We start from the raw sequence: 141215 nt of genomic DNA, 5'->3' as shown, positions 1-141215 counted from the left end.
CTGGAGCCCTGGGCCCTTTAAATCACCGTCGCAGAAGCCGGTCCAGTCCTGCATGGCGTACTGGCTCTTGCTGGTACGCTGTACCGGACCGGACCGGCTTACTTTCCCCTCTGTCCGTGCCTCTGCGGGGTTTGTTGTTCATTAGAACGGGAGTCAGGACTGGTGGCTTCTCTTTCTGGCTCTGCCACCGCCTTGCTGTGTAGGCCCTTGGGTAGGTCACTTCCCTTCTCTGTAGCTCAGGCTCCTCCCCATCTGTCCAATGGGAACAGGGACAATTCTCAAACTCTGGGCCGTCATGAGCCTGAGTGAGATAAGGGGCGTGAAAGCCCTCTGTGAAGGAGAAAGGGGAATTTCTCAGTGTTTAGCACCAAGGAATTCTAAAGTTTGCTAAAATATCTAGTCTGTGGAAACAAAAAATGGTCGGGGCCAAATTCTTTAACCACTGCCTTTTTTAAAGCCCACTCAGGGTTGTGAGTCCCTGTCTTTTAGGTACCTGGGGTTCTTTGCCAGCAGGAGAAAAGAGGTTCCTGCCTCCATTTTTGAGGCCTTAACAAACCCGGTGTTGTGCCCCAGTTCTCGTGTGAGAGCCCTGAAAAAGAACATCTTCCCATCCATTAACAAGACAGGACCTATTTTTAAAAGGGGAACAAAGAGAACCCTGGGACTTACAGAATAGCCAGCCGCACTTCCATAGCTGGAAAGATACTGGAATACATCATTAAACAATCCATTTGTCAGCACCTACAGGATAATTTGGTTCTTAGGACTAGTGAGCATGGATTTGTCCAGAACAAATCATTCCAAACCAATCCAATTTCCTTCTTTGGCAGGGTTCCGGGCCTACTGGAGGTGGGTAAACAGTAGATGTGATCTCTCTTGGTGTCACTAAGACTTTTGACACAGTCCCATAGGACATTCTGACAAGCAAACTAGGGAAATGTGGTCTAGATGCAATTAGTGTCATGTGGGTGCAGAGCTGGTTGAAAGCCCAGACTCCAAGAGCCCTTCTCCATGTTTGGCTGTCCAACGGAGAGGGTGTGCCTAGTGGGTCTGGCAGGGATCAGTCCGGGGGCCGGTACTATTCAATATTTTCATTAAGGATTTGGAAAATGGAGTGGAGAGCATGCTTCTAAAATTTTCAGATGACACCAAGCACTTTGGAGCACCGGATTGGAATTCAAAACGCCCTAAACAAATTGGAGAATTGGTCTTCTTGAGCCAAACTCCATGGCTGGGCCCCTCTCTATAGACTGGGCTGAAGTGAAACCCCAGAGCCAAACACTCCTCCTCCTGGGCAGTGCGCTCCCACCTTGAATGGGCAGATGCTGCTTAGCACTGTCAGAGCAGCTTTTGCTGGGGGCTTCTCCCAGCACTTTCCAATAGTGGGAAAGTATGAAATCCCCATTTGACTGCTGGGGACAGAGCCAGAGAGGGGGGAGCAACTTGCCCAAAGTCCCACAGGGAAAGGAAAACAACCAGCAGTGGAACCAACAGGAAACCCAGCAATGGAACTCAGGAGTCCTGACTCCCAATCCCCTGGTCCAGTCACTCCAGCGGAGCACACTCCCTCTCAAAGGCAGGGGGAGCGGACGTGAGGGCCTGCTTGTAATTGCCAGCTGTGGGAGGGAGTGTGCAGCAGTGGTTAGCGAAGGGGCCTGGAAAGAAGGCCTGCTGGGTCCCATCCATTCTTCTGACACTTGGTGTGACCCTGAGCCAGTAGCTTCCCCTCCCCAGGCCTGGTTCTCATCAGTGGGGTTGGGGTCACAGTCCCGACAGCTCAGGGGGGTCGGGAGGCTCCAGGAAGGTGTGTAAAGTGCTGGGATGTCAGGATCCCGGAGGCGCTGTCACCCCCGCACTAGGGCGGTGTCCTGCACCCCCTGCTGCTGGCCGAGTTTCTCCGTCCCTTGGCAATAAGACAGACTCTTGTTTTCACAGCCAGCCGATTGCCCCATGTCATCACCCTGCCTGCTTGCTGGGCAGGGTAACTCCTGAGGTCACCACCACCCTCTCCAGCCTGCCTTGGGCTTGGGGAGTGAGGAGAAGGGCAAGGGATGACCCTGAACATCCTCCATCCATCGCTCCATCACCAGAACAAGTGTTCCTCAGTGGCGTCCCCTGTCTGTCTGGGGAGAGGCAGAAAGAGGGGGGAGAGAATCTCTCCCAAAGGAGATTGGATTTGCAAACCGCCCCCAGGAGCCCCTTGCTCTCAGACGGGGAGGGGCTTCTCCAGAGCCGTCTCCAGTGTGTTTGGCAAGGTCCCAGCAAGGGGGCTCCCAGCCCTTCCCTTGTGGGAGACTGTTCCCCAGGCTGAGAGTCTCTGAGCTGGGCCAAACCCGGTGAGCTGCCGAGCATGGAAATCAATGGGAACCGAGGGGGCCCTGGCCTTGCTCTGCCTAGGGACTTTGAAGTGGGGAATGGTTTCCCAGGAGAAGTCCGGACTCCTGGGTTCTGTTCCTTCTCTAGCCTGGGTGGGGGCTGAGGGGAGAGGTGTGAGTGTGGCCTGGGGTGGCAGGAGGGAGCTGCTTGTCCAAAGTGACCGATGGTCTTTGTGACTGACCCGAGTGATCGAAAAGGACGAGACTCCCCGGTTCTTGCAGCCCCAGGGATGATGAGGGGGAACATTGGGAGGGAGAAGATCATGCAATGAACTCCTGCCGGTGTGTGTAGCTTGCCCTCCCTGCACCCCTGTGGGGGGGAGGAGGAGCTGCTCTGGCTGGGGCAGGGATGGGGAGGGACCAAACAGGCTGGTTAGTGAGAGGCTGCCTTGACCCCAGACTCACGCCTGCTCCCCGCAGGGTTCCAGGATGGCCAGGCTCCTGAGGATGTTCAGGAAGAAGGCTCTGCAGGTGGCCCCAGAACCTGAGGGAAGCAGCTGCCATCTTCCCCAGGAGCGGAGCGGCCCCTCTGTCCCCGCTGGCGGGGAAGGAGCTCCCAGCCGAGCGAGGAGGTGGAAGTGCCCAGCCTTCTGGTGGAGAAAACCCGCTCCCGGCGCAGGCGCCCAGGTGGGAGAGGCACCAGCCAGGCCAAAATGGAGCTGGGCCAGGATGCGGCTGGGCAGGCAGGACCCAGCACAGGAGCGGAACCAGACAGGGTGGCTCTGGGGCTTGTTGTGTGGGCAGCAGCGGCCCCAGGAGCCCAGCCCCGATTTCCAACAGGGGACATCGCCCTGCCCGGTCAGTGAGGACCCAGGACAGGAGGTGGAGGATCCCTCTGCCAGCCCCAGCAGCTCAGCCCGCTCCCCCATCGGACAGCAGCAGCGCCTGCAACTCGGACAGGAGCTTGGCTGATGGACGCTTCTGCTTTGTTCAAGGTGAGGAGCCAGGCTGGGCTCAGGGAGGGGTGAGGAGGGGGCTGTGAACACCCTGGGCCCAGGCCCTCGAGCAGTGCTATGGGGGTGGGTTTCCAGCCAAGGTGTCTGGCCTGAGCCAAGTGAACCCCACTGACACTAGATGCTGCCACTTTCATAGAATCATAGAATCAGAATATCAGGGTTGGAAGGGACCTCAGGAGGTCATCTAGTCCAACCCCCTGCTCAAAGCAGGACCAATTCCCAATTAAATCATCCCAGCCAGGGCTTTGTCAAGCCGGGCCTTAAAAACCTCCAAGGAAGGAGACTCCACCACCTCCCTAGGTAACGCATTCCAGTGCTTCACCACCCTCCTAGTGAAATAGTGTTTCCTAATGTTGCTGGCACAGAGGTGCCCGAGGCAAAGCAACAGGGGTTCGTTGCCCGGCGTGCTTCGCGCCAATAAACACACCGGGGTGGAGAAACAATCAAAGGTTTATTTGAGATCTCAAAGTGGTGCAAGGAGACAGGCAAATCTCAAATCGAGCACACAGAACAAAGCAGCTTCTCTCTTCTTATACTTTACAATTAAGCCCCCCCCTCTCTCCCCCTGCACCACCCCCCCTACTCCCCCTCCCCTTTCTACCGAAGACATGTTCATACATTTAAGCCGTTAAGTCATTCTAGGGCTATAAATCTAGCTTGTTAGTAACATTCCTCTAAACAATCATCTGGGTTCTGTTTACTCTAGTTTACTATGTTTGCATGTTTCCTCCAGCTAGAAACATGCAAACCTCATTATTATTGCTTAGGACCTGGTTATAAGCAAGGTCGTAATAGGTAACTGACTATTTACACATTCCAATTCCTGTCCTTGGCTTTTGAGGCCGCTTAGAGTTAAACATGGAAGAACAGAGTTTAAACATGGAAGAACTCTGGTTCATATATAGGCCTAATGACGCCATCACTAATATCCAACCTAGACCTCCCCCACTGCAACTTGAGACCATTGCTCCTTGTTCTGTCATCTGCCACCACTGAGAACAGCCGAGCTCCATCCTCTTTGGAACCCCCCCTCAGGTAGTTGAAAGCAGCTATCAAATCCCCCCTCATTCTTCTCTTCTGGAGACTAAACAATCCCAGTTCCCTCAGCCTCTCCTCATAAGTCATGTGCTCCAGACCCCTAATCATTTTTGTTGCCCTCCGCTGGACTCTTTCCAATTTTTCCACATCCTTCTTGTAGTGTGGGGCCCAAAACTGGACACAGTACTCCAGATGAGGCCTCACCAATGTCGAATAAAGGGTAACGATCACATTCCTCGATCTGCTGGCAATGCCCCTACTTATACAGCCCAAAATGCCGTTAGCCTTCTTGGCAACAAGAGCACACTGTTGACTCATATCCAGCTTCTCGTCCACTGTGACCCCTAGGTCCTTTTCTGCAGAACTGCTACCTAGCCATTCGGTCCCTAGTCTGTAGCAGTGCATGGGATTCTTCCGTCCTAAGTGCAGGACTCTGCACTTGTCCTTGTTGAACCTCATCAGGGTTTTTTTGGCCCAATCCTCTAATTTGTCTAGGTCCCTCTGTATCCGATCCCTACCCTCTAGTGTATCTACCACGCCTCCCAGTTTAGTGTCATCTGCAAACTTGCTGAGAGTGCAGTCCACACCATCCTCCAGATCATTAATAAAGATATTAAACAAAACCGGCCCCAGGACCGACCCTTGGGGCACTCTGCTTGAAACCGGCTGCCAACTAGACATGAAGCCATTGATCACTACCCGTTGAGCCCGACGATCTAGCCAGCTTTCTATCCACCTTACAGTCCATTCATCCAGCCCATACTTCTTTAACTTGGCGGCAAGAATACTGTGGGAGACCGTATCAAAAGCTTTGCTAAAGTCAAGGAATAACACATCCACTGCTTTCCCCTCATCCACAGAGCCAGTTATCTCATCATAGAAGGCAATTAGGTTAGTCAGGCACGACTTCCCCTTGGTGAATCCATGCTGACTGTTCCTGGTCACTTTCCTCTCCTCTAAGTGTTTCATAATTGATTCCTTGAGGACCTGCTCCATGATTTTTCCAGGGACTGAGGTGAGGCTGACTGGCCTGTAGTTCCCCAGATCCTCCTTCTTCCCTTTTTTAAAGATGGGCACTACATTAGCCTTTTTCCAGTCATCCGGGACCTCCCCCGATCGCCATGAGTTTTCAAAAATAATGGCTAATGGCTCTGCAATCTCATCCGCCAACTCCTTTAGCACCCTCGGATGCAGCGCATCTGGCCCCATGGACTTGTGCACGTCCAGTTTTTCTAAATAGTCCCGAACCACTTCTTTCTCCACAGAGGGCTGGTCACCTTCTCCCCATACTGTGCTGCCCAGTGCAGCAGTCTGGGAGCTGACCTTGTTCGTGAAGACAGAGGCAAAAAAAGCATTGAGTACATTAGCTTTTTCCACATCCTCTGTCACTAGGTTGCCTCCCTCATTCAGTAAGGGGCCCACACTTTGCTTGACCTTCTTCTTGTTGCTAACATACCTGAAGAAACCCTTCTTGTTACTCTTAACATCTCTTGCTAGCTGCAACTCCAAGTGTGATTTGGCCTTCCTGATTTCACTCCTGCATGCCTGAGCAATATTTTTATACTCCTCCCTAGTCATTTGTCCAATCTTCCACTTCTTGTAATCTTCTTTTTTGCGTTTAAGATCAGCAAGGATTTCACTGTTTAGCCAAGCTGGTCGCCTGCCATATTTACTATTCTTTCTACACATCGGGATGGTTTGTTCCTGCAACGGCAATAAGGATTCTTTAAAATACAGCCGGCTCTCCTGGACCCCTTTGCCTGTCATGTTATTCTCCCAGGGGATCCTGCCCATCTGTTCCCTGAGGGAGTCAAAGTCTGCTTTTCTGAAGTCCAGGGTCCGTATTCTGCTGCTCTCCTTTCTTCCTTGTGTCAGGATCCTGAACTCGACCATCTCATGGTCACTGCCTCCCAGGTTCCCATCCACTTTTGCTTCCCCTACTCATTTTCCCCTGTTTGTGAGCAGCAGGTCAAGAAAAGCTCTGCCCCTAGTCCTTGGTGCTCCATTGGGCGGCGGGGGGAGGGGGGAGGCACCTCCCAGGGAGTCCAGGACAGTGGGGGGGTCTCTTTGCTATGGGCTCCTGAAGGAGTTGGGGGCTGACGACATCACTGAGAGGGGGGAGTGTGGGGCCCGATCTGCCCTATGTCCCGGAGGTGGGAAGGGGGCACATTGTCCCACCCTGCCCCTGTCCTTCCCCCGAGTGGCAGCAGGAGTCACCCTGTCCCCTTCTCTCCCTGGTGCAGGGTCCGCCAGAGATTCCGAGGAGGAGGAGGAGGAATGGGTAGACGTGGTAACAGAGGAGGCTGCTTTCGAAAACATCCGAGAGCAGCTCCATGGCCGAGAAAAGGTACAAATGTTCCCCAGCTGTGCTGGAACCGAGATTGTCCTGCTCCTTCCCGGCATCCCGACCCCCTGCAGAGGGTCTTGGCCCTAATGGGGACCTTTCTCCTCCATGATCTGGGACCCCCAAGATGGGGGTGTTTGTCACACACCGGCAGGGGTCTCCTCCCCCCCAAGGCACAGTCCCAGTTCCTGACCCTGCTTGTGTCGGAGTGGTGGGTGATTTGGACAATAGGCGGGTCCCCCCTATCCCCCATTCAGGCCTAAGTCCTGCAGCTGGTGTGGCTGGGGCAGGGAGGTCCCTGGCTAACTGGCTCTCTCTCCCCTAACCCCACTCCTGGTGGGCACAGGACGAGGCCCAGCAGCTTGTGTTCCTGCACGCCATCCACCCCGCGTGTCTCGCTGCCCAGCAGACAGGGCAGGACACACTGGAGCCGCACTGCTGCAAGGCGGCTGTGGCGGAGAGGATTGTGGTGAGCGAGACATGGCGCCCGGCAGCTGGAGGGTGGACAGAGACATGGGAGGGGCAGGGGACTCCCCAGGCCGATGGTTGGGGAATGGCTGGTGCTGGTGGGGCAGCTGAGGGCAGGGATTGCTGGGGCTGAAGATTGGGGAGAAGAGACGGGAGAACTAGTGGGCAGGAATCGGAGGAGCGGGAGGCAGCTGGGGGGATCCTGCTGGCTGTGTGTAATCTCCTCGGGAAGTGTCAGTGAGGCCCGAATCTCACACGCTCCTTTGTCTCCTTTGAGTCTCACAGGAGCTCATTGAGGAGCTTCCTCATGACTCTCCACCTGGCGCCATCCTGGCCAACCCCCTCATTGCTGTGGCCAACCTCAGGTACCGAGACCCTCTTGCCCGGTTCCCCTAACCCCGGTGCTGCTCAGGCCCATGGCTGGGAGTCACTGCCCCTCCCACTCCCAGGTCACCTCCCAAGCCAGGGGGGCTCCTCTGGCAGAGGTGGGGGGAAGGTTCACTCCCTCTCCTGGCTGCTCTGTTCTTTTCACTCCAGTCACATTGCAATGGCTTTGGGGAGAGGCTGACTCCCAGGATCAGATACAGGAGGGGCAGCAGGGTCCAGGGAACAGGCACTATTCCTGCCCTGCCACTGTCTGTCTGGGAAACCTTGGCCTTATCATTCCCTGGCTCGGTGCCTCAGTTTCCATTCTCGCCAGCCTCTGCCTATTTCCCTGCAGTTTCATGTCGGTGTTGGTGCTAGTCCCACCCCCGCACTGCACAGTCTAATACCGGCTCCTCTCTCTTGCCAGCACCATGACACCTGCCCTGGAGCCGGAGCTGGAGACCCACCTCCTCCGAGCCACCCTGCACGCCGTCTTCACCCTGGGCACGCAGACGGACACCAACCAAGTCCAGGTAGATCAGCTAAATCATGGATTGAGGAGCCAGCTGTCATCCTGCCTGAATCCTTGCTAATTGCCTGCAGTGGGATGAGAATGAGAGAGGCCAGGATACGTGTTTGGGGGTCTCACCAGTGCTTCCCAGAGACCCCTCTTCCCATCCTGTGGCAGGTGTAGCCCCAGTTTCCCTAAGTCTGACCCATGGCTCTCCCTTGCTTGGCAGGATCTGCATAGGGTCATGCCAGACCTCCTGGACGCCATGCTGGGGAACCTGCTGGCAAAGTCCCCAGACACCAGCACGTTCCACTACATCTTGGAGGTGAGCCCAATGAGAGGGGTGGGGGCAATTTTACCTTAACTCTTAGATCCATTTTCCAGTCTGTCCTCCTAGCTGGGTCCCCAGTGGCCGTCCTTGGTCAGGGCAGTCAGTGCAATGCAGTGTCAGCCCCTTCCTCCTTGAAGGACAGAGGAAGGAGCTGGGACTTCAAGCCAGAGCTCTGTCTGGTTCTGTTGAGTACTAACCATGGGGCCCCTGGCTGCCTTGGGGAGTGAGAGTCTGAACCCCTCCTGGGAGATCCAGAAGATGGTCCTCAGAGGAGAGTCACAGGCTCCTTCCTAGAGAAACAGGAGGGCCCCAGAGAATCAGCCCTGGTCTCTGACGGGCCCCAAGATTCCTGGGGGGATTGTGCTCACACTCAGTCCCTTCACCCAACCAAGGACTTGAGAGTCAGGGAGGAGGGAGGGGTCTGTCTCCTTCCTGGGGAGCTGTTCAGGAATCAGGAGTTCAGGGAGGATGGGACAAGCCCCGACACCGAGCATTGTCCCAATCTAGAGAGACAATGACAAGTTGTGACCTGAAGGATACAAGCATCATCCTGGGGGCAACAATCCCCTTCTAAAGCTCTGCGATCAATGAATCTGATATTCCCCCACCCCACCACATACAATGTCTCAGCCCCCTGGGGATGGGGAGGGGCTCATTAGCACAACACATGCACCCGCCCATCAATCCTGCACTGCCTCCTTTCCCCACAGCACATTAACTACTGGACCGTGTCCAGGGTGTCACAAGAGAGAGCCAGGGTCATTAGGAGCAGCGCGGCCCTGCTCACGTCCGTCATCTCCCTCCCTGACTTTGACATAAGTGGCCTCTGAGCCCAGCTTCCTGACTCCAGGCGTAGGCGGGCTGGCTCCAACGGGCTGGAGGAGCTGCTGCTGCAGGGGCTGTGGGCTAGGAGTGTTCCTCTTGGGGAGGCAGAGTCAAAGCAGAGAATGAGCCTGGCTTGAGTCAAGTTCTTCTTGTCCTGGTTAAGTGGCGACTCTCGCTTTTAAGGGGAGCATGTTCCAGGTTCATGCCTTCCTGTCATCCTGGAGCAGCTGGGGAAGCAAATTCTCATGGAGGGCCCTGCCCGCATCCCTGTTCTCCGGGCTCCCTTGCGGGCAGAGATAACTAAGGATTCAGCTCTAGCTCCTATCCTCTAGCATCTCCTGCAGAGGGGCTGAGGGGAAGGAGAGTCCTGGCCCAGGCGGGGACTGGGAGCTGACAGGAAAATGCTGATGGAGTCCCCTCTCCCTCTCCCTTCCATTAGAACTCAGCCGAATTCCCCAAGATGGGTCACCACGTGGCACAGCTGGCTCTGTCCATCAGTGACCCAGACAAGGACATCAGCCGGCAGGCCAGGGGGGGGGTTACCGGCTCTACCAGCTCCTGCTGCACCAGAGGGGTAAGGAACCCAGCTGGGAAATGGCACCCACTAGATGAATGAGACTGGGACCCCAGCCAATTTCTCTCAGAGTGACCCCGTCTGGAGGATAAGTCTCTCTCTCTCTCTCTTTCTCTGTTCTCCACCACCCCCGCAATTCTCTTGGGCCGGGCACACAGCGAGGACCCTGCCCACTGTGCAGCCACCAATGGGATTGGAAGGACACAAGCCCTGCAACCCGAATGACAAAGGTGTGTGTCTCTCTCTCTTTCCCAGACCTGACCATCCACGAAGCCGAAGACCTGTGGGTGTGTGACTGGCACCAGGACAGCAGGCTCCTGGAGTACAAGAACACAGCCAGGGTCGGGGAGGTAAGGACACTCTGCCAGGGCATGGCACAGCTCTGCAGGGCAGGTGGCTGCCTCCTGGAGCCACGCGACGGAGTGGCCGTTCTAGGCCAGGATTTGGAGCCTGGTCCTGGGCAATCTGCTGAAGCCTCACATCCGGTTGGTTTCAGGTCTTTGGCAAATTCTTCTCCGAGGGGCAGAGAAGTTTCTTCCTGCGGACGGCCGTGCTGGCCATGCACGACCCCCTGCTGCGTGTCAGCCAGGCTGGGCTGCTCCTCACTTACTCCCTCCTGGGGCAAGCCCAGCAGCTGATGGGGAACAAGGTGAGCAGCTGCATTAGACTCAGGAGATTGGGGCGGGGCCCAGGCCTCATTCCCATCCTCTGGCCATTCGCCGGCCTGGCAACAAGGCGACTGGTGGGGAATGAGAGTGAGAGCAGCTGCTCCTGGGAAGGGAGATGAATTCACCTCCATGAGCAGGAGGGAGCCAGCTTGTTCCCGGAGCAGCTCCAGCCCAGCTCGTTACCAAGGCTAATGAATGACAAGCATTGCCTCAGCATGGACTTATGTTCTTGGGAAGGGCAGCAAAGTCCTCTAAGTGCCCTCTGCGAGCCTCTCCTGTCACCCGAGCCACCACCCAGTGTTGTTCCCATCACTGGCAGCCTGGGAGGCCAAGGACTGACAGGTGATGGCGACTGACCAGGCACTTCTGAAGCACATGGGCAGGGGAAGCTGGTCCTGCTGCCGGCAGGGCTGGACCCGCTCTAGAGAGAATTGGAGGATTCAGTCAGCAGGGGCTGCTGATATGCCCCATTCACCAGGGCTGCCATCCCGCGGCTTCAGCATCAGTGGCTGGGATGACTTGGGGAAAGGTCTCAACCTCCCCACATCCCACTTCACTGCTGCCAGAATCCCTCCTGCCCCCCCCGCTAGAGCCCCCTCCTTGCCCAACCTGGGTGGGAGTGGAGGAGGGGGGTCTGAGAACTTGAGCTGTGGATTGGAGGTGGAACAGCTGTCAGGGGCACTGGGGGGAGGTGGCAGGCGCTCACCCTACAAGCAGGGGGTTTGGCACTGGAGGTCACTAGAAAGGACAACAAGACTCCATTCTGGGGGTCAGGAGGGGTCTCCATCCCTCAGAGGTGGGCGAGTGCTGGGTGGAATTGCTGCTGGTCCCAGGTGCCCTTAATTCCCCCTGATTCCACGGGGGCGTCTGAGTCTCTGACAGGTCCTCATTCCCTTGCAGCAGGAGGACATCACAGCCAATGTGATGGAACAACTTTACATCATCCGGCACTTGCGCAAAGTGCCGGAGGCGCTGCAGGAGTTCTGCCTCCGAGGCCACCAGCAACTCCCGCTCCCTGTAAACGGGGAGTGCAGTGAGACTGAGTGGCCTCCCTCTGAGCGGGAGAGCGAGGGATCCCCTACACGCCCCTTGGAGGGCGGAGCCTATATCGCCCCCTATATCACCCCCCCTCACCGGAAGTATAAAAGGCTGGCCCTGCAGCACAGTTGGGGGGAGCCTGCAATAGGGTAGGAGGCTTGGCCTGTTCTCCAGAGGCCCCGAGAAGAACCCGCGCCTGGCTGTTCCCAATCCCCAGGCGTGGATGAGGACTGGCCCAGAGTACCCGCTGCGGTTTACCCCGAGGAGCCAGAAGAGGCCTGGAGGCCGCAGGTACCAAACCCCAGGAGGCAGGAAGTAGCCCAGGGGCAGCCCGGGAGCTGCTGGCTGCACAGCCCGGCGCGGCTCAGTCGGCGTGTTGCGGCTGGATCCCCGCTGACGCAGGGGCAGCCAATCCTGCCCCTGCCAGGGCTCTGGGCTGGGACGCGGTGGAGTAGGGTGGGCCTGCGTCCCCCTGCCACCCCACCCCGGGTGGCTGACCCCTTACATGGTGCAAGGAGGCTCTAGCCCAGGACAGGAGCTCCCTTCTCACTCACCTGGAGGGCTGTTTGTTGGCTGACCAGCGGGGCCCCGCCCAGGCTAGAGTCAGCCCTGTCAAGGCTGTTTGCTCGCTGGCTGCCAGGGTTCCACCCAGGCCAGGGCCCGCCCTTGAAGTCTGGTTGTTTGTGGGGCTGACCACTTGAGCCCAGCAGGGCCGGCTCTACCATTTTTGCCGCCCAAACTGCCGAAGGGGAAAAATGGAAAAAAAAAAAAACGATTGGACTGCCGCCACCCGAACTGCCGAAGCAGGAAAAAAAATGCTCAGATTGCTGAAGTTAAAAAAAAAAAAAAAAAACCTGCCCGGACTCTGCCGCGAATGGACGGAATGCTGCCCCTTAGCATGTGCTGCCCCTTAGAATATGCCGTCTCGCTGGTGCCTGGAGCCGGCCCTGCAGCCCAGGCCGCAGCCTGGTAGCGACAGTTGATGCCTGTGGTGGGGTGGCTGCCCCACCCCCATGCGAGAGGGCACTTGAGTAGGCCAGAGTGGCTGCGCAGGCCGGCAGCCAATCAGGGAAGGGCCTACTGAGAGCCAATCAGGGCAGAGATTAGAGCCAGCCAATCAGGGCTAGGCTAGGCTCTATATAAAGGCTGCCCAGAAGCGCAGCAGGCAGTCTGTCCCAGATCTTCATGGGGGATGGTCTGTCTCCAGAGCAAGAGACCAGCACCTTAGACAGAGCAGAGCTGAGCAGTACTGCACCTGGCCATGTGGTGGCCGAGACAAATTGCAACCGGTGCTTGAGACACGGGGCTAGACTTTGGGGGTTGTGGTTGGCCACTGAGGCAGGTGCAAGGACTGTTGCTAACACCCCCAACCCCTGGAAGGGGGTGAGGATAGACTAGTGGGCACTGCTGGAGGGGCAGTGGCCTGAAGAAGGACACTGTCAAGCGGGGAGTAACGCGGGTCCAGGTGCCAACGGAGGACAAGAGACGGATGGGACACTGCCAGCAGAGGGCGCTCCCCATGGATCTAATTCCTGGAGCGACCAGCGGGAGGCGCCATGGTGGTGAGTCCCAACCCGGTCACAACTGCCCAGCCCTATTGTGGACCCCCGGCTACCCTGCAGACTCTGGTCAGGACCAGACTGGGCCAGCTGGAGTGGCCTCCCTCCGAGCGGGAGAGCGAGGGACCCCTACAGGGAGCTAGTGGAAGGGGAAATGGAACCTCCTGGCACTCACAGAAACTCGTCCCAGCAAAGCAAGCAATGCTGGCTCTGAAAGAGGCTTAGATAGAAGACCCCTGTCCCTCTTGGAGGTAAGAGCCACTTACTCCTTGGGGCATGTGGGTCTCTTGGGGGAGAAATGGCATCCCCGATGCATAGCCAGTCTGGGAGCTTCCCCTGTCCCTGGCTTCCAGCTCTGGGACAGAGACATCTCCATCATCGTACCACCCTGGTTTCCTTCCTAGGAAGGGGCTCTCCAGAGACGTCCTCGAACCTGGACTCCTGAGAGCATTTCTGGAAGGAGACTCCAGCCCCTTGGGCATGAAGAGAGCATCGGGTAGTCTTGATCACCTGGCATCTCTGGTCTCCAGCTCCACTTCCCGCAGCAGTGGGGTTTCTCCAGCCCCCTCACCACACCTGTCAGCCTCTGAATGTCAGAGTCACCAGAAAGAACAGGAGTACTTGTGGCACCTTAGAGACCAGAACAAGCAAACTCCAGTTCCAGCAGTGGGGCCTGTGTATCCTCAGCCCCTCTGGAAACCAGGTCTGAAATGGGGAGCAAGGACCCCAGGCCAAGAACAGTCGGAGTGGGCAGAGCAGGCCTGTAACAGGGTGCTTTCCCCTGGGCTGTACAGCCTGGGGCCTAGCCAAGCTGATTATAGAATGAGCCCTAACTGAGAGGCAAAAGGAGAGGCCAGCCCCTCCCCCTTCCCCTCCCCCTGGAGCGTCGCTAAACTATCAAAAATGAATACAGTGGAGTCACATCTTACGCGGGGGTTAGGTTCTAAGGTCCGCGCATGTCAGGGTTCCTTCCCCACTCTGAATTTTAGGGGACAGATGTGGGGACCCGCATGAAAGATCCCCTAAGGTTAGATCTACCAGCTTAGGTTAAAAACTTCCCCAAGGCTCAAATTCCTTCCTTGCCTTAGTAGCGCTGCCACCACCAAGTGATTTAAACAGACGTTCAGGGAGGGCCACTTGGAGCCCCACCTTCCCCAAATATCCCCCCAAGTCCCCACACCCCCTTTCCTGGGGAGGCTTGAGAATAATATCCTCACCAATTGGTACAGGTGAACACAGACCCAAACCCTTGGCTCTTAAGAACAATGAAAAATCAATCGGGTTCTTAAAAGAATTTTTTAATTAAAGAAAAGGTAAAAGAATCACCTCTGTAAAATCAGGATGGTAAGTACTTTACAGAATAACAGAAGACTCAGAAAACACAGACGATTTCCCCTCTAGGCAAAACTTTAAAGCTACAAAAACAGGGATAAGCTGGCAGGAGGCTGAGCAGGGCGTCGGCTGGGACTCTGGCTGGCAAGGGGCCTGCAGCCGGAACCCTAGACCGTCAGCATGCTGAGCGGGGCCAGCGGCCGGGACCTCAGACCGGCAGCAGGCTGAGTTGCTCAGCCCGCTGCCAGCCGGGGTCCCAACCGCCGGCTCTGCTCAGCCTCCTCCCGGCCTCAGTGAATGGAACCCCCGGCCGGCAAAGGGCTGAGCAGCTCAGCCCGTTACCGATCTGGGGTCCTGGCCGCCAGCCCCACTCAGCCCGCTGACGGTTTGGGGTTCTGTTCACCAAGGCCAGCAGGAGGCTGAGCGGGGCTAGCGGCCAAGACCCTGGCTGGCAAGGGGCCGGCAGCCAGAACCCTAGACCGTCAGCGGACTGAGCGGGGCCGGCAGCCAGGACCCCAGATCGGTAGCGGGCTGAGTTGCTCAGCCTGCTGCCAGTCTAGGGTTCTGTCCACCAGCCCGCTGCCAGCCAGGGTCCCAGCCACCAGCCCCGCTCAGCCCATTGCCAGCCGGGGTGAACGGAATCCCAAACCGTTCACCCAGGCCGGCAGGAGGCTGAGAAGAGCTACCGCTGGCAGCGGGCTGAGCAGGGCAGGCGGGGGGAACTGGCAGACGGAACCCCAGACCGGCAGCAGGCTGAGTCCACTGCCGGTCTGGGGTTCTGTCTGCTGGCTCCTGCCAGCTGGGGTCCCGGCCACAGGCCCTGCTCAGCCCCCACTGCTGGCAGGGCTGGCTCCAGGCACCAGCATTCCAAGCAGGTGCTTGGGGCAGCAATCTGCAAGGGGTGGCAGTTTTGCCGCTCCAAGCAGCATGCCAAATTGCCACCGCGGATGGCGGGGGCAGTCCATGTGCCATTAGGGGAGTGTAGTGTATACAGTGTACACTGTGTGTACTGTACTTTATGATTTTCACTATACGCGATTTTCCTGTTACACGCTGACGTTAGAACCTAACCCCCACGTAAGATGTGACTCCACTGTAGTGGGGGGGAAAAAATTGGGGCACCACTTTTTGGTGTCTCTAAATCTTGGTGCCCTAGGTGGCCACCTAGTTCACCTAGTGGTTACAACGGCCCTGGAGGCCAGGGCCCCAAGAAGTTGGAAAGAAAGGAGAAGGTGTCCTCTGACACAAACCCACATGAGGCAGGCAACGTGGAGGTGGCAGGGATGGCCATGGCCTTTGCAGACCCTCCAGCAACACACCTGTTGGGTGCTGCAGGGAGGTGAAGGACGAAATGGTTGGCCCAGAGATGAAGCAGACCGAAGTAGGGACAAACACAAGGGTGGAGCAGTCCATGGTGGGCTCTCCAACCCTGATGGAAAAGGTTTTGGGGGATGCAGCGGCAGTAGCAAAAAGGCTACAGAAGAAGCTAAAGGCTTTAGAACAGGCTCTGCAAGCAGCTGTTAACGAGATTGAGCGGCTGCAGGAAGAGCGTTGGGATACTGCAGAAGAGGAGGATTGCCTCTTAATTCTGGGGAGCAAGCTGGCAGTGGAGCTGGAGACACTGTGGGCGCAGCCGTTGACAGCGACGAGATGCCGAGGGATGAAGCTTGGACAAGAATAGAACTCGCCCCTCATGTGGGCCAGTTTCTAAGGAGGAGCGTATATGACGGGGGGGGCTTGGCCTGTAGGCAATAAAGCCTGGAGCTAGGCCCAATGGATTACAGAGTGAGCTCCACCTGAGGGGAAAGCCAGGGGAAACCGCAGCAAAGGTACAGGAGCAGGCCTAGCTGTTCGGTACAGGGCCTTGGGGCAGAACCTAGAATCCAGGGTAGGACTGGTTCTCCCATGGTCTCTAAGGAAGGGGACGTACAAGGCCAGAGAAAGGGCTACCAAGGCCAGCAAGGGCAAGGCCGAGCCGAAGTCAGGCTGAAGAAAAGCCCTCAAGGGACGGAGGACCTTGTTTCATAGATTCTAGGACTGGAAGGGACCTTGAGAGGTCATCGAGTCCAGTCCCCTGCCCGCATGGCAGGACCAAATACTGTCTAGACCATCCCTGATAGACATTTATCTAACCTACTCTTAAATATCTCCAGAGATGGAGATTCCACACCTCCCTAGGCAATTTATTCCAGTGTTTAACCACCCTGACAGTTAGGAACTTTTTCCTAATGTCCAACCTAGACCTCCCTTGCTGCAGTTTAAGCCCATTTTGCTTCTTGCTCTATCCTTAGAGGCTAAGGTGAACAAGTTTTCTCCCTCCTCCTTATGACACCCTTTTAGATACCTGAAAACTGCTATCATGTCCCCCTCAGTCTTCTCTTTTCCAAACTAAACAAACCCAATTCTTTCAGCCTCCCTTCATAGGTCATGTTCTCAAGACCTTTAATCATTCTTGTTGCTCTTCTCTGGACCCTCTCCAATTTCTCCACATCTTTCTTGAAATGCGGTGCCCAGAACTGGACACAATACTCCAGCTGAGGCCTAACCAGAGCAGAGTAGAGCGGAAGAATGACTTCTCGTGTATTGCTCACAACACACCTGTTAATACATCCCAGAATCACGTTTGCTTTTTTTGCAACAGCATCACACTGTTGACTCATATTTAGCTTGTGGTCCACTATAACCCCTAGATCCCTTTCTGCCGTACTCCTTCCTAGACAGTCTCTTCCCATTCTGTATGTGTGAAACTGATTTTTCCTTCCTAAGTGGAGCACTTTGCATTTGTCTTTGTTAAACTTCATCCTGTTTACCTCAGACCATTTCTCCAATTTGTCCAGATCATTTTGAATTATGACCCTGTCCTCCAAAGCAGTTGCAATCCCTCCCAGTTTGGTATCATCCGCAAACTTAATAAGCGTACTTTCTGTGCCAATATCTAAGTCGTTGATGAAGATATTGAGCAGAGCCGGTCCCAAAACAGACCCCTGCGGAACCCCACTTGTTATGCCTTTCCAGCAGGATTGGGAACCATTAACAACAACTCTCTGAGTACAGTTATCCAGCCAGTTATGCACCCACCTTATAGTAGCCCCATCTAAATTGTATTTGCCTAGTTTATCGATAAGAATATCATGCAAGACCGTGTCAAATGCCTTACTAAAGTCTAGGTATACCACATCCACAGCTTCTCCCTTATCCACAAGACTCGTTATCCTATCAAAGAAAGTTATCAGATTGGTTTGACACGATTTGTTCTTTACAAATCCATGCTGGTTATTCCCTATCACCTTACCACCTTCCAAGTGTTTGCAGATGATTTCCTTAATTACTTGCTCCATTATCTTCCCTGGCACAGAAGTTAAACTAACTGGTCTGTAGTTTCCTGGGTTGTTTTTATTTCCCTTTTTATATGTAAGCGGGGGAATGGTCCCGCTATTGTGGGGAACATTCCTGGCTTCTGCACTACCCCGGTGAAGTGGGCTAACGAAAGGATCCGAGTCCTCGCTCCCACTTCCTTTACCCAGAGGCCTCCCTGCCCTTGAGGACTCCCCTTCCACTCTCCTGTCTGGCAGAGTCCTCGTAAACCCCGACAAGGCTGGGCCCAGGATTCCTGGGGGGCTTGACCCCCAACCCTGCTGTGGTCACCTAGGACAGGGGCTAGGGTGTCCCCACTCCGGGGTACTCTCTTTGCATTGGGCACCTCCCTGACCCACTGATCATTTTATACAATTTAAAGCAAATACAAGTTATTTAATTAACAATTACTTTTAAAAAAGAATAAGGAAAAATGGAAAAGGTTAAAGGAAACATCACCCTGCTCTGAGGCAGGGAATATCACAAGCAGTGTCTCTGGAACGTCAGGGCAGTTCACAGTCTGTTCCTTGTAGGTCCCGGGCCTCCTTCTCAGGCCCTGGCTGTGCTGCAGGGACGCTGTGGGTTGGACACTTGCTCTGGCGGTGGCCACACGCTCTCAGGCTCTAGGTGGCAGGACCCTTCTTCCCAGCGTCGCCCCCGCCCTGTCAGGGTTACGATCCCCCTCCAAGTCTGGCCTGCAAGGCCTCTTGGCTGAGGCGTCTCCCTGCGCTGGGCCCACTGCCAGGGTCCCCCTCACTCTCCCCAGCTGCTCACCGCACCCAGCTCCGGACTGCTCCAGCCCCAGCTCCAGCTCCACTCTGCCTCAGCACGGCTGCTGCTGCTGCTCTGCCTCCAGCTCCCTGGGCTGCTTCTCTGGCCCCTCTGGCTCTGGTTGCTGCAGCTCTCCTCCCAGGACAGGTCTGCTCTGCAGGCTGCTTCTGTAACTCTGCTTTGGGGCTGCAGCTCTGCTCCCAGCAACTTAGCTCAGGCCCCTGCTTTCTCCTGGCTGTGCTCTGGCTTTGGGGCTGCAGCTCTGCTCCCAGCAACTTAGCTCAGGCCCCTCTCTGTCCTGGCTGTGCTCTGGCTTTGGGGCTGCAGCTCTGCTCCCAGCAACTTAGCTCAGGCCCCTCTCTGTCCTGGCTGTGCTCTGGCTTTGGGGCTGCAGCTCTGCTCCCAGCTCAGGATCTGCTCTCCCTGGGCTTTGTCTCTGGCTCTGTGGCTGCGCCTCTGGCCCCTCTGGATCTGGCACGGTTCTGCTCTCCAGCTCAGCTTGGGCCCCTGCTTTCTCCTTAGCTCGGCCCCACTCAGTCTGACCCAGACAATTCCAGCTCACACGGAGGACGGGACCTCCCTGGCCTCCTGACCCTCTGATTAGCCTGGCCGCCCTGTCAATCAGGCTGATCTGGAGCATTGGCCTCTCCCCATTGTTCCTGGGGACTGTCAGTCTCAGGCTCCTGATTTGCCATCGACCCTTCCCCTTTTAGTACTGGGAGCAAGCCAATCAAAACACCCCCACTGAATGTTAGTAAGGGGGCAACAGTCCCCTTACATATAGATGGGCACTATATTTGCCCATTTCCAGTCTTCTGGAATCTCTCCCATCTCCCATGATTTTCCAAAGATAATAGCTAGAGGCTCAGATACCTCCTCTATTAGCTCCTTGCGTATTCTAGGATGCATTTCATCAGGCCCTGGTGACCTGAAGGCATCTAACTTTTCTAAGTGATTTTTAACTTGTTCTTTTTTTATTTTATCTGCTAAACCTACCCCCTTCCCATTAGCATTCACTATGTTAGGCATTCCTTCAGACTTCTCGGTGAAGACCGAAACACAGAAGTCATTAAGCATCTCTGCCATTTCCAAGTTTCCTGTTACTGTTTCTCCCTCTTCACTGAGCAGTGGGCCTACCCTGTCTTTGGTCTTCCTCTTGCTTCTAATATATTGATAAAAAGTCTTCTTGTTTCCCTTTATTCCCGTAGCTAGTTTGAGCTCATTTTGTGCCTTTGCCTTTCTAATCTTGCGTCTGCATTCCTGTGTTGTTTGCCTAAATTCATCCTTTGTAATCCGTCCTAGTTTCCATTTTTTATATGACTCCTTTTTATTTTTTAGATCATGCAAGATCTCATGGTTAAAGACGTGTTTGGACTTTTCGTTTGGGATGAGCGACCCAGGAAGGAGTGGACTAAAAGACAGTCACCTGGCTGAAGGGCTGAGTTCCCAGGCAAAAAACTGCCCGAGTGCCCTAGCGACTCTCGGCGGGGGTGCTAGCCCAGCAGGAAAGCTGTGACCCCAGGCCTGGCCAGGAAGGGGTACCTATCGGTGAGTGAACTCTGTTACAAGCCTGCTTCCATTATGGAAACAGCCTGGTATTGGAGAGGGGTGGGGATGGCCTATGGGAGAGGATGGCTGGAGGGGTCCTACAGAAGGGGCAGCAGGGTCTAGTGATGAGAGCAGGGAACAGATTCTACTGCAGCCCTGCCACTGAGTGGGAACGTGATCCTGGCCAGGTCACTCTCCCACCTGGTGCCTCGGTTTCTCTATCTTTGAAATGGGGATCATCCTGTCCCACATTAAGAAAGTGTTTGATCCTCTGCTCTTGCTTCCCAAATCCCTGCCCTCCTTGCCCCATACAGGCCTCTGCCCTGTTCCTCAAACTTCCGTGCCCATGTTAGTGCCTGGGTCACACCGCAACTGCAAGGTCTCATGTACAGTCTCCTGCCAGCAAACTGAAACCGCCCCTAGATCCAGAATAGGAATCGCAGTTCCTGTGCGCTCCCCTGAATGGATCTGCTCTCCCTGGGCTTTGTCTCTGGCTCTGTGGCTGCGCCTCTGGCCCCTCTGGATCTGGCACGGTTCTGCTCTCCAGCTCAGCTTGGGCCCCTGCTTTCTCCTTAGCTCGGCCCCACTCAGTCTGACCCAGGCAATTCCAGCTCACACGGAGGACGGGACCTCCCTGGCCTCCTGACCCTCTGATTAGCCTGGCCGCCCTGTCAATCAGGCTGATCTGGAGCATTGGCCTCTCCCCATTGTTCCTGGGGACTGTCAGTCTCAGGCTCCTGATTTGCCATCGACCCTTCCCCTTTTAGTACTGGGAGCAAGCCAATCAAAACACCCCCACTGAATGTTAGTAAGGGGGCAACAGTCCCCTTACATTCCCCCTTGCTAAAATACTGCCACATTCACAATATTTACACCGGTACATTCGGGCCCCATAGTAACAACATATACCCACATCATTTTATATTAACAACCCATTAACAATTATTAAAAGAACATTTAACATATTTAACATTCCACATCTACTTCTTAATACCATACATAACAATATTTATTAAAACACTACATAGAACCAATAACATAATTATCTTTAAGTCTAACAGGAAGTACACCCTTATTAGCCCTCTGCGACCTTCTTAAGACTGGTGGTTCGTTACCCATATTTTTTATTTCCCTATCCTCAGGTAATACTGGGTCAGTTTGAAGGATCTGGCCATTCTCGTTAGGGTTTGGGTTTGCCCCACTCTGTCCCCCTCTGTATTCGGTTTGTGGGACTAGAACCATTTCCCAATTGGTTTCAGCCTCCTCGGGGTGTACTGATCTACGCCTCCTATGGTCCCTATCTGGACTAAGAGTGCAATGTTTCAACTGGTCCCTATGTACTACTCTCTCAGGACCTCCTCGTTCAGGCCGGATGGTGTAAACTGGTAGCTCGGGATTGTTGTGAGCGACTACAATGTGGGGATTTGACTCCCATTTGTCCTGTATTTTATTACGCCCCCGGTGTCTATGGTTACGAACTAGTACACGGTCACCAGGCCTGATGAGAGCCCCACTGGACTTGCGATCATAAGTCCTTTTCCTACTTCGGGCTGTGTCTTTAGTTGTATTGAGAGCAACGTCACAGGCTATCTTCAGCCTGTCATGGTGACCTTTGACCCAGTCATCCAAATTGGTCACCTCCTCCTCCTCAGGGCCCTCTCTGTCCAGAATATCCAATGGCAACCTGGGATCCCTCCCAAACATGAGATAAAAAGGAGCGTAACCTGTCGACGAATGGACATGGCTGTTATAGGCCAACACCAGCTCAGGGAGATGTTCCTGCCAGGCTCGCTTCTTTTCTGGCGGGAGCGTTCTTAGCATGTCATGCATTGTCCGGTTAAATCTCTCGCACTGAGCGTTTCCTTGCGGGTGATAGGGTGTTGTTCGGCTTTTGGCTATGCCATACAGTTTACACAATTCAGATATCACCTCTGATTCAAAATTCCTCCCCTGATCCGAGTGTAACCGTGCCGGACAACCATAGTACACAAACCAGTGTTTTATGAGGGCTTCAGCCGTTGTCCGCGCTGTCTGGTTTCTAGTTGGAACTGCAACAGTGAATCGGGTGAACATGTCCGTGAGAACCAGTATGTTCTCATACCCCTCCGAAGATCTCTCTAGCCGTGTGTAATCCATCGCTAGGACCTCCATTGGGGCAGTCACATTAGTACAGGTCAAAGGGGCTCGGTTGGGAGGAAACACATCCTTGGCTAAGGCACACCGTTTGCACTGACGGATCCACACTTGCACGTCGCTACCCATCGTGGGCCAGTAATAGTTTCTCCTCATTACCTCCAGAGTGCTCCTGTCTCCAAAATGCCCCCCATGATCATGCCTGGCTTCATAAACTTGATGGCGGAGTGACACAGGCACCACTAACTGCCACACTTCTTCACCATCTCGGGGATGATATGTTACCCGGAACAGCACTCCACGATGTAATCTAAGTCGTTCCCACTGTCTGGCTAGCTTCTTAGACTGGGGGTATCTGGCCCCAAATCTCCGGTCTGGCCTCGTTCGGCTCATGACTGCCACTAAGACAGGTCCAACATCACCTTCTCGTTGCAGAGTTTGAATCTCCTCCCATGAGTACCCCGAGATTATTGCGCTCTCCCCTTTTACCAGGTTTTGTACTGCATCCTTTACCGTCACTTCGTCTTCGGGCTTTGGATTCTCTAGCCACAAACACGTACGCACGACATCTGCAGGAATGACTAGGAAGTCTTTCTCCAGATCCTCGCCCTCTTCTGATTCCTCCTCCAGAGGCAATCTAGACAGGGTGTCAGCATTGATGTTCTGCCTTCCAGGTTTATACTGTACTTCAAAAGTGAACTCAGCGAGTTGGGCCACCCAGCGGTGTTCAATTGCACCTAAATTAGCCGTTGCGAGGTATCGGAGTGGATTGTGGTCTGAGATTACCGTGAATTTAGAGTACACTAAATAATCCTTAAATTTTTCAGTGATAGCCCACTTCAAGGCCAACAGTTCTAGTTTAAAAGCACTGTAGTTTTTGTCATTTCTTTCTGACCTCCTCAGCCCTCGGCTCGCATATGCGATCACACGCTCGGCCCCCTCTTGCTTCTGGCTGAGCACCGCACCTAGGCCGTGCAGGCTCCCGTCCGTTGTCACTATAAATGGCAGGCTAAAGTCAGGATATGCAAGCACAGGTGGTGACATCAGCCGATGTCTTAGTTTGTCAAAAGCTGTCTGACAGGCATCATCCCACACAAAACATTGGTCCCTTCCCTTCCTTTGGGCAGGTTGGCCCACTAGTCCATATAGCGGTGCAGCAATGTGCGCGAACTTTGGAACAAATCGTCTGTAATAGCTCATGAAACCTAGAGCCTGCCGCACTTGCTTGGCATTCTTGGGGACCGGCCAATTTTCCAGCGCCCTGGTCTTCTCTTCATCTACCTGGATTCCATCCTTTGAAATCACATGGCCCAAGAATTTGACTTTTTCACGTAGGAGGCAGCACTTACTCGGCTTCAGCTTCAATCCATGTTCCTTCAATCGTGTGAAAACCAAGTCCAATTTTTCCATATGACTCTCAAAATCCTTGGAAAACACAATAACATCGTCCAGGTATATCAGAAAAATGTCTAAGATATAGTCTCCTAACACCCCCTCCATTAGTCTCTGGAACGTAGCAGGTGCATTACACAAGCCGAATGGCATACGTGTCCATTCAAACAGCCCAAACGGAGTCGTCACTGCTGTCTTTTCCCGGTCTCGTTCTTCCACTGCAACCTGGAAATAACCAGAAGTTAAATCGAGGGTTGAAAACACTCTTGCACTTCCTAATGCATCCAGTGACTCTTCCACCCGGGGTAGTGGGTAGGCATCCTTGTGCGTTACCTCATTCAGTTTCCTGTAGTCACAGCAAAATCGCACCCCACCATCTTTTTTTATTACAATCACTGCGGGTGATGCCCACGGACTGTGGCTTTCTTTAAGGACACCTTGAGTCACTAGGTCCAGAATGTGTTTTTTTACCTCCTGGAACACTCGTGGTGAGATCCGCCGGTGTCTCTGTTTTATCGGGACAGCATCTCCAGTGGCTATTTGGTGTGTCACTGTGGTGGTGTAACCAAAGTCCCGCTCATCCCTGGAAAAGACCTCTTGATGTCTCTCCAGTAGCGCCCGCAAATGGCCAACCTGTGTAGGGGTTAGCTGTTGGAGGTCCACTTGGACTGGAATGGGTAGCTCTCCATCAGGTGCCGCTTGCGATGTGATAACCTGTTTGCCTTTTTTTACTTCTGTCACCCGCAGCTCATCCCCATTTTCTTCCAAGGCCACCCCCACTGGGGGTACCACTCCTTCAGGACGGTGTACCTCTGCCACCCTGGTTCGGGGGCACAACTTTATGGCCTTGTTACTTGAGTTTAACAGCCTGACTGGCACTTTTCCTTTGCTGGCATTAGCAAGTACATTTGCAACCAGGAGCCCATTAGGGAGACTGGCCCCAGGTGTTGGCTCAACAAGCACTGTGTATCCGTCAAAGTCGCTTGGCACCCGGCAGCGCCCATCAATAATCTTCTCACTCCAGGGAGGTATAACCACCTTCTGTCTCCCTGCCACCTTAACATAGCCAATTTGTCCCGTTGGACCCGGGAAACGTCCATGTCTCTCCACTTGGGCTAGTACCCGCTTCAGTGTAGCGTCCTTCCTAGGCTGCCCGTGACGGTTCATCTCCTGGGTTCCTTCTCCTACCAACAGTAATTCTTTCAGCTCTCTTATAATATTCATCCCGAGAATTCCCGGTACTCTGTTCTCCATTAAAGTCTTTCCTGAAGCTGTGTCCTTTAGGATAAAGATGCATTTCCCAGGGATTGTTCGACCCATGTACCCTACATCAGCTTCAAGACACCCCACCACAGGGATGGCAAGTCCATTAGCTGCCGTTAGCTGTACAAATCGGGTATTATGCATGGTCAGATCTCTCTCTTTTAAGCAGTTTCGGAAATATGATTCAGAAATAGTGGTGACTTCTGAGCCAGTGTCTATCAAACAGCGGGTTCTCACCCCTGCTATGGTTATATCCACTGTCAAGCAGTCCCCGAAAGCTCGGCCACAGAAGTCACTGAATATACTAACATCATCAGGGTCCTTTTCCTCGCTGCTGACACACTGCCCTTTTCCTAGGGACAGCCGTAGAAACCCTTCAGTCCCCACTTGGCCTTCTGATGGTTGGCTGCTTGCTCCCGGTGCCTCTTGAATTTCAGGCGCCTGGGACTCCAGTCTCCTTCTCAGTGTACAATCTCGGCTAGTATGTCCTGGCCTTTCGCAAGTATAACAAATGTATCTTCCCAGCTCATCCTTCAGTGGGGCTCTTCGGGATCCCGGTGCCCTTGGATACTTTGGCATACTAATGGGATTTTTTTCTTTCATCAACTCAGTCATCACTTTCAGCATCTCCCCCTGTTGGACCGCCAGTTTTTGGACAGCTTCACTTAAGCTTTCCAATGTTAGCTCTGTTTGAGGCAGGGCCTTTTCCCCAGCAGCTGCATTCACTAGGCCCCCACTTCATGTATGGGGGTTAGGCTTGGCCGTCTCTGCCACAGGAACTTCCTCTTCTTCTGACCACATAATGGCAGCCTGCTTGAGTTCATGGAACTTCTTACTGGGCTCTTCTTTAAACCTCCTTTTCATTTCACGTCGGAGGGAGTCGTCACGGAGCCCCAGCACCAACTGCTCTTTCAGAACCGTATCTGGGTCTGGAACTCGCTGAGGGTCTCGCCGCTCCACTTTGCTCATTCTCTCCTGGAGGTCATATGCGTATGCCCGGACAGTTTCACCAGGCTCCTGCTTTTTCTCAAACTCCTTTAGTCGGGTTCCAACAGGTACCTTGTCTCCATACACTTCTAGGAGGAGTTCAAATACCTTTTTCACATCTTTCTTGTCTGCCACTGCCATGAACTTTACTGTGGCCTTGGCCTGGCCCTTGAGGTGCTCCTCTATGAAGTCCACATGATCTTCTTCAGGTACTCTTAGCACACGCAGAGCTGCCTTCACAGACTTGACCCACTCCTCTACTGTAATGTCTCCTGGTCTAGTCGGGAAGCCACCAAACTCCGTGACCTTCCGCTCCCGTGGGACATAAATAGTAGGGGGTTTCTTAGCTTCTGCTGTCTGTTGGTCTATTACTGCCTTGGCCAGCGATAAGGCTTCTCTCTGTTCAGTTCTAGCTTGCTGTAATGCCTCCGCTTGGTCTGATAATCTGCGCTGAAGTTCAGCAAACTGGGTTCGTAGTTCTTCAATTCCAGCCATGGTAGGGTGCTCAACCAGGCCCGGACCGTGCTACTAGAACTTAACCAGAAAACCAATGGGATGGACCCTGTGGATAGGATCCTGTTCGTGACGCCAATTATGTAAGCGGGGGAATGGTCCCGCTATTGTGGGGAACTTTCCTGGCTTCTGCACTACCCCGGTGAAGTGGGCTAACGAAAGGATCCGAGTCCTCGCTCCCACTTCCTTTACCCAGAGGCCTCCCTGCCCTTGAGGACTCCCCTTCCACTCTCCTGTCTGGCAGAGTCCTCGTAAACCCCGACAAGGCTGGGCCCAGGATTCCTGGGGGGCTTGACCCCCAACCCTGCTGTGGTCACCTAGGACAGGGGCTAGGGTGTCCCCACTCCGGGGTACTCTCTTTGCACTGGGCACCTCCCTGACCCACTGATCATTTTATACAATTTAAAGCAAATACAAGTTATTTAATTAACAATTACTTTTAAAAAAGAATAAGGAAAAATGGAAAAGGTTAAAGGAAACATCACCCTGCTCTGAGGCAGGGAATATCACAAGCAGTGTCTCTGGAACGTCAGGGCAGTTCACAGTCTGTTCCTTGTAGGTCCCGGGCCTCCTTCTCAGGCCCTGGCTGTGCTGCAGGGACGCTGTGGGTTGGACACTTGCTCTGGCGGTGGCCACACGCTCTCAGGCTCTAGGTGGCAGGACCCTTCTTCCCAGCGTCGCCCCCGCCCTGTCAGGGTTACGATCCCCCTCCAAGTCTGGCCTGCAAGGCCTCTTGGCTGAGGCGTCTCCCTGCGCTGGGCCCACTGCCAGGGTCCCCCTCACTCTCCCCAGCTGCTCACCACACCCAGCTCCGGACTGCTCCAGCCCCAGCTCCAGCTCCACTCTGCCTCAGCACGGCTGCTGCTGCTGCTCTGCCTCCAGCTCCCTGGGCTGCTTCTCTGGCCCCTCTGGCTCTGGTTGCTGCAGCTCTCCTCCCAGGGCAGGTCTGCTCTGCAGGCTGCTTCTGTAACTCTGCTTTGGGGCTGCAGCTCTGCTCCCAGCAACTTAGCTCAGGCCCCTGCTTTCTCCTGGCTGTGCTCTGGCTTTGGGGCTGCAGCTCTGCTCCCAGCAACTTAGCTCAGGCCCCTGCTCTCTCCTGGCTGTGCTCTGGCTTTGGGGCTGCAGCTCTGCTCCCAGCAACTTAGCTCAGGCCCCTCTCTGTCCTGGCTGTGCTCTGGCTTTGGGGCTGCAGCTCTGCTCCCAGCTCAGGATCTGCTCTCCCTGGGCTTTGTCTCTGGCTCTGTGGCTGCGCCTCTGGCCCCTCTGGATCTGGCACGGTTCTGCTCTCCAGCTCAGCTTGGGCCCCTGCTTTCTCCTTAGCTCGGCCCCACTCAGTCTGACCCAGGCAATTCCAGCTCACACGGAGGACGGGACCTCCCTGGCCTCCTGACCCTCTGATTAGCCTGGCCGCCCTGTCAATCAGGCTGATCTGGAGCATTGGCCTCTCCCCATTGTTCCTGGGGACTGTCAGTCTCAGGCTCCTGATTTGCCATCGACCCTTCCCCTTTTAGTACTGGGAGCAAGCCAATCAAAACACCCCCACTGAATGTTAGTAAGGGGGCAACAGTCCCCTTACATATAGATGGGCACTATATTTGCCCATTTCCAGTCTTCTGGAATCTCTCCCATCTCCCATGATTTTCCAAAGATAATAGCTAGAGGCTCAGATACCTCCTCTATTAGCTCCTTGAGTATTCTAGGATGCATTTCATCAGGCCCTGGTGACCTGAAGGCATCTAACTTTTCTAAGTGATTTTTAACTTGTTCTTTTTTTATTTTATCTGCTAAACCTACCCCCTTCCCATTAGCATTCACTATGTTAGGCATTCCTTCAGACTTCTCGGTGAAGACCGAAACACAGAAGTCATTAAGCATCTCTGCCATTTCCAAGTTTCCTGTTACTGTTTCTCCCTCTTCACTGAGCAGTGGGCCTACCCTGTCTTTGGTCTTCCTCTTGCTTCTAATATATTGATAAAAAGTCTTCTTGTTTCCCTTTATTCCCGTAGCTAGTTTGAGCTCATTTTGTGCCTTTGCCTTTCTAATCTTGCGTCTGCATTCCTGTGTTGTTTGCCTAAATTCATCCTTTGTAATCCGTCCTAGTTTCCATTTTTTATATGACTCCTTTTTATTTTTTAGATCATGCAAGATCTCATGGTTAAAGACGTGTTTGGACTTTTCGTTTGGGATGAGCGACCCAGGAAGGAGTGGACTAAAAGACAGTCACCTGGCTGAAGGGCTGAGTTCCCAGGCAAAAAACTGCCCGAGTGCCCTAGCGACTCTCGGCGGGGGTGCTAGCCCAGCAGGAAAGCTGTGACCCCAGGCCTGGCCAGGAAGGGGTACCTATCGGTGAGTGAACTCTGTTACAAGCCTGCTTCCATTATGGAAACAGCCTGGTATTGGAGAGGGGTGGGGATGGCCTATGGGAGAGGATGGCTGGAGGGGTCCTACAGAAGGGGCAGCAGGGTCTAGTGATGAGAGCAGGGAACAGATTCTACTGCAGCCCTGCCACTGAGTGGGAACGTGATCCTGGCCAGGTCACTCTCCCACCTGGTGCCTCGGTTTCTCTATCTTTGAAATGGGGATCATCCTGTCCCACATTAAGAAAGTGTTTGATCCTCTGCTCTTGCTTCCCAAATCCCTGCCCTCCTTGCCCCATACAGGCCTCTGCCCTGTTCCTCAAACTTCCGTGCCCATGTTAGTGCCTGGGTCACACCGCAACTGCAAGGTCTCATGTACAGTCTCCTGCCAGCAAACTGAAACTGCCCCTAGATCCAGAATAGGAATCGCAGTTCCTGTGCGCTCCCCTGAATGGAGTATAGCCCATGGGCTTGGGGAAGGCCAACACTCACATCCAGGTAGATCCTTAACCTACTCCTCTGTCCCAGGAGCAGGGAGGCCTCTGGTTCTTGCTCTCTTGGTAACTGGAGCTGCTAAGTTGGGGGTGCGGTGGGCCATTGGGCCACCCGTGGTCAGTGCAGAGTTTAACCAGTTACCAATCCATGAGAGGACCTTATGATGTACCTTATGATTGTACAGTTGATTCAATTGCTTATTCTTTGGGGTTCAGACCCTCTGTTCTCCCCCTGAGGTGACAGAACCCTGATTGTCACATCTGTCTTTCACACTCTGTCCCAGCCTCCCACACAGATAGATCCTGCAGCCAGCCCAGCTCAGGGAGCAGTGGGGACAGGTCATCTCATCCTGTCAAACCAAGCAACATGGGTCCCACTGAAGCTCAGATAGAAGATCCCATGCACCTCCTGGAGGTAAGAACCGTTCAGTCATCCTGCCACTTGGGGCTCTTGCAACAAACAGGGGGCTCCTGCTACATATCCTGGTTGGGAGCTTTCCCTGTCCCCGGATCCCAGCCCTGGTACAGAGACCTCTTTCTCATCATGATATCCTCATTTTATTCTCAGAGGATGTGTCCAGGATCCTGGAGACTGTTTCCTGCTGCAGGAGGTTTGAGCGGGAAGAGCTTACTCACTGTCGTGAGGCAGGGGTCTGCAGGGTACATGGGAGCAGCCAAGCTCCAACCCTCCACCTGGAAGCCTGCTGAAAATTACTTACTTAGGACCCATGAAGTTCAGGCCCACTACTGAGGTCCTACTGGAGGAGTCCCAGGAAAGCTCATTGGCCCCTGGCCCTGCTTAAGACAGCAGCAGGAACAGGAGGCTGACTGAACACCAAGGCTGCTCCCTGTTCTGGACCGCGTGCTGCCTGGTTCTGCTGCCGCTTCCCTGGCTTGATTTCCTGGCATCTGATTTGTGGTAGTGATCGCAAGTTTGTCTTTTGCTGCTGATCTTCCAGTATCCTGACCCAGCTGACTCTTGACCTCCTGTCATGTGAGTGTGGACTTCGGCTCTGACCAGTAGGTCTGGCTGCCCTTGACCCAGCCGTGACATTGACTTTTGTACAATTTCTCCAATGCCCTTTTCTGCTCTCCAGAAAGATATACCAGTACCTTGGCTCCCAAAGTCCTAGTTGCCCGCTCTTCAAGGGCTGAGGGATAGTGCTTGTATTGCCCCCAGGATCAGTCCCAGCAGTAATTCCACCCACCCTGGCCTCAGCTCAGCTACTTTGTTTACCTGGGATCAGGGACCACTTTTGAAGGCCTTAACGTGTGGGTGGAGGCGGGAGCAGAGGGTGAAGCTCTAGCAGTTTCTACCAAAGAACACCACCCTATCTTTCTATGGTCTGGCTAGGGCTCACCATCCATCTTGGAGCTGAACACCAGATGGGAGCTGATAGATTGTCCTTGGTGGGCCATGTTCTTGTGTGTGATGGAGGTGTGTGCCAGAGAGGGCCAGGAGCAGATGCACCATGCCTGCCCAGGACTGGGCTAAACAGCCTGTAATGGTAGGTGAGTCAAACCATGGCCACAATACAGACACCCTGGGCATCCATGGGGACTGAATCTGGGCCCTTCACTACCAAGAGCACAACTCATTCCAACTTGAGTCATGACAGTGGTGACCCCTGCCAGCCCCTCTGAGGTGGGTCAGTGCTGGGGCATAGGGATAGAAAGCAACTGGCTGCAAGGTCACACACAATGTCACTGACAGAGGCAGGAAGGAAGCATGGGACTGATACCAGTCCAGCTCCAACCACTAGACTCCACCCACTTCCAAAGTCAGAGAACCCAGGAGCCCTGACTCTGACAGCGAGGCCTTAAATGACAAGACCAACCTCCCTCCCACTCAGGAAGCCATAGAAGGGACCATCTGCTGAGCTCCCCTTTGCAATGCCACTGTCAGAGACCATTGCTAGTGGGTGCCAAGTGACTGAGCAGGAAACTGCTTGAGAACCTCCTAGAGACTCGCAGGTGTTTGACTGTGACTCTCTGGGAGCCGTGGGAAGAGACTTTCCTGCTCTAACAAAGGATTTCTGGTCTCCTAGACAGTCAGCCAGTGAGGCCCATTTTCAGAATGTGGAAGAGTCCTTTGGCGATGGTTGGAGGATTCACCATGTAGGTGGCAGCAGCTGCAGTGCTTGGGGTCCCCATGGGACAAGTCTCCACTCCTGACACTCCAGGCTAATTTCCCACTGCTCTCCGTGGGGCTTTGCTTTAGCTGCTGGGCCTGTGTGCCTAGACAGAGGACTCAGGTATTTCCATCAGCCTACTCAATGGCAAATACAGCCACCCAAAGAAGTGAAGAAGAATGGAAGTGAAAGAGCAAAGCTGGACGATCCGCTGAGCTGCTGCAATCAAGTGAGCAGAGGGGGGGAGAGAAGAGGGAGAACTCGAAGGTGGCTGGCGGCAGTAGGGAGGAGAAGCATTTTTGGAGCCAGGAGAGTAGAAATAAATAGTTAATGACAAATACTGCCGGCTTTGTCTTGTGGTGAAGGGTTGAAAAGGGGTCTCTTTACTATCACACTTAACTTTAAAATAGCTGTGTATGATGAAAGGGCAGGTGTGACGAGTTGGATCACAGAACCCCCCTTGGGAGCTGCCACCCGATGTGCAAAGACTACCCCTGCTCCTGTTTTCCCTGCCAGCTCAGGACTCCAGCCCTCTGTCTTGCTGAGCCAGACACTCCCGTCTGCTCCAACACAGACCCAGGGTCTGAATTGCTTGCCCCAAAGCTGCAGGTTTACCTGAAAACAGCTCACAGAAGTGTGCTTGTCTTTAGCACTCAGATGCCCAACTCCCCATGGGGTCTAAACCCAAATAAATCCGTTTTACCCTGTATAAAGCTTATGCAGGGTAAACTCATAAATTGTTCCCCCTCTAACACAGAGAGAGAGATGCACAGTCATTTGCTTCCCCAGGTATTAATACATACATTGAGTTAATTAATAAGTAAAAAGTGATTTTATTAAATACAGAAAGTAGGATCTAAGTGGTTCCAAGTAGTAACAGACAGAACAAAGTAAGTCACCAAGCAAAATAAAATAAAATGTGCAAATCTATATCTAATCAAACTAAATACAGATAATCTCACCCTTAGAGATGCTTCAGTAAGTTTTGTTTTGTTTTTGTTTTTGTTTCCCCCCCCCCCCCCCCCCAGGCTGGACACCTTCCAGGCCTGGGCACAATTCTTTCCTTGGTACAGCTCTTGTTCCAGCTTAGGTGGTAGCTAGGGGATTCTTCATGATGGCTCCTCTCCCTCTTTGTTCTGTTCCACCCCTTTATATATCTTTTGCATAAGGTGGGAATATATAACTGTGAGGGCCTATTGTAATTATGCAAAGTGTGGGCCATTAATGGTGGTTTGAAATCTTGATGACTCCCATTAACCAGGACCATAGTCTGCAGATGGCTCTGTTTTACCTGCAAGACTTCATTACCCACTTGCCAGCACACACATATATAGGAAGCAGTAGTGAACTCTTGTCCTTCTTTTCTGGACTAGCCACCAGAAAAAGGACACGATACATGTGGCCAAGGAAATAGAGAGGCAGTGTTGCCTGTTAATATGGCTCTTGGGGGGGAGGGGGGGGAGCTCGGCAGGTTACTCTGGACTAGGTAGGAGCCACATGTCTCCAAACCTGCCCATCCCGAGGATCCAGAGACCTCTCTCCAGATCCCAGAGCTTCCTCAGTCCTAAAGAGCCAGATAGAATCTGGCCTCTCTCCCCCACCCTCAGCAGTCCAGAAAAAGTGATTTGTAGACATGTTCTGTGTCCTCTCCTGCCACACTCACCTGTTGGTGACTAATGCAGTCACAGAGTCCAGGCTCGGTGTCATGCATTCCTCTGGGCTGTGACAAGCTGTGATGTTATTGATATAATCTGGGACCATATAGAACATGGTTGCAACCAAAGTCTGGTAGTGGCACCAAATCTTGTATAAAGGGGATCAAATGAGGTGTCTAAGACAAGGTTATGGTTTGCTGGTTATGATTTTGCTGTCTATATATGCGTACCAGTTTTATAGTTGAAGTTATGAATATTGGCTCTGTCTGTATTTCAAACTCATGCTATACTTCTGGGGAACATCCCCAACAAGTTGGTGTTAGCTCTGCCTAGCCTGCTTGATGGCCCATTAAGGACCATCAGCTATACAACTGACCCATGGAGAGAAGGCAAACACGCCTTATAACTCAGCAAAGTATGCAGGAACTTGCCCATGTGACTCCAGAGTCCATTTTGCTGTAATTTTCCACAGTAAGAACAAAGAGGTGTTCTTACACCTGAAAGAGACTATAAAAAGCCTGATGCCTCATCTCCATTTTGTCTTCAATCCTGCTTCATACCTCTGGAGGGCCTTTGCTACAAACAGAAGCTCTACACAAAGGACTGAGGACCCATCCGAGGTGGGGGTGCATTCCAGAGACTTGATTTGAACCTGCAGTTTATTCTATCACTGCTACAATCCTGAACCAAGAACTTTGCCATTACTGTATGTAATTGATTCCATTTAACCAATTCTAGCTCTCATCTCTATCTTTTTCCTTTTATGAATAAACCTTTAGATTTTTAGATTCTAAAGGATTGGCAACAGCGTGATTTGTGGGTAAGATCTGATTTGTATATTGACCTGGGTCTGGGGCTTGGTCCTTTGGGATCGGGAGAACCTTTTTTCTTTTACTGGGGTATTGGTTTTCATAACCATTTGTCCCCATAATAAGTGGCACTGGTGGGGATACTGGGAAACTGGAGTGTCTAAGGAAATTGCTTGTGAGACTTGTGGTTAGCCAGTGGGGTGAGACTGAAGTCCTCTTAGTCTGGCTGGTTTGGTTTGGTTTGCCTTAGAGGTGGAAAAACCCCAGCCTTGGGCTGTAACTGCCCTATTTTAGCAATTTGTCCTGAATTGGCACTCTCAGGTGGGTCCCGCCAGAACCGCATCGTCACACAAGCAGGAGGATGTGAGCTACAATGGATCCTCCTGTGCATGGGTTGAGTGAGCAACCTCTCTCCTGCCATCTCTGGTTTCCAGCCCACACGCACTAAGGAGGAGGTGATGGACTTACCCCAAAGGTGGGGGTGGGAAGAAGCAGAACAGCCTTGCTCTTTCTGTCTGTTTTGCTCCTCATTGAGGTGTCGGAGTAAACACTCTCCTTCGCTTCTCAGACAAACATGAGTATTAACTGTTTGCTACTGATGGGTCTAGAAAGCATTTGTGGAGTGTAAGATACCATTTCTGGGGGATTGTTCCTAAGATCCAGTACTTTGTGTTCAAACATCTCCCAGCTTCCTTGGTGAAAATAAGACCAAGGTTTCCTTGCAATATACAGGAAGAAAGTAGCTTTTTACCCCAGGGGGGACTTGAACCCACAATCTCTGGTTTAGGAAACCAATGCCTTATCCATTAGGCCACTAGGGCTCTGAAGTACAACACCACTAGGGCCCATAATTGCACATTCCTCACATTAACTTGAAAGCCAAATACCCTCTTTATGCACCTTACAGAAATGTCTGCATCCCCTGGCAGCGAGGCAACTGGGCAGGTCGCTGACAGAGCTGAGCACCACCTTTCTGCCGGCCATCTTTAAAGAAGACCCCCACCCTAGAGTCAGCCCTCCCTCCATCAGCACCTTCACGTCTGTGGCTCTGAGTGGCAGTAGGATGATTAGGGGGCGAATCTGGGGCTGGAGGGGGGGGGTAACGTCAGCCTGTAAGGAGTAACCAGCTGCCTCCTGCCTCATAGGTTAGACTCTTGGCGCTGTGCCAGCCGCCCCCTCGCTTGAAGGCCCAGTGTAAGAAGAAGGAGGCCCGGTGCTGGCAGAAGAGGGTTTTGATGAATTGACCTCTGTGTTATGGGCACAGCACGCTGCCCCTGTGTCACTCTGCTGGCTTTTCGTAAGCACCAAGCGGCCCTGGCTCCAGGCTAGTGCCCTGCGAGGTCTGGCACCGTCAGGAAGTGGTGCAGGGTGCTGGGCAGCGGCCCTGGCCAACCAGCTGCTGGTTGGTGTCTCTGTGGTATCCTGGGTCAGTGAGTTCAGCTGTTAATGGAAAGGAGGGGGGTTTATGCTCCCCCAAGGATGCCACCCACTGGGCCTTCAAGTGAGGGGGCAGCTGGCACAGCGCCAAGAGTCTAACCTGTGAGGCAGGAGGCGGCTGATGCCCGCAGCCTGCTGGGGAGCTCCCAGAAGTTATTAAGGGACAGAGACTCCTCAATGCTCTTAGTAACAAGGGTCTGGGGTTCACTGAGGCCAGTAAGGGGGTCACTATGTCGGCCCTATAACCCTGGGTGTCAGGTCGCTGTGCAGCTTTGATCTAGAGCTCGGATCCCAACGACCGACCAACAGCCCACAGCCTCCCCCTGGGTCTGCCCCACATGGTTACTCCTTACAGGCTGACCTTCAGGGCCGACTTTAGGCCAATTCCACCAATTCCCCCGAATCGGGCCCCGCGCCTAAGAGGGCCCCACGCCCAGTGGCAGGGCTGCCGGGGTGGGGGCAAGTGGCCGAGAATCCGTTCCCTGGCTAGAGGCTCCTTTTTAATTTTTACTCACCCGGCGGCGCTCCGGGTCTTCGGCGGCACTTCGGTGGCGGGTCCTTCACTCGCTCCGGGTCTTCAGCAGCACTTTGGCAGCAGGTCCTTCAGTGCCGCCGAAGACCCGGAGCGAGTGAAGGACCCACCGCCAAAGACTAGGAGCGCCGCCCGGTGAGTACAAGCCCCACGTCTTTTTTTACGTGTTTTTTTTTTTTAGTCATCCCTGCCGGGGTCCCGTCGAAACTGTTTGAATCGGGCCCCGTACTTCCTAAAGCCGGCCCTGCTGACCTTACCCCCCTTCCAGCCCCAGATTTGCCCCCTAATCATCCTATTGCCACTCAGAGCCACAGACGTGGAAGTGCTGACGGAGGGAGGGGTGACTGTAGGATGGGGTTCTTCTCTAAAGATGGCTGGCAGAAAAGTGGTGCTCAGCTCTGTCAGCGACCTGCCCAGTTGCCTCACTGCCAGGGGATGCAGACGTTTCTGTAAGGCGATTAAAGGGGGTATTTGAATGGATCTGTCTGGAGACAAAGCAATGGTGCAATGAGGATGAGCAATGGTTTGAAAAGAACAGCTTCAAATGTGTGTTAGATGTTTGTTAAGTCGGTCTGGCAAATTTAAAGAAAATACCAATGCCCTTAGCTTGATGCAGACACTGGCTGTTTCTGATCCAGGAAGACGGTGGGACCAGGTCTCATCAACGGGGAGGTGGCCACCCCGGCATGCACAAGGCTGAGCCAGCCAGTGTGGTGTGCACTGCAGCCTGCCCCTACTCACTTTTGCTTCAGCTGTATGACATCCCCTGTATGTCATCTGTATGACAGGTCTATGGGGCTGGGGCTGTCCTCCCTAGGGTGACCAGACAGCAAGTGTGAAAAATCGGGACAGGGGGTGGGGGACAATAGGAGCCTATATAAGAAAAAGACCCAAAAATTGGGACTGTCCCTATAAAATCAGGACATCTGGTCACCCTAGTCCTCCCTCCATCCCCTCCCCTGCCCCCAATATCCCCTGTCCCCGGCTGTCTATGGGGCTGGGTCTCGTCCCACCCCCGGCCCGGGGCTCACAGACACTCCCCGCCCGGCTGCTGCTGGCCCCGGGAGATGGAATCCCACAGAAGGTTCTAACAATGGCCGCTGGCCCGGAGCCGCTTGCGCTGGGGCTGTGACGTGTGGTGATGTGAGCTGGGGCTGTGACGTGTGTACTCCCCGCAGGCAACTCAAGAGCAGAACACAAGGTGTCATGTGTCCATGGGCGGGGTTATGCAGATGAGCAGTGTCTGGCGGCAGCAGGGAGAGCAGCGAGATGAACTGAAGGAGCCGGGCAGGGAGAATTCTCTGTGTGTGGACAGAATTCGGGGTGGGGAGTCCGTGCTGTGAGTGCCGGCACCGGAGTCACTTCAGGGCAGTGATTGCCACTGAGTTACGTAGTTACCAAAGGCGTTTGACTGGGGTGTGGTGCGTGGCTGGGAGCAGCTCGTCGTCATATTGAAGTTTGTGGGAGTGAGAGGGCAGCGTGATGTTGCTGTCTGAAAAGTGTTGTCTTTTGGCTGGCATCATATGCAGTGTCTGAGCTGGTTAGTTTTGCCAAACAGAAACTAGACTACTTTGTATTAAGTGGGTTTTTAGGTGCATAAGGGCAGTGTGACTAGGCAGCTGTTAGGGGTTTACAATAAGAGGGAGGTGAAGTAGATGGTGAAGGTGGGAGCTCTTGTACTCTGGGAACACTGGTACCTGCTGCTCTCCCAGGGGTACCAACGCTGTACTACCCTGGCAGGCTGCTATGACAACGGGGCCCCACCAGTTCTTCCTGGGGAGCGGGGGGGCATGTGGGCTGGGGCCATTCCCTGCCTGGCAAAGCCAAATCTGAAGTGCTTGGGGGGGTGATGGAAGGCTATGTCCTTGTCCCTCTTCCATGGAGAAACTGAGGCATGGAACAGGGAGAGGTGAGTGGCCCAAACCCAGGAGTCCTGGTTCCTAGCCCTGCACTTGCTCTAACCACTAAACTCCCCTCCCAGAGCTGGGGATAGGACCCAGGAGTCCTGGCTCCCAGTCTCACCCTTCCTCTGGAAATGAAGTGGGGGAAGCTTTGCTTGGGGGGACCCCAGCTAGGAAGTGGGGGTAGAAAGCAACTATCGCTAAGGGGTGGGGGCCTCTCTCTGGCTGGTCCCTCTGGCTCCCTCAGCCTGTGTGGTGGGAGTGTCCCAGAGCCGGCCACCTCCTGACTGGTGACTGATTTGCGGGGGGTGGGGTGCTAGAGCTCTGCCCATCCCCTGGGAGATGATGGGGGGCCTGGAGTACCCACAACTGATTGGGGGCACTCCAGAGTACCCGCTGCCTGATGGAGGTCCCTGAACCCCAACCATTGAAGGGGGATATTTTCACAGGGGGAAAGGAATGGGAAAATTCTATCCTGTAGCGACACCAACCCAAAGCCCACATGTTCTGAAATCACTAACAGGTGAGAACCAGCTTGTGAGATAAAAGACAGATTAACATTACAATAAAACACCCCCCACAAAACCAACCAACCAGCCTGTTCACTGTCCATGGCGGCGGCGGTACATGTAAAATCCCTGTTTGTCTCTGGTCAGACCCCCTTTCAGCACCTTTAAACCGTATGATGTCCTACATGGGTGTTCTAGCAAGGTATGGGGTTCCTGGTCCCCGGGTGCGTGAAAACAGGTCAGGGTGCAGTATTGCTAACAGAGTGCAGACAGCAATATCTGTTAACGTGTAGGTGTCTTGGCGTTTAGCCACCAATGGCATGAGGCAGTGTACTTCAGTTTCCCCTCCCACACAGCAGCGTAGGCCTGTTATGCTTTTGCTGCTGTGCCAAGCTTCCAGCCTGTTTACAGCTATGAGTTGAAAAGAAACATGCTTGTGGGACTGTCTTGTCACCATCCCTAGCATGTACAAAAGTTTTTTTTCCCCACAAATCAGGTATGTCCCACATCTTTAAAGGGTTTACCACAAGTATTAACTCCTTGGTCTTAACCCATAGATGAAGTAGCAAAAGACACCAGATTAACAGCAAATCTATGGCGGACAGGTTTTGTTCACACAATTTAGCTTGTTTAGTGTCTATTGCATTTCCCGATTCCTTTGTGCACCCTGGTAAGTGCTCTGATGCAGATTCTTCTGCCTCTTTGGAGAAGGTTTTTAGTTCAGGCATGCGTTTGAGGCGTTGGCAAGGAAAGGGTGCACTGCGACCATGCCTGCCCTCGGCCCAAATCACATATTCCTTCAAAGCTTGTAATGCCTTTTCCCCTCACCCACTTATCTAACAAATCTCATTTCATTTACATAAGCCACATTACTCAATCCAGATCCCCTCTTAAGACTCCTGAATTTAACCCTGTAGGTTTCAGGTGTAATCTGAAGCTGTTTTAAAACTACTTCCTTAAATTTACCATAGTTTGTAGCATCATCAATAGGCATCTCATTCAATATGTCCAGAGCTCTTCCAGTCAATTTTGCTACCAATGTGGCCATTTTTTGATCGCCAGGGATTGCATGGAGGGTTCAGAATCTCTCAAAGGAGATGAAATATTCAGCAATATCACTGGATTCATCATACTGGGGACATAGTCGCTCCCATTTGTGGATTTTTGGGGAAGTGGAGCCAGCTGCTGGAGGGTTTTGTCTCTTCCACTCCATAACAGCCAGTCCATGCTTCTGGACCTCAATTTGGGCTTCTATTTCTCTCTCTCTTAACTCCAGGGCTCTTTTGTGAGCAGCTTCCTCCCTGGCTGCCTCTGCTTCCATAGTCGTTTTGTGGGCACCTTCTTCCCAGGCTCCCTCTGCTTCCATAGCCTTTCTGTGCGCAGTTGCCTCTGCTTCTTTGAGCTTCAATTGAAACTCCCAGTCCTTTACCTTCTCTTCTGCTTCCAGTCTGGCCAGCTCTAGTTTAGTAGCTGCCTCACTGGTAGTCATTTTTCTGCTTTCTTGTGCTGGGACACGCCCCTCTGCAGTTCACTGAAACTGGGAAGCACTCAGTTCAGGTGCTTCTTAGTTAACAGAGACTTTCCCAGCGTTCCCAGTGTTCAGCCTTTCTGGGCAATTTGCAACCTGTGCAGTTCTAGCTTCTTCTGCTCTTAACTCTTCATTATTTTGCTTATTTTTCTGTCCCTATTTCCCTTACCCGAAAGAAGCAAACAGAAAATCATAAACCAGTAACCACTTTGTCTGTTCTCCAGCCATCACACCCAAAACTCACTTAAAATCACTACCAGTCTCTCAAAGCAATCAGCTGTGCACAGATCCTGCTCGACTACGCCACTGTGACAGGTCAGGTCACAGAAACCCCTTTGGGGCTGCCACCTGATGTGCCTAGACTACCTCTGAGCCTGTTTCCCCTGCCAGCTTGGGACTTCAGTACCTTGCCTGTTTGAGCCAGACTCGCTTGCCTCCTGCAAACACAGATCCAAGTCTGAACCTCGTCCCCCACAAGCTGCAGGCTTAACTCAAATCAGCTTAAGAAGTGCTCCCATCTCTAGCACTCAGATACCCAGCTCCCAATGGGGTCCAAACCCCAAATCAATCCATTTTATCCTGTATAAAGTTTATCCAGGGTAAACTGTCAAATCCTGTTACCGGGGCTGCTGCCTAGCAGCCTGCGCATCTGCCTGCCAGCCCTAGAGCTCGTAAAGCGCTAATCCAGATAGTGTAGGGCTACCATATGTCCGGATTTCCCCGGACATGTCCGGCTTTTCGGTCTATAAATAGCTGTCCGGGGGGGATTTTTAAAAATCTAAAAACGTCCGGAGTTTTCCCCCGGTCGGCTATTTATAGACAGAAAAGCGGCGGCCAAGCGCTGCTGGGCACCCAAAGCCCCTTCCCGGCTCCCCCCATCCCCTGCAGCCTTACCACGCTGTCCGGCCCTGCAGCTGTCTTCCCCCTCCTCCACTCCCCTGAACGCTCCGCCCACCTGCTCCTCCCCCTCCCCTGCTTCCCGCGAATCAGATCTTCGCGGGAAGTCTGAAAAGAAGCAGGGGCAAGCGGGAGGCAGCAGCAGGTAAGCTGGGGCGGAGGTGCGCGAGGAGGAGAGCTCCGGGAGGTGCGGCCCGGGCTGAGCGGCGGCCCCAGCGGCTCCGGCCCAGCTCGGGCCCCAGCAGCTCCGGCCCCGGTTCCGACCCCAGGGCGGCGACCCCGGCTCGAGCCCCAGCACCCCCGGCCCGGCTCGGGCCCCAGCAGCGCCGGCCCTGGTTCCGGCCGAGCGCGCCGCCCCAGCCCCGGCCGAGCACCCCGGGCCCGGCCCCCAGCAGCGCCGGCCCGGGCCCGGCCCCCAGCAGCGCCGGTCCTGGTGCCGGCCCAGCCCCGGCCGAGCACCTCCGGCCGGGCCCCTGCCCCGCAACCCCGGCCGGAGTGCAGCCCGATTCCTGGGCTCTTTAAAGCCAGCCCGGGACAGGGAGGGGGGGGTCGAATGGGTCGGGAGTTTGGGGGGGGGGCTGTGGAGAGGGGTTGGGACAGTCAGGGACTGGGAGCAGGGTGGTTTAGATGGGTCTGGGGTTCTGGGGGGGCTGTCGGGGGCCAGGGGTGTGGAGAGGGGTTGGGACAGTCAGGGACAGGGAGCAGGGGGGGTTAGATGGGTCTGGGGTTCTGGGGGGCTGTCAGGGGGGCAGGGGTGTGGAGAGGGGTCGAGGCAGGCAGGTAGCAGAGGGGGTTGGATGGGTCAGGAGTTCTGGGGGTCCTGTCAGGGGGCGGGGAGCAGTTGGATAGGGCATGGGAGTCCCCGGGGGTCTGTCTGGGGGCGGGAGTGTGGATAAGGGTCGGGGCAGTCAGGGGACAGGTAGGGTCATAGGGGGTTCTCAGGAGGGGGCAGTCAGGGGACAAGAAGCAGGGTGGCTTAGATGGGGGTGGAGTCCTAGGGGGCAGTTAGTGGCAGGGGTCCCAGGAGGGGGCAGTCAGGGGACAAGGAGCGGGGGGGGGTTGGGGGTTCTGGGGGGGCAATCAGGGGGTGGGAAGTGGGAGGGAGTGGATGGGGGCGGGGCAGGGCTAGAGCGGGGCTCCTCCCCCCCGTGTCCTCTTTTTTGCTTGTGGAAATATGGTAACCCTAAGATAGGGGCGGCTGGGTGCTCTGGATGAAGAGCCAGCGGAGTAGCACAGTGGAAGCGTGCTGGGCCCATATCCCAGAGGTCAATGGATTGAAACCATTCTCTGCTACGCATGTGCTTGTTTCTTTTCCCTCTGGGCCTTCAAGCGAGGTGGTGACCAGCAGAGCGCCAAGAGCCTAGGTCATCAGGCAAGAGGTGGCTGAGGCAGTGGCCTGCCAGGGAGCTCCCCGGCACCTCTGGCTGCCTGGGCTGAAGGCAAGAGGCAGGCCTGGGCATGGTGAGGGCCTCCTGTCCTGGCCTGAGGCAGCAGTGCTTCCTCGTCCCCTTTTCCCACCCACACCGGCAGGCGGCGGCTGCGGGAGAACACCAGGGAGGCTCTCGGGATACTAGGCAGCTCTGTGTGGCTGTGAGGGGAAAGAGCCGAGGCTCCCGACTCGACCTGCCATTGACTCGCGTGGCTCTTCGCTCTGTCAGCCGGGGCAGGCCAGGCTGAGGACGTGACTCAGGCTTGGGCAGCATGGCCGTGCTTTCCTGACAAGGCATGAGGCAGGCCAAGAGCTTTGCACAGCCTACAGGGAAGTGGGAGGGAGGTGTCCGTTTCTCCCTTGCCACTTGGGCGGAGGCGAATTGAGGATTAAGTCCGAGCCCCCCAGCATGGCTAGGTCGGGGTTGTCCTGGCCTCTGTGGGGGGAGGGCTGAGCTGGGAGAAGGGGCAGACTAGGGGATTTTGTCTCTGATAGATAAGGGCTTTGTCAGCAGGAAGCTGTAGGTCACATGCTGGGGGTGACAGTGGGGTTTGAGCTGGGGCAGCAGCAGCAGGGGAGCAACGTGTGTGTGTGTGGGGGGGTTCACTTGGTAAAAATGAACCTGCCAAACCTCTCCCTCTGCTGGAGCAAAAGCCTCATTTATCTCCTCAACTCCCCTCCATGAAAATCTCCACTCCTCCCCCAGCACTGAGACACCCCCTCACTCCCATGGAGATTTGTAATTGTTCTAACTCTTCCTTGGCCTTGTCCAAACAGTTTTCCGAGACAAATTATCAAGGACATTTCAATTGAGAAAAACAAACCAAATGAAAACCAAAGAAACCCCCACCCCACACAGTTTGGGTCTCAATTTTTCTACCGATATTTGGAGACAATAAGGGTATGTCTACACTACGAGAGTAGTTCGATTTTACTTAAATCGAATATGTGGAATCGATATTGCAAAGTCGAACGTGTGTGTCCACACTAAGGACAGTAATTCGACTTTGTGAGTCCACACTAATGGGGAAAGCGTCGACATTGGAAGCGGTGCACTGTGGGCAGCTATCCCACAGTTCCTGCAGTCCCCGCTGCCCATTGGAATTCTGGGTCGAGCCGCCAATGCCTTCTGGGTAAAAAAATGTGTCGAGGGTGCTTTTGGGTAACTGTCGTCATCCGTCCGTCACTACCGCCCTCCCTCCCTGAAAGCGCCGGCGGGAAATCAGTTCGCGCACTTTTCTGGTCAGTGACAGCGCGGACGCCACAGCACTGCAAGCATGGAGCCCGCTGCGACCATCGCTGCAGTTGTGGCCGTTGTCAACGCCTCGCAGCTTATCATCCACCTTTCCCAGAGGCAGATGCAGATAATAATAATAATTAATAATTGATGATAAATCAGGCGAGGAGGCTACGGCACCGCGGTATGGACCTGAAGTCTGAGAGTAGCACAGACCTGTCAGAAAGCAAGGGACCCAGCGCCGAGGACATCACGGTGGCAATGGGTCATGTGGATGTTGTGGAACGGCGATTCTGGGCCCGGGAAACAAGCACGGACTGGTGGGACCGCATTGTGCTGCAGGTCTGGGATGAATCCCAGTGGCTGCGAAACTTTCGCATGCGGAAGGGGACTTTCCTTGAACTTTGTGAGTTGCTGTCCCCTGCCCTGAAGCGCAATGACACCCGGATGCGAGCAGCCCTGACTGTCCAGAAGCGAGTGGCCATAGCCCTCTGGAAGCTTGCAACGCCAGACAGCTACCGGTCAGTCGCGAACCACTTTGGCGTGGGCAAATCTACCATGGGGGTTGTTGTGATGCAAGTAGCCAACGCAATCGTTGAGGTACTGCTCTCAAAGGTAGTGACCCTGGGAAACGCGCAGGTCATCATAGATGGCTTCGCCGCGATGGGATTCCCAAACTGCGGTGGGGCTATAGATGGAACTCACATCCCTATCCTGGGACCGGACCACCAGGCCAGCCAGTACATCAACCGAAAGGGCTACTTTTCAATGGTGCTGCAAGCACTGGTGGACCATAGGGGACGTTTTACAAACATCAACGTCGGATGGCCGGGCAAGGTTCATGACGCTCGCGTTTTCAGGAACTCTGGTCTGTTTAGACGGCTGCAGGAAGGTATTTACTTCCCGGACCACAAAATAACTCTTGGGGATGTGGAGATGCCTATAGTCATCCTCGGGGACCCAGCCTACCCGCTAATGCCCTGGCTCATGAAGCCCTATACAGGCGCCCTGGACACTGAAAAAGAACTCTTCAACTACCGGCTGAGCAAGTGCAGAATGGTGGTGGAGTGTGCTTTTGGCTGTCTCAAGGGGAGATGGAGAAGCTTACTGACTCGCTGTGATCTCAGCGAAACCAATATCCCCATTGTTATTGCAGCTTGCTGTGTGCTCCACAATCTCTGTGAGAGCAAGGGGGAGACCTTTATGGCGGGGTGGGAGGTTGAGGCAAATAGCCTGGCTGCTGATTACGCCCAGCCAGACAGCCGTGCGATTAGAAGAGCCCAGCGGGACGCGCTGTGCATCCGGGAGGCTTTGAAAGCTAGGTTCCTGAGTGAGCAGGGTAACCAGTGACTTTTCAGTTTGTGTACAGAGAAGCTGAACCTGCCCCCATTTCTTTACCCACTAAATGTTCAGTATCCTCTCCAGTTACATACCCCGTTCCCCCCCTTCCAACCCACGTTTAAAAATAAAATCACTTGAATTTTGTTAATGAACACCGTTTTCTTTATTACTGTTTTCGTGGGAAAGTGTTGAACCTGGGACGCAGACTGTGGTGGGGAGCGGGTGTAGTGTAGTGATGCAAATGACGCTTCTAAACTCCAGGTTTCAACGGAGCCTGCCACCCCTCCTGTTCGGGACTCTATGTGGGGGGGGGCTATGTGACTTTGTGGCAGGGGGAGGACGGTTACAGATCCCCTGCTGCGTGGCTCTGTGATCCAGGATAAGGACCGCTGCATAAGATCTGTAACTGCCCTCCCCCGCCACAAAGTCACAGAGCCCCCCCACCCCCCACAGAACACTAAAACCACCTCCCAGACTGACCAGGGTAACTAGTGACTGCAATGTGTGTGTGCCCTGCTGCTGAACCTGCCCCCGCCTCTGTACCCTGGTAAAGGTAACTGTCCTGTCCAATTACCAACCCCCTTCCCCCCCCTTCAGACAGACTCTCCTCTAAAAGAACATGATGGAAACAGTAATTAACAGAAACGTATTTTTTATTAGCAACTACACATGAAACTGGGGAGTGAAACTTGGACGGGGGCTTGGGTGAGGCGGGAAGGAAAGGACTTGTCAAATTTTGGGGAATGAGAGCCTTCTAGTAGTAGAGCAGTCTGCAGGGGTGGAGTGAGAGTTTTCACGGACTCTGCCGCCCCTCCTTCTTTGGACTTTGGGTGAGGGGGGTATGGGACTTGGTGGCGGGGGAGGGCGGTTAGAGATAGACTGCAGCGGGGCTCTGTCCTCCTGCCTCCGGTCCTGCAGAACATCCACAAGGCGCCGGAGCGTGTCCGTTTGCTCCCTCATTAGTCCAAGCAGCGTTTGAGTCGCCTTCTGGTCTTCCTGCCGCCACCTCTCCTCCCGTTCCATGTGTGATCGGTGCATTTGGGACAAGTTCTCCCTCCACTGGGTCTGCTGGGCTGCCTGGGCTCGGGAGCAGCCCATAAGTTCCGAGAACATGTCCTCCCGTGTCCTCTTCTTCCTACGCCTAATCTGCGCTAGCCTCTGGGAGTGTGATGCCAGGCTGGGTTGGGAGACAGTCGCAGCTGTGGGAATGGGAAAAAGGGAGTGAATTCCTCAGAAAGATAAATTTCGTTGTGAACAAAGAACATAGTCTTTCTCTGTGAACAAGACCATGCACAGCACCTATCACATGCGCACTCAGGACAAGGTCGAATTTTCGGCCTTCGCATTCAGTGCCTGGGGTCTTGCAGTGCAGATCAGAGAAGCGGGGCAGGACACCGGAATTTGTGTAGCAGGCCGACATGGTAAGCCGTAGACTTGTGGCTGCTTAAAACTTTAATAGTAGCACTGGCCTCCTTTCACATTGAAAGCAATGCCAGTCCCTGCTGCCAGCAATCCGGCAAGCATGAGCTCTGCCCCTGTCCCACCCCCTCGCGGCTGTCCCAGGGAAAGATCCCTGTATGCTGCCCCTCTCCCGCCTCCACCGCGTGGCTGTAAACCGCCGGTTACAGTTCTGTAAAGGAACAGGCAAGCAGTCCCAATACTAACATTCCCCTACCTAATTCAAAGCAGGTCACCATGAGCGACATCACCCTGATGAGGATCTCAGAGATGGAAAAAGAAAGGATGCTTCGGGAAAGCCTGCAAAGACCAGGGCCGTATGCCGCCATGCTCTGCAGGGCAATGATCCCGGAGTACTTGCTTGTCTCCTGGCATGGAAATGTTTCGTACTACGGAGGACCCAATAAGGCCGCTCTCCCCAGGAACCTGATGCAAAGGCTTTCCAATTACCTCCAGGAGAGCTTCGTGGAGATGTCCCTGGAGGATTTCAGCTCTATCCCCGGACATATAGACCGGATTTTACTGTAGCTGCACTGGCAGGGACTAAACGGTAGAGCGGCTTGGGCAGAACAATCATGCTAAACCGGACATTGTTAGATTTTTTTCAGTAGTTGCACTGCCAGGGACTGAACCGTTAAGGGCCTAGGGCAAAGGAATCATGCAAAACCCATTGTTAATCTTGTTAATATTCCTGTTCTGTTAAAAATAAATTTTTACATGTTTAAAACACTTACTGGCTGATCCTTCCCCTGATTCTGTGTCCGGGTTAACGGCTGGGGACGGTTGATAGGGGATCTCTGTAAGGGTGATGAAGAGATCCTGGCTGTCAGGGAAATCAGCGTTGTAAGCGCTGTCAACTGCCTCGTCCTCCTCATCTCCTTCCTCATCTTCCCCGTCCGCTAACATGTCCGAGGAACCGGCCGTCAACAATATCCCATCCTCAGAGTCCACGGTCAGTGGTGGGGTAGTGGTGGCGGCCGCACCTAGGATGGAATGCAGTGCCTCGTAGAAACGGGATGTCTGGGGCTGGGATCCGGAGCGTCCGTTTGCCTCTTTGGTCTTCTGGTAGCCTTGTCTCAGCTCCTTGATTTTCACGCAGCACTGCGTTGCATCCCGGCTGTATCCTCTCTCTGCCATGGCTTTAGAGATCTTCTCGTAGATCTTTGCATTCCGTCTTTTGGAGCGCAGCTCGGAAAGCACGGACTCATCGCCCCACACAGCGATCAGATCCAAGACTTCCCGATCAGTCCATGCTGGGGCCCTCTTTCTATTCTGAGATGGCATGGCCATCTCTGCTGGAGAGCTCTGCATCGTTGCCAGTGCTGCTGAGCTCGCCACAATGTCCAAACAGGAAATGAGATTCAAACTGCCCAGACAGGAAAAGGAATTCAAATTTTCCCGGGGCTTTTCCTGTGTGGCTGGTCAGAGCATCCGAGCTCCGACTGCTGTCCAGAGCATCAACAGAGTGGTGCACTGTGGGATAGCGCCCGGAGCTATTAGCGTCGATTTCCATCCACACCTAGCCTAATTCGACATGGCCATGTCGAATTTAGCGCTACTCCCCTCGTTGGGGAGGAGTACAGAAGTCAAATTTAAGAGACCTCTATGTCGAACTAAATAGCTTCGTGGTGTGGACGGGTGCAGGGTTAATTCGATGTAACGGCGCTAAATTCAACATAAACTCCTAGTGTAGACCAGGCCTTAAACTCATCCCTTTGCTGGCCAGAAACCAAAGCTAGACCTCCCCTGCTGTATCTGTGACTTCTGCTACCGAACCACCAACGTTAACTCCTCTTGAGAGACATTTTGCTGCACAATCCTGCTGCTATTCCAGTTATTGACTCCAGGAAACATTTTCCTTAGCCTGGTTCAGTGTGTCACTGGTTTCTCTAGCAAAGGCCAGTCCCTGGCCCTGGGGTCCAGACATCCTCATTCACATCAAGCTTCCATTTAAGAATAATTTCCCATTCTCGCTCTGTGGGAGGGGAGACGTTTCAAAGCGCTCTCTGTGCTACTGCACGTGGCTAAGCAAAGAGAACAAACCCCAAATCCCCCCTGTGCTTTGGGAGCCAGGTTTGCTGTGTGAATTCTGTATTTCAGATGATTTCAAGCCTGGGCATTGTGATTATTTACCAGTCTCTCTGGCATTGAAGTATTATTATGCTCACGGCTGAGTGGTTAAGGCATTGGAGTTGAAATCCAATAGGGCTCCCCTGTGCAGGTTTGAATCCTGCTCACAGCGAGGCCTGTGTTTTAGCCAGTCTCTAACCTGGGCAATACCTCTCTACAGCCCCCTGAGACACACAATTCTCTCCCCACCCCAAGTAAATCCTGTTCTGCTCCTTTCATAGAGATGCGTGGGACACCACCTCACATGGTGTCAGGCAAACTCTCAGCGCCTGAAGCCTCTGCCACTCACCTAGCGCCCCATAGATCACCCATAACCCTGGCTGCTGCTCCTCTCTCTAGAGTGTGAAAGGAGCCGAGTCAGCAACTTCATGGGTGCTACGGGGCTGCAGCACCAAAAGAAAAAAAAAAAGTAGGTGCTCAGCGCCCACTGGCAGCCAGCTCCTGCCCCTGCTACAGGCCTTGCTGACAAGCCTGTCCCACAAATCTCCACGCGCATTTCTGAAAGGACAGAGTCAAAAAGCCACCTGCCCTGTCAGCGGGACAAACCTGGAATCGCGTCCGACCTCCTGGTCCTCTGGGTCGGCTGAGGTGGCTCGGGGCGACCCCTTCTGGACATCCGCGAGACAACCGGCCATCAGGCCTACCCATTCCCTTCAATGGGGTTGAGCTGGGGGCCGAGTGGGGACTGGGAACATTTCCCCGGGCAAACCAGACTCGGCCTGACGTGGGCTGGCAGGGGGAGGTGTTTGGGCTCAGGAGGATCCATGGAGGAGGCAGATCCCCACCCCGCGCTGTCTCCACCCATCTCCCCCCTCTCCCCACTGCAGGTCGATCCAGTGACAGACACAGCCCTGGCCCTGAGGGGACCCTGCCCCTGGCTCTTCCTGACCCCTGTCCTGCTGGCCGCCGGCCTGGCCCATTTCAGACCACGTAACACCTACGAGCGGTTCCTGAGAGAACATGTTGATTTCCCCAAGACCAGCGCCACCAATGGCCATTGCTACGGCAACCTCCTGCTGTGGCACCAGAACCTGACTGGCTCTTTCTGCAAACCCCCCCCACACACACACACACACTCATCCAGCCCCACGCACCGAGGCAGAGCCCACAGCAGCCAGATCCGCGTGACATGAGGCCAGGGAAGGCCCGTGCGCTTTGACACAGCCCTGTAGAGCCCAGGTGCTGGCCATGATCTGGGAGCAGGGGGTCCCCTACCCCCCCTTTGGCTCCTGGGCTGCCCCTGTCACTGGGGGCTCTCCTGCCCCATCCCTGCTCCTGCTGGGCAGCGCCCGCCAAGCATCTCCACAGGGACATTCAGCGTCTCCCCTTATCCCACAGGCCGGCAGCTTGGGGCCTGGGGGGGGATTTCCCACCCTGGGCACCCAGTCCCATCCACATGAGTGAAAATCCGGGTGCCCAGCCCCCCCAGCTGGCACTGAGACCCTCAGCCTGAGCCCGGTGTCCACCTCGCTGGGTGCCCACCATACAGTACAGCCGCCCCTCCCCCCCACATCCATGGGGTACCGGGGGCAGGTTGTGGGGAGAAGATTGTCGCGGGGCGGGGGGGTCAGAAGCTGTCACTGAGGTTTGTTTCCTTGCTGCTTCCTGCAATAAAACACTTTCCTGCCCAAGTCACCAACTTCATGGGTGCTATGGGGCTGCAGCACCAAAAGAAAAAAAAAAGTAGGTGCTCAGTGCCCACTGGCAGCCAGCTCCTGCCCCTGCTACAGGCCTTGCTGAAAACCCTGTCCCACAAATCTCCACGCGCATTTCTGAAAGGACAGAGTCAAAAAGCCACCTGCCCTGTCAGCGGGACAAACCTGGAATCGTGTCCGACCTCCTGGTTCTCTCGGTCGGCTGAGGTGGCTTGGGGTGACCTCTTCTGGACATCCGCGAGACAACCGGCCATCAGGTCAACCCATTCCCTTCAATGGGGTTGAGCTGGGGGCTGAGTGGGGACTGGGAACGTTTCCTCGGGCAGACCAGACTCGGCCTGATGGGCAGGGTCCGAACCAGGCAGGGCAGCCGCAGGAACCGTTGTGGGATATAAGGATTGGGGCCGCCAAGACAGGGACCTGGCCATCAGGCAAGCTGCCTGGGGCTCACCGTCCCCGGCCACAACAAGGGGCTGCTCCCCACCACCGACAGGATCGGGCCCCTGGACGTCCGAAATATTTTTCTTTTCCTTTCTCGCAATCTCTGGGCCACTGAAAGTCCGGTGGCGGAGCAGGGTTCAGAGGCTGCCTGCCTGCCGTGGCCCCAGGTCACTCCCAGAAGCGCCTGGCTGCTGGCACGTCTCTGCGGCCCCTGGGGAAAGGGGGGTTAGGCAGCTCCACCGGCTGCCCCACCCCAGCACTGTCCCCATAGCTCCCATTGGCTTGGAACCGGCCAATGGGAGCTGTAGGGGCGGCGCTTACAGGTGTGGACAGCGCACGGAGACCTGCTGCCCCCCTCCCTCCCAGGGGCCGCACGCACAGACGTGCCAGCAGCTAGCCGCTGACCGGGAGCCGCCTGTGGTAAGCACCTCCCAGCCAGAGCCTGCACCCCAACCCCCAGCTCCCTCCCAGACCCCACCACTCTGCCCCAGCCCAGAGCCCCCTCCTGCACCCAAATCCCCCCCAGAGCCTACACCCCTCACCCCCCCGTCCCTTGACTGCCCCCTCCAGAGAACCCCTGTCCCTTCACCAACCCCCTGGTTCCCTTACTGTGCTGCTCAGAACAGCGTGTCAGGCTCCGCAGTGGAGCGCCCACCCCGGTCCCTGCCCCTGCTGAGTACAAAGCTTTGCAGCAAACCAACATATCTCTAGGAAGTCCCACTGAGATTTGACCTCAGATTGCAGGATTCAGAGTCCTGAGTACTGACCGTTACCCCATGGGACCTGCTAGCATTATGTTTTCTGGACCCCTGTGACTCTCAGCTGGCTGGTTTGCACTCTGCTCTCATTCCTTCCCACCAGCGGCTTCCTCTCACGGGACTCTCTCTCCTCCTCCAGCGACTATAATCCTGATCTACCGCATCCGTGGCTCCTGCCCTGAGTCCCCACATCTCCCTGCTTTATCTCTGTTCCCTGCAGGCCACAAAAATGTCCGGGAAGGCCGCCCCTCCCTTCACTCGGTGGTCCTGCTCATATCAGCCAGCTGCAGCCTCATCTCCCGGAACTCGGCCAGCTGTCGCTTGATCCGGTCGTACAGTCACACGCTGACTGGCTCCCCTGTCTGGATGCTCATGTGGAAATCCCACAGGCGATGCTGCAGGACTTGGCACCGTTGGTTTCTTTAATGTTGCGTTGTTTACAAAGCCGCCAACTCCTCCATCACTGACTCCAATCAATCCCTCTGGTTGCCATAGAACCCTCTGATGTTTTCCCATTCTGCCAACAGCACCAGGCCTCGCTGTCCCGCTCCTTTATCTTGCAAACTCTGGCTGTTCAGCTTCCAATATCCTCTGCCGTGGGTCAGGGAATTGCCCACATTGAGCACACGGTGAGAGCTGTGTGATCCGAACAGTCCATTGGCACCACCCTGCACTGGGCTGTCGACGTGCTCTCCTTCACGTAAATCCGGTCAATGCGTCTCCTGGCCTGTCCCCGCAGAAAGGTGTATCCCATCTGCGGCTGGTGTGAGCTCGGGTCAGAGAAACAGGAGGCTACGCCCGCCCTCCACTGGTTCCACTATGGAAAAACAAGTCCTCTAAGCTGACCTTGTTACAGAACTTTGCCAGGTAGTGCTTATGTAAAAACATTTCCTCTGATAGTCAGGAAAATGGAACCAGTGGTCCTCAGGCCGGCTGACACAATTAAAATCCCCCCCAAACACCAAACACTGTGCGGTCCAGAGGAAGGGAGCCAGTTCCTTCCATTGATCTTTCCTTTCACATCTTAACTGGGGACCATACACACTAATATAGTGGTAACCAGTGCCACGGAGCACAAAGTCCACCAGTAATGCCCTGCCTAGTCAGACGTCCACCACCTTCTGTACTCACACCGCGAATGTGAAGAACAAGACTCCAACCCCATTATTCTTCCCTGGCCTGGAGGACCAGAAAGACGGGCCCTTCCTCCAATCACCCTCTGCTCATCGACCTACCCTAAAGTCATTAATATGCATTTCCTGAACACCCACCATGTCCAAATCCAGCTGCTCCAAGGCACTGAACATCAAGCGCCTCCTCTTGATCCCCCGAATCCCTGCCCCACTCCACATGGACACTTTTATACATGCCCCTTCCCCAGTTCTGCCATCGCTCTGCTGCGCAGAGGTGCTTTTGTCCCCAATCCCTGCCCTTCACAATCTAGGACCCACTCTGGCACCATCTCCAAGGGCCACCCTGTCACTCTTTTCCCGCCACATCGGGTTGACCAATAAGTCCTGTGGGAAAGACAGCTCCCATCTCTCATTGTTAAAGGTCAGGTGGGCCAACTAGGGGCAGAAGCCCATGCTCTGTTGTCCTGCGGGGGAGCTCAAAATCAGGGATTCACCTCACGTAAGGTGCCGCTGCACAAAGAGGGATGAAATGGCTTGCCAAAGCCTGGGATTGAACCAGGGACCTTTAGATCTTCAGTCTAATGCGCTGAACTGAGCTACTTTAGCAGCTGCATGGTAGCCTGCTTTCCTCTGTCCTGGATGTTTTGTCAGCAGCTGCACACAAAAAGGACGTCATTGTGAGCAGCCCATGAAGACAAGACTCGCTTTTGCTTGTCTTCCTCAGCTTGACGTGCTTCTCACCCCATTCCTGCCTTAGTTCCAGGGTTGACCTGGTGGTGGAAGGGGACTGGGGGCCAGTGGCGTGAGGAGGAGGTTGAGCTGGACACGGAGCTAGACTAGACCCTGGCAGTGAGAGTCTGGCCACCACTTGCAGCCCCACTCTGTTGTCCTGGCTTCCCCCACTAGATGTCATTTAGGGCAGGAAGTGGGGCTTCTGCCTCCTAGGGTTACCATCCATCCATATTTCCCCAGCTTTTTCGTCTTTAAATAGGCATGGTAAGGGGAGTCCTAGGGAGCAGGGGAAGGGTTGGATGTGTCAGAGAATAACAGAGTTCTCACTTTTTGTTTGGGTACAGCAAATCAGATACTTTATTTTCTCTCTATCAATTGCATAGAGGGAGAGAGCTAAACAGGTCTCTCTACAGGTAAACAATTACAGCAAGCATTTATACCTTTTGTTACAGACAATAATGAGCAACAGCTGCATTTTGTTTATACATAGGTCATTCTGATATCTTGTTTTGCTCACTAATGTAGACTCTTAGTCTACATTCCATATTATCTACACAAGGTCGCAACAACTTCTCACACAGTTCTTTCCCACTCGCCTCACACATTCCTCGCTTCTCCAAATCTCGCGTTATTAGGGTTACAGTTAGCCTGACTCTTGCTAACGAACTGTCATGCATTGCACCCCCTTCCTGTCAGTTCTTTCTCTGCTTCCACAACCCCCCCTTTTGTACTACTAGTACAACAAACATTTTCAAATCTCTATTTGCATTAAATCTCGGAATTCAGATTCTACTTCAGATGCTTCAACCTTAAGGGTTTTAATTGGATGTAATGACAATGCATGATGAGCATGGACATGAAAGGTATTACTATTATTACGTCCTTTACAACAACAACAACATACTCCTAACAACAACACAAGCAATAACATTCCCATAGCGATAATATGATGGGGTTGTTGTACAATCTTAATCATATAACACAATACATCATACTTAGTACATAAGGTGGATACTCTATAAGCTGTCTGAAAGGCCTACTTTTCAACTTGATATATATTTTGAAGCATGTGAATTTGCCCTTGTACTTCAGAGATTTTCTGAACCTCTGGTAACAGTGAAAACAAATTTTGAAATCGATCAGGTACTAAACTAGTCCAATTAAAGGGTATCTGGAACCTAAGGGCTACTTGCAAAATTCTATCTGCAGGCCAGTAGATAATATGATTGCCTGCAGTGGTAGTGAGATTAAAATGTATGTCTTGCAATGTGGTGGCTTTAACATACACACAGCTATCATTAGCTTGAAAAAGTAAGTGTCCTGTCAGGGTAGTTCCTTGTCCCCTACCCTCCCAGCAAACGTAGTCATGAAGAGTAACAACTGCTCCTGGCTTCAGTTTACGGATACACTGAAGCTGTGGGGGTTCTAACGGCCAAAATATCCATTGACTCCCTAACCCCATCCAAATGCCAGATGTAATCCCAGGTTCACTGACTAAAAATCGATTGGGCATACCAGGAGGTCTAATTTCCCAGATGTCTCGGTGAATTACCCAATCCCACATGCATCCTCCCCATGGACCCGGCAGGATTCGGTATGTGGGAGCCCACCCACCCCCCCAACCGGTCCATATGCTTGGAAGGAGCACTGAGAACGTCTGCACCTCCACCCAGAAAGTCTCCAAGTATGTCTCCATGGCCACAGATCAGATGGTACTCCTGATGTGTCTGTAAGGGCAGTGGGCCAAGCCTGATGCTCTAGATCATTCCGAATGGCCATTAGCTGGTCATTCAGGAAATCCTGAATTTCTGAACATGCTAGATCCCACTGCAATGCCTTCCCAGCCTCAGTGATATTCAACACCATCTCTGTCAGCAACTTCTGGGTCATTGAACTAAGGGCAGAAATAACATTATTAGTCACTGGAATAATTTCTATGCAGGTAAAATTTCCAGTGGCAAAACAAACTCTGGGTATTCGTTTAATTGTTCACTAATTGGGTGACCAAATAACAATAAGGGCCTCTCTCATTTAACACAGTGCAAATTCCAGGAACATTCGCTATAGAACCCATCAATTGCAATTACAGATTCTTGGGGTTCACGGGTAGTGATATCATATACTTTTATCTCCACTGATCCATTCAATTGTTCGTTTATATGGGATATCCTGAACCTTAAAAATATTTTTTTTCAAACAATATTTAAATAAATCACTAAAGTGTGAAGGCCTTGGCCATTGGTTTTATCAAATATATGGCATTGTCTGTATTTGGATGTGTTACAGGGGTAACAGTGTAATGGAGGAGATGGCAGGGGCAATGGCAACAAGGTGCCTTTGGTACTTATCATTTAAAATCCAATTAGGGAGGGCAATACATGCTGAAGGACTTATCCAAAACACAGGGCACAGCCTGTAGAATAAACCCCAAAATCCAATCAATACCACGTTCCCAAGCATGGGTCCCACAAGTTTCTTCCTACCAGTGTGTAATTCTTTGTTTCTTCACCAGGGTCAGTTCTTAATGTCTCTTGTAGTCAGGAATCCTGGACTTTGTGGTTTCAATGAAGCAAGTGTTCCTTCTTCTCTTTTCCTGAAACAGTGTGGTTTAGCATCATGCAGGGGAGAGGTTACTAGCACATCACCCTGTAATGGTTTTGCTTCTTCTAGAAAAATCCAAAGGCACAGTAGGTCTGTCAGTGGACAAGGGAGAGGTTACTAGCACTTCATCTTGTCTTTTTTTTCTTTTTCCTGCTGTCCAGAAGGCACAGCAGAGCTAGAAGGAGAAATAGGCTTATCATCAGTCGGAGAGTCCTCCCGAGGTGGAGGGGTCTTTTTACAGTGAGAAGCATGGGTCCAGGCAGGTAGTCCTTGGCACTTCACAGCGGTGTTGGTGGTTAACAGGACTTGGAAAGGGCCTTTCCAGTGTGGAGCCAAAGCAGTCTTTCGTTGGTGGATCTTTACATAGACTCAGTCTCCTTGTTTCAATGAACGGCAGGGCTGCTAGGGTCTTTGGGTAGCACTTCTTTTATCTGTGAGAAAAGAAACCTAACACATTTCATTAATGCCTGGCAGTGTTTTGCAGATCTCATAGTTGCTTGGGCACATTCAGGCCCCCCTTTTCTTGGCTGTCAGCCAAGTCTTAGCTGTGGGCAGTGTCCTTGGATGGGGCCAGCGTCTTATCTTTGGACTGAGCTTGCTAGCTATTTTTTCCCCAGTTAACTCATTCTGTTCTTTTTCCTTCTCCCCTTCTTGGCTTCTTTTAACCTACAAAGGAAACTTCCACTCTTCACTCATACACCTTTTCCCAACAATGAACACATACACATTGCCATTATACAGTACATTAGTCTTATTATTCAATGTATGCCATGTACACCCTTCCAGTAAAATAACTTCTATACAGAGCTTTGGAGCAACAAACCAGGACAAGCACACCCACTTTTGAGGAGTCCACTCGGTACAACCTCTGGTGTCCAATAGCTTTCCTCCCTCCCCAGCCCTCTGTCTAGAAATCTGAGGTAGCCAGAAGGATCCCATGGGCAATATGGGGAGTGGGTTAACCTTCCATGTCCTTGCTTCCAAAGACTGTTGGTATGCAAATTTTAACAACAATTTTTCAATTAAAAAATCTGGCCAATGAAGTTTCTTTTTCTTACTTAAGCAAATGTATTAGACTTTAGTATATCACATTTTCCTGATTTATCCAAACACTTTGTATTCCAAGTTGAATAAAACAAGTATCTGCTTTTTGATTTAACCCTTCTATTTAATTTTGAACTAGACTGTCTTATGAAAATATTAAACCCAACAATTCTGGCCACAAGACAAACACCACAAGACAGGACAAAGAACACAAAAATAATTCCTATTGTACCAGTAAATGCATGGTACATTGAATGCTGGTCAGCTGGCATCCCTTTTCTCTGATGATCTGAAAGACAAAAGAACAGAGGTCTACCCCTTCTGGGCAGTCAGTCATTGCTTAAAGTATTTCCTTTATATACACATACTCTTGTTGATTTTAGGCAAAACAGAGGAATTACCCCATATTTCCTTGTATTTGTTTCATAGGCAGCCCAGGTTTCAGTGGCTTCTACCTTATTAGTTAGAAAATTGCATTAATACAGATGCTTTCTGGCTTGCTTCCAGATCCAAAGCTATCCACAGCTTAAAGATTCGTACTTAAAAAGGGACACAATTAACTTTCCCAGACTTTTGATTGCCTTTTACTTCTAACTCCTGCTTTCAAACACCCAGTGATCTGAAAGAGACAATACAACCTATATTGGTAGGTTTGCATTTCTTTTACCTCTGCTACAATATACACTGCACATGTTCTGGGGAAAATGCACATCCTCTCCACAATTCAATTTCCACAACACTAGCCACATCCATTTTTACACCAGGTGTAACTATTTCTTTTTTGAACACCGGGTAAAGGTGTATCCTCCTGTCTGGCAGAGTCCTTGTAACCCCAACAAGGCTGGGCCCAGGATTCCTGGGGGGCTGGACCCCCAACCCTGCTGTGGTCACCCAGGACAGGGGCTAGGCTACCATTTACTTAACATATAATCCAAAGGGCTATCCTCAGAGGGTTTTACCAGAGACCCACCCATCTGCCTGCTGACACTCTAACAGAGAATTACACAGAGAACAGAGGGAATTATGGCCTAATAGGATCCTATTACAGGAATTTCTACTAATACTGACCGCTACAGGGGACGGGACAGAAGGATCCCAATTCGACCTCAGAGCTTCATCGCACGCAATGGCTTCCACTCTGAGGAATTACGAATGAGAGGCTCAGTTCCATCCACACACCTAACGCCCAAATGTATAAGACAGAAATTCATTAACCGGAGTCGCCAGTAACTGTCACCGAAATATCGGGTCCACCTAGCTGAGAGCCAATAACAGCCAGACAGGGATAAGGAAGAGTTGCTTTATTCAGCAGAAGAAAGGAGAGCCTTGCACCTTGGTACAAAGACTCTGTCTTACACACATTTTACCATTCCAATTATTATCCTGGGGATTTGAAATCCCCATGCTTATAATTACTTACTCCTTTCCTTCCACTATGCCCTCAAAGTTTCCAACCTGTTTTCCAATCTCTCTATCTATTGCCTGCCCGCTTGGGCCCGATCCTGCTTTTCTCGCTGAACCGTCCCTTCCATGGGCACCGGCTTTTTCACTACCAATTTAGATAGGAGGGTGGGCTTCTCAACTAGCCCCCACCCTTCCTGGCCTCTTCTCTTAAACATTCTTACTCACAAGGCTACCCAAGTCCTCCCTCATGAGGCTTGCCACTTGTGCAAAACGCATGGCCCATTGGCGTTTAACTATTCAATTTTCTCTTGTGGCAAACACACTGCTGTTACAGCATATGCAAACACAAATAGTTAAATTCTGACAAGTCCCTGAAGGACCGGTACTTGCTTAGCCAGGGCTTCCTTTTCTGCCTGGAAGTCCTGTCTCAAGGCTTGCAACTTGCCCTGGGCGTAGGTTTGAGTTGCTGCCTGGTTCATGATCTATGCTCTTAATTGCTCAATTCTAGTTATCAAGTACACAACTCTTCCCTTTTCTCCAACTTCTCTATTGCCCAGTCCTGCTACGACTGGGGTAGATCCACCTGACACCCTTCCCGGTCAACCGGGGTGGAGAGAGGAATGCTAAATCCCTCTCCGGTTCTCAGACTTACTGCGGCTGAGAGTAGGCACACTTTCATACTCACACACGTACGTCCAGACTGGCCACGTCTGTGTATAACATTCAGAGAAGGTGCTGTGCAATCTCCAACTTGCTTCCTTTCTTGGGAGGGCAGTTCTTTACACCCTGAGGTCTTCTGGGGTGTCTTTTCAGTGATTCCAGTCCAGGCCGGCTGCTTGTGGCTTCTTCAGCGTCCCCAAACCACACCGGTCGCAAAGGCAGACTGTTGGATCTCACTGGACAGTTAAGCTTTGCAAATGTAATCTCAGCACTGTAACTTGTATTGCCTTTGGTTTGACTATGTCTATATTTTTTCACAGCCAGCTGGGGCTGAAAGCAGTTTTTCTTTGTACTTAGCCTGGTCTGCATTGATTCTTGACCTTGAACACAGATTAACTTTCTCTTTATCTCTGGACCAAGCTGAATTTCAAATTAACCCGTTCCTTTCCTCAATAGACAAATTGCTCCCATTGTGTGTCAGAGGCTTTTTGGTGATTAAAAGCTCCTCTGAGATGTATGATCTTATCTAGATTGAAGGTACCTTCTAGTGGGCATTGTTTAGATGAATTTTCACGCGTGTAATGATTCCAATTCTCTAAATACCTGCAGGTTTTAGGACCATAATGTACGTACATGAAATAAGCTGGGGTACCCTTAGGGGGTGAGAGGGAATGCTTAGACTGTCCCCCACCCATTTTCCAATCACACACACAGGGAGGATGCCCTGTCCGCTCTAGCGGCACATAAACTAAGGATCTCTCCGTACAGGATACTCACACAGGAGAGGCTAACGAGGATGGCTACACCTCCCTTCAGCAAAGAGCGTCGTCTAGTCTCAGAGAGACGGCGCCGCTTACTCTGTTGCATCCAGTGAGATGATCAGACTGTCAGTGGCTCACACAGAGAGGAAAAGGGGGAGGGAAGATGGGTTCACACACTCCTAGACCCAGGTAGCCTCCTCGCCGGACGATGCCAGGCCGAGTTAGCCCACCGTGGGTCGGATCTCCTAAAAGATCCTCTAGTTACCGGGCTTGCGTTAGAGTAGTTCTGGTCACGAGCCAAAAGACTTCGCAGAGTACTCTGGGCGTCTTCCGGTAACTCTCAATTCACACTGGTGTACACACACACACACACACACACACACACACACACACACACACACACACACACACACACACACACACACACACACACACACCAAGGCCTCTATTTTCAGGTACTATTCCCAAGTACCATGATGCATCACTCGAGGCGGTAACAACCCCTCCTGAGGTGGTAACAACCCCTCAACACCGGTGCATACCTATGCACCTCGCATATGCGTTCAGGGGGCGGCAACAATTCCCCTATGCCGCTCTGCATCTGATCTTGCTGCACAGTCAATAAGTTCGGATGGCGTGAGCCCAACAGGGACAGACGGCCCCACGGACAGTCCTCCTCCGACACCCCAATAGAGATTTCAAAAGGTCTCCTACCTCTATTGTGGCGCCATGGGGTTCGAAGGGGAACAATCCGTAGCAGCTGCCGGTGCCTCTGCGGGCGTTGCCATCCCGGATGAGCCCCCAAATTGTCGGAGAATAACAGAGTTCTCACTTTTTGTTTGGGTACAGCAAGTCAGATGCTTTATTAACTCTCTATCAATTGCATAGAGGGAGAGAGCTAAACAGGTCTCTCTACAGGTAAACAATTACAGCAAGCATTTATACCTTTTGTTACAGACAATAATGAGCAACAGCTGCATTTTGTTTATACATAGGTCATTCTGATATCTTGTTTTGCTCACTAATGTAGACTCTTAGTCTACATTCCATATTATCTACACAAGGTCGCAACAACTTCTCACACAGTTCTTTCCCACTCGCCTCACACATTCCTCGCTTCTCCAAATCTCGCGTTATTAGGGTTACAGTTAGCCTGACTCTTGCTAACGAACTGTCATGCATTGCAGCCCCTTCCTGTCAGTTCTTTCTCTGCTTCCACAGATGAGTCGGGAGTTCGGGGTGCGGGGGGTGTCAGGGGGCAGGGCTGTGGAGAGGGGGCAGTCAGGGGACAAGGAGCGGGGGGGTTGGGAGTTCTGAGGGGGGCAGTCAGGGGGCGGGAAGTCCTGTTTTTTGATTGTTGAAATACGGTAACCCCAGTTCTGAACCCCCCGCTTAGTCCCAGCTCCCCCCCTGCCCCTGACTGGCCACGCCCCCAGCTGTTTGACCCCACCCCCCGCACAGTCAGTGTCCGGCCCCTGCCCAGACTCCGCCCATCCTCCCACGCGATTGGCCCCTGGCCCCCTGGGTGTCCCTCCCCCTCCCAGCAGGGGAGTTTAGGGCCAAGTCAGGGCAAAGTGAGGGCCCAACGGCTTCAGCAGGTGATACTGCGCATGCGCAGTGCAGCCAAGACAGCGCGCGCGGGGGCTCAGCGCCGCTGAACCCGCCTTCCGGGTCTGACCCGGTGTCACCGCGTCTGACGGGCCAGGTACAGGGGCGGGGCCTGTGGAGCGGGAGGGGGGGGTCTGTACCGGCTGGGCCCGAGAGAACGGCAGCGTCCCGGGGCAGGCTGGGAGCTGTAGTTCCCGACGGACCACGGGCCGGAAATGACGTCGGCCCAACCGACGGGCGGAAGCGGTTTGCGGTGAGCGTGAGGGCGGCCTTCCCTCCGCGGTCGCTGATTGGCGGAGAGACCCCGGGAGCAGCCGTGCGCGCGGGCCCGGCCGAACCGAGACTCCCGGAGCCAGGGGTGGGGGCAGAGGGTGTGTCAGGCGGGGGGGCTGGAAATGGGGGGGTCAGGTGAGGGGGGTTGTAAAACTGTTGCTGTGTCATAAGGAGGAGGGAGAAAACTTGTTCCCCTTGTTAGCCTAATTGGGGTGGAGCTTCCTGGGAGCCCAGGCTGAGCAGCTGCTGCTCCCCCAGCGGGATCGGGGCTGGGGAGTGACCTCTGCGCCCAGCCAAGGTGAGGGTTTTCTCCAGCTGTAATTAGCCCCATAGGTCAACCCAAGGCTCTGCCCACCCCAACATCTGAGTCAGAGATGCCAGGTGATGGGTAGAGACCTCAGGGAACTGGGCATGAGAGTGACTCTGCACAAACAGCCCCTCCTCACCCCATGTCTCTCCTCCCCTTAGCAATTGCAGGAGCCGATCCAGCCATAGGAGAGCGAACCCCCAGGATTGGCTGTCAGCCAAGGGAGGAGAAACAGGGGAAGAGAGACAAGGAGAAAAAGGAGAGAGACTGAAAAGGGCAGTGGGAGAAATAATTGGGGAGAGAAATTCCCAGATTTCTGACCGACCCCACGCTTATTGCTGCATCCCTGGGCAGATTCACTTTCCCGGGAACAAGGTGAGGTGCAAGGGGAGCAAAACCCAGTTCCTGACTCTCCCTATTCCCCCCAGCGGTGGGAGTGTGCTGCCCTGGGGACAGTGTCAGGGGGAATCCCCCAGTGTCACTCCTTTTGTTCTGCTTTTCTCTCCCATTTGGTTCCCGGACTTTGTTACTGGGAGGGTTTCAAAATGTCTCGGTGGTTTAGTGCTAGTGGAAAGGGCCGGTCAGTGCTGTAATAAAGTGACCAAACATTTCCCCAGCATAGAATCATAGAACTGTAAGGCTGGAATGAACATTGAGAGGGCATCTAGTCCAGCCCCCAGCATTGAGGTGTTTGTCCAACCTGCCCCGATGATGGGGATTCCACCACCTTTCTTGCTAATCTATTCCAGTGCTTAATTAGGTTTTTTCACAATTGAGTCACATGGTTGACTCAGATTCAATTTGTGATCCACTATAACCTCCGATCATTTTCAGTAGTATTACCCCCTAGCCAGCTATTCCCCACTTTGTAGTTGTGCATTTGGTTTTCCTTAGTGAAAATATTGAATATATCAGATCCAGGATTGGCTCCTGGGGACCCCATTGTATACATCCTCCCAGTTGGACAGTGAACCACTAATGATTACTGTCTGAGTACAGCCTTTCAACAACATTGACACCCATTTTATAGCACTTTCATGTCCACCACATTTCCCTAGTTCACTATGAGAATGTCATGGGGGCCTGTGTCAAAAGCCTGACTAAAATCAAGATGTGTCCTGTCTACAGTGTCCAGTACCCCTGTGAAAGCAGGACATTAGATTGACTTGGCATTATTTGTTTTTGCAAATCCATGCTGGCTATAAGTTTTCACCTTATTGTCCTCTAGGTGCTTACAAATTGATTGTTTAATAATTTGTTCATTCCAGGTATCTAAATAATGCTTGACTTTATTCCCCAGTCCTCTTTGTTCCCCTTTTAAAAGATGGGTACTATGTTTGCCCTTCTCCAGTCTTCACCGTTCGCCAGGTGTTCTCAAAGATAATCGCTAATGGTTCCGAGATTGCCTCAGCTAATTCCTTGAGCGCCCTAAGATGAATTTTATGGCTGTGTTTAATATATCGAATGTATCTACATATTTTTAACCTTTTATTTCCTTATTGTGGTGTCTGTTTCTTCCTCCTCTTGGTTAATAATAATAAAGGCCCTACGTGAATCGTGGGCTGGTCTTCAAATAATTGCAGCTGAGTTGCAAAGAAAGCTTGGAAAATCGCAGAAAAGTAATAATGGACCTTTATTAATTGCCGTAATTTGGAAAAGCTACAGCAGACCTATTTGTTTAAGAAAAAGCTGCTGGAATAATATGAACACTCAACTATTACATTATGCCTGTGAATTTTTTTGGTAACCAGACAATTTGGTACAGCTAGAGGGCCATAACTAGGGTGGGGCGAGTGGGCCAGCCACCAAGGGCACAAAGCGGGTTACACCAAGGGCACAAAGCCACCCCTACTTCTCTGCCTTCAGAGCTGGGCACCGGCCAGCATCCACCGCTCTCTCACCACCCAGCTCCAGGCAGCTCTGCTGCCAGCATCAACTCAGGAGTAAGGGTGGCAATACCGCAACCCCCTTTTGGGTCTGGAACCCTAGTTTGAGAAACGCTGTGGAGAAATCACACTTTTTCGTGGGTTACTCACTACGTAAATAGTACGTTTTGTGGGTGTATAACACGTCCATGAAGTTCACTATTTATGCCATGAACAATCCTTGAAAATTGTATGATTTCCCCCTCCCCTCCATGATTTAAGTAGTACCCTACTTATTGCCTTCTATGTCCCTTGCTAGGTGTAACTTATTTTGTGAGTTAATCTTTCTGATTTTGTCCCCACATGCTCACGGTACTCAATGTTGTGGGGAAAACAACAACAGAAAATGTGGAAATGGCAGAAGTGCTAAATGACTTTTGTTTCAGTTTTCATCCAAAAGTTTAGTAGCAATTGGACATCTAACTTAATGAATGCCAGTGAAAATGAGGTAGGATCAGAGGCTAAAATAGGGAAAGAACAAGTTAAAAATTACTTAGGTTAGATGTCTTCAAGTCACCAGGGCCTGATGAAATGCACCCTAGAAAGCTGAAGGAACTGACTGAGGAGATATCTGAGCCATTAGCGATTATCTTCAAAAAGTCATGGAAGAGAGATTCCAGGAGACTGGAAAAGGGCAAATATAGTGCCCATCTATAAAAAGGGGAGTAAGGACAACCTGGGGAATTATAGACCAGTCAGCTTATTTTAATTCCCCGGAAAGATAATGGAGGAAATAATTAAGCAATCCATTAGCAAACACCTAGATGATGATAAGGTGATAAGTAACAGTCAGCATGGATTTATCAAGAACAAACCACCCTATAGCTTTTTTTTGACAGGGTAACAAGCTTGTGGATAGAGGGGAAGCAGTAGACATGGTATATCTTGACTTTAGTAAGGCTTTTGATACTGTCTGGCATGACCTTCTCATAAACAAGCTAGAGAAATACAACTGAGATGGAACTACCATTAAGTGGGTGCACAGCTGGTTGGAAAACTGTTCCCAGAGAGTAGTTTTCAGTGGTTCACAGTCAAGCTGAAAGGGCATATCAAGTGGGGTCTGTCACGTAGGGTGGGGGAGTCAGGGCCCTGCACCCCCCACTTCCTGGGATTCACCGTGAGTCTCAGCCAGCCAGTAAAACAGAAGGTTCATTCGAAGACAGGAACACAGTCCAGAACCGAGCTTGTAGGTACAGACAACAGGACCCCTCAGTCAGGTCCTCCTTGGGGGCAGAGAGATTAGACCCCAGACCTGGGGCTCCCTCCTCTTTCCCAGCCAACTCCAAACTGAAAACCCCTCCAGCCGTCTCACCCAACATCCCCCAGCTCCTCCTCCTCCAGCCTTTGTCCAGTTTCCCGGGCAGAAGGTGTCACCTGGCCCCAACCCCCCTCCTGGGCTCTCATGTTACATGCTCAGGTATCTTCCCTCAAGGGAAGTCTTCCATCCCCAGTGAGGACAGTCCCAGTAAAACTCCCCTGCAACATTCCCAGGTCAATACTCCCTGCTGCATCACAGGTTCCCCCCGGGATCAGTTCTCGGTCTGGTTCTGTTCAATATCTTCATCAATGATTTAGATAACGGCATAGCGAATACACTTATCAAGTTTGCAGACGACACCAAGCTGGGAGGGGTTGCAAGTGCTTTGGACGATAGGATTAAAATTCAAAATGATCTGGACAAAATGGTCTGAAGTAAATAGGATGAAATTTAATAAGGACAAATGCAAAGTACTCCACTTAGGAAGGAACAATTGGTTGCACACATACAAAATGGGAAATGACTGCCTAGGGAGGAGTACTGTGGAAAGGGACCTGGGGGTCATAGTGGATATCCCTCCCCCCCACCCCCGCCTTCCCTTCAGGTGGCTTTAGCAGTCTTTCTTCTTGGGCAGACAGGCCATGGAGAGGAGTCATTTTATTTGCCTACCTCCCCACTCTTAAAAAGGATTTACATAAGGTGGGAATCCTTTGTTTCCCAAACTTGCTTCCCCCTTCCCTTCCAGTGGAAAGTTACTAGAAGTCCCAGGTAATGTTGAGTATCTGGTGACAAGACCACCTGACTCTGTAGTATCACAGTGTCCAGGAGTCAGTAGCAGTATGGAGCCTTTTCACAGTCCATAGTCCTTGCTGATGGCCCATCCGCCCTGTCTGGCTTTTCCGTTGTTGTAACTGAAGTGTTAGCAGTGGGCGTCACCCAAAGGAGCATAGTTGAAATACAGATACATTGTCAATATTCCCAACTTCAGATACAGAAATGATACGTGCACACAAATTGGATAATCACAGTCAGTAAATTATAACCTTTCCAATGACTCATTTTCTTACAAGACCTATCTTGCACTAAGTACATCTCAGTTATCTCTCATTCATTTCATAAGCATATTTTCATGAATATGGAGGGAAATATCACACTCACATACCAGTTTTCAGAGTTCGTTGAAGTCTGCCTTTTCAAAGTCCGTTGTCCTTATTTTCCTTCTCTAACACCTTCCTTCTCTTAGAATCACAAAATCATCATTTCATGAACAATTTAGTCTATATTGCTTTCCACCTTCCGTTTCCTAACTAATTCCCTCCTGTTAGTCAGAATCCATCCTAAAATGCCCCCTCCCACTCCCCCGGTTACTACTTCCATCTTCTGATGCAAACAGGTGTCCCCAACACATTCCAAGAACTTGTTGGACACTTTGTGTTTGTTTAAATTCCTTTTCTAAATGGTGTCTTGGTAGTTAAAGTCCCCCCCCCTTGTGTTTTGAATATTTCTCTTATTTGCATGATAGAGTAGAGAACGTTAGTCTGCGGGGAAAGAGCCGGGGGGAATTGTGATGTGACGTGACTGTCCTGTTCTGACACATCCCCTTCTTGCCCTGACAGGCCGCAGCGTCACATCCCATCCTTCCAGGGACCAGGGAAGGGAAATGGCTGCCGTGGACCTGGCTCAGGTAGGGATTATTGGGGAGTTGCTGGTGGGTTCCTGTTGGCGGGAGAAGGGCAGTAAATGCATAGGAGGTGGTGTATCTGGCGGTGGTCAGGAGGTGGGGGGGCAGGAAATGCGTAGGAGGTGGTGTATCTGGCGGTGGTTGGGAGGTGGGAGGGGCAGGAAATACACAGGGTGGAGAAAGGGTGGGGGACAGGGTGTGACAAACCTGCTGGGATTTGTTTACGATGGGGCCTAGATTCTACCAACAGACCCATGGGGTTTGTGGGTGGAAATTCCCTAATTGGTCCAGCAGGAAACAACCCCCCAGGACTGGGCTGGGGAAACGTATCAGACTCCAATACTGGAGTCTGAACCTACTAGCCAGAGGGCAACCCCCAATGAGGCCCGGGGAAGACACCCCATCCCTTCCCATCCAACCGCTGGCACTGGGGAGGGTGTTGGGATTCCTACCAGGGGGCTGTCCCTGGACACTCCTGGGGGCTCCATCTCCTGTATCCACTTCTGGCTGATAGGTGAGTGTTGAATGTGAAGATCCTTGCCATCTCTCTCTGCTAGAAGGGGTGAGGGGCTCTCTCTCTTTCTTCCCTCACCCTGATGCCTCCTGGCTGCTCTGATGGGGAGGGGGTGGGATCCTGCCTCCCAGAGCTTCCATGTGATTGGCCCTCCTCTCCTGCGAACAGTGGGGTTGTCAATGGGCTCTTGCTCTTTCAGGGGCCGGTGACTTTCGAGGAGGTGGCTGTGTATTTCACCGAGGAAGAGTGGGCTCTGCTGGACCCCGCTCAGAGAGTCCTCTATGGAGACGTTATGCAGGAGAACTATGAGAATGTGACCTCGCTGGGTAAGGATTCCCGTCCCCTCAGTTCTTAGAAGGGGAAATGAAGAGTTAAGGTTCACAATGCACCCTCAGCTTTGCCCGACAGGCGAATGACACCTAGACTAGCACTCTGCCCTCCCCGCGACAGAACACTTTGGGAGCAGAGCACAGGCGCAGGAGCACAAACGCTAACACCGTCTCTTTGCTAAGGCAAAACTTGGGGTTGGGCCCGATGTAGGGAACAGAAGCTGCCTCCCCCTGGCCTGCGCTCAGACACTGAGCCTACTGCACACAGTCCATCTCAGACCTTCCTGCTGTCACCACCCCTTTCCCCTTCCAAGGAAGAGTCCTGCTGAGTCGTTGCCTTCACTTACCCCTCCCTGAGGCCTGGAGACCCCTCGCATGTACGGCACCAGCCTGCTGACAATCCTTGTGGCAAGAACACACCCTTGTGCACCTTGATTGACGCGGCCTACACCACTCAGCACTGAAATGAGGAATACCTGGTCCTTCCAGTTTCACGTGCACCTCTCTTCGTGTCACAGCTCTGCCAGGCTGCTCCAACTAATCCCTCCGCCATTCATGTAAAGCTAGAGCTGGCCCAGGGCACACTGCTGGAGTGCCTGTGGAGAAATGCTGGGGTTCAATCTGAGGAACATAAAACACACACTGGCATGTTCTTAGTCCTTCCTTCTGGCGATCAATACATTTTAAGGTGGGGGGAGACTATTAGGTCATCTAGTCTGGCCTCCTGTGTAATACAGGCCATGGAGTTTCGTCCAGTTACCGTTGTAGTGCGCTGAATACTTTGTGTTTGATGAAAACCTCTTCCGGAAAGGCATCCTGTCCTGACTTGAAGCCTTCAAAAGGTGGAAAATTGGCCCCCTCCTTGCGTAGTTTGTTAACCTTTGCACCACCCTTACTGACCTATTCCCAGTGACATTTGCCAGCTCCAGGGCTAAGGGGTAAGGGCAGAGTTAAGGTTGCATTACAGGGGTGGTGTGTAGTTTAATTCTTCATTTCCTGGTTTTCAGAGGTTTTATTTTTCACCACCATCCACATGCTGGAAGGGCCCGAGGCAGCATGAGGCAACCTTCACTTTGTTTAATGTACTTTATGGGCGTTTAATTTCCTTGATTTTCTGTTTAATGGATTTTTTTGCCACTGTAACTGCGTCGACACTACGGTTTTTGTTGCAATTTACGTCAGGGCGGGATGTGATTTTTCACATCGCTAACTGCCAGAGCTCTGGGTTCAGAGGTAGTCCCAGCACCTCGGGACAGTCCCAAGGGGGTCTCTGTGACCCAACCCATCACAGGGGGCTGTCATGGGGCGGAGGAAGGGGAGGATTCAGGGAGTCCGAGATTGTAGCACTTCACTGAGGCTGCTTTTGCTTAAGTCTCTAATGACCTGTCCCTAGGCAGAGCTCAGAACCAGCACTCCATCCTCCTCCTCCTCCACCTGTCAGCTGTCTGACACCACTGACCGTGGTCGTTGTCTTGGAATCTGATCTTCCCTTCTCCTCTCCTGCTTAGGGTTAGGGTAGGGAGAAGTAGGTAGGAGAAGTAGTAACTGGCTTGTTCTGCATCATGGGATGTTTTGGTTGGATATTAGGAAAAACTTTCCAGCTGTGAGTATAGCTAAGTACAGGAATACGTTACCAAGAGAGGTTGTGGAATGCTGGTCGCTGGAGGTTTTTAAGAAGTGGTTAGACAGATGGTCTATGTATACTTGGTCCTGCCTCAGGGCTGGAGAATGGACTAGCTGACATCCTGAGGTCCTTTTACCCCTGTGTTTCTGTGATTTTATGATTCCTTATCCTAGCCCTTCACTTTGACCTTGTCTCCCTCTGGCGAATGGGGGCTTTTATGTAGTAGTTCTTTAAATGAAAAATATGCATGGGTCAGCTTCTCTCTCAATTTGCTTTGTTAGTCACTGGGTGTGAAGGAGTGAATCCCTCTTGTGGGTTGGGGATGTAATTCCTGTTGAAGTAACATAGGCCTGGCTCCGTTTACATGGAAACACGATCAAGGACTGTCCCCATATGAATGCAGCACACTGGACAATGGAAGTCTCAAAGACTGGAGGTTAATGTGTAATGACTGGGTCCAAGGGAAGCAGAACATGAGAACACAACTTCACAGCACTTTGGGACACAGGAACTAGGGTACAAACAGACTGGGCTTAAGTTTGCTTCTTTTCAGGGCAAAAAGACTGAGACAAGGCAATAGCGAGCGAGAGAGATGAAATCAAGGAGGCTTTGAAAAAGCCGGGCAGATGCAACTGCCAAAATGAACGTAGAGTTCAGTTTTGCTTTCCCACACTGACCAAGGGATCTGTAAATCCTGTGTTCCCGTTGCCTAAGCAATGCAGCCTGGTTCTGAAAAGCCTCTTGTGTTGCTGCAAATACCGACTGGCTGCAGCACCCCAGAAGAGACGGTGTTTCTGAGGAGTCTGAAATCATTGGGACTCGCTGAGGTGCCATCATGACACAAAGGGACGCTGCCTCCAGAATGGCCTGTCTCAGCATGGTGGAGCTGTGGGGATCGCCCTTCCGAAAAGCACAGCCTAGGAAGTAGCACATATTGGAATGTCTGCGCTGCCTGTGGGAGAGACCCTCCCAGCCTGGGTCCGCAGACTGGCCTTGGCGGGCTGTATATAACTGCGTATATGTTGCAGATTGGCCTGGAGTGGGTGGGCAGCCAATCAGTAGGGGCCTGTGAGAAGCCAATCAGGGCCAGGATAGGCCCTATATAAAGGCTGCCCAGGAGAGAAGCAGGCGATCTCTCCCAGACCTTCAAGGGGGAGGGTCTGTCTCCTGAGTGAAGGAGACCAGCACCTTGTACAGCGCAGTGCTGGGCAGACTCGGGGGAGCAGAGGAGAGCTCCAGCCCAATACCTGTCAGACTGCAGGCCTAGAGGGTGCAAGGGGTCAGAGGGGAAGTGACCCAGGGAGGACGGACAGACGAGGGGAGAGGAGGAGGATGGAGTGGCTGCCACTAGAGGGTCCCTGGGTCGGGACCCAGAGCAGTGGGTGGGCCTGGGTCCCCCTCTTCCCCCTTGTGCTGCACCTGGCCGTGGGAGAGCGGCCATATCAGACTGCAACATACCCCCGCCGAGAGGGGCTAGACTTTGAGTTGTGATTGGCCGCTGCGGCAGGAAGACTGCTGTTAACCCCCCCCCAGAAGGGGGTGAGCCTGGACTAGGGGGCACTGCCAGAGGGCAGTGTCCTGAAGGGGACGTTGCCGAAGGGGAGCAACACGGGTCCCGATACCAGTTGGGCAGACGACAGACGGGACACCACAAGCAGAGGACGCTCCGTGGCGGATAAAGCTAATACCAAGACGTGCCGACAGGAGGCGCCATGGTGGTAAGTCCCAACCCCGTCCCAGGTACGCAGAGGACTTCCAGAGTTGCTACGGAAAAATCACTGGCCAAGTCAGTACAAAGGAAAATTTCATACAATGACTTGTTGATACTGATCTATATACTATACTGAAATGTAAGTACAATATTTATATTCCAATTATTTCTTTTATAATTATATGGTAAAAATGAGCAAGTCAGCAATTCATAGTGTGCGGCGATACTTTTGTATTTTTATGTCTGATTTTATAAGCAAGTAGTTTTTAAATGAGGTGTAACTTGGAGATAGGGAAGACAAATCAGACTCCTGAAAGGGGTACAGTAGTGTGGAAAGCCTCTGGTCTACACAACTGTTTTTAATGTGCTAGCACAGGGGTGGGCAAACTTTTTGGCCCGAAGGCCACATTGGGGTTGCAGAATTATATGGAGGACCGGATAGGGAAGGCTCTGCCCCCTCCCACTTCCTGCCCCCTAACTGCCCCCCTCAGACTCTCTGACCCATCCAACCCCCTTGCTCCTTGTCCCCTGACCGCTCCCTCCTGAGACCCCCAACCCCCCATGCTCTGTGTCCCCAGACTGCCCTGACCCCTATCCACACATCCCGCCCCACCCCTGGGACTCCCACGCCTATCCAACCCCCCTGACCGCACTCCCCAAACCTCCGCCCCATCCAACCACCCTCTGCCCCTTAGACATCCCCCCGGCCCCCTTACCATGCTGCTCAAAGCAGCGTGTCTGGCTCCACACTCCCCCGAAGGAGCACGCAGCCCCGCCCCCCCAGAGCGCTGCCCACGTAGCACGCTGAGGCTCCAGGGGAGGGGGGACAGCAGGGGAGCGGCCAGAGGGAGCCTTGGGGGCTGGTCAGGAAGGGCCCGCGGGCCGGATGTGGCCCACAGGCTGTAGTTTGCCCACCCCTGTGCTAGCACTTACATTGGAGCACCCATAGGGAGACACATCTCAACCATCGTTGATGCACAAGTTGAGTAACTTCTTCTTTTGTGTGTTGCCTGATCTCACTGGTCTTCTTTCCCCTGAGCAGGGTTTCCAGTTTCCAAACCCGAGTTCATCTCCCAGCTGGAACGAGGGGAAGAGCCGTGGGCCCCAGATCTCCAGGGCTCAGAGGAAAGAGAGATCCTGCGAGGCGGCGGCATGGGTGAGGGATCATTAAACCTACTCAGTGCTTGAAGGAAATAGCTGGGATTCCCAACAAAGACCTTGTGAGGTCTCTGGGTTCAGGATGGTCCCTCAGGGCAGATACTGTTCATGGCTTCCTACCCATCCTAACTCCTGGCAGTAGTTCCTTCCCCAAACTCCCTTCTCCCTGGGGAGTGTTTGGATGGGAACTGGATGCAGAATTGATCCCCTCCTCTCGCCCCTTTGGGGAAGAGTTTGGGGAAATTCAGTCCCTGTTTTTTCTCCATCTCCAGCTATTCTCTTGGTTTGTTCCCCCCTTTTTCCTTCTGGTTCCTGAGGTTTTTCTCTCTGTCCCATCAGGTGAGGGGATGGTGAGAGAGACCATGGAGCAGAATCCTCAGCAGGAAGATGAGCAAGTGGAACGACAGGGGGCATTATTGCAAAGATGCACAGGGAGTGTGTCCAGGAGTTGTGAGCAGGGAAAAGGCTCTCAGGGGCAGCACGGGCCAGAGAAGCAGCAGGGAAACCAGCCAGCACAGAAAGTTGGAATATCTGTTAATTGTCAGGGAACTTGCAAAGGCCTCAAGGAAACCACGGCCCAGCAGAGAATCCTTATGGGAGAGAGAAATAACATGGACTTTGACTGTGGGAAAAAGTGCAGGAGGCGCTCACACTTTACTAGACATCAGTGGATCCACACAGGAGAGAAACCCTATAAATGCTGTGAGTGCGGGAAAACCTTCACTCGGAGCTCAAACCTTATTCGCCATCAGAGAATCCACACAGGGGAGAAACCGTATAAATGCTGTGAGTGCAGGAAAACCTTCACTCGGAGCTCAACCCTTATTGCACATCAGAGGATCCACAGAGGAGACAAACCCTATGAATGCTGTGAGTGCAGGAAAACCTTCACTCAGAGCTCAACCCTTATTGCACATCAGAGGATCCACAGAGGAGACAAACCCTATGAATGCTGTGAGTGCAGGAAAACCTTCACTCAGAGCTCAACCCTTATTCTCCATCAGAGAATCCACACAGGAGAGAAACCCTATGAATGCTGTGAGTGCGGGAAAACCTTCACTCGGAGCTCAAACCTTATTCGCCATCAGAGAATCCACACAGGGGAGAAACCGTATAAATGCTGTGAGTGCAGGAAAACCTTCACTCGGAGCTCAACCCTTATTGCACATCAGAGGATCCACAGAGGAGACAAACCCTATGAATGCTGTGAGTGCAGGAAAACCTTCACTCAGAGCTCAACCCTTATTGCACATCAGAGGATCCACAGAGGAGACAAACCCTATGAATGCTGTGAGTGCAGGAAAACCTTCACTCAGAGCTCAACCCTTATTCTCCATCAGAGAATCCACACAGGGGAGAAACCCTATAAATGCTGTGAGTGCGGGAAAACCTTCACTCGGAGCTCAAACCTTATTGCACATCAGAGGATCCACAGAGGAGACAAACCCTATGAATGCTGTGAGTGCAGGAAAACCTTCACTCGGAGCTCAACCCTTATTGCACATCAGAGGATCCACAGAGGAGACAAACCCTATGAATGCTGTGAGTGCAGGAAAACCTTCACTCAGAGCTCAAACCTTATTGCACATCAGAGCATCCACAGAGGAGACAAACCCTATGAATGCTGTGAGTGCGGGAAAACCTTCACTCAGAGCTCAACCCTTATTCGCCATCAGAGGATCCACAGAGGAGACAAACTCTATGAATGCTGTGAGTGCGGGAAAACCTTCACTCAGAGCTCAACCCTTATTCGCCATCAGAGGATCCACAGAGGAGACAAACCCTATGAATGCTGTGAGTGCGGGAAAACCTTCACTCAGAGCTCAACCCTTATTCGCCATCAGAGGATCCACAGAGGAGACAAACCCTATGAATGCTGTGAGTGCGGGAAAACCTTCACTCAGAGCTCAAACCTTATTGCACATCAGAGGATCCACAGAGGAGACAAACCCTATGAATGCTGTGAGTGCGGGAAAACCTTCACTCGGAGCTCAAACCTTATTGCACATCAGAGGATCCACAGAGGAGACAAACCCTATGAATGCTGTGAGTGCAGGAAAACCTTCACTCGGAGCTCAACCCTTATTGCACATCAGAGGATCCACAGAGGAGACAAACCCTATGAATGCTGTGAGTGCGGGAAAACCTTCACTCGGAGCTCAACCCTTATTGCACATCAGAGGATCCACAGAGGAGACAAACCCTATGAATGCTGTGAGTGCGGGAAAACCTTCACTCGGAGCTCAACCCTTATTCGCCATCAGAGGATCCACAGAGGAGACAAACCCTATGAATGCTGTGAGTGCGGGAAAACCTTCACTCAGAGCTCAAACCTTATTGCACATCAGAGGATCCACAGAGGAGACAAACCCTATGAATGCTGTGAGTGCGGGAAAACCTTCACTCGGAGCTCTTCTCTTATTTATCACCAGAGAAGCTGCAAGGGAGATAAACACCATGAAAATCTTGTCTAGGGCTCAGAAAAGATTGTTTTTTCCTTTTCCTAATTCCCAAGTAGTGAACTTTAAGGCAGCATTTGTGGCGTCTCAGCTCCTTCTGGTGAGTTGTCTGCTTTTCCCTTTTGCAGCTCACCCTTCCTTGGAGTGAAGCCCACAGTGTTGTTCGACTCCTTTGTCCTGTGTCATGGAAGTGTGTGTCCCTCCAACTGGAATGTCCATCAGCTCCAGATGGGGGAACCAAGAGTGACCTTTACTAGGTACATGGAGGTTAAATCTTACCTGGGCTTTGACTCCATTAGGGTTTCCCATGGAGTTAGCGAGATTGAGTTAGCGATCCTGATATAAAAATATAACTATTTTTTCAATAAAGAAAATAGCCCATATGACTGGAGGGGTTTTCCCATCCCTGTAATAGCTGCATTGACAGAACAGTTCTTCCTTTTATTTAGCACTATCTAACCAGGGCTTAGGTCAGCTTAACTATACTGGTTTGGCGGGGGTGTGTGGATTTTTCACACCCTGAGAGACGTCGCTCTGCCAGATAAGTGCCCAGCGTACACCAGCCAAGAGCTTGGTGAGGTGAGGTGAGGTGGGGGGCTCAGGGAACAGCACAGGTGGTCAGGCCATAGTTTGGGTGCCTGTGGCCCCCACAGTTTTAGGGGGGATCCGCAGCTCCTGCCCACAAGGATAACAAAGATTAGCAGGCTATTCTTTTAACTACTCGGCCACTTTTTTGTGTGGTGGGCTTGTTGTTACTTAACTGTTTCTAAGGTCTCTGCTGTTTGTAACCTTCTCCCTAGTTCATTGGCTGACTGGGGATGGTGGGGGGATGGTTTGGATTTGAAAAAACCTTTCTCTGTGGTATGATAAAGGAGTAAGTGACAGGTAGAAACCCCCACATCATTCTTGGTGCAGGGAGCCGGGTTTGCTGTTCAGATTCTGTATTTCACCAATGTCCAGGTCTGGGAATGTCCAACCAGGGCAATTCTAATGGGAAGATGGACGCAGGGCACTTAACCTGCACAGACGTCCTATGGAGGTGGGGTGGGAATTAACAGTATTTTGGGGAACTTTTGGGAAAAGAGACTTTCCTGACAAGGTTTGTCTCTGTTCCTATTTCACCTTGTGCTGTTATGTTGGAATCGGTATTTGTTTTTCTATGACATTAATTAAACTCTAAACAATATTTAATCATTCATAAACCTTAGTGTCACCTGAATTTTCCCTCAGCTAGCCAGAATGAACTGAATTTTGCCTGTTTCTGGAAAGCAAAGAGGTTAAATTTGGGGAATTCAATCCCTGTATTTGCAGGTGGCTGTTTTACACTCACATCTCCGGGCACAGAGTGAAATACTCAGGCAATGTCTACACTACAGGATTATGTCGCCCGAACTCACACAGTTATTACATCGCTTGTGTGCGTGCAGACTTAGCTCCTTGTGTCAGCAGTGCGCTCTCTGTGCGAGAACAAGCCCAAATCCCCCCTGTGCTTTGGGAGCCAGGTTTGCTGTGTGAATTCTGTATTTCAGATGACTTCACGCCTGGGCATTGTGATTATTTACCAGTTTCTGTAGCATGAGGGGGGGCGATGCTAGTTTCACAGCTGTGATAGCTGAGTCGTTAAGGCGTTGGACTTGAAATCCAATAGGACTCTCCTGTGCAGGTTTCAATCCTAGTCCCAGCAAGGTTTGTGTTTTAGCCAGTCTCTAACCCGGGCAATACCTCTCTACAAACCCCTGAGACACTCAATTCTCTCCCCACCCCAAGTAAATCCTGTTCTGCTCCGTCCATAGAGATGCCTGGGATGCCCAATCCCCTGCCCCAGCAACCCAGACTCACCTACTCCCCCCACCCAAACTCCCTCCCAGAGACTTAAGCAGGTGGAGGTGGAATTTAGGCAGGTGGGGGGCAGAGTTTAGGGAGGGCGGGCTCTGGGCCTCACCAAAATTTCTACAAACCTGCCCCCCCAAAAGGCAATATCACAAGCTTACCACCATCCCTGGGTGGGCTCAAACCACGATACGTTCAATTAACAGCCGAACGCGCTGACCCATTGCACCACAGAGACACACGGATACAAGTCTGCTGTTACCAAGGCTGCTGCCTACCAGCGCGAGCGCTCACACGGAGCTAGTCCGGATGCTGGAGACTGGGTGCTGGGTGCAGTGCATGAAGAACCAGCAGAGTAGCGCAATGGCAGTGTGCTGGGCCCATAACCCAGAAATCACTGGATTAAAGCAATTCTCTTCCAGGTACATGCTGGTTTCTCTTTGCTCTGGGTCGTCAAGCCAGACGGCGACCAGCAGAGCGCCAAGAGCCTAGGCCATGAGGCAAGAGGTGGCTCAGGCGGCGGCCTGCCAGGGAGCTCCCCGGCACCTCTGGCTGCCTGGGCTGAAGGCAAGAGGCAGGCCTGGCAGTGGTGAGGGCCTCCTGTCCCGACCTGAGGCTCCAGTGCTTCCTCGTCCCCTTTTCCCACCCACACCGGCAGGCGGCTGCTGCGGGAGAACACCAGGGAGGCTCTCGGGATGCTAGGCAGCTCTGTGTGGCTCTCAGGGGAAAGAGCCGAGGCTCCCGACTCGACCTGCCATTGACTCGCATGGCTCTGGGCTCTGTCAGCCAGGGCAGGCCAGGCTGCGGACGTGATTCAGGCTTGGGCAGCATGGCCGCGCTTCCCTCACGAGCCATAACCCTGGGTGTCAGGTCGCTGTGCAGCTTTGATCTAGAGCTCGGATCCCAACAACCGACCAGCAGCCCAGAGCCTCCTCCTGGGTCTGCCCCACCTGGTTACTCCTTACAGGCTGACGTTAACCCCCTTCCAGCCCCAGATTTGCTCCCTAATCGTCCTACTACCACTCAGCCACAGACATGGAGGTGCTGACGGAGGGAGGGGTGACTCTAGGGTGGGGTTCTTCTCTAAAGATGGCTGGCAGAAAGGTGGTGCTCAGCTCTGTCAGCGACCTGCCCAGTTGCCTCACTGCCAGGGGATGCAGACATTACTGTAAGGCGATTAAAGGGGGTATTTGGCTTCCAAGTTAATGTGAGGAATGTGTAATTATGAGAGGGAATTTTCATCTCTCTGTCAGTTAAACATCAGGACCCCAGTGGCCCAATGGATAAAGCATTGGTTTCCTAAGCCAGAGATTATGGGTTCAAGTCCCATCTAGGGTGAAAAACTTCTCTCTTCTTCTATAAAGTACTGGATCTTGGAAACAATCCCCCAGGAACAGCATCTTCCACTTAACAAATTTTTTCTAAGCCTATCAGTAGCAAACAGTTCATACTAGTGTTTGTCTGTGAATAGAGTGAAGGGGAGTGTTTTTTCCGACACGTCAATGAGTGAAACAGACAGAAAGAGCATGGCTGTTCTGAACGAGAATGGATCTGTCTGGAGACAAAGCAGACCTTGAGAATGAGCAATGGTGTGAAAAGAAGAGCTTCAAATGTGTGTTAGGTGTTAGGTTGATCTGGCAAATTTAAAGAAAATACCAATGCTCATAGACTGATGCAGACACTGGCCGTTTCTGATCTTTTAGTGAGAGTTCATTGAGAAATATTTTCCTTAATGATGTTATGGAACACTGGGTGGGCTATGAGGGCACCATTCTTCCTGCTTTCACCCTTCGAGACAACACAGCTCCATGGCATGGGGCCAATGAGCACCTTCCAGTCAACTGCTAGAGAAGACACCACAGACAGGGATGGCAGCAGGGCAGACTGGAGCTCCACGAAGATGGTGGGACCAGATCTCATCAACGGGGAGGTGGCCACCCCAGCATGCACAAGGCTGAGCCAGCAAGTGTCGTGTGTACTTCAATGTGCCCCTACTCACTGCAAATGATGGTGGAGGGCAGTTACTTAGTTAGGTTAGTCTGGCAAATTTAGAGCTTGGCTACACTTGCAGCTGTAGAGCGCTGGGAGTTAAACCAGCCTCCGGCGAGCGCAGCAGGGAAAACGCTGCCGTGTGTTCACACTGTCAGCTGCAAGCGCACGGGAGTGGCCACGTTAGCAGCTCTTGCAACGCCACAGAGAGCAGTGCATTGTGGTAGCTATCCCAGTGCCAGTGGCTGCAACGTGCTTTTCAAATGGGGGGCGGAGGTGGAGTGTGACAGGGAGTGTGATGTGTGTATGTGGGGGGAGAGACAGTGTGTTTGGGGGGCTGAGAGTGTGTCAGCACGCTGTCTTGTGTGTTCAGACAGCAGCAGACCCCCCTGTCTCACACACACTCACAACAGCAGCATTCCACACTGATGGTTGCTTTGTCCCGGAGCAGACAAGCATCCGGCTGTCAGAAATGGAGCTTTGAAAGGGGATATCCGCATGCCTGCAGCCAAGTTCAAAACAATGACCAGAGTGGGCACTTGACTTCAGGGGATTATGGGACGTCTCCGGAGGCCAATCACAGCGCAGTAATGCAACACGTCGTCCACACTGACGCCCGGGTGTTTCAGCGGGGCGCAGCAAGCTTTATGCGTCTCGTGGAGGTGGATTACCCGGAGCGCTCCAGCTGCAGAGTCCAGGCGCTCCATGTGTCTTTGCAGTGTGGACACCTCAGGAGTTCGGGCGCCCGGGGCTGCTTTAATGTGCTTTAACTTGCAAGTGTAGCCAAGCCCCTAGACTGTGTCACTTGTGTGACTTACTTCCTTGTGCTATTGTAATAAATACAGTAGACGTGCAGTGGTCAGAAATCGCACCAGCATAGAAGTATATTGAAGGGAAACTCTAAGGAAATTAAGAGTTTAAATGATCCGCCACATGTCCTGCGTCCCACTAAAATGAATCCAACCCACAGGTCACATGGGCAGAAGTATCGGTGTCAGGATGCTCCATTGTTAGCACAGTAAATGAAGCTGAAAAATAAATGATGTTTAAATGACCTCACTCTATTTTTTACAATCCTGTATTAAGAGGTAATAGATACAGATGTGCACCAGGCAGGGTCGTTTGGAGGTCGAAGACTTTATGCTTCCATCCCCCACCACTGCCAAGTTTTAGCAAATTAGGACAAGTCAGCAAATAAGAACAACCTCCAGTATCAGTAACTGCTACAGGTAGCAAAGTCCTACAGGTAGCAGTTTCTGGCAATACACCTGTGCAGTTCTGCTCCCCGGCTCTTCTTGGGCTCCTACTCTCTGCTTAGCTCAGCCCAACTTTGGCCCAGGCAGTTCCAGCTCACATGGAGGATGGGACCCCCTGGCCTGGTGACTCCCTCATTGGACTGCCTGGCCTGTCAGTCCGGCTAACTTGGAGCTTTGGCCGCTCCTCATTGCCCCTGGGGACTGTCAGTCTCAGGGTCCTGATTTCCCATTGACCCTTCCCCCTTCTATTGGGAATGGGAACTAGCCAACCAAAAACCCCCACTAAGTTTTAGTAAGGGACCAATAGTCCCTTACACAAGCCAGCCCCGTGAGGGTCACTGATGTCCAGAGAAGGTCCCATAAGCTGGTCCCATGGTATAATGGTCAGCACGCAGGACTCTGAATCCTGCAATCTGAGTTCAAATTGTTAGAGCAATAGTTAAAGACAGCTATTCGCTCGGGGCATTCCTTTGCTTATCACCCCCAGTTAATTAACTCATGACATTCCTTTGCTTATCACCCCAGTTAATCCATACCCTCTGTTTATTATCCCAGTTGATCTCTGCATGTATGTAATCTCTCTTAGATACACGTACACAAAAATACCTAGGGGAAAGATGTTAAACAGACCCCTAGCATCTCCAAAAAGGAATTTAAGAAATGTATACCGTCGCACGTAAACATGTTTGTACACTAGTATATAAGAGGGTATTCTGAGCCAGTAAGGTGTGTCTCTTTCCTCTGGCAGTGGCCATGATAGAGCACCCGTCAGCTGATCGTAAATAAAGACTTGGTGCCCGTATCCTTGTCTCCGTGCCTCCTTGGGGTAATTGAACAAGCTCCAGGGGGAAACGAGCCGAATTGGCTAACAAAATGGCGACTCCGCCGGGACTTCTCTCCCTGTAGGGGATTCTGACTGACGGCCGAGGGCAATTCTGAGGAGTGGCCACCCTGAGCGTTGGTTTGCTCGGGCCTCAGGTTGTTACAATCGGCCGGGGCGGCTGTGTCCCCTCTAAAGAGAACTCCAAAAGACACGGAAGCAGGACGGCTCCAAAGAAGGGAAGATCCAACTGCCGGACGCGGCCACTCCGGGCGGTAAGTGCGTTTCCCTCCTGGGTTTGAGGAATAACGCCCCCGAAGTGTGGGTTGGATGGTAGATACCCTCTAGGCAGCCTGTGTAAGGAAGGGTATATTGGCACTGTTGTATTCTGTGTATACCTTGTTATTATGTTGTTAAGTAAATAAGGAATGGCCCATGTATAATTCCACTAACTCTACGAGTCCGTGGGCCATTCTGGATAATTACTGGGACTTAGAAAAGCCCCAGGGAGTGCTCTTGTTCATAGGAGGAGTAATCTTGTTTTTCCTCTTAATGATCTGCTGGAAACCAAAAATATAAAAGACTGATTTTATTCATGTAAAATAACACTGACCAGGTCCGAGGCTTAAGCTGACTTCAGCCGCCCCAAGACTCCTGCGAGGGGAAACCCGGTGACCAGGATATCTTGATTGCAAGGGGGGTCAGCCGAACCTCGTGACCAAGTGTCTCCCTAAATTAGGGCTAGAGCCCTGTCTTTTCCTTATCTCGAAAGTTGGATAAGAGCACGATGGGGTCCGGACAGAGTACCTCTTCCGGGACACCCTTAAGATGTATGCTAAATAACTGGAAAAAGTTTAGAGACCATACTGATTATGGAATTGCATTATGTAAGGATAATCTTGTAAAGTTTTGTACTCTTGAATGGACAACATTTGGGGCAGAATGGCCTGAGGGGGGGACACTCAAGCCAGAAACCATACAGGCAGTACATAGTATTGTGATCAGGGATGGGCATTGGGACCAATACCCCTATATAGACATCTGGCAGGACCTGGTGGCTAACCCTCCCCCATGGTTGCAAAAATGTAAGGCAAGGACCATTAAAACTTTACTGGCCCGTGACCCTATTAAGAAACCCTGTCCTCCTGTTAAGAAATCTTGCCCGCCAGCTGTAATTCCTTCGGCCCCCGATCCGATGCCTCCTCCTCCCTTGTACCCTGGCCTTCCCATTTCCCCACCCCAAAATGGGGGCCCCTCCCCGCCTCCTCAGGGTAACGCTTCAACTGTAAAAATAAGAAAGGAATCAAGTGACCCTTCACCCGTAAAATTTGAAAAGGAGCCGAGTGACCAAGCAGGGGATAAGTCAAATAGCCAAGACTCCTCCGAAGAAGAGTCCACCCCAACCCCCTTGCATAGCCCGGTAGCTGATCACACAAGGAGCAAGGCTGGCTCCCAGGACTGGGACATAGATTCCACTTATCCACCTGGGGAAATGAAGATAAAATTTGTTAGTCCATCGGGTAAGAAGGGTGGCGTAGTATTTCAAGCACCCCTTCGAGAGGTTTTGGACCACGGTGGTGAGCTTAAGATGATATATGTTCCCTTTACCACTAGTGACTTATATAATTGGAAGCAGCAGAATCCCCCGTTTTCGGAGGACCCCGCCCCACTAACTGCGGTATTTGAGACCTTAATTACGGCTCATAATCCTACCTGGGGCGATATGAGAGTTGCGCTTAATACTCTATTAACCGCAGGAGAGAGACGCCTGGTTCTCTCAAAAGCTCGCGAACAGTTACTTGAGCAAGGGAAATCCTCGGCTGAGGTGGATGATCTGCTGCCTGAGAGCCCCCCTGACTGGCCACAGAATAAAGTTGGCGAGCCTAAACATAGAGAATACGCCGCGGCCATAGTACAGGGAATGAAACGTTGTATCCAAAAAACCCCGAATTGGTCCAAGCTGTATAACATAAGACAGGAAAAGAACGAAAATCCAGCTGCCTTCTATGAGCGGCTCTGTAATACTTGTAAAAGATACACAGACTTAGATCCTGAAAGTGCTAATGGGAAACAGGTACTAATTCCCCTCTTTATTGGGCAATCTTATGAGGACATTAGGAAAAAGCTGCAGAAGCTGGAGGGGGCGGCGGGCAAAAATATAGAGGAACTGTTAGTAATTGCTATGAAGGTTTACGATCGAAGGGATGATGAAGAGCGAAAGAAAGGGGCCCGCGCCTTGGCCATGGCCCTGAGGGGAGGGTATGAGGAAAAGGGGGGCAAAAGTAAGGGACGGGCAGGGCCACTGGGAAAGGGAAAAGGCCCCCGTCTGGGTCGGAATCAGTGTGCCATCTGTAAGGAAGAAGGGCACTGGAAAAACGAATGCCCCCAACGACAGGTTACAGGAAAGGAGTGTAAGGATAGAACTCCGCCCCTCCCTATCTTCTACTACAATACAGGACTCCCGGGGAAAGAATCCTCCCCATAGGGAGGCCGGGGGACCCAGCGGCCCCTCCTGGCAGCACAAGCCGCCAGCCTGGATCCCACGGTAAAAATCAGAATAGAGGGCCGCCCAATTGAAGCCCTTATTGATACTGGGGCCACCCTTAGTTTGCTCCCCCTTAATAAGGCTCCCCGAGGTAGGGCTCAGGGATGTGCAATGGTACAGGGGATTGAGGGACGAACTACAGCTTTGGAAAAGACTTTGCCTCTCCTCGTAAAGATAGGGGACCATCAGATTTCCCATCAGTTCGTTTGTAGCCCCTCCTGTCCCATAGCACTTCTTGGACGAGACATCCTCACTAAATTACAGGCAGAAATTTCATTTGATAATGGAACTATGGAGGTCAGGCTTCCTAAGCAACAAGCCTCTAACTACCAGATGGCACTTGTGAGTGCTAGAAACCTCTCTCCGGAGGGTCGGGGGAGGGATGAGAACCAGCTGCAAGGGGTCCATTCAGAAGTATGGGCAGAGGAGGGAGGCGTAGCCCGTGCCAGAAATGCCTTACCGGTGCATATCCCTCTTAAGGAAGGGAGCAGCCCGGTTCAAATTCGACAATACCCCCTTAAGCTAACCACTCGGATTGGGTTAAAGCCTCTTATTCAAAAGTTTCTGCAGTATGGGTGGCTCACGGAAGGTACGTCCCCATATAACACCCCGATAATAGGAGTCCCTAAACCTAATGGGCAATACCGATTGGTTCAAGATCTAAGGCAGGTTAACAAACTAATAGAGGCCCCCTATCCAGTAGTCCCAAACCCTCATACTATCTTGGGACAGGTCCCTAAGAACCATAGCTGGTTCTCTGTGATAGATTTAAAAGATGCTTTCTTTTCTATACCCCTTGATGAGGAATCCCAAAGGCTGTTTGCCTTTGAATGGGAGGACCCAGATACTCACTACAAGGCTCAGTATCTTTGGACTGTGGTCCCCCAGGGACTTACTTGTGCACCCGAGATTTTTGGCAGCCAGTTGAAAAGGGACCTGGCTCCGTTTCTGGCTAACCACCCCTCATGCAATATAGTTCAGTACTGCGATGATCTGCTTTTAAGCACTGAAACAGAAGCAGCCTGTAAAGAACAGACAGTAAAACTCCTTAACTACCTCGGGGCACAGGGGTATAAGGTTTCAAGGGAAAAAGCTCAATTGGTTAAACAACAGGTTACCTTTCTCGGATATCATATATGCCAAGGGAAACGTAGGTTGGGCAAGGAAAGAATCCAGGTTATACTTGACAGCCCTGAACCCCGGAATCCCCGTGAGTTAAGGGCTTTCCTGGGATTGACTGGCTTTTGTCGGCTCTGGATCCCTGATTATGGGGGAAAGGCTAAACCATTATATGAATCCTTAACTAAGGAGGGTCTGCTTCACTGGACATGGAATAGGGAAATGGGAAAAGCATTTCGAGAGCTTAAAGAAGCCTTGGTTCAGCCTCCAGCTCTAGCCCTCCCAGATCCCCGGAAACCCTTCACCTTGTATGTCCATGAAAGAGGGGGGGTAGCAGCTGGAGTCCTATGCCAAAGGTCGGGACCAACATGGCAACCTATTGGATATTATTCAAAGGTGTTGGACCCTGTCGCCAAGGGGTGGCCTGCCTGTCTACGGGCTGTTGCGGCCACTGCCCTCCTTGTCCAGGAAGCCGAAAAATTGACCCTGGGTGGGGACACTGAGGTTGTGGTCCCCCACGGGGTGCCTCAAATACTGGGAACAGGCGCAGGAGAAAAACATTTAAATCCCAGCCGACATACTAGGTATGAGGTAGGGCTTTTGCTGGCCCCTAACTTAACTTTTAAGACCGTTAGCTCCCTTAACCCAGCTACCTTGCTACCTGATCCCCAGACTTCCAGTGGGGCTAGCCCCACTCATGACTGTGTTGAAGTCTTGCAACAAGAAACCAAACCCCGCCCTGACCTTTCGGACTTGCCTTGGCCCAATCCCGATATCGAGGGGTATGTTGATGGATCTAGCTATGTAGTGAACGGCAAGCGGTTTACTGGGGCAGCGGTAGTGATTAAGGGCAAGGGGATGCACAAGTTTAAACTCAGCCCTAATCTATCCGCTCAAGCAGCAGAACTAGTGGCCCTTATAGAAGCTCTCCGAATGGGAACCGGGAAAACTCTTAACCTGTACACTGACAGTCGTTATGCCTACATGGTGGTGCATGCGCACGGAACCCTATGGAAGGAAAGAGGGTTTATTACAGCTTCAGGTCAAAAGATTGCACACGGAAGTCTCATTAAAGTGCTTCTTGAGGCACTGATGCTTCCCCTCCGGGTTGCCGTGATACATGTGCGCGCCCATGGGAAAGCCCCTGAGGCCGAGCAGCGTAGGTATAATCACCTAGCTGATCAGGCTGCGAAGGAGGCCGCCCAAGACGGGGCCTCTTGGCTTCTGATGGTCCAAGACACAGAGGCTGAGGCTCCTCCTCCCCAATATACAGCTGAGGAAATTTGCCATGCGAAGGCTGCAGGAGCCAGGCAGATTTCCTCTGGATGGTGGAAATTACCAGGGGGAGAAATCTTTGTCCCTCGACCAGTGCTTCAGGAAATTCTTCGGCTTTTGCATGGAAAGGGACACATGGGGTCGGGAGCCATGGTTGATTTAGCTACCCGATCCCTTAAGGGGCTGGGCATGCACATGGAAGCTCAAAGAATTGTCAGTAATTGTCCTGTTTGTCAGCGAACAAACCAAAAAGGGTGCGGCCCTCCTGCCCCAATGGGAGGACGGCCCTGGGCTGCTTTCCCTTTTCAGAGATGGCAGGTTGATTTTGCTGAAATGCCTCCTTGTAGGGGCTATAAATACATACTCGTGTTTGTGGATCAGCTCACTGGATGGGTAGAATGTTATCCCACTCGACATTGTCAAGCCCGAGCTGTCACTAAGGCTTTGCTACATGAAATACTTCCTCGTTTCCATCTCCCCGAGGTAATTGAGTCTGACCAGGGGAGCCACTTTACTTCACAAGTGGTTCAGCAGGTTTCTCGGGCCCTCGGTATACAATGGAAACTGCATACACCCTGGAGGCCGCAAAGCTCAGGACAGGTAGAAAGAATGAACAGAACTCTCAAGGACACTCTTACTAAAATATGTACAGAGTCCAGTTTAAAGTGGCTCGATGCTCTACCACTTGCCCTGACTCGCGTTCGAAGGGCCCCACGTAAGGGTCTTAAACTTTCACCCTTTGAACTGGTCTTTGGGTTTCCCCCCCGAGTACTTATCCCAGGATTCCGGGAAGATGTAAACTGGGAAGTGGGGAACGATTCTTTATGGAAACAGGTATCTGGGCTGCAATCTGTTTTGTTACAGCTACATCGATACGCGGCATCTTTCCAGGCCCTCCCCTTGGATCAGCCCGTGCATCCGTTCCAGATTGGGGATCAAGTCCTTATCAGGAGGTGGAAGCGTGATCCCCTCACTCCACGTTGGGACGGCCCGTATACTGTCTCGCTCATCAGCCAGACTGCAGTTAAGATCCTTGGAAGCGACAAGTGGACACACCATACACGGGTAAAACGTTTTCTAAACCCTAACCAGGAAAGTCAGGAGAACGAGCCAACCGAAGAGGACACCAGCCCTCTGCCCGCCCTGGCACCGGAAGCCCGGGGTGGCACAGGTGAAGACTCCATCTGGGAGTACCAAGGATTAGACGGACTAAAGGGACTGTTTAAAAGAAAGAAGCAATGAAGTCATTTATAATATTTCTGTTTATGTATTCCCATTATTGCTATGGTTGGGAAAATAGGTTTTTACAATTAGGGGAAACAGTAGCAAGCTCTTTTAATCTTAGTAAATGTTGGGTATGTGGGGGTCCAGGAGGTTTAAATGAATGGCCTTGGGTAGCTCAGCCGGTGCAACCCAAATGGTGGGTCAGTAACTTAAGCATAGTACACGAAGGAACGGGAATATGGACTGAGGATAGTAGTCCCTGGCGACTTTATTCTTCCGGAATAGGAACCTTTTGCCTTAACCGGACGAGGCAAGGGGGAGTGTACTTAGGAGAAAGTAAATGTGATTGGACTTTATCCCTAGGATACGATTGCTATGACTCCAACTGTAACACGTATGATTGTTCCAGGTACCAAGGACGATGGAACCGTACCCATGTGAAACTTACTAATAGTAGCTGGGTAAAATGTTCCTATCAGCGTCACAGGAGCAAAGGTTGTGAGGCAGTAGGATTAGACGGGTTCTTTGATGCTCTCGTTCTAAGTTGCCAGCGAGACAATACCACTAGTAAAGATCATGTGGTACGGTGGTATCAGTGAGCATGGCAGCACCATAATGGGACCCGGACCCTCTTCAATTATTTTTGGTCTAGCACCGATAAGCCCAGACTAGGCTGTAATTGTATCTGGAAGGCGGGGGCCGGAGCTTGGAAATGCCACTACTGTGACTCAGAAGGTGAACCTACCATCACGGGATCGCCTGTCCGAGCTGGTAATTCTTTATATTTTGACACACACGTGGATTCTGAAACCTGGGATGGTCCCTTTGCTAAAGGGACTTGGGCCCTAAAAGGTCACTATTGGATCTGCGGGCAATATGCTTACAGAAGGTTGCCTCCAAATTGGACGGGCATATGTTATGTTGGGTATATTAGGCCCCTGTTCTTTTTGCTACCCCAAACACTGGGAAATAAGTTGGGAATCAAAGTATATGATGACCTAGTTAGAGAAAAGCGGTTCGTGGACTCCTCTTTAACCGCCGGGAGTTCCCAAAAGTGGGGAGCTCAGGAGTGGCCTCCTGAAAGAATTATAGAACATTATGGACCAGCCACTTGGAACCCTAGCGAGTTAGTATCTGGGGCCAGGGAGCCTATTTATAACCTAAACCGGATAATTAGATTGCAGGCTGTTCTGGAAATAGTCACTAACCAGACAGCCACAGCACTCGACCTCTTGGCTGATCAGTCAACCCAAATGAGAAATGCAATTTATCAGCACCACATGGTTCTTGATTATTTGCTGGCAGAAGAAGGAGGAGTCTGTGCAAAATTAAACGAGTCCAATTGCTGTTTACAAATAGATGATAATGGAAAGGTGGTAAAACAGCTAACAAAGGAAATGAGAAAGTTAACCCATGTCCCAGTCCAAACTTGGGGTGGGTGGGACACAGACTGGTTTACCTCCTGGCTACCACAAATAGGATGGCTCCGAAAGGGTTTCCTCCTTGTCGTATTTTGTATCGCAACCCTATTAACCCTAGCTTGCTTTGCTCCTTGTTTAGTTGCATTAGTTAAACGCATGACTAATCAGATTGTATATCAACGAATGATGGCACTATATCAACCAGTAAAAACGGAGGACTGGGGGGTCTAGAAGCTCTCAAAATGCTTTTAAGGGGGGATAACTGTTAGAGCAATAGTTAAAGACAGCTATTGGCTCGGGGCATTCCTTTGCTTATCACCCCCAGTTAATTAACTCATGACATTCCTTTGCTTATCACCCCAGTTAATCCATACCCTCTGTTTATTATCCCAGTTGATCTCTGCATGTATGTAATCTCTCTTAGATACACGTACACAAAAATACCTAGGGGAAAGATGTTAAACAGACCCCTAGCATCTCCAAAAAGGAATTTAAGAAATGTATACCGTCGCACGTAAACATGTTTGTACACTAGTATATAAGAGGGTATTCTGAGCCAGTAAGGTGTGTCTCTTTCCTCTGGCAGTGGCCATGATAGAGCACCCGTCAGCTGATCGTAAATAAAGACTTGGTGCCCGTATCCTTGTCTCCGTGCCTCCTTGGGGTAATTGAACAAGCTCCAGGGGGAAACGAGCCGAATTGGCTAACAAAATCTCAGTAAGAACTTGTGGTAAAGCTTGGGAGCTCACAGTTCTCACCTTCCCTGTCTCTAGTTGTATAAGAATGAGTCTTTCCCATCTTGTCGGGTGACTCACACCCACTGGAGCCAGGCCAATGGCTGCAATTGTATGGGGCTCTAGAGCTGGCTACTGGTGGCTTGACTGGATGGTTGGGATTCTCACTGCTTCACCTGATGCCCACAAGTTTGGCCCTTGCTGCTGTGCTTTTCCTCTTGCCCACCTGGCCCTTGAAGGAAGGAGTGCCAGGGCCAGGCTTCATAGTCAGGAGGGGGAAGAGTCCCAGGCTGGAGCCCAACACACCTTTCCTCTTCTGGGCACCTAGAGCAGAGGCGGCTGGTGCTGACAGCTCCAAGGGAAGGGTTAAAGGCCACAGAGCAACGGAGGGTGGAGGAAGAAGAGGGGAGGACAATGCTTATGCGTGGCCAGCAGACAGCCACAAAGACACCCAGCCAGGCTGCTCCCTGCTCCCTGGCATGCCGAACCCCCACTGAAGACCACCAGCCACCCAGCATGTGGGGCAGCTGCTGTCGCTCTGTGGCCAGCATCAGAAGACGGTAGGAAAGCAGGGCCAGACCCCCCGGTGGCGCCAATGTCCGTTCCCACTCAAGGTGCTCAGTTTGGCAGTGGGGCAGGAGATTTGTCCCCAAGAGGCTTTTCCCCAGCTGGCGAGAAGCAGAGAAACACCCAGGCTCCCAAGGCGCTATTTAGCAAGCCCCCTCAAGCACAGGGACAGGCGCACATTTGGAAGAGGGAAACTGCTCCACACGCTAGCCCGGGCAGCCGCCCATTTTCTTTGGCAAGTTAGGAATGGCAAAGGCTAGACTGGAAGCACGTGGGGCTCACGCCCCAGCCTTTGTGACACCCAACCCCCAACTCCTTCCTGGGGCTCTAGCTGAAGCCAGAGCATTGGCCTGAGTGGCCAAGAAGAGGTTCCAGCCCTAAATAAAGCAGGACTTTCAACCAAAGTAAGCACAACCACAAGGGGACTCAAATCCTGAATCATCTGATCCACAGGGAGATGCTTTATCCTTTAGGCCACATGATGAGGGGGTCTAAGCCCTTCTTTGGAAAAGGCGGACACTGTGTTTCTCGGGTCATCTACTGAGCGGGCCGAGACTCTCTGGGCACAGGAAGTCAAGTTCCCAGTGAGATGTGAGACTTAATTCTCTGAAGCCAGGTGCAGGACTTTGGCAGGAGGGTTAGGCATGGGGGATTGGGGTGCAGCGGACGGACCGGCTATCTAGGTGTGGAGATTTAGTGGTCCTGAGGCGGAGGAGGAGGAATCCTGCTGATAGGCCAGTGGCCTTGCAGAAAAAGAGGAGGGGTTGCTGGGAGTTTTTTTGCCTCTCTTTTGCCTGCCTGCTCGCTCTTGTGGGGAAAGGGGTAGATCCTATTAGCAATTCTTGCTAGCTCAGTTGGTAAAGCATTAGGTTCTTAGTCTGAGTGGTCCAGGGTTCAAGCCTCTGTCCAGACGCTCAGCTTTTAAATGGCCTTGTGTGCCACGAGACATACGTTTTCTGGTGGTGTCCAGAGCCACACAGGGATTCCCAGAAGCCGTGGCCATTTCCAGGAAAGGTTCCTTTCTCCTGCTGAGTCCTTAGAAAGCAGGATAGAAGCCCACATCTGTAGCAGCAGGCCCAGAAAGCGCAGTCTCTGGTTGGCGGGAAGCGCTGTGGGGGCAGGCACTGGGAGGGAGAGAGCAGCATAGAGAGGGGAGCAGAGAGAGAGAGAAGCTGTGGGTGCAGAGTACAAACCTGCCAGCTGAAGGTGTCTAGAGAATGTGACACCATCGGGTCCCGTGGCGTAAAGGTCAGCTGTCAGATCGCTGAATACTGCAAGCTGAGCTCAGATCTCAATGGGACTTTGGGACCCGTTGCTTCATACCTAAGCACAGGTGGAGTTTCAAGGCTTTGTCTTGCTCTTTCAAATGAGGCGGGAGCCGGTCTTTTGCCTGCTAGCTGTTGTGACTTGCGCGCCAGAGGGGACGTCGGCTCCAGCAGGCCGGCCTTGCCTGGAGCCCTATAGGGAGGGATGGGAGCTGGGTTTACTCTGAGTCCTGCAGCTGGGCTGCGGCCAGGCCTATGAGGCAGCCCTCTTGGTTGACCTACTGGCCCAAAGTCATGCTGGCCATGTTGGTCTTTCCCCAGGAATGCTGAAGGGCGGGCCTGAGGGAGGGAGACTCAATCCTCCCCTCTATTGGTCAGGGCTGGAGAGGAGGCTGTAAGAGCAGCCAGGTTGTGGAGCTGGGCCCTCTAGAGTTTGGGGAGGGTGGAGTTGACTGGGGCATGGTGCTGGCAAAATGCCGCAGGGCGTTAGAGGGAGGCGCAGGCCAGGACTGGGGCTGGGAAGAGAGAGAGAGAGACTAGCAGGTTTCCTCTTTTGTTTCCTACGCTCTTTTTCTTCACTAGTTTCTCCTCTGCACAAACTTGCTCTTTTTTGTTGTGAGCCTGGCTAGCTCAGTTGGCAGAGCATCAGACTTTTAATCTGAGGGTCCAGGGTTCAAGTCCCTGGTCAGGTGACAAACTATTCCCAAAGATCTTCAAAATCTCTCTCTTTGGAGACCTCCTGGATGTTACTTTTCTCTTCAGGATTTTGCCTTTCCTAAAATGGGCCTTTTGTGTGTGGGATTGAAGGGGCAACTTCCTGACACCCCCTCTGTCCTCGCAGGCGGGAGGAATAAAGGCCTCTGGGCACAGAGCAGGTTCCTCCCAGATGGCTGAATTCTCCCGTGGTGGAGGTGGAAGCTCTGTCTCCTGGCCTCTGTTTCTGCCTTCCCGTGGCTGTGCTGATCTGGCTGGCCTGTCTGAGACAGGGTGTGAGGAATGTTTGGAGCTTTTGCTTCGTATTGAGGGCTCCCTCCTCCAGCAGAGCGATGTGGGCTCTGCGGAGAGCTGGAAAGAATTGCCCCGTCAGCGTTAGGTGCTCACCCAGCACTTGGCTTTCCTTTGAGGGAGCGGTGAGGAGGACGGGGCTCAGGCCCCCCAGTTGGAGAGGGGTGCAGGTGTCGGGGCTGCTGGCCGGGACCTGGAGGAGCGTGAGAGGTCTGCGAGAGGCCACCTCTCCCCAGGAAGCAAGTCAAGCTGAGCAAGGCAGGGAAAAGCGAGTCTTGTCTTCATGGGCCACTCACAATGACGTCCTTTTTGTGTGCCACGGCTGCCAAAACATCCCGGACGGAGAAGCAGCAGGCCAACAAAATGCCATGCAGCTGCTAAAGTAGCTCAGTCGGGAGAGTGTTAGACTGAAGATCTGAAGGTCCCTGGTTCAATCCTGGGCTTTGGCAGGCCCTTTCCTCCCTCTCTGTGCAGGGCTGGCTTGTTTTCTGGGAGCAGTAGCAGCGCCTTTAGCTGACATGAGTCCGTGCTCCCAAACCAGATAACAGAACGTGGGCTTCTGCCCCTAGTTGGCCCACCTGACCTTTAACAATGAGAGATGGGAGCTGTCTTTCCAATATGACTTATTGGTCGACCCAATCTGGTGGGAAGAGATGGTTCCAGAGGGGGCAGGGACTGGAGACGAAAGCTCCTCTGCACAGGTGAGCGAGGGCAGTACTGGGGAAGGGGCATCTTTGAAAGTGGCCACGTGGAACATGGCAGGGATTCGGGGGCCCAGGAGGAGGCGCTTGATGTTCAGTGCCTTGGAGCAGCTGGACTTGGACATGGTGGGCGTTCAGGAAATGCACATTAATGACTTTAGGGTCTGTAGCGAGGTCGGCTTAGAGGATGTGTTTCTCCGTAGTGGAAGCAGTGGAGGGAGGGCTGTAGCCTCCTAGTCCTGTGACCCGAGCACACACCAGCGGCAGATGGGGTACACCTTTCTGCGGGGACAGGCCAGGAGTCGCATTGACTGGATTTACGTGAAGGAGAGCACGTCAACAGCCCAGTGCAGGGTGGTGCCAATGGACTCTTCGGATCACGCAGCTCTTACCGTCTGCTCAATGTGGGCAATTCCCTGACCCACGGCAGAGGATATTGGAAGATGAACATCCAGAGCTTGCAAGATAAAGGGGCAGGGCGGCGAGGCCTGGCGGTATTGGCAGAATGGGAAAGCATCAGAGGTTTCTATGGCAACCTGGGGGATTGGTGGGAGTCGGTGAGGGAGGAGTTGGCGGCTTTGTCACACGGCAGTCTGGCAAACATGACAACATTAAAGAAACCAACGGTGCCAAGTCCTGCAGCGTCGCTGTGGGATTTCCACAAGAGCATCCAGGCAGGGGAGCCAGTCAGAGTGTGACTGTATGACCGGATCAAGTGACAGCTGGCCGAGTTCCAGGAGATGAGGCTGCAGCTGGCCGATTTGAGCAGGACCACCGAGTGAAGGGAGGGGCGGCCTCCCCTGACATTTTTGCAACCTGCTGGGAATTGAGACAAAGCAGGGGGATGCTGGGGCTCAGGGCAGGACCCGCGGATCTGGTAGTGCAGGACCACAGTCGATGGAGCAGGAGAGAGAGTCCTGTGAGAGGAAGCCGCTAGTGGGAAGCAATAAGTGCAGAGTGCAAGCCAGCAAGCCGAGAGTCACAGGGGTCTAGAAAGTGAACTAGCAGCAGGTCCCATGGTGTAATGGTCAGCACTCAGGACTTTGAATCCTGGAATCTGAGTTTAAATCTCAGTGGGACCTTCTGGAGATAAGTTGGTTTTCTACAAAGTTTTGGAGTTCGATGTGCTTGGCTACTCTCTCTCTTTCCCTCCTGCTGAGTGACTGATGCTCACTGGGGATAGGTCGTTGGTTCAACGGGATGGCCACTATAGGTTGGGGTCCTAGAACTTAACAGTCTGGCTAGAGATTCCTGTGGATTGACCATATGGCTGTTTTTCTCGCTGCTTCACCTGATGTCCACAACTTTGGTCCCTGTACCTGCAGCTGCCACCCTCTTCCTCTTGCCCACATGGCATTTATATGAAGCAGTGCCGGGGCCAGGCTTAATAGTCAGGGATAGGCAGGAGGGAAGAAGAGTCCCAGGCTGGAGCCCAGCCAGGGCCGGCTCTAACTTTTTTGCCGCCCCAGGCAAAAAAGAAGAGCACCGCCCTGCCGTACCCCCCCCCCCCGCGAGCGCCGCCAAAATCCCCGCCCCACCAGCACCACGCCACCCGAAGCCCCACCCCCTCCAAGCGCTGCGCCGTCCGAAGCCCCCGCCCCCCATCCGAGCGCCGCACCGCGCCAGCCACCGCCCCCCCAAGACCCCGCCCACCCGAGCAGCACGCTGCCCAAAGCCCCGCCCCCCCCAAGCACCATGCCGCCCGAAGCCCCCGGCCCCCCTCCGAGCACCACGCCGCCCGAAGCCCCGCCCCCTCGAGCACTGCCCGAAGCCCCCGCCCCCCTCCGAGCACCGCGCCGCCCGAAGCCCCGCCCCACCGAGCACCACGCCGCCCGAAGCCCCCACCCTCCCTCTGAGCGCCGCGCCGCCCAAAGCCCCGCCCCCCCTCCGAGCACCACGCCACCCGAAGCCCCCGCCCCCCTACAAGCACCACGCCGCCTAAAGCCCCGCCTCCCCAAGCACCACGCCGCCCGAAGGCCTGCCCCCCTCCGAGCACCACGCCGCCCGAAGCCCCGCCCCCCTCCAAGCGCCACGCCGCCGAATAAAAATAAATAAATAAATAAAAATAAAAAATCGAGCGCCGCCCTGCCCCAAGGTGCTGCCCCAAGCACGTGCTTGGTCGGCTGGTGCCTGGAGCCGGCCCTGAGCCCAGCACACCTTTCCTCCTCTGGCCACCTAGAGCAGAGGCGGCTGGTGCTGACAGCTCCAAGGGAAGGTTTATAAGCCACAGAGCAATCGAGGGAGGGGCAAGAGGAGGGGAGGACCATGCCTATGTGTGGCCAGCAGACAGGAAACAAGACACCCGGTCAGCCTGCTCCCTGCCATGCCAAACACCCACTGAAGGCCACCTGCAGGCCAGCATACGGGCGGCTGCTGATGCTCTGTGGCCAACATCAGAAGACGGTAGGAAAGCAGGGCCAGCCCCCCTGGTGGGGCCTCTGACCGTTCCCACTCACGGTGCTCACTTTTGCAGTGGGGCAGGAGATATTCCCCAAGAGGCTTTCCCCCAGCTGGCGAGAAGCAGAGAAACACCCAGGCTCCAATGGTGCTATTTAGCAAGTCCCCTCAAGCACAGGGACAGGCGCACACTTGGAAGAGGAAAACTGCTCTACACGCTAGCCCGGGCAGCCGCCCATTTTCTTTGGCAAGTCAGGAATGGCAAAGGCTAGACTGGAAGCACCTGGGGCTCATGCCCCAGCCTTTGTGACGCCCAACCCCCAACTCCTTCCCGGGGCTCTAGCTGAAGCCAGAACATTGGCCTGAGCAGCCAAGAAGAGGTTCCAGCCCTGAAGGGAGCAGGACTTTCAGCACAAAGGGAAAACTGCACAAGCACAACCACGAAGGAACTCGAACCCTCAATCACCTGCTCTAAAGTCAGATGCCTTATCCGTTAGGCTATATGAGAAAAGCCTTTCCCAGCACTTCTTTAGAAAAAGCGGACACTACGTTTCTAAGGTCATCTACTGAGGGGGGCCAGAGACTCTCTGGGCACAAGCAGTCGAGTTCCCAGCGAGATGTGAAACTTAATTCTCTGGAGCCAGGTGCAGGACTTTGTCAGGGAGGCTTAGGCATGGGGGATTGGGGTGCAGCGGACGGGCCGTCTGTCTAGGTGCAGAGATTTAGTGACCCTGAGGCACAGGAAGGAGGAGGAGGAGGAATCCTGCTGATAGGCAGTGGCTGTGCAGAAAAAGAGGAGGGGTTCCAGGGACTTTTTTTGCCTCTCTTTTGCCTCCCTGCTCGCTCTTGTGGTGAAAGGGGAAGATCCTCTCAATAAGCCTGACTAGCCCAGTTGGTAAAGCATCAGGTTCTTAATCTGAGGGTTCAAGCCCCTGCCTGGGCACTTAGCCTTTAAGTTGCCTTGTGTAGCAGGAACGAAATGATTTTTGGTGCTGTCCACCAGCCACACACGGATTCCCAGAAGCCGTGGCAATTGCCTGGAAAGGTTCCTTTCCTCAGGAATCAGGAGAGAGGCCAAAGCCACAGGAACAGGTGTAGAATGCGCCGTCTCTGGCTGCCAGGAAGTGCTGTGGGGCCAGGTGCTGAGAAAGCCCAGAGGGAGAGCAGCAGCGGGGGTGGGGGGGAGAGAGAGAGGGAGCAGCTGCAGAGACGCAATGAGTACAGAGTGCAAGTGTAAAGGGGGGGTTCTGGTCCTGCTATTGGGGGGAAATCCCCTGGCTGGTACATGACCCCGGTGGAATTGGCTAGTGAAAGGATCCGAGTCCCCACTCCCTTACCTTGAGGACTCTCTTTCTGCTCTCGTGTGTGGCAGAGACCTTGTAACCCCGACAAGGCTGGGCCCAGGAACCTTGTTGTGATCACTTGAACAGGGGCTATGGTGCCCGCACTCTGGGGTTCTCTCTCCGCTCTGGACGTTCCCTGACCCACTCAGCATTGCATGTACTTCAAGCAAATACCAGTTATTACCCAGCAATCAATGTAAAACAGAAGGAAAGATGGGAAGGTTAAAGGAAAACCCGTCACCCCGTTCTGTGGCGCAGGGAGATCACAACCAGCGTCTCTGGAATGTCAGGGCAGGTCACAGTCTCTCCCTCACATGTCCCAGGCCCTGGCTGTGCTGCAGGGACGCCACAGGCCGGACACTTGCTCTGGCGGTGGCCACGTGCTCTCAGGCTCTAGGTGGCAGGACCCTTCTTCCCAGCGTCAGCCCCATGTAGGGGATACGATCCCTCCCCCCGAAAGTCTGGCCTGCAAGGCCTCTTGACTGGCAGCATCTCCTTGTGCTGGGCCTTCTGCCCAGGGTCCCTCTCGCTCTCCCAAGCCGCTCACTGCTCCCACCTCCAGCCCCAGTGCTGCTGCGGCTCTGCCTCCATCTCCCTGGGCTCCTCTGGCCTCTCTGGCTCCGCTTGCTGCAGCTCTTCTCCCAGCACAGATCTGCTCCCTGGGCGGCTTCTACGGCTCATGCTGCTGCGGCTCGGCTCCCAGCCCGGATCTGCTCTGGGTCTCTCTGGCTGGCGCAGCTCTGCTCCCCGGCTCTTCTCGGGCTCCTGCTCTCTCCTTAGCTCGGCCCCACTCTGGCCCAGGCAGTTCCAGCTCACATGGAGGATGGGACCCCCTGGCCTGGTGACTCCCTCATCAGACTGCCTGGCCCGTCAGTCCAGCTAACTTGGAGCTTTGGTCTCTCTCCATTGCCCCTGGGGACTGTCAGTCTCAGGGTCCTGATTTCCCATTGACCCTCCCCCCTCTATTGGGACTGGGAACTAGCCAACCAAAAACCCCACTAAGATTTAGTAAGGGGCCAACAGTCCCTTACACAAGCCAGCCCCCTGAGGGTCACCGATGTCTAGAAAAAGCACCACAAGCTGGTCCCATGGTGTAACGGTCAGTACTCAGGACTCTGAATTCTACAATCTGAGTTCAGATCTCAGTGGGACCTTGTGGTAAATCCCTAGAGCTCAAAGTGCTTCATTTTCCTGTCTCCAGCTGTGCAAGAGCGAGTCCTTTCCCATCCTGTTGGGTGACTCCCACCCACTGGAGCCAGGCCTTTGGTCGGGATGGCTGCAATGGGTTGGGGCTCTAGAACTGGCTACTGATGCCTGCAGTTCTGTGGTTTGACCTGGTGGTTGGGATTCTCGCTGCGTCATGTGATGCCCACAAGTTTGGCCTTTCCACTTTCTACCACACTTTTCCTCTTGCCCACATGGCATTTAAAGGAAGGAGTGCCAGGGCCAGGATTCATAGTCAGGGATAGGGAGGAGGGAAGAAGAGTCCCAGGCTGGAGCCCAGCACACCTTTCCTCCTCTGGGCACCTAGAGCAGAGCTGGCTGGTGCTGACAGCTCCAAGGGAAGGCTTAAAGGCCACAGAGCACTGAGGGCAGCGCAAGAGGAGGGGAGGACCATGCCTATGCATGGCCAGCAGACAGCCACAAAGACACCGGCCAGCCTGCTCCCTGTCCCTGGCATGGCAAACACCCACTGAAGGCGTGCTTAATCCACTCGATGATCAGGAGGGAAACCTGCCAAAATCTGTGTGCGAGGAGAACCCGATGGCTCGGAAGGGAGCGAGGAAAAAGACGCAGTGAAAAAAATAACTAGCGAGAGAGAGAGCGAAAAGAATGTGAAAGGCAGAGAAAGAAATAAAGGGGGGGAAATGTAAGCAAAAGAAAGCAAGAAAGAGCATGAAAGGTAGAGGGGAAAAAAGAAAGCAAAAGAAAGCAAGAACATGCAAGCTAGAGAAGGAAAGGAACGAAAAACAGTGAATGAACCAACACGAGTGCTAGAGAAAGCTGGAATGGGACAATCAGAGAAAGAAGGACAGACTGAGCTGTTAAGCAAGGTTGCAGCCCAGATTCTCCATGTTGGGGGCACAGGCCCCCTCCCCATTTCCATCCTGGCCTGAGATCCTTTCTGCCCTGCTTGGGGAGAGAGAGGAACTGAACGCAGCCCAGCGTGAGCCCAGCGCCAGTTGGAGCGGACACGCCCGCACCTGGAGGACCATCTCCAGAACCTACCTTGATGTTGCCATCCATCACCGCTCCCACACGGAGCTCCCCGCCTAGACCTCTGTGTACGAGGCGAGGTGGTGCATTGGCAAAGGGGGCTGTTTGAGCGGGGCTCTGTGTGTGTGTGTGTGTGTGTGCGCGCGTGTGTGTGTGTGCGTCTAATTTTGGAAGTGACGTCACAAACTGCTGGGGCTGGTTTCCTATTGGTGTGACCGATTTTTGCAAAGCTTTTTTTTTTGTCATCTTGTTTTGGCGCTAGGGCTGGGTGGCTTTCTGCGCTGCCGGTGCCGAGGGCAGTGGCACAAGGGGCTCAGGGCGGAGAATCAGGGAGCCAGGCGGGAAGGGTGCACGGGGGGTCACAGGGATAAGAATCACATTTAGCCCTTGCACGGTAATGGTGGTGCACTCACTGCCACGCCTTCTAGTATCACGACTATTAATCTGTACGACAGCAGCACCTAACAAGACTGGGGCAGAATCAAGGTCCCCCATTGTGCGGGGGCTGCCCAGACACAGAGACAGGTCCTGCCCCAGCTGAGATCAGGGCCCCGTTGGGCCAGGCGCTGCCCAGACACAGCGAGAGACAGGCCATGCCCCAAAGAGTTTACAGACTCCATACCCAAAAAGTGGGTGGAGGAACTGAGGCCCAGTGTTACACAGCAGACCTGAGAATAGAACCCAGGAGTCCTGGCTCCTCCTGCTCTAAACACTAGACCCCGCTTTGCTCCCAGAGTTGGGGATAGAACCCAGGAGTCCTGGCTCCCCAAAAGGGGGGGAGTGGGGTGCAGTGGTTAGAATGTGTGACAGGGGGAAAGCCAGGACTCCTGGGTTCTCTCCCTGGCTCTGACTCTCTCTTGTGCAATCCCTCGGCAGTTACTCAACTCGCCAGCATGTGTGAGTGAGGGGTTGGGGCGACACGGCCCAGAGTCCCGTGCTGCCCCTTTGTTACTCAACCCGGGGCAGGGGGAGGGATGGCCTGGGAGACCCACTAAGAAAGGCGCTTCCGGTGGGTTTGTGTGTGGGTCACGCTGCCCCCTGCTGGATACACCCCTCTAGGTGAGAGCCATGGGCCCCTTTAGCCCAGTATCAGCCCGGGTCAGACCCTGGGAGCCCACGCCCCTCTGTCGCCACGGCTATGTCTATTGGTCTCTTGGAACGGTCCATTCTCATTGGTAGCTGTCCAGTGGCAGTGAGTTCCACAGGCCTCGGCACATGCTGTGTGGGACAGGAGGTCCTTCTGTTGAGAGCAGTGGGAGGGAACTGTGTGCAGTTGTGTCTGAGCATGATTGTGAATATTGGGGGCGGGGGAGGGAATCCTGTTCCCAACACCCATTTAATACCAAGTTCTCACACAGAGACATTCCTGATACCGAACTCATGAGACCAAACCTTGCACCCAATCTCAGCCATGAAACCAAAATGTGACACTTTCACACCCAACACCATGCTCCCCTCTCACTCCCACTGCTTTTCACATCCCCACGAGCTGCTCCCCGCCAGGCACCACACCCCATTCACACGCCTTTGGAAACTACGTAGCTCAGTGGCAATCACTGCCCCGAAGTGACTCTGGTGCCGGCACTCGCAGCACGGACTCCCCACACCGGATTCTGCCAACACAGAGAATTCTCTCCATCCGGCTCCTTTGGTTCAGATACCGGGGGCTGAGGGTCAGGAGTGAGGGTCACCGGTAGAGCGGTGACTGGGGAGCTCAGAGCTGGGACAGCAGGGGCTGCGGGTCAGGAGTGAGGGGCACCGGCAGAGCGGTGAGTGGGGAGTTCAGGGCTGGGACAGCAGGGCTGCGGGTCGGGAGTGAGGGGCCCCGGCTGAGCGGTGACTGTGGAGCTCAGGGCTGGGATAACGGGCTGTGGGTCAGGACAGGCAGTTGTGTGCAGTATGTTCAGAGCTGCCCTGTATCTGCCCTTTCTCTGCACTGTCCCTGCTCCCAGAATGCACCAGGCCTGGACTGAACTCTTCCCCTGAGGGCTGAGCTGGGTTTGTTTGCTGTGATCCTGTTGGATGGGCGGGGGGGAAGTGACAGTGCCACCCCGAGCCAACGCCCACCTGTCACCCAGCACCCTTGGCCCCGGATCCACCCAGCCTGGTCAGAGCGCTCAGCAGCGCGGGTCAGCCAGGAGCTGTGCCCTGCCAGGCACTCAGGGGTGTCTACACTGCAGCTGGGGGCTGCTCCCCAGCGTGGTCTGTTGGAGCTCGCGCACTAACGGGGCAGCGGCAGCAGAAGCAGCCGCGTGGTGGGTAGGGCTAGTGACCCGGGTCCATCTCATGGAGTCAGCTGGGTTCATACTCAGGTGACTAGCCCAGGCCATCGGCCGAGCCCCACGGCCACGCTGCTACTGTTAGCGCACTAGCCCCTCACGGTCACGTCCTCACCAGTCACATTGAAATAAGGTGCTATTGCGCTGTTTGGACATTTGGACAATCCTGTCCTGATAATGCCTATCACCACCAGATAAAGATGGTTAAAGAAAACTTAGTTTGATAGCATCCTGTCTGGCAAGAACTCACTTATCAATAGCAGGGGTGTGAAATCCTCATTTCTTTGTTGTTCTATCACTGTAGTCCCCACTTCCCTATTTGTCTGTATAATCTCTGTCTGGTTCTGTGATTGTTTCTGTCTGCTGTATAATTAATTTTGTTGGGTGTAAACCAATTAAGGAGGTGGGATATAATTGGTTAGATAATAATGGTACAATATGTTAGGATTGGTTAGTTAACTTTCAGTAAAAATATTGGTTAAGGTGTAACTAAGCAGAACTCAAGTTTTACTATATAGTCTGCAGTCAGTCAGGAAGTAAAGAGGGAATTGGCATCATGTTTTGCTAAGGGGGGGATGGGAACAGGGACACAGGCAAGGCTCTGTGGTGTCAGAGCTGGGAAGGGGACACTGAGGAAGGAAATGGGAATTGCTTGCTGGAAGTTCAACCCAATAAACATCAAATTGTTTGCACCTTTGGACTTGGGTATTGTTGCTCTCTGTTCACGCGAGAAGGACCAGGGAATGGGAGGGTGAAGGGATAAGCCCTTGAACACTAACTAACATCTAACAGACATTCGAACCTCTTCTTTTCACACCGTTGCTCATTCCCAAGGTCTGCTTTGTCTCCAGCCAGATCCATTCTCTTTCAGAACGGCCTTGCTCTTTAGCCCATGAAAGCTTATGCTCAAATAAACGTGTTAGTCTCTAAGGTGCCACAAGTACTCCTGTTCTTCTTGCCTGTTTTGTTCATTGATGTGTCCGAGTAAACACTCCCCTTCAGTCTATTCTCAGACAAATACTAGTATTAACTGTTTGCTACTGATGGGTTTAGAAAGTATTTGTCAAGCGGAAGATGCCATTTCTGGGGGGTTGTTCCCAAGATTCAGTACTTTGTGTTCAAACATCTCCCAGTTTCCTTGGTGAAAGTAAGACCAAGGTGTCCTTGCAATATACAGGAAGAAAGTAGTTTTTCACCCCCAATGGAACGTGAACCCACAATCTCTGACTTAGAAAGCCATTGCCTTATCCATTAGGCCACTGGGGCCCTGTAATGCAACTGCACGAGGGATGGAAATTCCCTCTCATAAGTGAACATTCCTCACATTAACTTGGAAGCCAAATAGCCCCTTTATGCACCTTATAGCAATGTCTGCATGCCCTGGCAGCGAGGCAACTGGGCAGGTCGCTGACAGAGCTGAGCACCACCTTTCTGTCAGCCATCTTTAGAAAATATAGTTCTCTGAAAACATCCACTCAATGTGCAGCGGAGTGTTGGGAATCATTAAGAAAGGGATAGATAATAAGACAGAAAATATCATATCGCCTCTATAGAAATCCATGGTACGCCCACACCATGAATACTGCGTGCTGATGTGGTCGCCCCATCTCAAAAAAGATAGATTGGAATTGGAAAGATTCAGAAAAAAGGGCAACAGAAATGATGAGGGGATATGGAACAGCTTCTGTATAAGAAGAGATTAATAAGATTGGGACTTTTCAGCTTGGAAAAGAGACGACTAAAGGCGGATACGATGGAGGTCTATACAATCATGACTGGTGTGGAGAAAGTCAATAAGGAAGTGTTATTTACTCCTTCTCGTAACACAAGACCTAGGGGTCACCAAATGAAATTACTAGGCAGCAGGTTTAAAACAAACAAAAGGAAGTATTTCTTCACACAACGCACAGTGAACCTGTGGAACTCTTTGCCATAGGATGTTGTGAAGGCCAAGACTATAACAGGGTTCAGAAAAGAACTAGAGAAATTCATGGAGGATACGTCCATCAATGGTGCTTAGCCAGTGGTAGCCCTAGCTAACCTCTGTTTGCCAGAAGCTGGGAATGGGAGACAGGGGATGGATCACTTGATGATCACCTGTTCTGTTCAGTCCCTCTGGGGCACCTGGCATTGGCCACTGTCAGAAGACAGGATACTGGGCTAGATGGACTTTTGGTCTGACCCAGTATGGCCGTTTTTACGTTCTTATCCCATAACCACTTAGTTTTCTTTACAGCCTTTGGTGAGAGACCCTGTCAAAGGCTTTCTGAAAATCCCAGTTCGCTATATCGACTGAATCATCCTCATCCACATGCTTGTTGAGATGCTCAAAGACTTCTAGAAGACTGGTAAGGTACGAGTTCCCTTTACAAAAGCTGTGTTCACCCTTTCCCAACATAGCCTGTTATCTGGGTGTCTGATCATTCTTTTCTCTAGTTTCTACCAATTTTCCCATTACTGAAGTTAGCCTCAGCGGCCCGCAATTGCCAGGGTCACCCCTGGAGCCCATTTTAAAAACTGGCGTTACATTAGCTACCTGCCAGTCGTCTGCAACAGAGGCTTGCTTCAGTGGTAGCTTGCATACTACGGCTAGTTGTTCTGCAATTTCAAATTTGAGTACCCTCAGAACTCGTGGTTGAATGCCATCTGGTCCTGCCGACTTCTTCCTGGTTTAATTGAACAATTTGTTCTAAAACCTCTTATGCTGGGATGGTATTTCAGATTTGTCACCCAATAAGGACAGCTCCGAGGTGGGACTCTCCCTCCTGTCCTCTGCAGTGAAGACCACTGCAGAGAATTCATGGAGCTTCTCTGCAATGGCCTTGTCTTCCTAGAGTGCTCCTTTGTCAGCTAGTGGCCCCACCGCCTCTTTGGCAGGCTGCCTGCTTCCGATGTACTTGAAAACATTCTTATGGTTCGCTTTTGTGTGTTTAGCACGTTGCTTCCCAGATTCTTTCTTGGCCTGACTTGTTAGACTTTGACACTTAACAGGCCAAAGTTGTGCACTTTCCTATTATCCTCACTAGGATTTGATTTCCAAATTTTGAAGAATGACTTTTTGCCTCTAACAGCCTCCATTACTCTGCCGTTTACCGAGAGTGGCGTTCTTCTGGTCCTCCTCTTGTCGTTTCTGATTTAGGAGATAAGTTTCATCTGAGCCTCTAATTGCGGCGTTTTTAAACGGTCTGCATGCTGCTTGCAGGCACTTAACACTTGTGACAGCAGCTCCTTTTAATTTCCATCTAACCATCTGTACTTATGCCGATAGGTTGACTTTAGGTCTTTAATTTGATCGGTAGCTGAGAAGATGGTAAATTGGACAGAAACCTTTTCGACAAACCTCTTTGTTTCCTTCTTATTTCCTGACTTCTTTATTCATCGCCTTTTCCTTATTTCCCAGCAGATTGACTAGACACCAGATTTGGGTGCTAGCAGGGGGACCTGACGGGCTCCTGATTTTCTGATTTCTTTCGGAAGCATTGAACTTGCCAGGGCACAGTCAGATGCTGGACGCTCATGTAAATGTAACGCCTCGTGCTCAGCTTTAGTTCTGTTTCTTACCTCTTTGGGGAAATCGATCTTTGGTCTGACACGTAGGATCCCTGCATTAGGAGATGGCTAATTAATAAGACCATAAACCTTGGAAATCAAATGGAACCTGAAGTCCATAGAAAACCCCGAAAGGCCCTTGGGGAGTGGAGTGCAAGTTGAGGAAGATTTCCCTGCACAGCTTCTCTCTCAATACTCGTTTTCCTGTATTGAGCGCAAAAATCGGGAATCAGCTCAGGGTAGGGTATACCATAGGTGTGCAGTGGTTAGACAAGAAACAGCAAGGAACTGGACTGGTATGGAGCGAAACTGTATCTTATGTAAAAAGAACAGGAGTACTTGTGGCACCTTAGAGACTAACAAATTTATTAGAGCATAAGCTTTCGTGGGCTACAACCCACTTCTTCGGATGTAGCCCACGAAAGCTTATGCTCTAATAAATTTGTTAGTCTCTAAGGTGCCACAAGTACTCCTGTTCTTTTTGCGGATACAGACTAACACGGCTGCTACTCTGAAAAATGTATCTTATGTGTGCCTGATGACTGTACCTGTGGGAGGGAGCTGAAAAGAGCGTTGGGGCTGTGGTATAGCGCTTGCATACGCTTTCTTTGACCTGTTTTGCTGTAAGAGTTAACAGTGAGAGATTGCCAGTCACAGCTCCGTGGGTGGGTTTATGCAAATTAGGAGCGTACAGGGAAACCAGCGAGAGGAAGGAGACTGAAAGACTTCTTCTCTGTCTTTGAACAGAATTGTGTGTTAACGGTTCTTGCTTTAAATTCTTCCATTGGAGTCATTTCGGGGAAGTGATCCTCACTTAGAGTTACCTAGTTATCAAAGTCTCGTGAATGGTGTTTGGTGCGTGTCTGGGAGCTCGTAGTGCCGAGATAGAAAGCAGTGGGGGCAGAGGGACTGCGTAGCATCCGTGACTCTCAGCCTTGCTTCTCCGCTCCTTGGAGCTAAGATCAAAGTGTAGTGAGCGAAGGGCTATGAGGTGCATATGGGCGCCCTGATTGTTGGAGGCCTGGGACCTCTGCAATGAGCATGTGCTGTGGACCTGTGGGATCGGTTGATGCTACGCACATCTCATGTGGCGCCTCATGGTCTCAGACACCATCCCATGGTCCAGGGACATCTACATCAAGCATGTTACCGGCCACAGACAGTACCAGGAGGCGTGAGCCAGAGTGACATTGTTCTCCCACTAGGAGAAAGGGACCAAGTGACCTCCGTTGGATCATATGAACTGGAACCATACACTCCCTAAACATTAAATCTCACCAAATGAGGGTCAATCCATCCTCATCATCATATCCACTCATTATACTCCACACTCGAACACAACCACTCTATGAACTTCATACCCTCATATCTCAATGTCTGTACCTTTTACCCCCAATCGGGGATATTGCAGATTATGTATTCCTCATGCCACCTGATCTTAAACCAAACTTTGCACCCTCGATAATCTGTATGTTATTCCCTGATAACCAGAAACTTCTATGCTCAAACTCTGTTCACTATTTTTTTTTAACATCATCTTAATAAAACTTCTAAATCTGTTCTTATCATTTTAATATCTGATATGTCCTTTATTTAAGGACTTTATATTAAATTGATTTTTGAAACAGGGGGCTGGAATAGGAGCTTGCTCTGTCCACCCCATGCACTGGCCTGGTATTGCAGTATCTCCAGGAACGGTGCATCTCCTTTTGGGGAGAATCTTCTGGTTAGAAAAGCAGAAAGAGTTTCACTCCGAAGATGCTGATTTGGGAAGGTTTTCTTAAAGTAGTTGGAAAATCTAGACCCTTTAGTGTTTTGATTTCTTAATGACAACATATTGTTAAAATTCCTTGGGAGTGTTTTCTGAGTCTATAGATGTGAATTTCTTTGTCTTGGTAGAGGATTGTTTTAAAAGCTAATCTTTCTGTTGTGAGTCTTTTCAACAGTATGAGGGATGAATGCTTTCCAGACTGAGGATATGTTGGGGAGATAGTTTGTTGGGTTTTGGGGTTTTTTGTGTGTGGGGGGGAGATTGGTAATATTTGAGGTCACACCTATATTAATAACTGCATGAGTTACATAGACTTCTCCCCACTCAGCCTACATTCCATGTATTTGACTGAGCCGACGCCCACCACCCCAGGGCAGAAGCCTGAAGCCCGAGCCCCACCGCAGGTGGGAAGGTGGGAACTCCCACTGGTTGCCTTCTCCTACAGTGTTTATGACTCCGGAAGGGGGTAGGGACCAACCCCTTGCAGGCAGCCCCGGGGGAAGAGCCGCTGCTTTGCTGCCCCCGACTCCCCCTCCATCACACCCCAGGAGTCTGTGGCCACACGAAAAGCCCCTGGTGGCTGCATTTGAGAAATGCTGGGGCCTCACAGTAAACAAATCTCAGGTTTGTTACACCCTGTCCCCCACCCTGTGGATTTCCTTCCCCCTCCCACATCCAGACCAACGTTCCCGGAAGTGCCCACCTCCTCTGTATTTACTGCCCTTTCTCCCCGCAAAGGGAACCTGCCAGCAACTCCCTGATAATCCCTCCTCAACCAGCTCCACTGCAGCCATTTCCCTTCCCTGGCCCCTGGAAGGATGGACTGAGCTGGAGCAAAACATGGATGTTACGCTGCAGCCTGTTAGGGCAAAAAGGGCATTTGGGGACATGTCAGAACTGGAAATAATTTCACAGCACAACTCCCCCCAGGCTCTTTCCCTGCACACGGATGTTCTAGACTGTCCTGCATGTGACAGAAAAATTCACAACTAGGGCTGTCAATTAATCGCAGTTAACTTATGCAATTAACTTTAAAAATCATGGTTAATCTCAGTTTTAATCGCACTATTAAACCATAGAAACCAATTGAAATTTATTATATTTTTTGATGTTTTTCTACATTTTCAAATATATTGATTTCAATTACAACATAGAATACGAAGTGTACAGTGCTCACTACACATTATTTTTATTACAAATATTTACACTGTAAAAATATAAAGTACTGTAGTGCGATCTCTTTATAATTAAAGTGCAACTTACATATGTAGATTTTTTTTGTTGCATAACTGCACTCAAAAAGAAAACAATGTAAAACTTTAGAGCCTACAAGTCCAGTCAGTCCTACTTCTTGTTCAGCCAAGCGCTAAGACAAACAAGTTTGTTTACTGGAGATAATGCTGCCCGCGTCTTATATATGTCACCTGAAAGTGAGAACAGGCTTTCTCATGGCACTTTTGTAGCCAGCGTTGCAAGGTATTAACGTGCCAGATACGCTAACATCCGTATGCCTTCATACTTCAACCACCATTCCAGAGGACATGCTTCCATGCTGATGATGCTCATGAAAAAAATAATGCGTTAATTTAATTTGTGACTGAAGACCTTGATGAAGAACTGTATGTCTCCTGCTCCATGGTTTTATCCGCATTCTGCCATATATTTTGTTTTATGGCAGTCTTGGGTGATGACCCAGCACACGTTGTTCAATTTAAGAACACTTTTACTCCAAATTTGACAAAACGCAAAGAAGGCACAAGGTGAGATTTCTAGAGATAGCTACAGCACTCGACCCAAGGTTTAAGAATCTGAAGTGCCTTCCAAAATCTGAAAGGGACGAGGTGTGAAACATGTTGCCAGAAGTTCTCAAAGAGCAGCACTCCGATGCAGACACTACAGAACCCGAACCACTAGACAGGAAAATCCATCTTCTCTTGGTGGCATCTGACTCAGATGATGAAAATGAATGTGCTTTGGATCGTTATCGAGCAGTACCCGTCACCAGCATGGAAGCATGTCCCTGGCCTCTGATTGCCAGAAGCTGGGAGGGGAGAACAGGGGCTGGATCGCTCCGTGGCCGCCTGGTCTGGTCACTCCCTCTGAAGCCCATAGCCAGGGCCAGCCTTAGGGGTGGGCGCCACCAGGCAATCGCCCAGGGGTACCATGGTCAAGGGCGGTGCTCTATGGTAGCAGAGAGGTGTGTGCTGCCGGTGTAAAGTCAGAAACTGCTCCCAGCTGGCAGGGGAATGCTGCTTGGGGTGGTGCCCACATTTCTCCCTGCTCCCTCCCGGCATAGGAACACGGGGGGAGGGAGGGGAAGAGAACGGGGAGAGAGCGGTGATGAGCAGATACTGCTCCCCCCCAAAGTTCCTCCGTGCCTCCCTAGGGGGCTGTGAGGGGGGAGCAAGGAGCGACATCAGGTCTCCCTGCATCCAGGTCACCTTCCCCACCTGGGCTGGGTAAGGGGAGGGCAGAGAGCAGCAGCCCAGGTGGGGAAGGTGACTTGGATGAAGGAAGCCCTGATGTCGCTCCTTGCTCCCCCCTCACAGCCCCCTAGTGGTGTGCGGAGCAGCAGTGTTCGGGGGCGGCGGGGGGAGCAAGCAGCAATGCCAGCTGCTCCATGCATCCAGGTCAGTTTCCCCACGTGGGCGCAGGAGGGGTGCAGGGGTTGGAGTGTGGGAGGAGGCAGGGGTTAGGGGTGCAGAGGTTAGGGGTGCAGGAGTTAGGGGCATAGCAGGGGGTGCAGGGGTTAGGGGTGCAGGGTGAGGGGTGTAGGGGTTAGGGGCACCGGAGGGGGGCACAGAGGTTAGGGGTGCTGGAAGGGGTGCAGGATGGGGATGCAGGGTTAGGGGTGGAGGAGGGGGGGCACAGGTTTGGGGTGCAGAGGTTGGGGGTGTAGGGATTAGGGGTGCTGGAAGGGGTGCAGGATTGGGGTGAGGGGCACCAGAGGGGGGCACAGAGTTGGGGTGCAGAGGTTGGAGGTGTAGGGGTTAGGGGTGGAGGAGGGGGGACCTGGGTTAGGGGTGCAGGAGAGGTGTGCAGGGGTTGGCGGCATGGGGGATGGTGCAGGGTGAACAGTGTAGGGGTCAGAAGCACAGGAGGGGGTGCAGGGGTAAGGGGTGCAGGAGGGGGCACAGGGTTGGGGGTGCAAGAGGGGGGCACAGGATTAGGGGTGTGAGGGAGGACGCAGGGTGAACAGTGCAGGGGTTAGAAGCATAGGAGGGGGTATAGGAGGGGGCGCAGGGTTGGGGGTGCAAGAGGGGGGTGCAGGGTTAGGGGTGTGGGGGAGGGCGCAGGGTTAGAAGCACAGGAGGGGGTGCAGGGGCTCTCCTGTGCCCCAACCCCACAGGAAATTTACCCACCTTTAAGGAACAAACCTCTATACTAAGGGCTGCAATATCCACTGGGGTGAGAAAAAACTCCGTCATCTCCTTGCTGCCGAGCCTGATACTGCTGAGAGTTTAGACTGTGCTTCTATAAAGGGAACAGTGAGCGGAAGTTAACTTGCCCCGGTACGCGCTCTATTAGAGTCCCACCGTGAACAGTGAGTGGAAGTTAAGTTCCCTGCTGTTCTATAACTGACGGGGTGGTGGGGCAACAGGGACTAGGGGCACTGAGAATGGGGGTGCCTGACAGGAGTTGGCCTGTGGGGTCCCTGCTGCAGCTTCGCAGGCTGGAGCCTGCACCTCCCGTGACACGCAGGGGCTGGTGCAGAGCGTGGCAGGGCAGGGAGACGACATCTCCCCTAATGGCAGGGCCCTTTCACAGCAAGGGCGGCACCTCCCCGCGGTAGCACAGACCCCACCTGCTCCTCCTGCTTTCTCCTGACACCAGCACCACCCTTCCCGGCACCGCCTCATGGCAACTTCTGCTTCCCGACTCGCACCGGAAATGGGAAGTCTGGGCCGGGCCTGGCAGGGGCTGTCAGGAAATGGAGGCAGGAGACACGACCTCCCATGGTGCCGCAGGGCCCCCCCTGGCTGGTGGGAGATGGGGGCAGCGGACACTACCACTCCCATGGTGCCGCGGGGCCCGCCCTGGCTGGTTGGAGATGGGGGCAGCGGACACTACCACTCCCATGGTGCCGCGGGGCCGCCCTGGCTGGTTGGAGATGGGGGCAGCGGACACTACCACTCCTAGGGTTACCATACGTCCGTATTTCCCGTACACGTCCGGCTTTTTGGTTCTTAAATCGCCTTCCGGGAGGAATTTCCAAAAAGCCGAACGTGTCCAGGAAAATAGGGAGGCATGATAAGCCTAGAGTTACCTGCAGGGGCTGCCTGTCTGGGATGCTCGCCCGGCCCCACGTGTAACCCGCTTCCCCATGCTGTGTGTGGGGGCGCTGTGGCTTTGATGGGCTCTGGCTGGCCAGGAAGTGATGTCATTCCTCTTCCGGCCGGGGGCTGTGGGAGCGGGAGCCAAGCGGGCCCTGTTGCTGTGCTGCTCCCCTGGCCCTGGGGCTCCCGAGCTGCTCTGCTGGGCTGCTCCGTGCGCTGTTGCCCCGAGCCGCTCTCCCTGTGAGTACCCGCCACCCTGCCCGCAGCCAACCCCACACACCCCCTGCCCTGCCTCCAGCCAGCGCCGCACCCCCTGCCCGCAGCCAGCCAGCCCCACACACCCCCTGCCCTGCCTCCAGCCAGCCCCACACCAATAGGCGCCGACTTTACCCAGCGCCGGTGGGTGCTCGCACCCCCCGCTCCCAGTCTGCAGCCCCGCCCGTATTCCAACCCCTTCCCCAAATCCCTGGCCCCGCCTCCTCCCCCGGGTGTGCCACATTTCCCCTCCACCCCCCTCCCTCCCAGGCTTGCCATGGAAACAGCTGTTATCGCAGCAAGCCTGGGAGGGAGGGGGGAGAAGTGGAGCGGCGGCGCGCTCAGGGGAGGAAGCGGAGTGGAGGTGAGCTGGTGGGGGAGGGCCGCAGGAAAGGAAGTAACCCTGGGGGGGGCAGTGCAGAGGAACTGCTCCCTGCCCCAGTTGACCTCCGCTCAGGGGAGGAGGCAGAGTGGAGGTGAGCTGGGTCGGGGGGGCACGGCAGGGAGCTGCCGGTGGGTGCTCTGTACCCACCAATTTTTCCCCATGGGTGCTTCAGCCCCGGAGCACCTGCCCGCAGCTGCCCGCAGCCAGCCCCACACCCTCTGCCCGCACCCCCTGCCCTGCCCGCAGCCAGCCCGTCTCCAGCCCCTGCCGCACCCCCTGCCCTGCCTCCAGCTAGCCCTGCCCCATGCCCCTGTCTGCAGCCGGCCCACGTCCACTGGTGCCCTGCAGTTCCCAGGGCAGTAACTCTGCACACCTACTTCAATGAGGGGGGCAGGGAACAGCTGGGACCCACACATGTGAAACGGAGCTCATTTCTAGTTCAGGCCCATCTTTTTAAACAAGAACTTTAGGTAGGGTTAACATATGTCCGTATTTTCCTGGACATGTCAGGCATTTTGGTTCTTAAATTGCCGTCCCGGAAAATACAGACGGGTGGTAACCCTATTTAAATATCTAAAAACGTCCGGGAGGGCAGCTGCAACACCGAAGGTCCCCCCACGCCCCCGTGGGGTGTCCTCTTTTTTGAATGTTCAAATATGGTAACCCTAACCACTCCCATGGCAGCCTCAACCAGCATCTCGGAGAAAGAGCTCCCTAGGCACCCTGAAGGGGAAAATCCACAAACAAATCTTCACTTTGCTCTCACACCTCTAGGGGCCCAGGCCAGCCCGGTATCGATCCCAGCCCATGTCGGGTGAGGAGTTCCTGCTGCTCCCTGCTGACAAACACTGACCTTGCGCTGCACTGGGGGGACTGTCCCATTTTGCAAGCAGGTACTTCCTGTTTCTGGGAAGGAAGAACTCCGGCCCTAGTGTTAACTCCCTGCTGCACCCTGCTCTGCACAGCGCCAGAGCCTCAGCAGGCGGGAGCCTCCTTTGCCAGCCACCCTGCGACAGGAGCAGGCTGTTTCCACAAGACACGGGGAGTTCGGAGCGACGGGGCAGAGGAAGAAGTCTAGAGATACCAGTGGGAGCCCCATGTCCTGAGCTAAGAGAGCTAGTGCCTGATAAAGAGCCTTCGCGGCGGAGAGCAGCCAGCAGTGGCAGTGGGAGGGACCAGGGGGCGGAGAGGAGCCCCGGGCCTGGCAGCGAGCAGTGGGCGAGAGGGAGGGGGTAGAAGGGAGAGGAGCCAGCGGGCAGGGGGGCCTCAGGGGACATCGCAAGTGGAGGGGGTTGGGCTGGGACCCCTTTGGAGCATGTTACAGCAATAAAGTCTCCCCAAACTCTCTAGGAAGATAGGGGGTGGGAGGAGCAACCCCTTGGCCTGGCAGGCAGTACGCATCCTTCCCAGTAGGGCAGAGACCATGCCCATAGGCAGATAGACCCAGCCTAGCCCATAGGAGACTGCGGGGAGGGGAGCAGAGGAAGAGGATGCAGGCAACTGAACATGACAGGTGTTCATGGAAGGAGAGACAGAGTTTGAGTGTGAGTTGGCCAACGCAGTAGAGAAGACAGAGAGAGAGAGAAACCTAGGAGGAAGGAAAGAAACTCAGAACAGGGAGTCACCCTCATGGATCCAACCTTCTGCGAGGCAGCACACACCACTCCTGGCCAGAGAGATGATCAGCCCCTGCAAATGGCAACATCATCTCCCTTGAAGCCACAGCTAGTCAGGAAACCCACACCCAGGTAACGGGACGTCCCTGCCTGGAGCCAGGGGGGCTGTGACCAGAGCCCTCCCCAAACCAGACACTGATCTCACCGACAGAGACAGCTACTCTCGTCCCAGCTGGGCAGGTCTTGCCTGGCGTCAACAGGATTCACGCTGTCACTGCTCTCGCTCACTTTCCATCTCACCTCGGGGCTCTCACCTCGGGGCTGGACTCCGTCCCCGCGACTTCTTTCCCCTTGGTATGAAACACAAGACAAGAGGAAAAGAAAAAGCAATGGTGGCGAGGCTCCTCTTCTCACTACTCCCGCACCCCAGGGCTCTTCAACCCTCCTCCCGTTCTGCCATCACAGTTACAATTAGAAATCTGCACCCTGGGCTCACACCTGGTTGTCTCCCCAATCCTTGGCGTTGTCCAGCATGTCTCCCTCCACAGAAGTCACCCTGCCTCGTCTTAGACTCCATCTTCATATTGCTCTTCTCCTTCCCAGAGCTCCTGCTCTGCTCCTCAGACCTGCCTTTCCTCAGCTCTGCAGGCAGAGGGGAAGGGGCATCCTGGGAACACACACGCCCCATTCCAGACACCACACAGCATCCACAGGGCTACCAAACCATGTCACTTTCATCCAAAAGCCACACTGCACCCCGAGGGAGCAAAAAGCCCTCGTGAGCCCAGCACACAAAAGCCAGGAAAAGATTAACACCCACACCCAGCCCAGCCACATTGGGCGCTTGCCCCCCCTTCCTGACCACAGGTCCACGGGGCTCATGGATGGAGAAGTTTGGTGGGCAGTGGGGGCCCCTGAAGGACTAGCTCAGCGTGTGAATGAGTGACTGGGATATATGTGGGGGGCTGGAGTGTGGGGTTGGGGTGTCCAGCAGGACCCAAGGGAAGGGACTAGGGGGATTAAGGGAAGAGGAGAGTGGGGTTACCAGGGTGCACTGTGGGGATGGGGGATTTAGAGACCCCAGAGAGGATGGGCGGGGGCGGGTTGGAGGCCCCACGGTGGCTGAAAAGGGGAACCCGGCAGGTTGGGGGTAGCGGAGACTGGAGATGAGGAACCTCACACACTGGGGTGACCTGGGGGGAGTTTGCGGGTTGGGAGGGACGTTGGGCGGGAGGAGGAGGGGAAGGCCCCACAGACAGGGGGAGGGGGAGATTGGGGGGGGCCCAGGGACAGGGCAGGTTGCGGGGGGGCTGAAGGGGGTGTCGGGGACCTACGGAGCAGGAGGCGGGTGGGGGAGGGGGAGGGGGGCTGGGGGGAGGGTCACAGCGGACACTGGGGGAACCCAGGGAGGGGGCGGGTGGGGGAGGGGCTGAGGGGCACCCGGGGGCGCAGACTCGGACGGGGGGGGGCGGGGCCGGGCTGCTCCTGGCGGCGCGAGGGCGACACGTGCCTGAGGACGGGAGAGGGACACGCTCCTCCCCCCTGTTCAGCCCCATCTCCGGGCCCCGACCTTCTCCTCATGGCGTCCTGAGCGCTGCACTCACTTCCTGTCCCCAACTTCCGCTTCCGGCCAGGCGCTGCGCACCGGATGCCGGAAGCCCCCCCCGCCCGAACAGACAGGGCCCGGCCCGCACTGGCCGCTGGGAGAAGCTGTCTCGGGACCAGCCCGGCGCGGGCCGGGCACACACATCTCCCAGCAGCCACCGCGGCTCCTGTTCCCCTCCCCCCGCCGGCCCCAGCTGGTGTCTGACCCCGCAGTGGGGGGGGCTCTCCGAGGCCCCGCCCCTTCCCCGAGCCCCGCTCACTCCACCCCCCCTCCCCGGCCCCCCTCGCTGGCACAGGAGGGGGGGCACAGGAGGGGGGCGGTTGAAACTTTCCCTGGCGCCGGTGGGTCCTTCGCGTCCCCCCCCCTCCCCGGCCCCGCCCCAACTCCACCCTTTCCCCTGCCCCGCCCCCATTCCAACCCCTTCCCCAAATCCCCGCCCTGGACCTGCATTCCCCCTCTGCGTTGGGGAGGGGGGCTCCGGCTGGGGGGGCAGGTTCTGGGGGGGGCAGGGATGAGGGGTTGTGGGGCGCTGGCTCCGGGAGGGGTGTGGGGTGTGGGAGGGGTTGTGGGGCGCTGGCTCCGGGAAGGGGGTGGGGTGCAGGGGGCTCTGGCTGGGGGGGCAGGTTCCGGGGGGGGCAGGGATGAGGGGTTGTGGGGCGCTGGCTCCGGGAGGGGGTTGGTTGCGGGAGGGGTTGTGGGGCGCTGGCTCCGGGAGGGGGTTGGGTGCGGGAGGGGTTGTGGGGCGCTGGCTCCGGGAGGGGTTTGACCTGGTGCAGGTGGGGGCAGTTGGAGGAGAGGAGGAGGGTGTTATACCAATAGAATAAAAACCAGCAGGATCTTATTAAGAGGGATAAGGCAAAGATGCCACATTTATTGTAAATATAATAATACTATAAAAGATAACAGTAAATAACGTTGTTTGGCTACTTATTTCTGTTACTACTTATTTCTTATACACACACATTATACCTAATACCTATACACACACACACATTCACACACACACACATCCATCAGATGTTCTGCAGCTGCTGCATAGTTACCAGTCCTGCTTGAGTCTGTGGCTTGAGTTTGCAGCTTGGGTTCGTAGCTTGTGGCGGCTAACTGGCCAGGAGAGCCGGGCACAAGGACGAGCTGGGTCTCTGTTGGGAATGCACCGATGCCCTTCCATGTTGGCAGCAGAATGTTACCCTCCTCCCAAAGTTTTCCATCTCACCCATCCTTTTTGTAGGCTTTAGTTTGAATCCAGAGTCTATAGGTCTTGCTGTGTCACACTGCCTCTGGGTTTGGTGATTGATCACCCGTCAATTGCAGACATGACTTTCAGCCTCGGACCGGGCTTTGATCTTCCTTCTATTGTACCTTTTCTTTTTAGGGTGGATTCTTCTTACTTTGTTAGGGCTCTTGTCTGCATCTTCAGCCGTTGATGTTTTAACTCTATTTAATCAGGACAGGCTGGGGCTGGAGGTTGATTCCATCATCCATACATACCTTATTCACACATTTAAACTAAACTAATAAGATTACACCAGGGTTTGCAAAAAATGAAGGTTGCAGCAAGCCCTTACAAAATGGAGTAAGCATTTTAAAATGGGGTTTGAATTACAATATGGCAAATAGTGAACAGAAGTTACAATATAGACAAGTATAGTAAATGGTGAACAGAAGTTACACTACTGAAACAGTGCAAGTCTCAGTGATTTAAGCAGGAATTGGATTGATAGTGAAACTCACAAAGGCAGCTGACTGAACAGCTATGGCTCTTAACAGGCATCTTAATTGTTATTTAGCCAGTTATTGGGGTAACCGGTTTTATGAATGAATATTATTTCATTCATAAAACTTTACTTATGAAGTTGCATTAATAAAGTGAACAATTAAAAACAATTTCATTCATCAGTCCTACAAGGGAACCTGCCTTAGCCCCGCTGCGCCGCTAAGGACGCTAAGGACTTTTAACGGCCCGGGCAGCAGTGCTGATCGGAGCCGCCAGGGTCTCTTTCTGGTCAAAAACCCGACACCTGCAACCCTAGATCCCCCCTGGGCCCAGCCAGCCCGGCCTGCCCCAGATCCTCCTAAGCCCAGCCAGCCCGGCTGCCCTACTCCCACAGGACAGATCAGGAGATCGGATGGCAACAAGCTCAGCTGGTGAGAAAGCCCCAGATCAGCCAGACACAGGGACAAATGCACCCCGGGCCCAGAGTGACACAAACACGCTGACAGAGCACAACGCACATGAACAAACTCCACACACAGGTGCATTCACACACACATACACATGCACTTTGCAAACATACACGCACACATACATATGCACCCGTCACAGACATACACACGTCACAGACACACACACACACACAGACACACTGCTCACAGATACACACCCAACACACACATTTGTCAGACAAAGGCACTCCTACACACTGCTCAAACATACATGCACACATGCACTGCTCAGATACACTTCGACACACTGCTCACACACATTGATGCATGCTGCTGTCACATACACACTGCACACACACACTACAAACACATTCTTGCACACCCATACACACTGCTCACACAAATACACAACCGCACACACACTTATACACATTGGTCAGACACTGCCCAGATACACACTGCTCCCAATCTCCCCTTGAGCCCTCGCCCTTCCCCCCAGGCCCTGGGGCTCAGGTGGTGCTGGGCCGGGTGCGGGGCAGGCCCCGGCTCCTCTGCCTCTGCTGGGCCTGGGCGTCTCCAGCAGCCAGGCTTGCCCCTTCCCTGGCTGGGTCGCTGCCCCTTGCGATGCCCAGGGACCAGGGCAGAGAACCTGGGCAGGGACTGACTGGGACAGGGGGTTGTGGTTATGGGGTATTCAGGGCACCAGTAAGGGGGTAGATTCACTGGGGCACCAGGGCTGTGCGGTTAGAGGGAGTGGGGAGTCAGGACTCCTGGGTTCCATTCCCATCCGTGGGGAAACACCGGGTTGAGAATCACAGGGGCAGGTGCACCAGGCACTGGGGCTGTGGGGTTCTCAGTATCTCAGGACCCTGCCCTGTGCCCACCCAACCCCCCCAGCATCTCTGGGGCCCTCGGTGGGAGGAGCTGCCCCACCCCAAATCCTCCACCCCCTCACCCCCCTCACCCAAACTGCCTGGCTGGGCTCCACATAATGACACCGAAGGGGAAGGAGACTTAGGGATTCTCAGCTCTGCCAGCAGCTGGATCCATCTCTGAGGGGAGCCCGAGGCGTTGGGTGAGCCGAGAACAGACCCAACAGGCACCCCCGAGGGAGATGGAGACCCCAACTTTAACTTTTTTCTGCTCAGTTTCCTTGGCACAACGGGGCCCTTATCTCGGTTGGGGTAATGAGGCTTTAGGGGCAGAATGGGCTGGCAGGGGGAGGCATTTGGGCTCAGGAGGATCCATGGAGGAGGCAGCTCCCCACCCCGCGCTGTCTCCACCCATCTCCCCCCTCTCCCCACTGCAGGTCGATCCAGTGACAGACACAGCCCTGGCCCCGAGGGGACCCTGCCCCTGGCTCTTCCTGACCCCTATCCTGCTGGCCGCCGGCCTGGCCCATTTCAGACCACGTGACGCCTATGAGCGTTTCGTGAGAGAACATGTTGATTTCCCCAAGACCAGCGCCACCAATGACCATCGCTAAGGCAACCTCCTGCTGCGGTGCCAGAACCTCACTGGCCCTTTCTGCAACCCCCCCCCCACCCTCATCCAGCCCCACGCACCGAGGCAGAACCCAGAGCAGCCGGATCCGCGTGACCTGAGGCCAGGGAAGGCGTGTGCGCTTTGACACAGCCCTGTAGAGCCCAGGCGCTGGCCATGATCTGGGAGCAGGGGGTCCTCTACTCCCCCCTTTGGCTCCTGGGCAGCCCCTTCGCTGGGGGCTCTTCTCCTGCCCCATCCCTGCCCCAGTGGGCAGCGCCCGCCAAGCATCTCCACAGGGACATTCAGCGTCTCCCCTTATCCCACATGCCGGCAGCTTGGGGCCTGGGGGGGGATTTCCCACCCTGGGCGCCCAGTCCCATCCACATGAGTGAAAATCCGGGTGCCCAGCCCCCCAAGCTGGCACTGAGACCCTCAGCCTGAGCCCAGTGCCTGCCTCGCTGGGTGCCCACCATACAGTACAGCCGCCCCCTCCCCCCCACATCCATGGGGTATCGGGGGCAGGTTGTGGGGAGAAGATTGTCGCGGGGGGAGGTGCCTGGAACCTGTCACTGAGGTTTGTTTTCTTGCTGCTTCCTGCAATAAAACACTTTCCTGACAATGCAGAACGAGTCGCTGTGTTTGGGGGCTGGGGGCATTTTCGGGCTCTCAATGGGGCCTATTTGCCTTGCTGAGCCTGACGCTGAGCCAGGAGGTGTCAAGTCACATGGAAAAGCTCCAGGAAGAAACAAAACCCGCAGGGGGTGGGTGGGGTGTCCTGTTTAGGGGACGGGACAACGGGGTCAGGGGATGTCACGAGGGGACTGAGACACACCCTGGTCCTTCCCCGAGGAGACAAACCTCAGCTTGGCCTCTCTTTGGAAGGAGGCTCCCAGCCAGCCTGGCTGGACATCGCTGCAAAGGCTGCGGGTGGGAAACTTCCTTAGCCAGGAACGTGTCCTCGTCGCTCGCTCTCGGCTCTCCCAGGCGGGCTCTGGGGTTAGTTCCCAGGGAGCCATTGGCTTCTAGCACTTTTCCTTGGGACGTCCCAAATCGCTGTGAAATAAACTGCCCCTGGATTTCAGTGTAACCCACGCTGGTGCGGTGCGTCCGGGGGGCGTGAACGGAGAGGGACCGGGGGAGCTGGGGGCCCCGTCCCTCTGCCAGCAGCAGGTCTGTGAATGCAGAGTGTGCTGTGGAGCCGGGGCTGGGCACCGCAGGGGGACACTCGGAGGGGGGGCGTGGTGTGTGCCTGTTGCTCCAGAAGGACGGCCATGCCGGGTCAGACCCACGGGCCAGTGGCCTGTCTCTGACAGCAGCCGGTGCCAGATGGCTTGGGGGAATGGACAGACCAGGGCAATTATCGAGTGATCTGTCTCCTGCCGACCAGGCCTGGCTTCTGCCCACCCACAGAGGGACAGCGGCGTCCGTGTGGCAGAGAGGGGAGGGTTTGTGTCACCCGTGGCGGAGCCGGGGAGCTGCCCCTGGCTGGCGCAGACCCTCCCGCTAAGGGCAGGGGTAGCTCACGGCCCTGGGCACCCCGGAGAAGTGTCACCCCCTGGTGTGGGGAAAAAAGCAGGAATAGAGGTGCACACAGCCCCTGCAATGAGGGCGAGTTGGGGACCCTGGTCTGGGGAGAGGGCAGTGGGAGGCACATGGCGACCCTAGCAGGGAAGAGATTGGGGGGAGATGCAGGGGACCCGAAGTAGAGGGGGCTGGGACTCCCACGGAGCTTGGGGGAGAACAGGGAGATGCGAGGAGCCCCTGGTGGGTGCTCTCATCTTGCCAGGACACACAGCTCTGCGCCTGGGCGCATTCTGTCAGAATATTTCCCATTGCCTCCCTCAGCTCTAAGGCACCTTGGGTGGAAAATTTTCCCACCTAGTCAGACACCCCCAAGTCCTGTCCCTCCACCACTTTCTCCAGTCTCAGCCCACGGGCCCCAGGGCTGTAAAACTGCCCCTGGGTGTGCAGGGTCCCCCCACCCGTCCCGGGGAGAGCAGCCTGCCACAGACCACAGGGAGGGATCCAGCAACAGCCCAACCACCAGCCAACACCCGGTGAGCCAGCGGGTCTGGGCAGCACGGGATGGGCCCTCGGTCCCTGCCTGGGATGGGGTGGGGCCGGTCCAGGCTGACAGGGTCGTGAGCAGCCCCATTAGGGCCAGATATGGGCCTGTCCCAGGACAGTGGGGGTGTCAAAGCCCCGAGCCCGTGAGCACCGGTGGACACTGCAGGGTGAATGGGATACCCCTGAGCCCAGCCAGCCCGACCTGTCCCGGATATCCCAGGGCCCAGCCATCCCGGCCTGCCCCATATATCCCCGGGGACCCAGCCAACCCAGCCTGCCCACAATCCCGCTCTCAGGCCATGATTTCTGCAAAACATCGCTCATTTTTCTGTTTTTCTGTTTCTATTTCCCTCTCCCAAAAGAAGCAAACAGAAAGAATAAAACTGTAAACTCTCGGACTGTTTTCAGCCACCACGCTTGAGTGTCACTTCAAATCACTCCACCAGCGCTTAAAGTGCAAACTTCACTCCGAAGAACAAGCTGTGCGAACACCCTGCTAATGGCTGCGCCACCAGGACATTCCCAGGGTACAATCCCGGTCTGGGCTGTTGAACTGCCATGGCCCCTTAGTTCTCTAGCCTGGCGCGCCTTTGACACTGCTCTGCTGTCAGGACATCCACTCCTGGCCTGGTCACACAGCCTTTAGCATGTGCAATCACGCCCTGCTCAGTACAGGAGCACTCGGACTAGTCACTCATGAATTACAGAGTGCCACACCCGCAAGCTCCTTGTCCCAGCTCTGGATCCAGCCAAACATTGAGCTCCAGAGATTGGCGGCTTCTGGCCTAGACCTTCAGGCAATTAGCCTCAGGGTTGTGTGGTCCGATGGTCAGAGTCAATAGTGACGTGTACAGACCAGCTCTGTGCACAGTGTAATACAGCGGATTTGAAAAGTTCTTCTTTGTGTGTAACTACAAGTGCCCATTTTAAATCAAAAGATTCATAATTACCCCAGGCTACTTCCCTGTGACACACAGGGCCACAAACATGGTGGTGAACAGGACAGATTACTAATCACAGTGGGTATCAGCCCCGTAGGGTCACCCCGAGAGTGGATTTGACCAATCGGGGGAAGTTACGGGGGCAGGGTGACCCATCCGGAAGTGGGTTGTATGTCCCCTCTGAGAACTCCTCCCACTGTCCTCTACCAATCGAAGTGGGCGTCAGCCCTGTAGGACCACCCAGGAGGGGCTTTGACCAAATAGGGGAAATGCTGTGGTTGGGGTGACCTGCCCGCAAGAGGATCCCGTGCTCCCTCTAAGCAGTCCCCACACTGCCCTCTACCAATGGGCGAGGGTTTCACTCCCCCCCTTAGGGCGTCTCAGAAGGGAAACGTGCACCAATCAGAACAGGTGTAGCCCAAAGGTCCAGGTCACGATTTCTGCAAAACACATCCTTGAACGAGACGCCTCTTCCACGCAGTGTTGTGTTGGGTCTCCCAGGGCGATGCTGCCGGGCAGCAAACATTGAGCTCCAGAGATCGGCGGCTTCTGGCCTAGACCTTCGGGCACTTATAGCCTCAGGGCGGTTTGGCCTAATGGCCAGAGTGAAAATGGCTGCCCTCCCTCTCGGGGCTGTGTGGCCCAATGGCCAGAGTCAGTGCAGCTGCCCTTCCTTGCAGGGCTGTGTGGCCCAGCGTTCAGAGTTAATATAGTTGCCCCTCCTCTGGGGGCTGTGCAGCCTGGTGGCACATTGGGGAGCTGGGCCGGCACCCAGGGATGGATGGCGGCCAGGGCAGGGGTCCCGGGTCCTAGCCCAGGGCCTTGTCAATGGTGAGTGTGTTTGCCACTGAGTCAATGGGGATCCAACCAAAACATGCTGACGTCAGTCAGGACAATGGCTAATCCCCCCGGGCTACTTCCTACGAGATGTCTGGAGGCCCTGGGCTGGGGGTCTCCGGGCTCCCGGCCTGGGGAACTCCCAGAGACTCCGATCTCCCTTGCGCGTCTGCAGGTGCCTGGGGATGCGCCTGGGTCTCGGCGCCTCGGGGCTCTGCAGTCAGGGGCTTCAGCAGCTTCTGGGCTGGAGCCTGCAACAGGCATCCTCCATTTTCCGCATCTGCCTAGACTGAGCTGGGCTGCTCCCTTTCACATGGTGCTGCAGCTGCAGCATGTCCAGCAGGGCTGCGGGTGGGGGCCTTGGCTTCCTCTGCCTAGACTATGGGGTTAACTCCCCCGATCCAACGCGTGGCTGGTACAGCCCGGCACATACTGCTCTGCCCCTTCTGTCTCCTCCTTCCCATGCAACAGCTGCTTTGCCGTCTCACGAGAGATGTGATGAGTGGGTGGCTCAATCGGCTCCTGTTCGCCTCTAGAGTCTGTCAGAGGGAGAAAGGGCAGGAACACAAATTAGAACAAAACCTTGAAGGCTGAACATCTGGAGCAGGGCAGTTTTCCACAGCACATCACCCCACTTTAGTAATGCTCATTCGCAACTTCCCTGAGAGCCGGCATTTCTTAACGAGAGCACCCAGCCCCCCAACCTCTGCTACCCTGGGGGCTGGCAATGGCTAAAGGGAGTCTGGGAGAATTTCTCCTCTCTCCACATGGCTCTGATGATGGAGGGAATCCCATGGGAGAAGCTGCGTGAATGTCGGGCTCTATGGAGTGGGGGTGGGACGTCAGACGTGCGCTTTGCCCCCTGCAAAGAGGTCGGTACAATACTCGGATCAGACCCCAGGCTCAGCTCTGGTTCTCAGGGGTCCTGAAAACCCTGTCCCACAAATCTCTGCACACATTTCTGAAAGGACAGAGTCAAAAAGCCACCTGCCCTGTCAGCAGGACAAACCTGGAATCCTGTCCGATCTCCTGGTTCTCTCGGTCGGCTGAGGTGGCTTGGGGCGACCCCTTCTGGACATCCATGAGACAACCGGCCATCAGGTCAACCCGTTCCCTTCAATGGGGTTGAGCTGGGAGCCGAGTGGGGACTGGGAACGTTTCCCCGGGCAGACCAGACTCGGCCTGACGGGCAGGGTCCGAACCAGGCGGGGCAACCGCAGGAACCGTTGTGGGGGAAAAGGATTGGGGCCGCCGAGACAGGGACCTGGCCATCAGGCAAGCTGCCTGGGGCTCACCATCCCCGGCCGCAGCAAGGGGCAGCTCCCCGCCGCCGACAGAATCGGGCCCCTGGACGTCCGAAATATTTTTCTTTTCCTTTCTCATGACCTGCACCTCAACCCTCAGCCCAGAGCTCCCTCCCAGACCCCACACCCCCTCTGGCACCCCAGCACTCTGCCCCAGCCTGGAGCCCCCTCCTGCACCCAAATTCCCTCCCAGAGCCTACATCCCTCACTCTCTCCTGCACCCCCACACTCTGCCCCAGCCCGGACCCCCTCCTGCACCCAAATTCCTTCCCAGAGCCTGCACCGCTCACCCCGTCTGGTATCCCAACACTCTGCTCCAGCCCGGAGCCCCCCTGCACCAAACTCCCTCCCAGAGCCTGCATCCCTCACAACCTCCAACACCCCTATCCTCTGCACCAGCCCAGAGCCCCCTCCTGCACCCAAATGGCCCCCGAGCCTGCACCCCTCACTCCTCCTGCACCCCAACACTCTGCCCCAGCCCAGAGCCCCCTCCTGCACCAAACTCCTTCCCAGAGCCTGCACCCCTCACTCCCTCCTGCACCCCAACACTCTGCCCCAGCCCAGAGCCCCCTCCTGCACCAAACTCCCTCCCAGAGCCTGCACCCCTCACTCCCTCCTGCACCCCAACACTCTGCCCCAGCCCAGAGCCCCCTCCTGCACCAAACTCCTTCCCAGAGCCTGCACCCCTCACTCCCTCCTGCACCCCAACACTCTGCCCCAGCCCAGAGCCCCCTCCTGCACCAAACTCCTTCCCAGAGCCTGCACCCCTCACTCCCTCCTGCACCCCAACACTCTGCCCCAGCCCAGAGCCCCCTCCTGCACCAAACTCCTTCCCAGAGCCTGCACCCCTCACTCCCTCCTGCACCCCAACACTCTGCCCCAGCCCAGAGCCCCCTCCTGCACCAAACTCCTTCCCAGAGCCTGCACCCCTCACTCCCTCCTGCACCCCAACACTCTGCCCCAGCCCAGAGCCCCCTCCTGCACCAAACTCCTTCCCAGAGCCTGCACCCCTCACTCCCTCCTGCACCCCAACACTCTGCCCCAGCCCAGAGCCCCCTCCTGCACCAAACTCCCTCCCAGAGCCTGCACCCCTCACTCCCTCCTGCACCCCAACACTCTGCCCCAGCCCAGAGCCCCCTCCTGCACCAAACTCCCTCCCAGAGCCTGCACCCCTCACTCCCTCCTGCACCCCAACACTCTGCCCCAGCCCAGAGCCCCCTCCTGCACCAAACTCCTTCCCAGAGCCTGCACCCCTCACTCCCTCCTGCACCCCAACACTCTGCCCCAGCCCAGAGCCCCCTCCTGCACCAAACTCCTTCCCAGAGCCTGCACCCCTCACTCCCTCCTGCACCCCAACACTCTGCCCCAGCCCAGAGCCCCCTCCTGCACCAAACTCCTTCCCAGAGCCTGCACCCCTCACTCCCTCCTGCACCCCAACACTCTGCCCCAGCCCAGAGCCCCCTCCTGCACCAAACTCCTTCCCAGAGCCTGCACCCCTCACTCCCTCCTGCACCCCAACACTCTGCCCCAGCCCAGAGCCCCCTCCTGCACCAAACTCCTTCCCAGAGCCTGCACCCCTCACTCCCTCCTGCACCCCAACACTCTGCTGCAGACACACAGGCTGCTAGGCAGCAGTCTTAGTAACTTGTATCTGTGTGTCTCTGTGGGGCAATGGGTCAGTGTGTTTGGCTGTTAACCGAAAGGTCGGTGGTTTAAGCCCACCCAGGGATGGCAGTAACCCTGTGTTACTTCTTTGCTCCTCACGACCTGCTGGGAGCCTCAAAGGCCCCCTTCTGCCACCTCAAAAATGTCTCCCTTGGCCTCAGTGGTTTCAGCTGGTGGACCGAAGAGGAGCTGGATGCGACTCAGAAACCCATCTCCCAGCAGCCATGCCGAGGGCTCGGGCTTAATCCTCAAGGCCGAGCACAAAACTTTCAGCCGGGCTCGTTTCACTCTCTTCCCGCCTCCGCCCAAGGGGCAAGGGAGAAACGGACGAGACACGCTGGCTCGAACACGCCTCCCTCCCACTTCCCTGTAGGCTGCACACAGCTCTTGGCCTGCCTCATGCCTCGTCAGGGAAGCGCGGCCATGCTGCCGAAGCCTGAGTCACGTCCGCAGCCTGGCCCGCCCCGGCTGACGGAGCGCAGAGCCACGCGAGTGAATGGCAGGGTGAGTCGGGGCTGGGAGGCAGGCTGGGGGCACGAAGGGGCTGGGGCAGGAGCTGGCAGCTGCAGTGTGGGGGCTCTGGGCTCCAGTGGGGTTTGCAGAAGGGGCGGGACCTCGGGCAGAAGGGGCGGGGCAGAGGGTTAGTCTCCCCCAGCTGGCAGTTCGCGCCCCGCCCATGGTGTTGCAATGAAAGAGGCTGCCCAGTCTGCACTTGCAGTGAGGTTCCCCCACTACGTGGCCGCAGGAGACAGGCAGGTGGCAGCAGGGGAAGTGGCGACACAGGAGCTCTCAGCAGCAGGGTGAAGGACAATGCCGTGGAGCGACAGTGACGCAGAGAGGGCAAACTGAGAGCCAGTTGAGGGAGTGGTGGCAGCAGAAGCTGAGGTATCGCTCGATGCCTTCCCCTCCCTCCCTCCCTCCCCCTGGGGCTTTGCTGCCCAAGGGGAGCGGGGGTTGGTGGAAGGAGAGCGGAGGGGTCTGTTAAAGGAACATTGGATTGGCCTGTCACACCACAAGGTGAGAAACTGAGGCGAAGGACACTGCCCAGCGTACTCTGGGGTGGGGGTTTTGCTTATGGTCATAGATTTTAATTTATGATCGTAGATTTGAGTTAACTGCGATTAATCGACAGCCCTAATTTTTACTATATTAATTAAACCCATAACTTTATTTACTCAAGTCTAAAAATTAGAGTCACTTAATTTTTCTCTCTCCTAGCAAGAATGAACTGAATTTTGTGACTTTCTGGAAAGTGCAGAGAGATTAAATGTGGGGAATTCAATCTCTGAGTTTGTGAGTTTTCCTCGCACAGTTCATTGCATGTGCTGAAATACTAAGAGAGATCTAAGGGCTGATGTACTCTGGACACTTAACTGGCGTAGCGACGTCTCTCCGGGTGTGAAAAGCCACCCTCCTAACCAATGTAGTTCAGCTGACCTAAGCCCTGGCAGAGATAGTGCTCGGTGGATGGAAGAATTCTGTCAATTTGGCTACTACAGCGATGGGAAAACCCCTCCAATCACTGTAGCGACTGTCTACTCCAAAGTGCTACAGCTGTGTTTTAAGTGGAGACAGCCTAAGGGCAGGTCTACACTACCGGGCTAAGTTGACCTAAGTTATGCAACTCCAAATACGTGAATGTCCAGGTCTGGAATGACCCACAACAGCATTTAATGGGAAGCTGCCTGCAGAACGGTTACACTGCACAGAGCTCCTGTGGAGAACAGATGGGAATTAGTAACATTTTGAGGATCATTTGGGAAATTAGCCTTTGCTGACAAGGTTTGTCTCTGTTTCTATCTCACCTTCAGGTGTTATGTAGAGGGATCTTTGGCATATTTTTGTGAGCTTAATGACTATCTCCTCAACTTTATTTACTCAAATTTAAAAATTGGTGTCACCTGATTTTTGCATCTCCCTGTGAAAATACAACTGACCCGTGTGGCTTTCTACCGGGTGCCATGATGTTAACGTTGGGGAATTCAATCTCTGTACTTGTGGGGGGTGTTGCTTCTTTACAGCTGACTCAGAGTTTCCAGCCTCGGGCTGCCCCTGCCTCACTGCCAGGCACACCGGGCTGTTAGCTGCACCCACTGTCCTTGCCGGGGGCCCTGCTGAACCCTGGGGGCTGCACTGCAGTGCTGGGGTGACTCTGCAGGGGGAGACGCTGCTGTGGAGCAATGTAGGGCAGGGGCAGGAAGGAGCCGGGGTCACTAGTCACATTCTGACCTGCCCAATGTTCCACATTTGGGAATGGCCGAGAACAATTCTAAGGGGAAGGGGAATGCAGAGCAGTGACACTGGAGGTGCCCAGACCTCCACTGGGGGCAGCGTGGAAATTAATAATGGGAAGAGCGTTTGCGAAATTAGTCGTCACTGACAAGATTTGTCTCTGTTCTTATTTCACGTTATGCTGTTATTTAGAAGAATCAGAACATATTTTTACTATATTAATTAAACACTGAATTTTATTTAACCAAGCCAAAAACTTAGTGTCAATTTTTTTTTCTCTGTCCTAGCAAGAATGAATTGAATTTTGTGACTTTCTGGAAAGTGCAGAGAGATTAAATGTGGGGAATTCAGTCTCTGTCTTTGTGAGCTGATGTTTTCCTCGCACAGGTCAGTGCCTGCATTGAAATACCAAGAGGGATCTAAGGGCTGGTGTACGCTGGGCACTTAACTGGCAGAGCGACGTCTCTCAGGGTGTGAAACCCCCCCGCCAAACCAGTATAGTTAAGGTGACCTAAGCCCTGGTTAGATCGTGCTAAATAAAAGGGAGAATTGTTCTGTCAATGCAGCTCTTACAGGGATGGGAAAACCCGTCCAGACTGTCTAGTCCAAAGTGCTATAGCAGTGTTTTAAATGTAGACAGAGTGAAACTAGATCTCTCTCCAGTTCGCACTGTGGATTCTCAGGCACTAAGACTACAGTAATAATAACAGTCCAGTGTTTCCGTAGTTGGCAGGATTTGAACCTGCGCGGGGCAACCCCAATGGATTTCTAGTCCATCGCCTTAACCACTCGGCCACAACTACTTGATGTATGGCTGGTTTACTACATGATGATTCTGTTCTCACTGAATTGTCACTTCAGATTGTTTGCTCAGACCAGCTTCCCCAGCACACTCACAGCTGCGCATCAGTGTAAGTGTGTCCTTGGCTGAACAGCGAGAATTCCTGCCCATTTCCCTTCCGGCTGGAGCAGGATGAGAGTGTCTTTGTGTTAACGACATTGCTGTAGATTGTTCTTCATTCCCCACTCTGACAATTCAGACAGTCCCTTTCCCATTCAACTCTCCAGCCCATCACCCCAATAGCAGGGGGCAGGATTTCTCTGGGGCACTGAAATATTTCAGGGGGTTGGTGCGTGAACTCAGCCTTGCATTCCACCCTTGATGTTTCATGGACTAACAACAGCAGCATGAAGAGCCGAGCCAATATCTCCCTGGCAGGGATGCAGGTGCCACGTCCCCTCTGTCTGACCATCGCCATTGCAGGAGAGAAGGGTTCACTGGAATCGAACGCCCTGGCTCAGACCAGAGACACAGGAAGATTTCGCTGTTCATGGATCTGTGCAAAGGAAATTGTGTCTCTGTGTGAAATTGAGGCGGGAAATGAAAAGTCCACCTGGTGGCCCAATGCCCTAAGGAATGTGGGTGAAGGACTCGGGCTGAGAAATGATTTAACAGGGATTTGTATCAATTTATTGGCCTGATTAAAAACTATGGCTAAAAGGCAGCCATGTTGTTAGTACTTGTACCTGTGTAGGGACACCCCAGTGCAGTGGCGTAGCCAGCTTTTAAGAGGAGGGGGAGCAAAGATAAAAAAGGCGCCCCCCTTTGCTCCTCCTCTGGCCATGCCCCCTTGGCTCCTCCTCCGGCCGCACCGACTCTCCCCCTCCATGGCTCCTCCGGCCCTGCCGTGCCACCCCCTTGGCCCCCCCACTCGCTCCTCCGGCTGCCATGCTCCGCCCCCCGCGCTCCTCCGGCCGCGCCCACCGCCCCCCCATGGCTGCTGGCTGTGCTGCGGGCTGCCAGCCTGGGTGCCTCCTTGCTCCTCTCCGGCCCGGCCGCAGCTGCCGGGCCGCCAGCCTGGGCACCCCCTCGCTCCTCTGGCCCGGCCACAGCTGCCGGGCCACGCTGCGGGCCGCCAGCCTGGGCCCCCCCTCGCTCCTTTCCGGCCTGGCTGCGGCTGCCGGGCCGCCAGCTTGTGTCCCCCCTCGCTCCTCCGGCCCGGCCACGGCTGCCGGGCCGCCAGCCTGCGTCTCCCCTCGCTCCTCCAGCCCGGCCACGGCTGCCGGGCTGTGAGCCTGGACCCCCCCTCGCTCCTCCAGCCCAGCCGCGGCTGCCGGGCCGCCAGCCTGCGTCCGCCCTCGCTCCTCCGGCCCGGCCACGGCTGCCGGGCCGCGCTGCGGGCCGCCAGCCTGGGCCCCCCCTCGCTCCTCTCCGGCCCGGCCGTGGCTGCCAGGCCGCCAGCCTGCACCCCCCCTCGCTCCTCCGGCCACTTTTGGAAAGGTGGGGGAAGTGGCTGCTTCCCCTGCACCACGCTAGCTACGCTAGTGCCCCAGTGGGTGTCAAGTCCATTGCCTTCACCAGGGGCAGTCAATTATTTTATCAAGGTACAAATTTCTTAGCCAAGGTATAGTCAAGGTCTAGACTCCAGAGAAAACAATACACTGCTGATAATAAGAAGTATATACAAAGATTTTGCAATCACTATGGGCATAACTATGATGTGTTGTGTTTCACTCTTTATATCTGGTGTCACCAGCTTTCCCTTTGGCCTTGTAGTTGACCAAGGGTAAAACTAAACATCTCCTCAGATACCAGGGAGTGTTTGTGTTCATTCCTGCGAGCTACACAAGGGTTTGATGTTGCTGCTTTCAATCCTCTGGCTCTGCCAGGGTAAGGAACAATTTAGGCTGTCACTGAACTGAAGGAGGGAGATCATTTTTTGACAGGGAGAGGGACACCTCCTCTTAAAGGTGTTTGTCTGGCTGGCAGCCCTGGTTCCCAGGTCTCTCCTGAGGAAAGAAAGTTTCTATGCAAAATACCAAAACTTTTAAGGGAGAGGAGGGAAAGGCGATGGGCACAGGATGGGGCCAGCATGAACAACAACATGGGTCATTTATGTGGGATGACTCTGAACATTGACTGATCTTCACTCCCTTGTATTTGAAGAGATGTTTAGTTTTGCACTTGGGAAACTACAAGGCTGAAGCAATTATATCAGGGATCTCAAACTCCCAACCCACGGGACATCTGTGGCCCGCGAGCCTCCCCAATGTGGCCCGTGGGGCTCCATTAGTTTTGGAGTCGGGTCTCTCCCTTGCCCAACCTGACTCCTCCCAGGGGCCCCAGCAGCGCAGCGGAGCTGAGCGGCATCTGCCTGCTCACTCCAGTGACTGCTGGCCCCTTCCTGCAGCCCCGGGGCAGGGCAGGGTGGGGCGGGGCTGTGCCTCTGCGCGCTGCCCCTGCCCCGAGCGCCCCTGTGGCCAGTGAGATGCTGTGCGGGTGGTGCCTGGGGGCAGCAGCGTGCAAAGGCCCCCTGGCTCACCCCGTCTTGGAGCCCCAGGTAAGTGCCACACCCCCAATCTCCTCCCAGAGCCTGCACCCCCTCCCTCCACATCCCCCAGCCCCCAAACTCCCTCCCAGAGCCTGCACCCCCTCCCCCTCCTCCTGTTCCACCTATCCCGTGCCTCAGCCCAGAGCCTGTACCAAGCACCCAAACTCCATCCCAGAGCCTGCACCCCAGACCCCCTCCCCCAATCAAACTCCCTCCCAGAGACTTAGGCAGGTGTGGGGCGGAGTTTTGGGCGGTATTTCCTATGTAAATGTATAAAAACCGAGCAGAGCTGTCCAGCAGCTGAAATCAGTTCCAGTCCTCGGCGTCTCTAAGAGGGACACTCTGTATTTGAGGCATGTGGGACACCTCTGGGATGATGACAGGTGAAAAAATCCTGGATTTAATGAAAGATGAGACCATAGGAGAGGAAGGTGAACGGCAGCACCACACAGGGTCATAACACTCAGACACGGGGCTTCACTGTCACTACCCCTGTGTTTTCCATCATTTCTATCCTAAGAAACACACCCTCCCCCTCCCCCACACACTATCACACAGAACTTTCTCCCCTTGAGCCCAATCCAACCCTCCCCCTCCCCCACACACACTGCACTGGATACAGCCTCTCAGTGACTCACCCAGATGGGGGCTTGTCTCTGCATCTCCCCAGCAGGGGAGCAGAGAGCCGAAAGGGCCACAGGAGACCAATGGAGCTTGGCAGGAATAGAAAAGACTTCCCTTCCCTTCTCTTCTCTTCTCAAGAGTCTCGTTAATCTCACCCATGAGACGTTCCAGCACCGGATGGGCTCAAAGCACCAACCTTCCCCTCAGCAGCGGAAGGGGGGACCCAGCTCTAGCACACGGAGGGAGGCTCCCCACCTCTGCTGCTGCCATCCTGCAGCCTTTAATATGGATTTGTTTTAGCTAACGCAACCCCCACCCCCCAATCCATCCATGAAACAAGGAGACAAGTCTCTAAGTGTGGACTCCGGTGGTGCAATGGGTTAGCGCCCAGTACTAATACACCAGTACTGTGTAGAGTGGGCACCTAGAGCAGAGGCAGCTGGTGCTGACAGCTCCAAGGGAAGGTTTATAAGCCACAGAGCAATCGAGGGAGGGGCAAGAGGAGGGGAGGACCATGCCTATGTGTGGCCAGCAGACAGGCAACAAGACACCCGGTCAGCCTGCTCCCTGCCATGCCAAACACCCACTGCAGGCCACCTGCAGGCCAGCATGCGGGCGGCTGCTAATGCTCTGCTTTTAAGTTGCCTTGTGTGCCAGGAGCCAAATGATTCCTGGTGGTGCCCAGAGCCATGTGCGGGACAGGGAGGCTGAGACTTGTGGCGCCTGCTCTGCGGCAGGGATCCTGGTAGCTCAGACTCAGGGAAGGCGTCTGCACTCAGAAGTGCCGACTTTAAGAGTTCCCGCGCGGTCTCAACGCCTGCTCCACCACAGGCCCTGCCCCCAAACCCCCACCCCATTCAGTCTCTTCCCACCCCACCCTGCCCCATTTCTTTCTCTCCCCACTCCTCCAGCAGACCGGATCACTGGCAGGCAGGAGGCAGTGAAGGAGAAGAGGAGGAGCTTGTCGGCCAGGCCTGCTAGCAGGTGAGAGATGCGGGCGGGGGGACAGGGCCTGAGCTGGCTGCCAGTGGGTGCTGAGCACCTATTTTTTTTTCTGTTGGTGCTGCAGCCCCGTAGCAGCCATGGAGTCGCTGACTCGGCTCCTTTCACACTCTAGAGAGAGGAGCAGCAGCCAGGGCTATGGCTGATCTACGGGGCATGGGGCGCTAGGTGAGTGGCAGAGGCTTCAGGTGCTGAGAGTTTGCCTGACACCTCAGGGACACAGTGTGAGGTGGTGTCCCAGGGATCTCTACGAAAGGAGCAGAACAGGATTTACTTGGGCTGGGGAGAGAATTGAGAGTGTCTCAGGGGGTTGTAGAGAGGTATTGCCTGGGTTACAGACTGGCTAAAACGCAGGCCGCGCTGTGAGCAAGATTTGAACCTGCAGAGGAAAATGCTATTGGATTTCAACTCTAACGCCTCAACCACCACAGCTGTAAGCACAACAGTGGCCCAATGCTAGTGAAACTAGTAAATAATCACAATGCCCAGGCTTGAAGTCATCTGAAATCCAGAATTCACACAGCAAACCTGGCTCCCAAAGCACAGAGGGGATTTGGAGTTTGTTCTCTTTGCTTAGCCATATGCAGTCGCACAGAGAGCACTTTGAAAAGTCTCCCTTCCCACAGAGCGGGAATGATAAGTGATTCTGAACTTGAAGCTTGATGTAAATGAGGATGTCTGGACCACAGGGCCAGGGACTGACCTTTGCTAGAGAAACCAGTGACACACGGAACCAGGCTAAGGAAAATGTTTCCTGGAGTCAATAACTGGAATAGCCACAGTATTGTGCAGCAAAATGTCTCCCAAAAGGAGTTAGTGCATTGGTGGTTCGGTAGCAGAAGTCACAGACACAGCGGGGGAGGTCTAGCTTTGGTTTCTGGCCAGCAGAGGGATGAGTTTTATTGTCTCCAAATATCAGTAGAAAAATTCAGACCCAAACAGTGTGTGGTGGGGGTTTCTCTGGTTTTCATTTGGTTTGGTTTGTTATTCTCATTTGAAATGTCCCTGATAATTTGTCTGGGAAAACTGGAAAAGGCCAAGGAAGAGTTAGAACAATTACAAATCTCCATGGGAGTGAGGGGGTCTCTCAGCGCGGGGGAGGGGTGGAGATTTTCATGGTGGGGAGTTGAGGAGATAAATGTGAGGCTTTTGCTGCAGCAGAGGGAGAGGTTTGGCAGGTTCATTTTTACCAAGTGACCCCCCCGATACACACGCACACACACACGTTGCTCCCCTGATGCTGCTGCTCCAGCTCAAACCCCCTGTCACCCTCAGCATGTGACCTACAGCTTCCTGCTGACAAAGCCCTTATATATCAGAGACAAACTCCCCTAGTCTGCCCCTTCTCCCAGCTGAGCTCTCCACCCACAGAGCCCAGGACAACCCCGACCTAGCCATGCCAGGGGTTCGGGCTTAATCCTCAAGGCCGAGCAAAAAACCTTCAGACGGACACGTTTCGCTCCCTTCCCGCCTCCGCCCAAGTTCCTGCTCTTCCCCTTCAGCGCCTCCCACCTGCCAGTGACCAGCTGTTCAGTGGTGTGCAGGAGGTGCTGGGGGAGAGGAGCGGGGACAGGAAGAGGTGGGGGAGGGAGAGGAATGGTTCAGGGCGGGAAGAGACGGGACATGGGTGGGGGCTCGGGGAAAGGGGTGGAGTGGGGGCGGGGCCTAGGTCGGGAAGCGGGGGATCTGTCCTGGGCCCTGCACCCCTCTACGGACAGCCCTGAAGGGAAGCACTGACTATTACAGTGACAATAAAACTGACCAGCATTGCGGGGGAGACTGAAGGAGATCAGCACTCACCAGGTCTCTTCTCCTCACCAAGGTGAGCCAGACACTGCTCTCTCCTGGCTCTCATTCTAGCAGCTGGATGACAAGGAGCGATTTCCCCACAGGAAGTGCATTGAGTGCCCCTGTGGTGCTGGGGGGCTGGCACTGCTGCTGGCTGTGGGGGCTGGCAGGGGGGTTGATGTCTGCACAGACTCTCAGCCGCCAAGCCGGAGGGGGCACTTGGGACCTTACCAGACTGGCTCAGTGAAGGCGGGGGGTGGACAGACCAATACAGACGCTCTCCAGAGCATGGAGCAGCATCCACCCATGCAGCCAGGCCATGAGCATTTCCCACAGCCTGGAGCCGAGGGGGAGGCGGCAGCCAGGGCTGGCTTTAAGCTGATTCACCTGATTCCCCGGAATCGGGCCCCGTGCCGAAGAGGGCCCCGCACCCGTGCCTAAGGGGTCCCCGCTCCGGGGGTCTTCGGCGGCATTTCGGCAGCGGGGGGTCCTTCGGTGCTGCGGAAAACCCGGAGCGGACCCCCCCCCCGCTGCCGAAGCCCCCGGACCACCGCCGAGTATTCCAATCAGGCCCCACGGGTCATAAAGCTGGCCCTGGTGGCAGCTGCTGTTCCAGCTCCTAGGGGACAGGCCCTGTCAATCAACAGACACTTCTTACTCACCACAGCTAAGGGCGTCCGGTTCCTCCGGTGGGAGTGTGGAGCAGCCGTTCGTTTTCCTGTTCGCACTCCTCTGCGGTGTGAAAATCGGGGAGGGGAGACAGAAGCCCCACTTCCCTTCCTAAATGAGGTCCGGGGGGGGGGAAGCCAGGACAACAGGGTGGGGCGGCAAGTGGTGGCCAGACTCTCACTGCCAGGGTCTAGTCTAGCTCAGGGTCCAGCTCAACTTCCTCCCCGCGCTACTGGCCCCCAGTTCCCTTCTGCCACCAGGTCAACCTGGGAACTAAGGCAGGAACGGGGGGAGGAAGCAAGTCAAGCTGAGCAAGGCAGGCAAAAGCGAGTTTTGCCTTCATGGGCCGCTCACAATGACGTCCTTTTTGTGTGCCATGGCTGTGTTACCCCAAGGGGAGTAAAGTAACACTTCAGAGAGAAAATATTAGAAAAAGTGGTAGGGGGAAAGATAGAAAAGGAAAGCCCCTTTTCTCAGAAGAGCAGACTCGGCTCCCTTCCATGTCTGTCACCGGTGGATTTAGCTTACCCTGTGTGATATAATAAAAATAAAGAGAGACAAGGTAATATGGTGCAAACAAGGGTAAGTATATTAAGGGCAAAGGTACAGAAAACTGGGGCAAATGGGTGGGGTGGGGGAAGAAACAAACTTAACCAAACAGTGATTCAGTGACTGACTTTAGGAGCTTGAAGCTCAGACCCACAAAACCTCCCTTGGCATTTAGAAAACAATAAAAGAAACCCCAGTACAGAAACCTTTCCTATGACTGAGGTGCAGTGGACACAGCGTGCAGGTGCGAAGCCCGGGACCTTCTACTCTCCGGCTGATTTAGAGCCTTCGAGGAGGACCACTGGGAGTCCCGACGACTGCTGGACTTCGTCGCAGGTGGGGAGACCCTCTGGGAAGAGGGACCCTCCACAGGTCAAATGGATTCAGTTCGCTGTGACGGGGATCGTGATGACAGGCCTCTCCTTCCTCAACCTCGCTGCGGGAAAGATGGTGCTCTTCTCTCTAGCTCTGGAGCGTTAGGAAGACCCGACCGTGCACGCACTGCCGCTGGAATGGACAGCCCCACGCAGGCACTGAGCAGGCTCTTATAAGGCCTTTTGGGCAGGAAAAACTGGTTCTGTCCGGTTTGAGCCAGAGCACTCCAATGTCTAAGATGTAAACAAGTTTGCTTACAAGGATGGAGTCCAAAGGTCATAGTTCATATACTCCATGTTGAATTCTATTAAAGCTAGTGATTCACTTATCATTACTTTAGAAATACATTATTAAAACAACTAATTGAACATATTAAACAACACCAACATTTCTTACTTCTTTATACCGAACAGCTGACAAAAACCTGCCAGACAGAGAAGCAACAGGCCGAAAAGTACTATGCAGCTGCTGAAGTAGCTCAGTTGGGAGAGCGTTAGACTGAACATCTAAAGGTCCCTGGTTCAATCCCGGGCTTCAGCAACCTTTTTCATCCCTCTTTGTGCAGGGGTGGCTTGTTTCCTGGGAGCGCAGCGGCACCTTTACCTAACACAAGTCCCTGAACTTGAGCTCCCCAGTAGGACAACAGAACGTGGGCTTCTGCCCCTAGTTGGTCCACCTGACCTTTAACAATGAGGGACAGGAGCTGTCTCTTCCACAGGACTTATTGGTCAAGCCAATATGGCAGTAAGAGAGTGAGGCAGGGCAGCCCTCGGAGATGGTGCCAGAGGGGACAGGGACTGGGGACGAAAGCTCCTCTGCACAGCTGAGCGAGGGCAGTACTGGGGAAGGGGCATCTGTGAAAGTGTCCATGTGCAGTGGGGCAGGGATTTGGGGGCACTGGAGGAGGGGCTTGATGTTCAGTGCCTTGGAGCAGCTGGACTTGGACATGGTGGGGGTCAGGAAATGCACATTCATGACTTTAGGGCAGATTGATGGGCAAAGGGTGATTGGAGGAAGGACCCGTCTTTCTGGTCCTCCAGGCCAGGGAAGAACGATGGGGTTGGAGTCTTGTTGTTCACATTCACAGTGCAAGTACATAAGGTGGTGGAGCTCTGACTAGGGAAGCTAATTACTGGTGGACTTTGTGCTCCGTGTGATACCAGTCAGCTCTGTGTTCTTGGGGAACCAGGGCGGAGTATCCAGCCTGTCTGACTCATGAAAGACACCCCTCCCCCCCCCCCCCCCCCCCCGAGCCTCTGCTTAAACCAAAACCTATCAGAGAAAAGACTTGCAGAGAGCAATGAAGGGCGCTGGGAGACACACCTCGACCCCTCCTGACAAGGGTGACAAGATTAAGAAATCTCCATTAGCATACAAAATGGAGAGCAGAGACAACTCACCTAGCCTCATCTGCATGAGAGATGGGAATGGGAGACATCTCAATTTGCATACAGATTGGAGAACCGTACTGAACTCTGGGACCAGAAAAGCAGGGAAGCACTGCATCATGGGAATCTCTGCTCCAGATGCTAATGAACCTACGCTTGCCCACACCCAGCTCAGCAGTTATCAGACCAATTCTAGTAAGGAATCCTTGACTGATATCCAAACTACTGAAGCAGCCTAGTTGGACTGTGAGCTCCCTGGAAGAAAACACACCCATAGCTAGGAGTGATCAGCTCCTATTGTCTAGCCTAAAGAAACCCCTTGAGTCATCAGTTTACCCATAAACAAATCTAGTATTCTCCCTTGGACCATTGCATTTTCTCTACAAAAATCCTTACTCACCCTCCAGTCAGTTTTCTGATGCTTAGATCCAAACTATGCATCAGTTCCACTGGGACTCCATCTTCTCCTGACTGATCGTGCTGGGGACTCTGCCTGTCTCCTGCCCTCAGGATCCTGAGCTACCATCATCACCTGGGAATCCCGACCAGTTCAAGCTTCAGGGAGTGGTGAGATCCCCCCTCTTTCTCTCTCTCTCTCTCTCTCTGTTTTCCTTTCTACCTTAGGTATTAACCTTTAATAATGTATGTTATGTTGGTTTAGCCCTCCTTGTGTAGTTATCACTGTTATTCAATAAATAACTTTTATGGTTAAAATCTGGTTGATTCTCTCTCTAGTTGAACTCTACTCTTTTGTGTTTTTAGCTTCCCCCAGTCACTCTACAGCAACGCTTCTTGTACCTAAGCTAACGATCCCTGCAGCGCCCAAAATACTGTGGGGTTTGCTCATCAAGTAGGTTACTGCCAGTACAATTGTGATGTGAGAGTGGGGATAGGGATGTGTTGAATCTGGGTAACAGCTTGAAAGTGCTGCTTGACCCAGTCCATGGAGCCCAGGGGCATATAAGGGGGGGCACCTTGAAAGTGCCGCTTCATACAGCCCAGTGAATCCAAAGACATATAAGGAGTCAGCTTGACAGTGCTGATTGACTCGGTCCGCTCAGACTTGCTCTGTTAATGTGTGTGTGGGTGTGGGTGTGTTCATCCAGTTCTGGGGTTAGAGAAACCCAGCCCTAGAGAACCTAGGTCCTGCAGGAGAGCTCCATTTGGAGGGGACTTGCAAACGGGAGAAGTAGAGCTCCATATAAAAACACAAGTGACACAAGCAGTACATTGATAGAATTACAGAATCCCCCCCCCCCCCCCGCCAGAAGAGTAACCCGAATAAATGAGCATATACTAAAGTAACAGGCAAATCTGGTAACACGTGGCACTGGTTACCGCTATATTAGTGTTTATGGTCCCCAGTTAAGGTGTGAAAGGAAAGATCAATGGAAGGAACTGGATCCCTTCCTCTGGACCTCATGGTGTTTGGTGTTGGGGGATTTTAATTGTGTCAGCCGGCCTGAGGACCACTGGTCCTGTTTTCCCGACCGTCAGAGCAAACGTTTTTACAATGAGCACTCTCTGGCGCAGGTCTGTAGCGAGGTCGGCTTAGAGGACGTGTTTCTCCGTAGTGGAACCAGTGGAGGGCGGGCGGTAGCCTCCTATTCTTCTGACCCGAGCTCACACCAGCCACAGATGGGGTACACCTTTCTGTGGGGACAGGCCAGGAGTCGCATTGACTGGATTTATGTGAAGGAGAGCACATCGACAGCCCAGTGCAGGGTGGTGCCAATGGACTGTTTAGATCACGCAGCTCTCACCGTGTGCTCAATGTGGGCAATTCCCTGACCCACGGCAGAGGATATTGGAAGATGAACCTCCAGAGCTTGCAAGATAAAAGGACAGGGCTGTGAGGCCTAGTGCTGTTGGCAGAACGGGAAAGCATCAGAGGGTTCTATGGCAACCAGGGGGTTGGTGGGAGTCAGTGAGGGAGGAGTTGGCGGCTTTGTTCCAGTGTTCGGGCAAACACCACAACATTAAAGAAACCAACGGTGCCAAGTCCTGCAGCGTCGCCTGTGGGATTTCCACAAGAGCATCCAGGCAGGGGAGCCAGTCAGTGTGTGACTGTACGACCGGATCAAGTGACAGCTGGCTGAGTTCTGGGAGATGAGGCTACAGCTGGCCGATATGAACAGGACCACCGAGTGAAGGGAAGGGTGGCCTCCCCTGACATTTTTGAGGCTTGCAGGGAATGGAGACAAAGCAGGGGGATGCAGGGACTCAGGGCAGGACCCATGGATCCGGTAGAGCAGGACTATAGTCGCTGAAGGAGGAGAGAGAGTCCTGTGAGAGGAAGCCACTGGTGGGAAGCAATAAGTGCAGAGTGCAAATCAGCCAACTGAGAGTCACAGTGGTCCAGAAAAAGAAAGAGCAGCAGGTCCCATGACAATCTTAGTGGGACCTCCTAGAAATATGTTGGTTTGCTGCAAAGCCTTGGAGCTCAATGTACTTGGCTATCCTGTCTCTGGGTGAACCAGGATGATTTTTTCCCTCCTGCTGGGTGACTGATGCCCACTGGAGATAGGTCTTTGGTCCAGCTGGTTCAACAGGATGGCTGCTATAGGTTGGGGTCCTAGAACTTAACAGTCTGGCTAGAGATTCCTGCGGGTTGACCTGATGATTGTGTTTCTCACTGCTTCACCTGATGTCCACAACTTTGGTCCCTGTACCTTCACCCGCCACGCTTTTCCTCTTGCCCACATGGCATTTAAAGGAAGCAGTGCCAGGGCCAGGCTTAATAGCCAGGACTAGGCAGGAGGGAGGAAGAGTCCCAGGCTGAAGCCCAGAACACCTTTCCTCCTCTTGGCATCTAGAGCAGAGGCGGCTGGTGCTGACAGCTCCAAGGGAAGGCTTATAAGCCACACAGCAATTGAGCGCAGGGCAAGAGGAGGGGAGGACCATGCTTATGCGTGGCCAGCAGACAGCTACAAAGACACCCAGCTAGCCTGCTCCCTGCCATGCCAAACACCCACTGAAATCCACCTGCAGGCCAGCATGCGGGGCAGCTGCTGATGCTCTGTGGCCAACATCAGAAGACAGTAGGAAAGCAGGGCCAGCCCCCCTAGTGGGGCCTCTGACCGTTCCCACTCACGATGCTCACTTTTGCAGTGGGACAGGAGATTTTACCCCAAGAGGCTTTCCCCCAGCTGGCAAGAAGTGGAGAAACACCCAGGCTCCCAAGGCGCTATTTAGCAAGTCCCCTCAAGCACAGGGACAGGCGCACACTTGGAAGAGGGAAACTGCTCCACACGCTAGCCCGGGCAGCCGCCCATTTTCTTTGGCAAATCAGGAATGGCAAAGGCTAGACTGGAAGCACCTGGGGCTCATGCCCCAGCCTTTGTGATGCCCAACCCCCAACTCCTTCCCAGGGCTCTAGCTGAAGCCCGAGCATTGGCCTGAGCAGCCAAGAAGAAGTTACAGCCCTGAGGGGAGCAGGACTTTCAGCACAACAGGAAAACTGCACAAGCACAACCACAAAGGGACTTGAACCCTTAATCTCCTGGTTCGAAGTCAGACGCCTTATCCATTAGGCCACATAAGAAAAGCTCTTCCCAGCACTTCATTGGAAAAGGCAGACACTGCGTTTCTCAGGTCATCTACTGAGGGGGCCGAGACTCTCTGGGCACAAGAAGTAGAGTTCCCAGTGAGATGTGAGACTTAATTCTATGGAGCCCCACGCCCCAATCCCCTGCCCCAGCCCTGAGCCCTCCCACACCCGGAGCCCCTTCCTGCACCCCAAACAGCTCATCTCTAGCCCCAGCCCAGAGCCTGCACCCCCAGGCCAGAGGCCTGACACCTTCTTGCACCCCAATTCCCTGCCCCAACCCTGAGCCCCCTCCCACACCCCAAACCCCTCATCCCCAGCTCCGCTGGGTCATGGGCATCAACAATTTTCTTCAGCTGGGTCGCCAGAAAAAAAGTTTGAAAACCGCTGGCCTAAGGAATGTGGGTGAAGTCCTGAGGCTGAGACCTGAATGAAAAACAATTGGCTTTACGATGTTAAATGTGTTTCATGTCCACCAAGTAGGAGATAATTATGTTGCTGTCAATAACATAATTTTTGGTTCCCAACTCTAAGCTGAAACCTGTCCCATGCATCTTGGTCTTTTTTCTTCTTCAAACGCTTTGTCACCAACTGTGTCTGCGTTCTAAAGCCTTGTTGCTGCGAACCATGCCCAAGGAGGGAGCGGCAGCATCTCTCAGTACCACTGAATGTGCTTCCCTCTGCTCAATGTGCAGTGTGACTATTGCCAGCCTCAGGAGAGGGGTTCTCTGAGAAGGCCAGTGCCTGTCCCTCAGCAGCAATGTGTCCACTCTGCAGCACAGTCACTGGCTAGGGAGGCACCTTCAGCCTGGTAACGCCTTGCAGAGGGGTTGATGTAATTCCACTTCCCTTTCCCTACCCGGGGCAGGATTCCTCTCCACCTTTTCTAATGATCAACGATATTTCAAAGCACACCCCTCATTCTGCCCAGAGCATCACGTTCTCTCTGCTCCTGCCGGCCAGATGGTCCATTCCATTTGTGACATCACCAGAATCTCCACGGTGGTGTCAGACTAACTCAATAAGATTCCACTCCAGGACCAAGGAGACAGAGAAGCTTCCTCCAGCCCCAAGGGTTGGTCACAAGAGCAGAAGGGAAGAGAGGACACATCAGAGATCACATCACAGCCACAGGACTTGGGGCCAGTTCCAGGTACACACTGTTACAAAGTCCCCAGGAGCTTTACATCTCTAGAGCCTGAAGTATGTGAGAGGTGTGTTAATGAGCTGCTGTCATTGTGTGTCTAAGTCCCACTTTTGGGTGCCCTCCTCTCCTAGCACAGGGCCTCTGGGTGGCACAGAGGGCACGAATAGCCCATCCACAGCGACTTGAATTCAGAGCAAGGTAAGTACTTAACCCGCCGTTCAGCAAGGTACTTCAATACAGGCTCAACTTTAAGCAAGTTCTTAAACCCTGTTGGCTGCAACAGGACTCAAGCACCTGTAAGTGCTTTGCTGAATGCAGGGGGATGACTCCATGCTTAACTCCCTTGCTGAACTAGGGCCTGTAGCGGGGCGGTGACCCCGCTCCGGTTAAGAAAGGGTAAAAGCAGCCCTTGGAGAGGGCTGG

At 53.6% G+C, this 141215-nt stretch overlaps 1 protein-coding gene and 8 non-coding genes across 9 annotated transcripts; 6 read left to right on the top strand and 3 right to left on the bottom strand.

Annotated features, from left to right (window-relative positions):
- Nucleotides 1-34541: 34541 nt before the first annotated feature.
- Nucleotides 34542-34614, bottom strand: TRNAR-CCU (transfer RNA arginine (anticodon CCU)). Its single transcript has one exon. It is a non-coding gene; the product is annotated as a tRNA-Arg (tRNA).
- Nucleotides 34615-48956: 14342 nt separating this feature from the next.
- On the top strand, nucleotides 48957-74243 carry LOC135889540 (zinc finger protein 420-like). Its single transcript, XM_065417401.1, has 7 exons — nucleotides 48957-49239; nucleotides 51267-51458; nucleotides 66369-66436; nucleotides 67147-67273; nucleotides 71654-71767; nucleotides 72109-72600; nucleotides 72685-74243. The coding sequence occupies exons 1-7, from the start codon at nucleotides 48957-48959 to the stop codon at nucleotides 74241-74243; spliced, it is 2835 nt and encodes a 944-aa protein (XP_065273473.1).
- Nucleotides 52715-52785, bottom strand: TRNAF-GAA (transfer RNA phenylalanine (anticodon GAA)). The gene has a single exon. It is a non-coding gene; the product is annotated as a tRNA-Phe (tRNA).
- Nucleotides 74244-90892: 16649 nt separating the features above from the next.
- Nucleotides 90893-90965, top strand: TRNAK-UUU (transfer RNA lysine (anticodon UUU)). Its single transcript has one exon. It is a non-coding gene; the product is annotated as a tRNA-Lys (tRNA).
- A 689-nt stretch (nucleotides 90966-91654) lies between these two features.
- Nucleotides 91655-91727, top strand: TRNAF-GAA (transfer RNA phenylalanine (anticodon GAA)). The gene has a single exon. It is a non-coding gene; the product is annotated as a tRNA-Phe (tRNA).
- A 1262-nt stretch (nucleotides 91728-92989) lies between these two features.
- Nucleotides 92990-93061, top strand: TRNAQ-UUG (transfer RNA glutamine (anticodon UUG)). The gene has a single exon. It is a non-coding gene; the product is annotated as a tRNA-Gln (tRNA).
- Nucleotides 93062-105283: 12222 nt separating this feature from the next.
- LOC135889682 (U2 spliceosomal RNA) lies at nucleotides 105284-105472 on the top strand. The gene has a single exon (XR_010562019.1). It is a non-coding gene; the product is annotated as a U2 spliceosomal RNA (small nuclear RNA).
- Nucleotides 105473-127092: 21620 nt separating this feature from the next.
- Nucleotides 127093-127174, bottom strand: TRNAS-AGA (transfer RNA serine (anticodon AGA)). The gene has a single exon. It is a non-coding gene; the product is annotated as a tRNA-Ser (tRNA).
- Nucleotides 127175-135177: 8003 nt separating this feature from the next.
- On the top strand, nucleotides 135178-135250 carry TRNAF-GAA (transfer RNA phenylalanine (anticodon GAA)). Its single transcript has one exon. It is a non-coding gene; the product is annotated as a tRNA-Phe (tRNA).
- Nucleotides 135251-141215: the final 5965 nt, after the last annotated feature.

The sequence above is a fragment of the Emys orbicularis genome, chromosome 15 (assembly GCF_028017835.1).
Source record: "Emys orbicularis isolate rEmyOrb1 chromosome 15, rEmyOrb1.hap1, whole genome shotgun sequence".
Classification (NCBI taxonomy): Eukaryota; Metazoa; Chordata; order Testudines; family Emydidae; genus Emys; species Emys orbicularis.
The sequence above is the reverse complement of the archived record's forward strand: the minus strand, read 5'-3'. Positions and strand labels throughout refer to the sequence as shown.

Coding starts and splice junctions, on each gene's coding strand:
- LOC135889540 (XM_065417401.1), top strand. CDS start 48,957: ATGGAGGAGGCAGATCCCCACCCCGCGCTGTCTCCACCCATCTCCCCC. Junction 71,768..72,108: donor CCTGCGAGGCGGCGGCATGG/GTGAGGGATCAT, acceptor CTGTCCCATCAG/GTGAGGGGATGGTGAGAGAG. Junction 72,601..72,684: donor GAGCTCAACCCTTATTGCAC/ATCAGAGGATCC, acceptor CCCTTATTGCAC/ATCAGAGGATCCACAGAGGA.